The sequence below is a fragment of the Miscanthus floridulus genome, chromosome 15 (assembly GCF_019320115.1).
Source record: "Miscanthus floridulus cultivar M001 chromosome 15, ASM1932011v1, whole genome shotgun sequence".
NCBI lineage: Eukaryota > Viridiplantae > Streptophyta > Magnoliopsida > Poales > Poaceae > Miscanthus > Miscanthus floridulus.
Window position 1 is genome coordinate 86727788 of NC_089594.1, and position 144179 is coordinate 86871966.

At 45.2% G+C, this 144179-nt stretch overlaps 1 protein-coding gene and 3 pseudogenes across 1 annotated transcript; 3 read left to right on the forward strand and 1 right to left on the reverse strand.

The window, feature by feature from the left end:
• The first annotated feature begins 38416 nt into the window (after positions 1–38416).
• LOC136507850 (protein NUCLEAR FUSION DEFECTIVE 4-like) lies at positions 38417–55058 on the forward strand (annotated as a pseudogene).
• An 876-nt stretch (positions 55059–55934) lies between these two features.
• On the forward strand, positions 55935–84826 carry LOC136507851 (sterol carrier protein 2-like; annotated as a pseudogene).
• Positions 84827–88279: 3453 nt separating this feature from the next.
• LOC136506536 (DNA-directed RNA polymerases II, IV and V subunit 9A-like) lies at positions 88280–90414 on the forward strand. Its single transcript, XM_066501454.1, has 4 exons — positions 88280–88308; positions 88394–88469; positions 88700–88812; positions 90285–90414. The coding sequence occupies exons 1-4, from the start codon at positions 88280–88282 to the stop codon at positions 90289–90291; spliced, it is 225 nt and encodes a 74-aa protein (XP_066357551.1). The 3' UTR covers positions 90292–90414.
• Positions 90415–98121: 7707 nt separating this feature from the next.
• LOC136507852 (uncharacterized) lies at positions 98122–101430 on the reverse strand (annotated as a pseudogene).
• Positions 101431–144179: the final 42749 nt, after the last annotated feature.

A 144179-nucleotide genomic window follows, 5' to 3' on the forward strand; every position in this document is an offset into this window, starting at 1 on the left:
TGCTCCATATCCTCGTTGTTAGGCATCTCCGACCAACTCCTTTGGTTTTCTGGGATGTGGTCGGCATTACAGCAGACTACTGGGTGGCTTTGTTTCATGTAGAACCACCTGGCGTTCCACCCCTTCAGTGATGTGTTCAACGGCACAGTAAGGTATTGGCATGCCATCCCATCGCGTAGCTAAAGGTACACCTCATTGACCAGTGCCACCTCTCTTCTTCAGCCAGAATAGGTGACAGAAGAGATTGAAGTGGGCTAGGATTCCGAGGTATGCCTCATAGAAATGGATGAAGATTGAAATATGTAAAATGGTATTGGGGTGGAGGTTGCACAGACTAACCACCCTAGAGCTCCAACAGATCCCTTAGAAATGGATGAACATGAAATCCTAACCCGCACCAGAAATAATCCTCGAATACCACTGCTTCATCAGTATGGGGTGTTGGGAAGGACTCACCGAGGGCTAGGCCGCCATTTGGCTGGTAGCACGATCAGGGAGAATGCCAGCTTCAACCAATCTATCTAGCTCTGCCTCTCCTGTTTGCGATGGCACCCACTCCTCGTGTCACATTGGGCTATGGCACCTATCTTCTTGGGACTAGTCTTCTTCGATTTCATAGCTCCCTTCTTCGGCGCCATCTCCTAGATCTGGTTAGGGTTTGGCGGCGTAGGTAGATGTGGTTGCGAATTCGGTGATATGAGAGATGAGGAGGCAGATGAAGTGGAAAAGGTGGGAACGAGGTATGCGGCCAGCACTGTTATAAAGCACTTTCCCCACCTTTCTACATTCAAGGGTTTTTGGGGAACCATTCCCACTGATCTGCGCCGCTTTGATTTCTCCGATGCGGCATATGGGCTGTTACCTAGGCTTCTGCACAACCACAGCCCATGTCATTCATTTATCACTGCAGTCAGTTGCTACTCGCCGAATAATCACCGACTTCTTCGCCATTTATTGAGGCTTAGTAACCGTTACTGTATAGCCAATACTCTGATTTTTTCTCCACGATTTGATTTTTCTGATATCATCTCTTGCAGCTTGGGGACTAGTTGCCTGCTTGGCTGGTCATTTGTTATGTTTCTGACCCTGGCACCACATGATTACATCATCTACTGTCAGGCTCAGGGACTAAGTGGGCACACTTCACCTTGCGGTGAATGTGTTTTATCTCGTCTTGGGGCTACGCCTGGGGACTGGCTACCTGCTCGGCTGGTTCTCTATTATTTTTTCTACTTTCAGACCCTGGCACCACATGACTACGTTATCTACTGTCAGGCTTGGGGACTAAGTGGGCACACTTCACCTTGCGGTGAATGTGCTTGTTTTTCTGGAAGACTCCGTGCCTCTTGAAGCTAAAGACGATTATCTCCTTTCCTCATGGTCAGACTCTAAGTGGGCACACTTGGTCCACTACAAAGGAATTTTCAATTCTGGACTTGAGCTCCTTACACCCTTATTGCAAGTCCTACTTGGAATATGTTGCTCAGCTGTGGTTCATGCTGCTCGGTGATGGTGCATGCTGCTCGGCAACTATAAACAACTGCTTGGTGACTCATTGCGGTGGTCAGGACCATGAGTTGGACTGCTCGGCTTTGGTTCACACCTACTCGGACAAGCTCAAGACGGTGTTGCATAACGGGTACAAGGCGCTCAGGGGACTAGCTGTGGGGGGTACGACCCCGAATACCCATGGCAGATCACATGGGCTGTGCCCCTAGGGGCGGTCCCGCCCACAAGACGAAGCCTTGCGGGGCACGATTCTGCTCGGCGCCTTCCGCATGACCTGGGGAAGATATCCTAAAGATGCTACGAGATCTGTTAGGATACGTGTGATCCCATGATTCTTGTAATATGTTATTACTTTTCGGTTATCACTCAGATATAACCGACTTGTAACCCTACCCCCCGAACTATATAAGGCGGACACGGACCCCCTCCAAAATCACGGCATATCATATGATAGCTAATACAAACCAACAGACTATAGGAGTAGGGTATTACGTCGTACTGATGGCCTAAACCTGTCTAACTCGTGTCTCTGTTGCCTTCTTGTTCTTGATCTCACGCTCTAAAAGGGTTGAGATGGCGACTAGAGGGGGGGGGGTGAATAGTCCTTTTTGGAACTTAATCACGTTGGCTAACCGAAACAAGTGTGGAATTAAAACTATCGGTCTAGCCAAGACTATACCCCTCTATATATGTTCACTAGCACCTTGCAAAGATACTAATCATGCAACTAAGGTGCCGGGCTAGCTAGAGCTCTCCTAAACAATTCTAGGAGCAAGGTTACACAAACCTATGCCACTAGTACTTTAAGCAACAAGGGAGCTCCTACACTTGCTAGTAAGCAAAAGCACAAAGCTAACTAAGCTCACTAGCAATGCTCAATAACAAGGCAACCAATGCCTAATTAGAGAGCACAAATACTTAGCTACACAAACTAAGCAATGTGACTAACAAGGTTACTAAAACCAAATTAGCCACGCAAGGGAGCTACTTCTATGCTACACAAGCAAGAAGGTAATTAGCAAGCTACACAAGCTATCTAATTACAAGAGCAACTACACAAGCTTAATATGTATAAAAGTAATTGCAAGCTTGTGTAATGGGGATGCAAACCAATGGGAAGAACAAGGTTGACACGATGATTTTTCTCCCAAGGTTCACGTGTTTGCCAACACGCTAGTCCCCATTGTGTCGACCACTCACTTGGTGGTTCGGCAGCTAATTAGCATCACCCGCTAAGCCCACACATCGGACGCCGCAAGAACCTACCCCTTGAGTGAGGGTAGCTCAATGACACGCATTACTAGAGTTGCTCTTCGCTGGCTCCCATGGGGTGAGCACAATGCCCCTCACAAGCACTTCTCCGAAGCACCGCACAAGCTTCTTGCGGGCTTCCATAGGAGACCACCACCAAGCCATCTAGGAGGTGGCAACCTCCAAGAGTAACAAGCACCACCAGGCTTGCAACTCGATCACCTAGTGCCACTCGATGCAACCTCATGATGCAATCGCACTAGAATCGCTCACTCACATAATCGGATGATCACTATCAAGTATGTGTGAGATGGAGGGCTCCTAAGCACTCTCAAGCATGGACACAAAGTCCCCCAAGGTGCTCAGCACCAGCCATGGCTAAAGGCCACTTCTATTTATAGCCCCAAGGGCTAAACTAGCCATTACCCCTTCACTGGGCAAAAGTCAGGTCGACCGGACGCTCTGGTCGTGTTGACCAGACGCTGGACCTCAGCGTCCGGTCGCCTGATGACAGCCACGTGTCTCCTGCATTCAATGGCATTCTTCTAATCTCAATGGTCATCTTCTAACCAGACGTAGCAGCTTCAACTGACCGGATGCTTCGGCAAAACTGACCGGACGCAGAAGCCTCAGCGTCCGGTCGTTTCCAATAAGCTCCCCGAGGCGTATTTCTTTGATCAGACGCGTCTGGTCCACCTTGACCGGACACAGACCAGCGTCCAGTGCAATACCCTCAGTACTATGTAGACCCATCAGTTTGACTGGACGCACGCTGTCAAGATCCAGTGCTTTCAGACCCAGTGTTCGGTCAGTTGACCGATGCCAGCGTCTTCGTGATCAACTCGTTTTCACTTCTAACTTCTTCACCCTTGCTCCAATGTGCCAACCACAAGAATTTGCATCTGGCGCAATAGAAAATAGGCATTCCATCTGGACCCAAACCCATCTCAACCCTACAAACACCACTATGTGTATGTGTATTAGCTTTTCACAATCATTTCCCAAAGGATGTTAGCAACTCAACTTGCCATGCCACTCGATCCTAGCGATGATGCAAAGTTAGATCACTCAAGTGGCACTAGATGACCGATATGCAAACAACTTTGCTCCTCTTGATAGTACGGCCATCTATCCTAAACCCGATCATAAACTTCTCTACACACCTATGACCGGTGAAATGAAATGCCCTAGGTTATACCTTTGCCTTGCGCATTCCATTCCATCTCCTCCAATGTTGATGCAACACATGCACCAACATGATCAGCAATGATATGATCCACTTCATATCATCACGTGATCATATTGGTTCATCGATCTTGACTTTACTTGCTCTTCACCGTTGCCATCGTCCAACGGCGCCAAGTCTTGCTCAAGCTTCACCGCCACGTGGTCCATCACTCCAAAGCCTTCAACTTGCCCTTCACGCTTGCAACCTGGTCCATCAAGCCAAGTCTTGTCTTGATCTTCTCCACCTTGATCACATGACTCAATGTCATGTCTCATGTGCATTTAAGCTCCTTCATCATCACATGTGTGAGCTTTGCAACATCTCCAAGCCATTTTCACCTCCATGGCATATGTTGCTCACACACATGTACCTGTGGACTAATCACCTATGTATCTCACATAAACACAATTAGTCCACCTAAGTTGTCACTCAATTACCTAAAACCAAACAAGGACCTTTTATGCTCCCCTGCTGATCAATCTACCTTCGTGGGATACCCCTTCGGAGGACTACCAACGATATTGTGTCGACAACTATGAAAACTGGCTATGCATCTAAACTACTATTGATGTCATTCAGAACTATGTTGCTTCTGCTACTGCTAAACTAATGTTGTAATAACTATGTTGGAACTCCGATGTATGACAAACTATTTGTGAACTTGTAACATGTGCCTTGTATGTTGAATCATGTACGATCTTGGCTTGTATGTTGCTTGATTCAAGATCCTTCATGATACTCGATGGACTACCGGATTTATATGGGCTCAAGTGTGATGGTTTGACTGCCTCGGTGGTTGCTATTGTTCTTGTGCTCTTATAAATTGGACGGTTCTGTTACAGCTGGCATCAGGAGCAGGATTCAACACTAAACTTGTCACATGTGTAATTAAAACAAAGGTTTTTGTTTTATAAACTTAATTTCTACAACTGTAATAATAAGATTAGAGTGTTGAAGTTTGAACTTAAAACTATAGTGTGCCAGTGGTGATCTCCTTTATGCCCCGTTAAGGACTATTAGGTGGCTATTTAAGTACTAACATGGGGTTTTTTACTTTCGTCATCCATATGTCGTGCTATTGTATGGGTGCCACTCACTTGAGTGGTAATTTATGTATCAGTTGCCTCTGTGCCAGGTAAGAAGGTAAGTTGATGAGTGGCAGGACTGCAAGAAGTGAGCGTGCGGTCAGGGAGAGCTAGCTGTGATACGGTTGTATATGCATGCTTGCATGTGTGTATGGTGCGTATTTAATTGTGGGTAGAGTATTGATCATCGGGTAGCTTTGATATAGAAGTATATATACATGGGATATATATGGAAGTTTTTTGTTTATTGCTTTCATATATATCTTGCTATCCTTGATATTCAACTTAGTGCCCAGATTTACCTTTCTGTACATATAACTATTGGGTTGGGCTGAAATAAATTTTCTGCGGGTACACTAACAACGAAACGTGTAGCTCATTTAGTTACGATTATATCGAGAGAATGTATGTATGCCACCGTGTATGTCGTTAGGATTTATTTTTCTAAGTTTGTGAGGACGTACGAACGAACATACATCATGATACATCATTCATTCATATCATTGCATTGTTCCTCCCCTTGCAAGATCTTATTGTTAAGTGACTCTTTTCTATAATCGCGTTGTCTCACTAAATTGTAACATTTTGCTACAGATGGCAGCCCCAAGAGCACCTGTTGCAAGTGACACCTTTTTGGCATTGTTTGGGACTCCCACCTTACTATGGAGGGTACTGCACTCTGTCGGGTATGCTGAACCACCTCACTATTTTTGGAGCAAAGTGGTAACTGAGGGACAATGGTAGTACGATGTGTGGGTCACTATCGCCACCCGTGTGGACAACCCTCAGTGGCAAGGAAGGGGTATCGAGTTAGATGGATAGACCCCTTGGGAGGGTGCCCAAGTGGCCGCTTTTGAAGTCCTGAGTGAAATCTGTCAGGAATTCGGTGATGAGCTTGTCAATGGGCCCGTTGGATCTTTCCCTCGAGTGGATGCATCACAGACCACTTGGACCCAGCCAGGTAGTAATGCTTTGGTAAGAGACTAGGATGAAAGAGCAGGAAGTAGTAATGCTGCCATGAGTGCCATGTATGCAGTTATGAGGATGTTTTACTCTCACCAGGATAACTACATCAGTTGTATGCAAGAGCTCCAAAGAGCACATGCTGCACAATGTAGGATGCAAGGACATGTGCTTAGGCACCGAAGGGTAGTTAGAGCAGCTCAGAATGAGATAGGTAATTATATGATAGCCTTGGAAGCTCGTTGGCGGTAGTTTGTCCATGCTATTGCTGAAAGAGATACAACTAGGGCTAAGTTATAGGACGTCTGTGCTGAGAGGGATGAGGTCATTCAGCTTGTTGAGACTAGGGAGGCATCTAGGATTAGGGCTATGTTTCAGGATGCTAGGCAGGCAATGGAGTTTGATCACAGAGAGCAAGAACTCATACGTCAGATTGAGGAGCTTTAGTTGGATGTTCATCGTCTCAACAACATGGTGAACCCAATTCTTCCTCCAGCTCCAGCAGTGGAAGAAGATCCCAATGTGTTGATTGCTGAGGACGATGGTATGGAGGTGGACGCCACGGAGGAGCCTGAAGATGAAGAGGTTAAGCCTTTTGAGGATGACCATGGTGATGGTGTGTTCGACATTGACAGTGACCACCCGAGGAGTAGCTTAGCTATAATAGCTAGCTAGATGCGTTAGCTCTTTATCTTTGATCCTTGTGTAATGAACTCGTAATGTAGGTTTTGATTTCATGATGTGCCCCTTTTTTATGTTAATGGAATCATGCATGTAATACATGTGGTGATTGCACTTTTCAATGAATTCCCAGTTGTTATTGGCAAGAAAATTTTGGCATGTACAGAACGCATTGTGAATATGACAAGTGGTTCTTTTGGTGATATTATGTTGTGGAAATATATTATTGTGCCTCTATGTTATTGTATGAATTTAAAATTCTCTCCAGTAATTATAGTATGGCATGATTATACAATTCTTCTGTAATCTCTTGACATCACCCAATAATCACTTGTTGCAACTTTGCAGATGACTCGCACTCGCAGAGGGGCTGATACTAGTCGTGTTGGTGATGATGATCTCCCACCACCACTGCACCCCACACTAGTGGAAATGGTGGCACAGCTCCTAGAGACACAATAGTCTATGGGGAAGTACTGCGCGGGCTTGCACAAAACATCGGTCGTGGATGGGGATGGGACCAACACCAGGGACCCGAACCAAATCAGTACAGCGAGTTCAAGGACTTTTTTGGACACTAAACCACCTATCTTTAAGGAGATAGGGGAGCCATTACAAACCGATGAATGGCTCAATACCATTGAGCAGAAGTTTTGTCTCTTGAGAATTACAGAGCATATGAAGGCTGAATATGCCCCACATCAGTTGCATAGTCCAGTAGGCATTTGGTGGACTCATTACTTGTCTACCCTCCCTGTTAATGCTCAGGTTACATGGAATGAGTTCAAGGCTGCTTTTAGGGGGCATCATATTCCCCCTAGGTCTTATGAGCATGAAACATACAGAGTTTATGAGGCTTACTCAGGGCACCAAAAGTCTCACTAAGTACTTGCATGCCTTCAATAATCTCTCTAGGTATGCGCCTGAGTTCGTGAATACCTGATGCTAAGAAAATTGCAAGCTTCAAGAGAGGACTAGGTCCAAAGTTGATGAAGACTCTGGCAAATAACAAGAGTGAGACCTATAATGAATTCGTGAGTGATGCGCTGACACAAGAGAATCATAATAATATTTATGCTGCATCCAAGAGCCACAAGAGGGCCTTTGAAGCCAAGTGCATCTTAGTAGAGTGCTCCAGTGGTGGCAAGAACCCAATACCGCCCACCTGCTCCAAGATACCAGCCACCTCAGAAGAAGGCCCAGCCAAGCCAAGCAAATAAAGGGTATTGTTGGGCATACTCTATTGCTCTACCGCCTAAGGGTGGTGCAGGACAAGTCAACTCGAAGGCTCCACCTAATAATCAACCATGCTTCAATTGCAACAAGACTGGTCATTGGGTGAGGGAGTGCCCTTACCCCAAGAAGAACAACCAGAGGCCAACAACTGCAAATGCACTGCCCGGGGTATGTGTAGTACACCGCCATGGAAGAGATTCCCTCTAGCGAGGATGTCATAGCTGGTATGTTTCTTGTGAACCATCACCCTTGCTGTCATTCTATTTGATTCTAGAGCTTCGCATTCATTCATGAGTCCCACATTTGCCTCTCAGTATAATCAGAAGGTAGTTACTATAGAAAAGGGGGCTATTGTATAAGTGCGGCTAGGGAGTCAAATCTCCACTAATCAAATAGTTAGAGAAGTACGTATCTTGATAAGTAATAGGGAGTACACTGTCGATCTAGTGGTATTGCCTGGTTTGGGGATAGATGTAATTTTGGGGATGAAGTGGATGAGAGGTCATGGAGTTCTTATTGATACCTCCACTAGAGTAATTATGTTGAGAGAACCTAAGACCAACGAGGCATTTCTAGTAGCCCCTTCCCAGAGAGATTGACCTTCATAATACATCTAATGCCATCCATCTTCTGACAATTGCTGATATTCCTATAGCATGTGAGTTTCTAGGATGTCTTTCCTAAGGAATTGCTGGGGTTACCACCTGACAGAGAGATAGAGTTCAAGATAGAATTGTTACCGGGTACCGCACCCATTTCCTAAAGACTGTATAGAATGCCACCTAATGAGTTGGTAGAACTGAAGATCCAACTACAAGAACTATTAGAGAAGGGTCTTATTTGCCCTAGTTCCTCACCCTGGGGTTGTTCGGCTATATTTATGAAAAAGAAGGACAAGTCTTTGCGCGTGTGTGTGGATTATCGACCACTCAATTCTATGACTATCTAGAACAAATACCCCTTGCCTCGTATTTTATCTTATTTGATCAATTGGCAAAGGCAAAGGTTTTCTCTAAAATTGATTTGAGATCAGGGTATCACCAAATCAAGATTAGGCTGGAAGACATACCTAAGATGGCTTTTTCCACTATGTATGATATGTATGAGTATTTAGTCATGTCCTTTGGATTGACCAATGCTCCTGCCTATTTCATGTATTTGATGAACTTGGTGTTCATTCCCGAACTTGACAAATTCATGGGTGTGTTTATCGATGATATCTTGATTTATTCAAAGACTGCAGAAGAGCATGAGGAGCACTTGAGAGTGGTGTTGTCGAGACTAAGAGAGCATAAGTTGTAGACAAAGTTTAGTAAATGTGAGTTTTGGTTGAAGAAGGTACCTTTCCTAGGTCACGTATTATCTGAAGATGAAATTTCTATAGACCCATCCAAAGTGCAAGAAGTGTTGGATTGGAAAGCTCCCACCTCTGTTTATGAGGTTCGAAGTTTTCTTGGCCTAGCTGGATATTATCGTTGGTTTATCCTAGATTTCTCCAAGATAGCTAAGCCTATGACTGAGGCTACTTTAGAAGGATGAAAAGTTTGTATGGACACCAGAGTGTGAAGCAACTTTCCACACTTTGCGGACTCTGCTAACTACTGCTCCTGTTTTAGCACAACCTAACATTGAGAAACCATTTGATGTATTTTGTGATGCATTGAAGTATTGGTTTAGGGTGTGTTTTAATGCAGGAAGGCTGAGTCATTGCTTACAGCCTCGCACCAATTGAGAAAGCATGAAGTCAATTATCCAACTCATGATTTAGAGCTTGGAGCAGTTGTCCATGCTCTAAAAATTTGGAGACATTACCTGCTTGGTATTGTTTGTCATATCTACACTGATCACAAAAGCCTTAAGTACATTTTCACTCAACCTGAGTTGAACATGAGGTAGCAGCAGATGGTTGGAATTGATCAAGGATTACAACTTGGAAGTGCATTATGATCCAGGAAAGGCCAATGTGGTTGCCGATGCCTTAAGTCGGAAGTATCATTGTAATTCTCTGTTAGAAGATGGCTTTAACCTATTACACCCTGGTAGTTTTGCACAATATCACTATCAATGTTCTATAGAAACCAAGATCATTGAGCTCCAAAAGACTGAATGTTGGTATATTCCACATAAAGAGAAAGATGAAAGAAGAAGAGAGTAAGCATTTTCGATTGGATGAGAATGGTGTTCTATGGTTTAAAGATCGACTAGTAGTGCCAAAAGATAGAGAGCTTAGGAACCTAGATCTTGGATGAAGCTCATTCTTCCAAGCTATCCATTCACCCGGGTAGCAACAAGATGTACCAAGACTTGAAAACTCGATTTTGGTGAACAAAAATGAAGAAAGAAATTGCGGCATATGTTGCTAGATGTGATAACTATTGCCGAGTTAAGGCCATTCATATGAAACTAGCAGGGTTACTTCAGCCACTGTCTATTCCAAGTTGGAAATAGGAGGACATTAGTATGGATTTTATTATCGGACTTCCAACCACTCAAAAGGGTCATGATTTTATATGGGTAATTATTGACCAGTCTCACCAAGTCTACACATTTTATTCCTATCAATGTCAAGTGTCGACCTCATCAATATGCAAAGTTATACATTGATCAAATTGTAAGGTTGCATGGTGTACCTAAGAGTACTATATCAGATCGAGGGCCCTAGTTTGTTAATCATTTTTGGGAACACCTGCATAAGTACTTAGGCACCACATTGATTCATAGCTCTACTTATCACCCTCAGATAGCTGGTCAAACTGAGTGTGTGAATCAAATCTTAGAAGATATGTTGAGAGCATGTGTGATTTCTTCCAAGGGTTCATGGGAGGATTGGTTACCTTTGGCTGAATTCTCCTACAATAATAGCTATCAAGAGAGCATCAAGATGGCTCCGTTTGAAGCTTTATATGGTCGCAAGTGTAGGACCCCTCTTAGTTGGGTTGAGCCTGATGAAAGGAGATATTATGGTATTGACTTTGTCAAAGAAGCTGAAGAACAAGTTCAAATCATTCAACAACATATAGAAGTTGCTCAATCAAGACAAAAGAGTTATGCAGATAAAAGGAGAAGTCCTATTGTGTTCCAAATTAGAGATTATGTGTATCTGAAGGTGTCCCCAATGAAGAAAGTACAAAGGTTTGGAGTGAGACAAAAACTTGCTCCTAGGTATATCAGTCCATATCAGATCATTGCACAAAAAGAACCCGTAGCCTACAAGCTCTAGTTACCATCGGAAATGAGAGCTATATTCAATGTTTTCCATGTCTCCCAACTCAAGAAATGTGTTCGTGTGCCCAAAGAAGCTATTGAACCCGCTAGTGTCAAGATCCATTAGGATTTGACCTATGAAGAAAGACCTATTCGAGTGCTTGAAGAAATGGAAAGGGTGACTCATAGCAAAGTCATTAAGTTCTACAAGGTGATTTAGAATAATCATAGCAAACAAGATGCTATATGGGAAAGAGAAGATTATCTACGTGAGGTCTATCTGGATTTCTACGAGAGATGGTAGGTCGTACAAATCTCAGGATGAGATCTCTTTAAGGGGGGAAGGGCTGTAACACCCTAGGTGTTAAGCATGCATTTGGTATTGGCATTGCATGAGCACAAGCATCATTGATCATTCATGAGCATGAGCATCTCAAATTTTATTTCTATGATTGCTTATATCACATGTGTTTGTCACTAAATGCTTTACATATGCTAGGGTTTACATGTAACCAATGTATAAAATGCTTGTGGGACCTTAGGAGTACCTTAAACATGTTTAGAATGTCACATGGAACAACTTTTGATATTCATGACTTGGACACATTTGGCCTCTAAGTCATGGTTATAGTGTAGGCTTTCATTTTCAAGTGGTATGATTGACCTAAGTTGAACTTTACTCTAGAGCTTTGCATGGTAGTTCACCCTTAAGCAAAGTTGTAGTACTTGACTAGAGCAACAACTTTTATTTTTCGGTCAAGACCTAATTCAGTGCATAGCATGCTCAAAACACAGTCCACAAGTAGCAATAGCATTACTGTTTTTTACTTTGAAATTTTTTCTAAGTCTTAGTGTTGTTTACAGTTTCAATGTACCTCACTTGGGAGCATTGTAACTGGCTAGACATTGAGAATTTGGGGATACTTCTTAAAGCAAGTTTGTAGATTACATGTCGCTCTACAACTTTTGTTAATAGAGCTTTTGCTAAGAATGAACGGATTTGGAGTTAGATGATTGCTAAGTTGCTTTGTCAGGCGCTGTCATTGGCCCTGATTGCCGCATCCACACACACGTAGGTGGCCGAACGGCCATAGGCCGCGCATGCCGCGTGGCGGCCATACGTCGGCATTGGCTGGACCGGTTGGGCCGTAGCATGGTGAAGAGTGAGGCGACGCCATGCTCAATCCATTCCTCACTCTCTCGCTATCGCTCGCCTTCCCTCTCGCCCGCCAAGCAGCAGCGCCACCATCGCCATCGCCGCCGAGTGTTTCGCCATGGTCGCTCGCTGCCATCGTCACACTATTTTCCAATCGATCGCGCCAATAGCTCTGCCTTGTTCTATGCTTCAACCTCCACCCCTTTGCCAAGCACTTCGAGTCTAGGTAGGGGTGCATTTTGCCATTTCCACCACCGGTGTTCTCGCTGGAGCGCCGCCAAGCTCCATGCTCACCGTGGCTAGCCACAATCTGGGCACCTTTGCACTCTCCCTCCCTTGTCTAGTCTTCATCTTAGGTCCTATCATTTTAATCCATTGTTCGGTTTGATGCTACCGCTTGGTTGCGTCGGAACGCGTTGCCGCTCTGTGCGTGGCCACTAGGGCCGCCGTGGCACTCGAGCTCACCGTTGTCGAGCTAGTCCATCATCTCCCTCCTCTCTCGTGCATCTTAGGTTGCGTGACCCTAGACCTTGTGTATGGCATGATGGAGACCTACCTTTCATTGTCATCTAGATGGGAAAGTGGGAGCACCACCATGCTCTGTGCGCCGCCGTTGCGGCATGCACACAGTTAGAGTTCACCGCCGTCTCACCGGAGCCCTAACCACCTTAGATAGCTTTGTTAGGATTCCGCATAGCCATAGTGCACCTCACTAGAGCACGTGATGGCTGGAGAACACTGGTGTACCGCCGTTATACCTCTGTCGTCCACCATTGTCGCCGACGAGCTATCTTCGGTGAACCCTAGGTCACGTAGTCACTACCTATCGACATGGCTTGATGAGAGGAACACGTTGGTGTTACCATCATCACCGGTGATCTCACCGCCGATGAGATAGGGCTGGCCGGAGCACCTCCTCTCTCTAGAGTCGCTAATGTGTGGGTCCTACTGACCAGCGGGCCCCATTTGTCAGTCTGTGTATTATTTAATTTTTCTAATTTGTTTTCACATATTTGAATGCTTGTTTCAAAAATTCATATCTCAAGTTTGGAGTGTCCAATTTTGGTGAACCAAATTTTGTTGGATTCCTTATGAAGTGTAGTATTTGATAAAAATATGAAATGCACTAATTCTGATATTTTTAGGGAGAATTAAATGGAGCTAAATATTTTTTAGGCAGATTGGTAGTATCTATAAGGGTGCGGCGCTGATTGGACCCGCGATTTGGACCTGAATTGTACCAAAGGTAACCTGAGGTGGCCTCTAATTAGGTTGCCTAGGTGTGTGTTAGGAATATTTCCCTAGCTAGGTAGGAATCGATTCGAATTGCCGTCTCTCCCGGATAGTGAGAACTTGACAGTAGTATGCTTCATCGTAGTAATTGATGGAAGTGTTGGTTATGAGATTATGAAAGAGCTCAACTTGATATGGTTATTATTGTATTGACTTAATGGTACCAACATGTTTGACATAGGATAATTGCTAATCTAGTATGAGATAGGATTAATAACTGGTGATTTATAGTTTAAAAGATATTGGACAACATGTCGAGGGTGTCGCGCGTGTCACGGTTGCGGTCGAGGCGTTCATGCATCAGGACCATGGTGCACAGCCTGCTGCCTTGTGGCACCTAGTGGACTAACATGTCCTTGTTAGGTCATCCTAAGGGCGTGCGCTGGTTAGCGTTGAGCTCACGTCGTCGAGACAGCGAGCTCTTAGCCTATTGTGCCACTGCACGCTTTAATAGCGTGCCAATCTCGTGATGGGCCCAATGGTCTTTGAGCATCATAGGCCTTGGGAGCCCCTGGAGCAAGGCCACCATAGCAGCGATGTTCTGGCTTACCCGAGTGAAGTGTGGGATCGCTTCATCTCCCTTGATGATCCTCTGATTCACATCGCTAGCCATGGCACGCGCGCCCACTATCTTCGTGGCACTCGATCTCTAGATCGAGCTCCACACGTTCCTGCTCGAGCTAGAGTCGCGCTTCTTCAAGTTCTTGGTACCAGGCCTTCAACTGCTCCACCTACAGGTGGGGTGGGGCCCCTACATCCCCCTTGACCTCATCGTCGAGGTAGCCTCCTCTTTGTGGATGCTTTCGACGTGTCCCTCGGGGGTACCTATCATAAAACACTCATGAGAGGGGTGATGACTCCCCCTACTGGACTTAGAGCTGGAGGGTGACTCCATTTCTCTTGCGAAGTGGTTGTGGAAGGATTCCACGACATACTCGATCATCCCCACGAACTCATCGTTCACAGGGGATGGAGACGTGCATTGCACCACAAGGTGGCCAATGGTCTCTATGACATTGTGGAGACCGAACGGGAGCACTATCAGGGGCGCTCCGAATGAGGTATTCTAGGGAGAGGGGCTCTCCCCTGGCAAGCTATGCCATGACATTGGCAAACAAGAAGGTGAGGTGGCGTAGGTCCTCCTGGGATGGTTGGGGTCCTAGGAAGGCACCGAGCTAGCGCTCTAACCTTCTGTAGTCGAAGCTGAGGAGCTAGCTGCTCCTGGGGGCATGGACCTCTAGGGAGTGCAGCCATACCTCCTCAAGCGCCTCGGCGATCGTGTCGAGGCTAGTGAAGTAAAGAGGTTGGACGGTGGCAGTAGGCCACACCAACTCCTCCTCTGTCATGACGATGAAGTCTAGGTCCCTAAAGTGCACGTGCATGCCTAGGACCTAGCTGATGTTGTGACTAGCCATCTGAGGCCTGGTGTGTATGTCGAGACAAGCAAAAGGCCCCTACCTGGCATGCCACTGTTCATGTTTTGAGTTGCCATCAACTAGTAAATTTCTAATATTGCGCGTCTAGCTCGGATGATGTACTAAGAGGATACAAGGTTTATACTGGTTTGGGTAGAATGTCCCTATGCCCAGTTCATTGCTGCTGCTTGTGTTAGGCAGAACAACACCTAGAGTGGTTGGCAGTGGTATGGGTCTTCGTTGGGCGAGACGGATCCCTCGGCCTCGAGGTCAGGCAAGGTAGAGTCCCCCCAGAGGCCGGGTGAGGCGGAGCGCAATCCCAAGGGTTGGGCGAGGCAAAGCCAGCCCTCAAAGGTTGAGCGAGGTAGAGCCTATGGCCTCGGTGTCGAGCGAGGTGGAGCCCGCCCCTAGAGGTCGGGCGAGGTGGAGTCCATAGCCTCAGTGTCAGGCGAGGAGGAGCCCGCCCCTAGAGGTCGAGTGAGGCAAAGTCCGCCCTTAAAGGTTGGGCAAGGTAGAGCCAGCCCTTAGAGGTCAGGCAAGGTGGAGTTAGCCCTTAGAGGTCAGGTGAGGTGGAGCCAGCCCTCAAAGGTTGGGCGAGGTGGATCCTACGGCCTTGGTGTCAGGCGAGGTGGAGCCAGCCCTTAGGTGTCGGGCGAGACAGAGCCCGTAGCCTCGATGTTAGGCAAGGCAGAGCTCGCCCCTAGAGGTCAGGCGAGGCAGAGTCTGTGGCCTTGGTGTCGGGTGAGGCAGAGTCAGCCCTCAAAGGTCGAGCAAGGCAGAGCTAGCCCTCAGAGGTCGGGCGAGGCGAAGCCTGTGCACCTAGGGGTCTGTTGGAGCTATAGTCACGCTCTTGACTGCTCAGATGAATCAATGTTGTTGGTTATTAGCTCCTCCTCTTTGGGTACCCTAGTATTGGTCCCTGACAATTCCTATGCTCATCAAGCATTATCCTAGCCATTTCACAAAGCATCTTATTTTTCCATTCAACAACACCATTCTGAGGAACATAAGGCAATGAAAACAGGTGTTCAAGACCAAGATCATTGAAGAAGGCTTTAAAATGAGTGTTCTTGAATTCTATGCCATTGTCACTATGAATAGCTCTCATGGCATCTATAGGTCGCTCATTTTTCAACCTCAAGATCAAATCTCAAACAAAAGGAAATGCCTCCTCCTTATATTCCATGAAAAAGACCCATGAATACCTTGAGAAATAATCAACAACCACAAGAACATACCACTTCCCACCAACTAAACAAACGCGAGCTAGACCAACTATATCCATGTGCAATAGCTCCCCTAGATGCTCAGACATCAATTGGTTCATAGGTGGGTGAGAAGCGGCAACCATTTTGCCATGACAATAGGGAGCACAAACAAGATCCTTCTCAAATTTTAGCTTAGGCAAACCTCTAATAAGATCAAGAGCACTCAAGCAGGAAACCAAATCAAAGCTCAAATGACCCAATCTCCTATGCCACTTCTAAAGTTCAGAAGAAGAACCAGCAACTAGACACCGAGAGAGACCAAATGACTTAGAGAAATCAACTCAAAACACTTGACCCTTGTGGCCGATCATACACACAAGATCACCCCGAGAGTCTAAAATCCGTGAGGCCCCTTGTTTGAAACGAACCTCAAAACCATCATCAAACAGTTGCGAAACTGAAAGCAAATTGAAACCGAGAGAATTCACAAGAGCAACTCGCTTGAGCATGAAATTCTCACTTACCTTAATAGCACCCTCAGATAATACCTTTCCCTCGCTATTATCCCCGAAAGTGATGTACTCCCTGGTCATCACTGGGGTGAGGCTGGAGAACCATCTGTGATCACCGGTCATGTGTTGATAGCAACCAGAATCAATGAGCCACATGTTCTCCAGGCCTCCGACCTGCTCAACAAAAAGGAGACCAAGGATGAGCAAATGTCTCAACACTGGGGTTAGTGAAACAAGTAGATAATAGTGTCGGACCATTTGCTCAAGAGTGGGGTTAGCAAAATCAACCATCTCTTGTCTCACTAGAGGACTATGGCCACCATGAGGGGGGAAACATGGTCCATTGTACCTCTGAGAATCAAAGCCATGGCCATGCTGTCCTAAGTCATATTGATCATGATGAGGAGCATGCCTGGCAAAACTACGAGAAGGAGCTGAACGCACACTATCCACATGACGAGGTGGAGGAGCTGTTCTAGGTGCATGTACACCATGAGAGGGGTGGTACATGTCCTTGTTGCCCCATGCATGCTCATGCCTCAAAGCTTTCTTCTTTTGAAAACAAAACTACTCAAGATGACACACCCTTTTACAGTACATACAGTGGAACCGAACAGGTTGTTTTGGCTGTGGGTTAGCTTTGGATTGAGGGTTAACTCTCAGCGGTGGGTTAGCTTTGGGTTGAGTGTTCATTCTTGGCTATGGTTTGGCTTGGGTTTTGGTGGAGGTTTCTTCAAAAGGCATATTAGGGAGTGTGTTAAGCTTGTTTCTGAGGTGATTGGGTTTTTCAACCCAAATGGCTTTCTTTGGAACTTTTGGTGGTATCTCAATGAATACTCCATCTTTAACACACTCTGTAAGGTCTTTCTTACACTTTGGGTTAGGTTTCTCTCCACTCAGCTTGGGTGGCTCACCAGGGGTGGAGGTTGCTTGTTTTTCTCTCACCACTGCACTGACCAACCTTCTCATACAACCCATCAAAAATCTTTTCATACAACCCATCAAATCTACACTTCTTGATCACATTCCCAATCCCAAAACCATCATCCCTTTTAAACTCCTAAATCATCATACCCAACCAAGGTTCCCTACTTGACACCCAACTGAGAACTGTGCGCAAGTAGTGATTTTTGTCATGGAACCGACCAATTTATAAGAGCACAAGTACAAAAACAATCGTCGGAACGATCAAATTCTCGAACTTGAGCCCATATAAACCTGGTAGTCAACTGAAATCTTGAAGGATTTCAAACCAACTTGCATACAACCAAGATCACAGTAATTCAACATAACATATCATACGTTACAACATTTCACAGATGTTCGCAAATAGATTACATCATCACAGAGTCATTGTTATTACAAAACGGGTCTTGTAAAACATGCGGAAGCAAATAGTTTAATTCACACACCGAGTTCAAATACACATACTGGTTCGCTGATCACAGACCGCAAAAGCATTCAGATAAGAGAAAGGAAATCATGCCCATGATCTAGTCCTCATCACCCGCCGGGTGGAGACAATACTTGCAGAATCCCTGATATAGGAGGTCATCTGCAACAAGAGGGAATAAACCCTGAGTACGGGAATGTACTCAGCTAGACTTACCTGTCGGAAACCAAACAAATGACACCAAGGATTATGCATAGCTTAAAGTAGTGGAGCTGGCTGACATTTTCTTTTTGTAGAAAAGCATAAGTAATATTGATCAACTCTTAACCTGAACTAGCAGTAACTTTTTAGCCATTAACCTGTCATCTATATTAGCACCTGTACTAAGCAATCATTTTATTAGGGTGCAAACATTAATAACCATATCAGGTATTCATTGTGGCAACCTTATCATCATCCATTTAACCATATCGTTAAATTAATTGAATCTACGTTGCCGCTGCTCAGTCAAGTTCTCACTATCCGGGAGAGACGGCGATTCGAATCGATTCCTATCCAGCTGGAGGGGTATTCCTAAACACAAACCCTGCTTCCCCCGTTAGGATCGCAACAAGTCACCTTTGGTACAATTCAGGAGTCGCGGGTCTGAACAAATCGGCATTCTCAGAGAACCACTCTGCCAAGGTTGTTCGGGACTCTAACCCGCCTTGGACTTATGCCAATGGCTCTCCGCACATCCTTACTACCTCCAGAGTGCCGCCACTGCTCGCGTTCCCAGCCTGAATCGAGCTACTAGGCTTCACGGTCGGAACGACTTATCCGGCCAGCTAAGTGTTAGGCTACGTTCAACATGACATGAGGACGTACAGCATATCGGTCCTTAAACGACTCAGACGGAGTCACTATGTTCAAACCTACACAAGACCCCGCCCGGTCTTAATTCATTATTTACATGGTTCTTTTCCACGATAGCAAATATAGCCAACCGTGATCCACCTCATCCTAAAGCTCGCAGGTGATAGGAAATCACCTGACTTCTACCGCACTAAGCATGGCTAAGCATTTAACCCGTTCCTGAACTTAAATAGGATTCCAGTGCGATATCTGGACAAGGAAGGATATATAATGCAGCAATTGGTTCCAACCAATTCCTATACTTAATGCATCATCAACAATAAAAGATACTCAATGTATTTGTAAAAACATAGGAGGCTTAATATGCTCCGGGGCTTGCCTTTCAGGAACGAGGAAGGCTGGTGGTCAGGGCACTCGGGTAATTCCTCCGCGGCGACTGCTTCGTCGGCTTCCCGCACCTCGGGTTCCTCCTCCTGGTTGGCTCCCTCGAACTCCAGCAACGTCACTCCCTCCGGCACACCTATTGCATGAATGCGCAAGATAAATATCATGGATGCACATGTACGAATGTCGGGGATGCTCGGGGAATGCACATGTTCGCTGTAGTTTGCATATTCCAACTTAAGCCCTATTCAAATCACTTTCACTTACCACGTTTATACAACCTAAGGTATAATTGCTCATCTTCCGTTAATGACCTAGCACCTGCACCTAAGCATATTCTCAAGTTAGGCTAACCCCTAAACAATCAATGAGAACCTTGCAACAACATACACTCAAGCATTTGTATTTCAGAAAAATGAACACTATGTAGCGGTGCAGTAAACTAGTCATAACTGGAGATTTATAAATCCAAATGATATGCAACAAGACAATCTGGAAAGCTTATAAAATTGTCTACAATATAATTTCAGACCTCAAAGCATGATTCAAACCTTTACCAGGTCGAATTCATAAATCAACAGAATTCTATCCTCACAAGGCAGAGAATAAGCAAAATCTGCAACCTAACTTTAAACAGCTGTAGTTTCTAAACTACTGGGCCAAATGCCCTCAAACTTTGACAGGAGCTAGCTACCTAATTTATCTACAACTCTTGTATTCAACTCATTCACAGAAAACCAAAATATCATGGGGAACTTTTCAAAGTCCCCAGATCTGTCCAGAGGGACATAATGCAAACAATTAATTACTAACTTATGATATAAATACTTAATTGGACAAAACTAACTTTACTGATATATCACACATATCACAAGAACACCAGAAAGTAGGGGGTTCATCACCAAAACATTTCTTTTAATCCATTTCTTAATTTATTTAATTAATTAGGGGAAATAGTAAACATATATGAAAACTGCCCCATTAATTCTACAAAAATTACAGTAGACACTACATGCTTTAAGTAGACTACCATAAAAATTTCACACCATTTGAGTAAGTATAACAATCTACACAAAAATGGTAAGGCAGAATGACTTAAAATGGCATAATTAGGAAACCTTAGTGAAAAGTGTCAAGCAACAGATTTCATATTTTTCCTAGCATCCTTAAGGTACTAAGATACTACCTACCAAGTTTCATGGCCATAGGATTCCTAGAAAATTTATAAAAATTCACACAAGTATCTACTAGTGATAAAAGGAAAATCTATAACTCAAAAACTACACATGCAATGACTCTAAAATTTTAACCAGGGCTTCTACTATACAATACTAGCTTACCCACAAAATTTCATAATTTTTGGATCACAGAAACTCAAGATATGATTTAAACAAGTTTGCATGCATTCAAAAACACATTTCAAGTTCCTATTTAATTCACCCAAAATTTCTACCTACTGTGCTCAAGATATATTTTTATTAAATACTAGACCTCACAGTGAGTCTAACAAAATTGGAACCACCCAATTTGGATCTACAAAACAGGAGATACAAAAATATCAAATCAACACTCAAAACTGAAATTTTGAACTATCCTTAAGAACAACAGCCACTGACGTGTGGGACCCGGCTGTCAGCCGACCCCACTGGTCAGCGGCAGCAAAGCAGAGGAGGCGGCTGCGACACTCGGAAGACGGCGGAGCTCACCGACGGTGACCTCACCGGCGACGAGAACGGCACCAACGTGACCGCCTAGACCTACTGCGTCGATTGGTACCCTAACCGCAAACCCTACCGACCTCTAGGTATGTCGGCCATGGCGCACGGCGGCTCTGCCGTGGCGCACGGCGGTGCGCGGCCGCGTTCCGGCCGGACTGGACCGGCCTGGAAGGTAGCGTCTTCACTGGAGCGACTACGCGAGCTGGGGAAGACGAGACGAGGGATAGGGGTAGAAGAAGGGTGCGGAGGTGTGCTGGCCACGGTGAGCGCCAAGTCCGGCGAGGCTCAGCCATGGTGGGCGGTGGTGGAAAACGGCACTGCGCCCTTACCGAGACCCAAATGGCGCGGCTAATAGGTGGAGGAGGTAGAGCAGGCTACGGCGGAGTCGTTGGCGAGATGGCAGTCGCGCTTTTGCAGTGGTTCGCGAGCTCGGCGACGGCGAAGCTTTGCGGCAACAATGGTGGAGCGACTGTGCTCGCTTGCTGCGCGCTGTGGGGCGACGAAATGAAAAATTGAGCTGGTGCACTGGTTGGTCAGGCGCGTGTTAGTGTGCCCGTCGTGGCTGGCCTTGCCAGGGCGTCCGCGGCGCGTGGCCGCGCGGTCAGACGGCCGGCGACGGGTGTCACCACGTGTCGGCTGGTTTCTGAATCAGTGAACACTGTAGATGTTTGAATTTTTTTGATTCAGAGCTCAAAGGTGCCGACTGACAGGGCAAGTTTAACACCGATTAACTCCTAAACCAAGATGAGGTAGAAGAAACAATGAACATGAAAGTTGTAGAGCTATAGTAGGGCTACAACTTTTATTTAGAAATCAACAGCTAACTCTCCATGGATCACGAGTTATATCAAGCCAAGGTTGAGGTCATGAAACTGAAACTCAGTTACAACACTTAGAAAAATTTTAGAGTTTCAAATTAGATCTCAAAACTGACTTGTGGGCCATTTTTGAACATGTTGTGCACATTTTCATGACTTGGTTTCTAAACAAAGTTTGTTCCTTATAAAATTCTCTACATCATTGCTTTAGGTTGCTCAGATATGCAAATATCCTAAGCCACACTTTTTAAACAGTCAAACACAGGAGCTCTAGGGGTCCAAATTGGTCAACCATGACTTGAAAACCTAATTAGTTAAAGTGACCAACATGAACAATGTTCCAAAAGACATTCTAGGTGTAACTAAGTTACTTAGGATGATTATTAACCACACCACACATTGGTCACACAAGAATCAAGCAAGGTATGTACTAAAACAATGAAAAACACATGAAATGTTACAATTGTTTCATAGTCATGTTTCACACGTTTCATGATCTTGTTGCATAGTATTAACTAATCTTGTTTCACTAAGTGAGTGGCACATGTTGCACTTAAGTGTTGCACACTTTACATTTCATAAAAGAACAACACACATGAAATATACAACACGTTGCAATGTTTCGAAATTATGTTTTATGTGCTATAAGTTCACGAATGGATGCATGATGCTCATGTTTATGAAATGTAGTGCAAATGTGGAAGCTAAACACCTGGGGTGTTACAGCCCTCCCCCCTTATAAAAATCTCATCCCGAGATTTGAAAAGCGTACCATTGTTGATAGAATTCCTTATAACCATCCCTCAAATAGTCTTCCCTTTCCCACGTTGCATCGCGTTCACTACCCTGATTGCTCCACATGACTTTATAGAACTTGACTACCCGACTCCGAGTCACTCGCTCACGAGTGTCAATCACTCGAACCGGCTTTTCTTCAAAGGTCAAATCTGATTTTAACTCGATATCCCCCAATGGAACTCTCTTTTCAGGGACGCGAAGACATTTCTTTAATTGGGATACATGAAAGACATTGAAGATAGCACTCATCTCAGGAGGTAATTGAATCTTGTACGCCACTTTACCACTTTGTCCAATGATTTCAAACGGACCAACATATCTCGGCGCAAGCTTTCGCTTCACACCAAAGCGTTGGACACTCTTCATAGGTGAGACTTTCAGATAAACGAAGTCTCCAACTTCGAACTCAATAGGTTTCCTACGTCGATCAGCATAACTCTTCTGCCTAGCTTGAGCTGTGGCCATGTGGGTTTGGATAGTACGGACTTGTTCTTCGGCTTCTTGAACGAAATCAATTCCATAATATCTCCTTTCACCGGCTTCTACCCAGTTCAACGGGGTTCTACACTTCCGGCCATACAAAGCTTCAAACGGTGCCATCTTTATGCTCTCTTGATAACTATTATTGTACGAGAATTCAGCTAGGGGCAACCATTTTTCCCATGAGCCCTTAGCCGAGATGACACAAGCTCTCAACATATCTTCTAAGATTTGATTCACCCGTTCAGTTTGCCCATTGGTTTGCGGATGATAGGCAGAACTTCTTACGAGCTTAGTCCCTAATAATCCGTGTAAGTGCTCCCAAAAGCGAGCAGTGAACTGTGGTCCTCTATCTGAGACAATAGTACGAGGGATCCCATGAAGTCGGACTATCTGGTTGAAGTACAACTCCGCGTAGTCGGTTGGACGAAAGTCTATGCGGACAGGAATAAAGTGTGCCAACTTGGTCAGTCGGTCCACAATTACCCAAATTGAGTTAAAATTCCTCTGAGTGGTAGGGAGTCCAACTATAAAATCCATACTTATCTCTTCCCATTTCCAACCTGGAATAGAGAGTGGCTGAAGTAATCCAGCTTTCATGTGTACCGCCTTGACCCGACAACAAGTGTCACACCTAGCCACATAAGCGGCTATCTCTTTCTTCATTTTGGTCCACCAAAATCAAGGCTTTAAATCATGATACATTTTACTACTACCAGGATGAATAGATAGTTTAGAGGAATGAGCTTCGGATATGATTTGGTTTCTGAGCTCTCTATCCTTCGGAACTACTAACCTATCCTTGAACCATAACACGCCTTCCTCATCGACTCGAAAATGTTTGGTTTCTTGCTCTTTCATCTTGCGCTTAATGTGAAACACACCTGCATCTGTCTTCTGTAGCTCGATAATTCAACTCTGTAGAGTACAACTGACAGTGATGTTGTGCAGGACTGTAGGATGAAGGAGCTTTGACAAATGGACATCACTCTCAATCAACGAGTGGCAATGAGACTTTCTGCTTAAGGCATCCGCGACGACGTTTGCCTTGCTAGGGTGATAGTGCACTTGAAGGTTATAATCCTTGATCAACTCGAGCCATCTTCTCTGACGCATATTTAACTCTGGTTGAGTGAAGATGTACTTGAGGCTTTTGTGATCAGTGTAGATGTTGCACACATTGCCAAGCAGATAATGTCTCCAGGCCTTCAAAGCATGAACAACTGCAGCGAGTTCCAAGTCATGCGTTGGATAATTCACTTCATGCTTCCGAAGTTGGCGAGAGGTATAAGCGATGACTCTACCCTCTTGCATAAGAACACCTCCTAACCCAATACCTGATGCATCATAGAACACATCAAAAGGTTTTTCGATATCCGGTTGTGCCAAAACCAGAGCCGATGTTAGAAGAGTTCGCAGGGTATGGAAAGCCGCATCACACTCAGGAGTCCAGACAAACTTCATGTCTTTTTGCAGCAATCGAGTCATAGGCTTGGCTATTTTAGAGAAATCCGGGATGAAGCGATGATAATAGCCAGCCAACCCCAGAAAACTCCGAACCTCGTGCTCCGAGATGGGAGCCTTCCAGTTCAATACTTCTTGCACCTTGGTGGGATCAACCATAATTCCACCATCGGACAACACGTGTCCAAGAAAAGGTACCTCACGAAGCCAAAATTCACATTTGCTGAACTTTGCATACAGCTGGTGTTCTTGCAATCTAGTAAGAACCACCCGCAAATGTTCAACATGATCTCCCTCATTCTCAGAATAGACCAGGATATCATCTATAAATACCACCACAAATTTGTCCAATTCAGGCATAAACACTGAATTCATCAGATACGTAAAATGTGCGGGGGCATTGGTCAATCCAAAAGACATAACAAGGTATTCATACAGACCATATCTTGTAGAGAATGCAGTTTTTGGGACATCCTCAGGCCAAATTTTGATTTGATGATACCCAGATCTCAAATCAATCTTGGAAAAGACTTTTGCTTTAGATAACTGATCAAACAAGATATCTATGCGTGGCAAAGGGTACTTATTCTTGATTGTAACTGCATTCAAGGGTCTATAATCTACACACATGCATAGAGATTGATCCTTCTTCTTCACAAAGATGGCTGGACACCCCCACGGAGATGAACTAGGGCGGATAAGGCCTTTCTGTAGCAGTTCATTCAACTGGGTCTTGAGTTCAGCTAGTTCATTGGGAGGCATTCTATATGGCCTTCTAGATATGGGAGCTATACCAGGAAGCAACTCTATCTTGAATTCCACTTCTCGATCCGGGGGCAATCCAGGCAAATCATCAGGGAAAACATCCGGAAAGTCACACACGACAGGGATATCTGCTAGAGACTTTGCGTGCATCGCATTGGTCATGCAAGAAAGATTGATGTCCCTGGGTAACTGTACTAGAAAACCCTCCTGATTGCTAGGATCTCTGAGCATGACTACTCTAGTCGACGTATCAATAAGCACTCCATGATGGCTCATCCAGTTCATTCCCAATATCACATCGATACCTAGCCCCGGTAAAACTACCAAATCAACCTGATAACTTCGCCCCTCTATCTCAAATTGTACGTCCCCATCTACCAGCTTGGTTGGGATAATACCACTGGCAGCCCTAATACAATAACCCTCACCCTCAACAGTATATGTTTTCTGCATAAACTTGGATGCAAATGATGGACTAATGAAGGAATGCGAAGCACCTGAATCAAATAGTACAACTGCAGGGTGTTGGTCAATCAGAAACTTACCGGCAGTCACTACCTCACCTGAAGGGATCTCAGTAATATTAGTGTGGTTCACTTGTCCTTGACGGCCACCCTGGTAATTATTCTTCTTAGGGTAAGGGCATTCCCTTGCCCAGTGGCCTATCTTATTGCAATTCCAGCACGGCATGTTGCTTGGTGGAGCCCTGGAACTGCCCTGACTGGTAGTGCCCTTGGGAAGAGCAACTGTAAATGCCTTGCGAAACCCAGTCTTGGCGGGATTCTTCTTCTGCGGGGGGCGAAACTTGGCGGCTGATGCTGGAGGACGGAATGGAGCCTTTTGTGTGATGGGAGCCTTAGATTGTGAGGCACCCACCTCATAGGCCCTCTTACGACTTTTTGAAGCAGCATACATAGCATTGTTGTTCTCTTGCGATAAAGCATCACTCACAAACTCATTAAAATGAGCGCACTTGCAATTTCCCATGGTCTTCATCAGTTTGGGGCTAAGTCCCCGCTTGAAGCTTGCAATCTTCTTGGCATCTGTGTCCACAAACTCGGTAGCATACCTTGCAAGGTTGTTGAAAGCTTGCAGGTATTCGTTCAGGCTCTTGTTTCCCTGAGTCAGCTTCATGAACTCTGTATGTTTGATCGCCATAAGACCAGGAGGAATGTAATTTCCCCTGAAAGCAGACTTGAACTAATCCCATGTGATTTGGGCATTAGCAGGCATAGTGGACCGATGATGACTCCACCAAATGCCAGCAGGCCCATGAAGTTGGTGCGATGCGTACTCAGTTTTTAGCACCTCAGTCAAGTGGAGCAGACGGAACTTCTGCTCGAGAGTATTCAACCACTCATCAGCTTGTAGAGGCTCCTCAGCCTCCTTGAAGATTGGGGGTTTTGTGTCAAGGAAATCCTTGAAATCACTGTATTGATTTGGATCCGGTCCTTGGCGTGGACCACGGCCATCACGATTCGCAATCGTACGGAGGGCCTCGGCCATAGTGCGCTGTCCTTCCGCAAGCATTGCCATTAGTTCCGTGGGTGTGGGTGGTGGTGGTGGAAGATCATCATCATCACTCGCACCGGTGGAATGAGTACGAGGCATAATAAACAGAGGCAATAATTCATTCTCCAATCCCCACATCATCAAGTAGATTACTAGCGCCATATGCAGTGCATTCCAACATGACTGCAAAAGCTTAACTCGTGAGACTTGCTAACGAACTACTCGTCGAAGTGATTACTGTCCACATTGGAGACACCTTGGACTTCTTCTGGGTATTCCTCTCCTTCTAACTTCTTGCCGAGAGATTTCACTTTATACTTGGGATAAGCAATTATAAGGGAGGGAGTAATGCAATATGAATGTCATGAGTGAATATGATGCATGCTCGTTCCGTACGTCCTCCCAAACCTAAGAAAATTTAAGCTTTAGCGGACTATACGGTGGCATACATATGTTCTCTCAATTAGCGGTAACTAGTCGATCTACATGGTGCGTTGTTAGCGTACCTGCAGAAAAACTTCATTGCAGCCAAACCCAACAAGATATAATGCTAATTACACAAGTAGTACTAAGATACTCTCCATACATACATCCCCCGATATATATACTTCGGTATCCAAGCTACCCGACAAATGTACCCACAATTAAGTACTTTCATATATACATGTATGCAACATGTAAATACTCCAGTAACCACAACTAGCTCTCCCCTAGACCGACGGTTGGACGGTCATGCTCTCACAACTCACTCTTACCTTAGCGTAGAGGCAATTGATCCATACATTACCATTCAAACGAATGGCATCCATGCAATATCACGCCGCATGGACGACGAAATAGAAACAATCAATTCCCCCAAGTCAGTAATTATATATATAAGCCACCTAGAAGTCCTTAAGTGGGCTATAAGGGATGTGATCACCAGTATACCATAAAAATTTTGATTTTTGAATACTTATATATAACTATAAGTTTGAAAACCATTTTAACAACAAAAACTTTTTGTTTTAAATAGCCGTAAGACATGTTTAATGTTGAATCTAGCTCTGATACCAGCTGTCATGGAACCGACCAATTTATAAGAGCACAAGTACAAAAACAATCGCCGGAACGATCAAATTCTCGAACTTGAGCCCATATAAACCCGGTAGTCAACCGAAATCTCGAAGGATTTCAAACCAACTTGCATACAACCAAGATCACAGTAATCCAACATAACATATCGTACGTTACAACATTTCATAGATGTTCGCAAATAGATTACATCATCACAGAGTCATTGTTATTACAAAACGGGTCTTGTAAAACATGCGGAAGCAAATAGTTTAACTCACATACCGAGTTTAAATACACATACTGGTTCGCTGATCATAGACCGCAAAAGCATTCAGATAAGAGAAAGGAAATCATGCCCATGATCTAGTCCTCATCACCCGCCGGGTGGAGACAATACTTGCAGAATCCCTGATATAGGAGGTCATCTGCAACAAGAGGGAATAAACCCTGAGTACGGGAATGTACTCAGCTAGACTTACCCGTCGGAAACCAAACAAATGACACCAAGGATTATGCATAGCTTAAAGTAGTGGAGCTGGCTGACATTTTCTTTTTGCAGAAAAGCATAAGTAATATTGATCAACTCTTAACCTGAACTAGCAGTAACTTTTTAGCCATTAACCTATCATCTATATTAGCACCTGTACTAAGCAATCATTTTATTAGGGTGCAAACATTAATAACCATATCAGGTATTCATTGTGGCAACCTTATCATCATCCATTTAACCATATCGTTAAATTAATTGAATCTACGTTGCCGCTGCTCAGTCAAGTTCTCACTATCCGGGAGAGACGGCGATTCGAATCGATTCCTATCCAGCTGGAGGGGTATTCCTAAACACAAACCCTGCTTCCCCCGTCAGGGTCGCAACAAGTCACCTTTGGTACAATTCAGGAGTCGCGGGTCCGAACAGATCGGCATTCTCAGAGAACCACTCTGCCAAGGTTGTTCGGGACTCTAACCCGCCTTGGACTTATGCCAATGGCTCTCCGCACATCCTTACTACCTCCAGAGTGCCACCACTGCTCGCGTTCCCGGCCTGAATCGAGCTACTAGGCTTCGCGGTCAGAACAACTTATCTGGCTAGCTAAGTGTTAGGCTGCGTTCAACATGACATGAGGACGTACAGCGTATCGGTCCTTAAACGACTCAGACGGAGTCACTATGTTCAAACCTACACAAGACCCCGCCTGGTCTTAATTCATTATTTACATGGTTCTTTTCCACGATAGCAAATATAGCCAACCGTGATCCACCTCATCCTAAAGCTTGCAGGTGACAGGAAATCACCTGACTTCTACCGCACTAAGCATGGCTAAGCATTTAACCCGTTCCTGAACTTAAATAGGATTCCAGTGCGATATCTGGACAAGGAAGGATATATAATGTAGCAATTGGTTCCAACCAATTCCTATACTTAATGCATCATCAACAATAAAAGATACTCAATGTATTTGTAAAAACATAGGAGGCTTAATATGCTCCGGGGCTTGCCTTTCAGGAACGAGGAAGGCTGGTGATCAGGGCACTCGGGCAATTCCTCCGCGGCGACTGCTTCATCGGCTTCCTGCACCTCGGGTTCCTCCTCCTGGTTGGCTCCCTCGAACTCCAGCAACGTCACTCCCTCCAGCACACCTATTGCATGAATGCGCAAGATAAATATCATGGATGCACATGTACGAATGTCGGGGATGCTCGGGGAATGCACATGTTCGCTGTAGTTTGCATATTCCAACTTAAGCCCTATTCAAATCACTTTCACTTACCACGTTTATACAACCTAAGGTATAATTACTCATCTTCCGTTAATGACCTAGCACCTGCACCTAAGCATATTCTCAAGTTAGGCTAACCTCTAAACAATCAACGAGAACCTTGCAACAACATACACTCAAGCATTTGTATTTCAGAAAAATGAACACTATGTAGCGGTGCAGTAAACTAGTCATAACTGGAGATTTATAAATCCAAATGATATGCAACAAGACAATCTGGAAAGCTTATAAAATTGTCTACAATACAATTTCATACCTCAAAGCATGATTCAAACCTTTACCAGGTCGAATTCATAAATCAACAGAATTCTATCCTCACAAGGCAGAGAATAAGCAAAATCTGCAACCTAACTTTAAACAGCTGAAGTTTCTAAACTACTAGGCCAAATGCCCTCAAATTTTGACAGGAGCTAGCTACCTAATTTATCTACAACTCTTGTATTCAACTCATTCACAGAAAACCAAAATATCATGGGGAACTTTTCAAAGTCCCCAGATCTGTCCAGAGGGACATAATGCAAACAATTAATTACTAACTTATGATATAAATACTTAATTGGACAAAACTAACTTTACTGATATATCACACATATCACAAGAACACCAGAAAGTAGGGGGTTCATCACCAAAACATTTCTTTTAATCCATTTCTTAATTTATTTAATTAATTAGGGGAAATAGTAAACATATATGAAAACTGCCCCATTAATTCTACAAAAATTACAGTAGACACTACATGCTTTAAGTAGACTACCATAAAAATTTCACACCATTTGAGTAAGTATAACAATCTACACAAAAATGGTAAGGCAGAATGACTTAAAATGGCATAATTAGGAAACCTTAGTGAAAAGTGTCAAGCAATAGATTTCATATTTTTCCTAGCATCCTTAAGGTACTAAGATACTACCTACCAAGTTTCATGGCCATAGGATTCCTAGAAAATTTATAAAAATTCACACAAGTATCTACTAGTGATAAAAGGAAAATCTATAACTCAAAAACTACACATGCAATGACTCTAAAATTTTAACCAGGGCTTCTACTATACAATACTAGCTTACCCACAAAATTTCATAATTTTTGGATCACAGAAACTCAAGATATGATTTAAACAAGTTTGCATGCATTCAAAAACACATTTCAAGTTCCTATTTAATTCACCCAAAATTTCTACCTACTGTGCTCAAGATATATTTTTATTAAATACTAGACCTCATAGTGAGTCTAACAAAATTGGAACCACCCAATTTGGATCTACAAAACAGGAGATACAAAAATATCAAATCAACACTCAAAACTGAAATTTTGAACTATCCTTAAGAACAACAGCCACTGACGTGTGGGACCCGGCTGTCAGCCGACCCCACTGGTCAGCGGCAGCAAAGCAGAGGAGGCGGCTGCGACGCTCGGAAGACGGCGGAGCTCACCGACGGTGACCTCACCGGCGACGAGAACGGCACCAACGTGACCGCCTAGACCTACTGCGTCGATTGGTACCCTAACCGCAAACCCTACCGACCTCTAGGTATGTCGGCCATGGCGCACGGCGGCTCTGCCGTGGCGCACGGCGGTGCGCGGCCGCGTTCCGGCCGGACTGGACCGGCCTGGAAGGTAGCGTCTTCACTGGAGCGACTACGCGAGCTGGGGAAGACGAGACGAGGGATAGGGGTAGAAGAAGGGTGCGGAGGTGCGCTAGCCACGGTGAGCGCCAAGTCCGGCGAGGCTCAGCCATGGCGGGCGGTGGTGGAAAACGGCACTGCGCCCTTACCGAGACCCAAATGGCACGGCTAATAGGTGGAGGAGGTAGAGCAGGCTACGGTGGAGTCGTTGGCGAGATGGCAGTCGCGCTTTTGCGGTGGTTTGCGAGCTCGGCGACGGCGAAGCTTTGCGGCAACAATGGCGGAGCGACTGTGCTCACTTGCTGCGCGCTGTGGGGCGACGAAATGAAAAATTGAGCTGGTGCACTGGTCGGTCAGGCGCGTGTTAGTGTGCCCGTCGTGGCTGGCCTTGCCAGGGCGTCCGCGGCGTGTGGCCGCGCGGTCAGACGGCCGGCGATGGGTGTCACCACGCGTCGGCTGGTTTCTGAATCGGTGAACACTGTAGATGTCTGAATTTTTTTGATTTAGAGCTCAAAGGTGTCGACTGACAGGGCAAGTTTAACACCGATTAACTCCTAAACCAAGACGAGGTAGAAGAAACAATGAACATGAAAGTTGTAGAGCTATAGTAGGGCTACAACTTTTATTTAGAAATCAACAGCTAACTCTCCATGGATCACGAGTTATATCAAGCCAAGGTTGAGGTCATGAAACTGAAACTCAGTTACAACAGTTAGAAAAATTTCAGAGTTTCAAATTAGATCTCAAAACTGACTTGTGGGCCATTTTTGAACATGTTGTGCACATTTTCATGACTTGGTTTCTAAACAAAGTTTGTTCCTTATAAAATTCTCTACTTCATTGCTTTAGGTTGCTCAGACATGCAAGTATCCTAAGCCACACTTTTTAAACAGTCAAACACAGGAGCTCTAGGGGTCCAAATTGGTCAACCATGACTTGAAAACCTAGTTAGTTAAAGTGACCAACATGAACAATGTTCCAAAAGACATTCTAGGTGTAACTAAGTTACTTAGGATGATTATTAACCACACCACACATTGGTCACACAAGAATCAAGCAAGGTATGTACTGAAACAATGAAAAACACATGAAATGTTACAATTGTTTCATAGTCATATTTCACACGTTTCATGATCTTGTTGCATAGTATTAACTAATCTTGTTTCACTAAGTGAGTGGCACATGTTGCACTTAAGTGTTGCACACTTTACATTTCATAAAAGAACAACACACATGAAATATACAACACGTTGCAATGTTTCGAAATTATGTTTCATGTGCTATAAGTTCACGAATGGATGCATGATGCTCATGTTTATGAAATGCAGTGCAAATGTGGAAGCTAAACACCTGGGGTGTTACAATTTTCATCCTCAGTATTTTGCAAAGAATGTCTAAGTTTAGGACACTTTGTGCATTCAGGAACTTTTGATTTAGCAATTAAATCAGATTTCTCAAGAGCTTTAATCTTAGCACATGCATCATCAAGTTGAATCTGTAAAGCAGGGCAAGATTTGCAAGCACCAAGTAAAACAGGTCTAGTCTTAACTTCATCTAAAGCAACCCTAGTCAAATCAAGTTCATCTACAAGCAAAGCATGTTTAGATTGCAAAGAGGCTATACTAGACATGTAAACAACACATTCATCACACTCAACAACATCAAAAACAGTAGGAGCAGATTTAAGCATATCTATTTCAATCAAAGCACTCTCCAACTTAGCCTTAAGCTCAATTCGTTCACAAGCAGCCTTTTTAAGCAACTTATCTTGATTTAGCAAGCAATCATTAAGTTCCTCTACTTCTAAGGCAAGTTGTTTAGGAGTAGGCTTTACCTCTGTTTCTGAGTCAGAGTCGCTTTCCTTGCCATCCTTCTTGTTGTCGGCATTGAGGGCCATGATGTAGTACCCATCATGGTTCTTGCCAGAGGAGAAGAAGAGGCCGTTGAAGTTCTTGCTATCCTTCTTCGCCTTGCGATTGTCGTCCTCCTCACTTGAGCTTGAGTCGGTGTGGTCATCGGTGTTGGAGTCAACATCGCTGAGAGAGGCGATGAAGGCACGTGCTTTGGCCTTCTTGCGGTACTCCTTCTCACAATATGTGTACTTCTTCTTCTTCTTCTTGCCGTCCTTGTCCTTGTACTTGCTGTAGTCGTAGCCGCTCTTGGATTTGTTCTTGTTGGGGCAGTCAACGGCGAAGTGACCTGGGTTGCCACAATCAAAGTAGTAGTTGTTGTTCCTTCACTGGTTCTTGCGGTTGTCGTTGAAGCGCATGAACCGCCTCGTGATCAAAGCAAGCTTCTCGTTGTCAAGAACCTCCAACTGCTCCTCTGAAACAGACACCAAGGAAGACAAAGCAAAGGACATGGTAGAAGGATTAGCCAAAGACGTAGACTGTCCAGAGCCTGACACAAGAGCCATACTATGTGGATCAGTAGGGCTCCCCTGTTTTGCTCGAAGCCTCTTATCAACCTCTGTTTACTTCAGCTTAGCAAAGAGCTCATCGGTAGTAAGAGTCTCATAGTTTGTGGACTCAATGATAGCATCAACCTTCGTACCCCACACCTTGTGATCCAAAGCATGCAGGAGCTTTAAAGCTTTATCATGATCAGTGTAGGGCAAGTTGGTAGTGTTTGCTTTCATCTTGTTCACAATAGCAAGAAAGCGCTGGAACAAAGCATCAGCAGACTCACCAGGCAAATGAACAAAATTTTCATACTCACGCCAGTAAGTCTCAAAGAGTCGTGCCTTCACCTGACTATTCCCCTCATGGAAACTCTGAAGTCAGGACCAAATCTCATGAGCAAGAGATAGATCCTCGACATGATCAAACTCTGCATGGCACAGACTAGCAAACAAGATATCCACCGCCTTGTTGTTGGCGTGATATTTATCTCTTTCATCTTGAGTCAAGTGAGTAGAAGGAATCACATAAGTCACATCCTAAGTGATTTCCCAAACCCCTTCTCCTCTACTATTTAGATGGGCTCACATGCGAGTTTTCCAATACCGATAGTCAGAGCCATCAAAGTAGGGTGCAACGGTCGAGGAAGAATGCTCAGAGGTCACCATAATAGGTTTCAAAACCAATTAGGGTATGGAGGAACCTTAATCGGCTCTGATACCAATTGAAGGACCAGACGGACGACCAGAGAGGGGTGAATGGGAGCCTTTAAAATTCTTCTATGAGAACAAGGCCTATGTCCTAATTTCCACCCCAAAGCACACCTCGTGTCAATTCACCAAGATGATGCAAGTCAACTCATGACAAGCTCACCCTAGGAATGATTTGACACATTCAAGACATAGCGGAAGCAAAAGCGTACAGTGACTCCAACAAACTTGCACAAAAGAGATTAAGCACGCCCACTACTAGCTACTTACTTAACTAAACATGAGAGGATTAACTAAAGCATCTATGAACCAGCAAGACAAAGTACTATTTAAGTAACTAAACAAGATGACAAAGATTAACTAGCAAAGTGCAAGAATTAACAAAGGACTAGTGAATTAAGCTCACTGTGCTTGGCTTGCTGTGTTGTCGCTGCTGTCAGCCTGCTTGCACTGATGCTATTGCTGGGCCTGCTTGTGTCGCTCGTGCCTTGGGCTGCTGATTCCTGTGCGGTCCGCTCAGCCTACAGCTTGCTACCTCACGCGTGGGCCGACCTGGTGCACCTGCCGGCTTGCTAGACCTGCCTCGCGCGTGGGCCAGAAGCATGTGCTAGCGGCCCACTGCTGGGTCCTGCCTGCTTGCTCACAGCTCTGGCCGGACTCGCATGCGTGCGAAGCCACCTGCTTTGTCTGCGCAAGAACACAAACAAAAGAACGAACAGACGAACACCATAAACTCGCCCAACTCTAAATCACAAGAACTCCTTCCATACTTCGCGGATCAAGATGAAACTTGAGACAAAGAAATAATACCCCAAGGGCAAATAGATCCATGAGACAAATCTCGAAAAGCTCAAGTATTCATCACGAATTTTGGAGAAAACTGAAACCCTAACTCAAACACGGTTTTGAGGAAAACTCAAAATCCAAGCCGGATTCTTGAGGGATTTGGAGAGGGATCATATCAAAGATGCTCTCTAAGGTCCTATCAATATTTCCCCTCAACCAATCTCACGAGATTCGGGCTCAAACACGAAGAACAACAAATCCCTAAAAATGACTCCGAAAATAGCGAAATAGAAAAACGCTCGGGAATCAAAGATTTAGCACTAATTGAGACATCAAAACACAACTAAATCACGAGGAAAACATCTTTACACGATGAGGACTAGCCTCCTCCCTTCATCCACCCACTAAGATGAAGAAATCAAGAGAAAAGAGCAATCACCCTCTCATCTCCCTCTCTCCTCTCTCTCTAAGCACTTGACTAGCCTCTAAGCAAAATGATTTAGGGTTTTCTAAGCAAAGAGGTGCTGAAATAACCAGCCATCCACCCATATATATAGTCCATGGTAGGTGACCAAACTACCCCTACAGCTACAACTAAGATAACCGCCCACACAGGGGCATTTTGGTCCAGATTTTTATCAACGCATTGGACGGACACGCCACCTTCACGACTTTGCTTCGCCTCGACGCAAGCTTCGCGATGATGCCACGTGCCCTCCTTCTTGAAGCTCCGGCCGCACCGGGCTCGCCCTCGGTTTTGAGGCCAAAACCGGGAAACCTGCATGTTAGGTGGTTTTGAGGCCCAAACCACCCAAACCGTCCATCTCCGCTTGGCTGCCACGTGACCTCCTCGATGTCGACACGTGTCCGGCCTCCGCCAAGCCTCCCGCTCGACTCGACCGACGTCGTCTCCATCCTGTCATGTTCTCTCGCCCTTCCGTGCACCATGTGGACCACCCATGACTCCGCCCAGACTCCTTGGGTCCATCGGTCCAAGCCTACTCACGTTCATCCTTCACCGCCCTTGGTCCATCAGCATGAACCTTTCGCTTGACCTTCGCCGCACGCCATCGGCTGCCACACCACATCCTACACCTGCACATCACAAAGCCAAGAGCAACATCAATCCAACACAACGTTGTCAATCACTCATCATCCAAGGGTGACCACCATTGGTCCTCACTTTGTTATGGTCTTGGCGATGGCGTGGATAAGACTTATCGGTCTGTAGTCGCGGATGTCCTCAGCTCCATCTTTTTTCGGGATTAGGACAATGTTCGCTTTATTTAGGAGGTTTAGATCCCCACATCGCAAGCTATGGAGAGAGTTGATGGCTGCGACGAGGTCCTGTATGTATTAATTATTTCAATGCTTACGTGTCAAGGAAGCCATGACATTCACTTATAGGGCCTATAAATTACCATGCTAATTGGTGAAAAATAGAGATGTCTCAACGGTTGATCCCAGTGGGCCCATATCATAACGGCACAGATTATTTTGATGTTGAATAAAGTATAAAAGTACAATTCTAATTTAAAATTAATCTTAGCCTCATATCGGATTAATTATTTCGATACATCAGTATATATAGGAAAATGTTAGACACGAGGGCCTGCATCTATCAAATACAATGCCAACGAATCAACTAAGTAAAAGAAAGATGTAAGAAGGTCACGGGGGCGAGGACATGGGATAACCAGATGAGGAGTAGCATGAGACCTCGCCCAAGAAGGAATGTCGACAAAAGCTCCGTCACAGCGGTGGTCATGCCGCCTAGCAACACGTGGCACACACATGCATGCTATCTAGAAAGAGTAAGCTAAACACGCTGGAAAGATATATATAGCACCAACGAAGGCATCCATTGGTCCAGTGCTGATGATATAGCAAGTCACCATATATCAAAGACAAAGCCAGGATTGTAACAAGAGGGGGCCAAACAAATTATATCATGCACATTTCTTAGAATGTAGGGTCAAGTGAAACAAATTTGGCCAAATTTCAATGCAAACCAAATGAAGGATAATGAACAAGTTTTGAGCATAGGGGGTCCATGGCCCATGCCGGCCCCTCCCTAGCTCCGTCCTCGCACCATATTGCGTAAGCCACACATGTCTTTGGAACATAATAAAACCAAGACGACCAGAATATTATGCGTGTTTGAAAGCTACTCTTAGGTGAAGCAATTAACGTGAAAATAAACTCAATAGCGAATGTATTGCAACTTTATTTTTCACTCAACAGTGAATGCATTGCAACGGTTTCATAAAAAAAAAGTGAATGCGTTGCAACATTTTCACGCTGGAGTTGTAGATAAAGCGTCCCGGGACAATGCTCCTACCTCGATTACCTCAACTGTATAGCATATAAGCTTCAGAGTGAACCGGCGGGGGCTGATAAGGGAAAAGAGTCGAGGAGACCCACTACGCTTTGGATAACCACCTAGCGATAGTGTGAAGAAAGATCGTTGAGAACCCGTGAAAAAAATATGAATGTGAAAATGATGCAGCTGATGAAAAGTAGAAAGGCTTCGTAGCTATGGATGGAGGCGCACTAGGCAGCTGAGATAGATATAAAAGTTAGAAGAGAGAAATATAGATGAAGAAATCAATTTTCCCAAAGGGAAGAAGTTGGTCCATAACAAAGAAGATGCTCGCAATAAAAAAATACCGTAGCAAATCTAGCCACCCTATTAGCACGGGCCAACTTGCTAGTTGTTAATACACTCGCCGGCAGCAGCAGGAGCAGGCAGATCCTACGCAAAGATGACCCAAGATTTTCTTAATCCTCTGTCTCTGTTTATCGTGTCAGGAAGTGGCTGCAGGCCCCTGGATATAAACTAGAGGCACCATGGAAGGAGATGGCCGTGACAGCTTCCTAACCACATTATAACATTTCAACACTTCATGATCGCAGACTAACCTCAAATGCTTGCTTCATGAAGTTCATTCCATGTCTACTTCGCTTGGAATATTGCATAAATTTCACAAGAAACAGTTTGTGCAGCAGTGCAAGTGAGTAGTGGCAGTCAAGCTCTTTTATGCACGTGACACGTACTCGACTCTGCAGTCTGCATTATTGCAGTTCGTTCTTCTCATTCTGTATAGACACGCGCATAGGAAGGCTCTCTCGGCGCCATGGTGTTCGCGTTTATCTCCGGTAATGGCGTGGCGGCGAAGTTGCTGACGGCGCGCGCGGTTCGCCCGGCAGGTCCTGTCGGGGCGTTGGTTCACGCTGTTTGCGTGTCTGCTGATCCTGTCGGCGTCGGGTGCGACGTACGCCTTCGGCATCTACTCCCGTGCGCTCCGGACGTCGCTGGGCTACGACCACCGCGCCGTCGCCACGCTCGCCTTCTTCAAGGACCTCGGCAGCAACGTCGGCGTCCCCGCGGGGCTCCTCAACGAGGTGGCCCAGCCGTGGGCCGTGCTCGCCGTCGGCGCCGCCATGAACCTTGCGGGCTACCTCATGGTCTACCTCTCCCTCGCCGGCCGCGTCGCGCGGCCCCCCGTCTGGCTCATGTGCGCCTACGTCTGCGCAGGAGCCAACTCGCAGGCGTTCGCCGGCACGGGGGCGCTCGTCACCTGCGTCGGCCTCAGCAGCGCCATCCTTGCGCAGCTCCACCTCGCCCTCTACGGCGGCGCCGATGCCAGGTCGCTCGTCCGCTCATCGCCTGGCTCCCCGCCGCCGTCTCCGTTGTGTTCCTCGCCACCGTCCGCGTCGTCCCGAGGCACAGCACGCGCGGCGGCGACGTGTTCCGCTGCTTGCTCTACATCTCCGTCGCGCTCGCAGCGTACATCGTCGTCATGATCGTCGTGCAGAGGCAGGTCAGCTTCTCCCGCGCCGCCTATGCCGCGTCCGCCGCCGGGCTCCTCGTCCTCCTCTTCCTCCCCCTCGCCGTCGTCGTTAAGCAGGAGTACCGGATCAAGAAGGAACACGAGGAGCCAGCACCGCTATGCCACCACCGCCGTCGCGGCCACCGTCTTCGTCTTCCCACCTCGGCGCCTTCCTGAGGCACGCGTTCAGCCCGCCGGTGCACGGCGAGGACTATCCCGCAGGCGCTGGTGAGCGTGGACATGCTGATCCTATTCGCGGCCATCGCCTGCGGCGCCCACGGCACGCTGACGGCGATCGATAATGGGGCAGATCGGGCAGTCGCTGGGTACCCTCCCGAGACCGTGGACGCCTTCATCTCCCTCATCAGTGTCCGGAACACTACTACAAAAACGTTCGTAACAACCAGATAATTTTTTTTTATAGAGACGGCTGGTGATGGAGCCGTCTCTACAGTGAGCGTGCTTGGAACCCACGAGATTAGTCGCCTCTACAAATGGCACAGTAGGGCCGCCCCTACAAATGCACATATAAAAGGCTGCAGCCCCCTTCTTTCTTCTCGGGTCACTCACTCTTACCCGAGAAAAAAGACTTGGGAGGCCTTGGACACCTTCCAAAAAATTACTCTACTAAAGGGGAAGGTTTTGGTCTCAAATTCTTTGATGGAGAGGTCGTAGAAGGTAAAAAAATGCTATTCCACACTTTTTTTAAAAGTTTTAATGGTTGGTTAGTGAGCAGTTAGAGTTTTACTTTTCTCTCTCTTCTATGGTGCTTGAGCTACTTATGAAGCAAATTAGATCCAAGTTTTGAATATACTAGGGTAAATTAGGTAGGGGAACAAGATCATACCCTTATTTGATCCATGTTTCTTGATTTTAGTGAGCAATTAGTTAGTTTTATGGATGCTTCATGTGCATGTAAATCTAGATCTAGATTATGGTCTGGTTTTTTTATTAATTTTATTTTTGTAAATTTATGTTTGATGAAATTGGACTAGGGTTTTATGAAAGATATTGGGTAAATTATAATTGTTGCTAATTGTTGTCTTTAAAATTATTTATTGTAATAAATAAATATGTATTTTAATTATTTATGGATAAATAGGTCATTAATTAATTTTTCTCTACCATGGTGTGTTTGTATGCTTCATGTAATTATATTTGATTTATATTCATATATATCTGAAGTATATACAATTATTCTCAAGTAATTATTAATTTGATTCATTTTATATATATCTGAATAAGTAATCCTTTAATGTTTGTTTTGTTGTTGTTGTAAAAGATAGAGTACAGGAACTCTTAGATGTATGGTTCATTAAGGTTAAGACATGTTTTCGTAAAGAGATGGATAAAATTATTGAAGCCGCATAGAAGCATGCAACGACATTAACAGAGAATAAGGATATAATTATTTGTCCCTGTAAGATTGCAAGAACCGTATGGAATGGACAGATGTGTCTATCATCATATCATATTTGATTACGCGAGGATTTATTGAGGACTACACAGTGTGGATTCATCATGGTGAAATGGTTATTGTTTACGACGAGGATGAGGAGGAATACGACGACAAAACCCTAGAATCCCTATCCCAATATTCAGTAGAGCTTGATGCACGAATGGATCCCGAGTTTGGCAATGAACAAGGTGGTGTTGCTGGTGGTTGGGATGGTAACGACGAAGGTGGTGCCAATAATGATGGCGGAGCACGTGTCAGGGATGAAGATGATTTGGAGGACATGATTCAAGCCCTTGGACCAGAGATTTTACTAAAGAGCCCGAAAGGTCTAGAAAATTTTAAAAGGGTGAAAAAAGCATCTGTCAACAAAAGATGCTCGACAGTCTACCGAGGGGGTATCTCACGATGGTAGATTTGTCATAGAGGCGAGCGAGATTAGGAGCGAGATGGTAATATAAGCATCAAGACATAAGATTTAGACAGGTTCGGCCGTCGGTATGACGTAATACCTACATCCTGTGTTCTGATATATTGCATTGAGATGTCGAGTGGGGTACTCCTGCCTCTTCTTATATACTCTGGAGGGATAGGGTTACAAGGAAAGTATCATATTTGGTACTATACAATAGCTTGCGGTGCACGCCGAGCAGCGCCGTGTACGCCTTGATCTTGTGGGCTGGGCCACCTCTGATGGTGCGACCCATGTCTTGTCTTCTGGATACCGGGGGCCATACCCCCACAGCTAGTTCCCGAGCCTGACAATAGGTGACGTAGTCACATGGTGCCAGGGTCAAAAAAGTAGAAGACTAGCCGAGCAGGCAGCCAGTCCCCGGGCGTAGCATCGAGATGAGAAAAGCGCACGTTCACCGCAAGGTGAAGTGATGAGGACATCGCCACGCTGGACACACCGACGCCATGGTCTTCCCCAAGTTGCAATTCGTTTCCAACTCAGCTGCCACGTCGTCCTCGGATTTAGCAGACACGTCGTTACTGTTTCGGTCATAACTTCCTCATACGACATCGAAACGGGCCGTTCTTGGATGCGTTGGAAAGGGGACGACGATGTCGTCATTTTGGATCTGGTCCCAGCTCCAGAAGGTCCGTGGATCATTCTGTGTGACCACGGCAAGGTGCTGCGTCACCTATTTGGGCCAACTTGGCCATGTATCGTGTCGGGCCTTAAGCCCAAGTTGTGGGCGCCCAACCCCTGGCCGTCCCCAACCCTAGGTCGAGTCTTAGACTATAAACACAGCCGCTGCTGCTGCTACACAATTGGGTTTTGTTTAGAGTTTAGTTTTCCCTCGAGAAACTGAATCGTTCATTGTAACTGTGGTGACAAATCCTTTTACAGTGATCTAGGGCCCCCGTTCTTGATCTCCTCCACTGTGTCGATTAGTCCTTTGGAACCGAGTTCTTGAACCCTCTATTGATATTCGCATCATTCATATTTGCAATTTCAGATTGCGTGTTTTACCTTCTTGCTTGTGCTCTTCGATTCGCTTGCAGGAAAAGCCTTCTTGGCGAGGTCAATCAAGTTGTGCTTGGTTGATATCCAACGGAGCAGTGGTGTAACGGTTGCAGGGTTCGAATCGTGTCTGATTTGAAGCCGGATCGCCAACGTCGAGATCTCCACAAATCGAACTTACCGGCTACCTCTCGGAAGATCGGGCCTGTACAAAGAATGGCGCAATTTTTCCCAATTATATCATCTTGCTATTAAGGCCGAACGAGAAGTACAGGGACACAAACAACACTAGCCTCTCAGGTCTAACAATGGGAGGAATTTTCAGCAGCGTTCCGAGCCGGAGACGCCCAAGCTTCCTGTTGCACCACAGCCATCTACACCTCCATTTTCTTCCGGGGTAAGTAAATTGTCTAATGTGCAGTTTCCACAGCTGAAGAAAGGTGGCACTTCGGGTGCTTCTACTAGCTCCTCCTCGTCCAGCTCTAAAATCATTTGCCACCGATGCAAAGGCATGGGACATGTCATGAAGGAATGCCCCAGTCGTCGCGTTTTCATTGCTACCGAGGATGGATATGTAAGTGCTAGTGATGTTGAAGATGATTTAGCCCTTGCTGCTAACATTGATGCAGATCCCATCGAGGGCGATCATGACAAGGAGGCCATCACCATTGACTCTGTGGCTGCTGCCGCGGACTACCCTAGCCTTCTTGTGCAGCGTGTGTTGAGTACACGTGTGGGTCATGAAGACGAGATGAAGATCCAACGCCACAATTTGTTCCACATGTATCTCATTGTGCAGGGTTGTCGTGTTCTCACTATCATTGATAGCGGGAGTTGCAACAACTTGGTGAGTTCAGATTTGGTTGACAAGCTTGGCTTGACCACACGACAACATTCGTATCCATATAAACTTCAATGGTTCAATAATAGTGGTAAGACTAAGGTAACTAAATCAGCACGCATTAGCTTTTTCACAGGCTCTTATCATGATACTGCTGATTTTGATGTTGTTCCTATGCAAGCTTGTTCCATTTTGTTAGGTCGCCCATGGGAATTTGATAATGATGCTTTACACCATGGTAGAACTAATACATACACTATCATACATAAGGACAAGAAAATTATATTGCTGCCTTTGTCTCCTACGGATATTATTAAACATGCTAATGAGATCAAAAATAAACCTCCAACAGACATTGCTAAAAATAATGGGATTAAGTTAAAAGGAGGTGCTTTTCTTGCTACAACTCCTGCTACTGCTGAGTTATGTGATAATCCTGATGCACCATGTTATACTATGTTTTGTCAACCTTTTATGTCTGGTGCATTGCCTTCTGTCACTAACCTTTTGCAGGAGTTCGCTGATGATGGGATGGAGTCGAGGACGACTCCAATTCTACAAGGAGGGGATAATGAGGACATCGCCAAGATGGAGTCGAGGACGACTCCAATTCAAGAAGGGAAGGATGATGAGGACATCGCCACGCTGGACACACCGACGCCATGGTCTTCCCCAAGTTGCAATTCGTTTCCAACTCAGCTGCCACGTCGTCCTCGGATTCAGCAGACACGTCGTCATTGTTTTGGTCATAACTTCCTCATACGACATCGAAACGGGCCGTTCTTGGATGCGTTGGAAAGGGGACGACGATGCCGTCGTTTTGGATCTGGTCCCAGCTCCAGAAGGTTCGTGGATCATTCTGTGTGACCACGGCAAGGTGCTGCGTCACCTATTTGGGCCAACTTGGCCATGTATCGTGTCGGGCCTTAAGCCCAAGTTGTGGGCGCCCAACCCCTGGCCGTCCCCAACCCTAGGTCGAGTCTTAGACTATAAACACAGCCGCCGCCACTGCTACACAATGGGGTTTTGTTTAGAGTTTAGTTTTCCATCGAGAAACTGAATCGTTCATTGTAACTGTGGTGACAAATCCTTTTACAGTGATTCCAGGGCCCTCGTTCTTGATCTCCTCCACTGTGTCGATTAGTCCTTTGGAACCGAGTTCTTGAACCCTCTATTGATATTCGCGTCATTCATATTTGCAATTTCAGATTGCGTGTTTTACCTTCTTGCTTGTGCTCTTCGATTCGCTTGCAGGAAAAGCCTTCTTGGCGAGGTCAATCAAGTTGTGCTTGGTTGATAACCAACAGAGCGGTGGTGTAACGGTTGCAGGGTTCGAATCGTGTCTGATTTGAAGCCGGATCTCCAACGTCGAGATCTTCACAAATCGAACTTACCGGCTACCTCTCGGAAGATCGGGCCTGTACTCATCAATGGTCACCCGCATTGAACAGCTTGAGCAACGCCCTCCACCTTATCGTGCTGATGATGAAGATGCTGGTGATGAAGATGCGTATGCTGACGGTGGTGCCCGTCGCCGCCTCAACTTCAATCGTCGCGGTATGGCCGGTAATAATCATGGTAATAATGATCCTTTTGCTAAAATTAAATTTAGTCTACCACCTTTTGCTGGTAATGTTGATCCAGAGGCATATTTAGATTGGGAGCTTGCTGTTCAACAAAAATTTGATTCTCATAATGTTCCTGCTGAGCATAGAGTTAGACTTGCTACCAGTGAGTTTACTAATTTTGCTTTGTTCTGGTGGAGTGATCTTTGCAATGCCAATAATGCTGCTGCTGTGCCTCAAACTTGGAATGTTTTAAAGCAACGTATGAAATCTCGTTTTGTTCCTCCTTATTACCAACGTGATTTACGTTTGAAACTACAAACTTTAAAACAAGGTGATAAAGGAGTAGAAGCATACTATCAAGAATTGCTTATTGGTTTAGCACGTTGTGGTATAAATGAAGATGATGATGATGCTAGTGCTAGATTTTTTGGTGGTTTAAACCATGATATACAGAACATACTTGATTACAAAGAATGGCGCAATTTTTCCCAATTGTATCATCTTGCTATTAAGGCCGAACGAGAAGTACAGGGACGCAAACAACACCAGCCTTTCAGGTCTAACAATGGGAGGAATTTTCAGCAGCGTTCCGAGCCGGAGACGCCCAAGCTTCCTGTTGCACCACAGCCATCTACACCTCCATTTTCTTCCGGGGTAAGTAAATTGTCTAATGTGCAGTTTCCACAGCTGAAGAAAGGTGCCACTAGCTCCTCCTCGTCCAGCTCTAAAATCATTTGCCACCGATGCAAAGGCATGGGACATGTCATGAAGGAATGCCCCAGTCGTCGCGCTTTCATTGCTACCGAGGATGGATATGTAAGTGCTAGTGATGTTGAAGATGATTTAGCCCTTGCTGCTAACATTGATGCAGATCCCATCGCGGGCGATCATGACAAGGAGGCCATCACCATTGACTTTGTGGCTGCTGCCGCGGACTACCCTAGCCTTCTTGTGCAGCGTGTGTTGAGTACACGTGTGGGTCATGAAGAAGAGATGAAGATCCAACGCCACAATTTGTTCCACATGTATCTTATTGTGCAGGGTTGTCGTGTTCTCACTATCATTGATAGCGGGAGTTGCAACAACTTGGTGAGTTTAGATTTGGTTGACAAGCTTGGCTTGACCACACGACAACATTCGTATCCATATAAACTTCAATGGTTCAATAATAGTGGTAAGACTAAGGTAACTAAATCAGCACGCATTAGCTTTTTCACAGGCTCTTATCATGATACTGCTGATTTTGATGTTATCCCTATGCAAGCTTGTTCCATTTTGTTAGGTCGCCCATGGGAATTTGATAATGATGCTTTACACCATGGTAGAACTAATACATACACTATCATACATAAGGACAAGAAAATTACATTGCTGCCTTTGTCTCCTACGGATATTATTAAACATGCTAATGAGATCAAAAATAAACCTCCAACAGACATTGCTAAAAATAATGGGATTAAGTTAAAAGGAGGTGCTTTTCTTGCTACAACTCCTGCTACTGCTGAGTTATGTGATAATCCTGATGCACCATGTTATACTATGTTTTGTCAACCTTTTATGTCTGGTGCATTGCCTGCTGTGACTAACCTTTTGCAGGAGTTCGCTGATGATGGGATGGAGTCGAGGACGACTCCAATTCTACAAGGAGGGGATAATGAGGACATCGCCAAGATGGAGTCGAGGACGACTCCAATTCGAGAAGGGGAGGATGATGAGGACATCGCCACGCTGGACACACCGACGCCATGGTCTTCCCCAAGTTGCAATTCGTTTCCAACTCAGCTGCCACGTCGTCCTCGGATTCAGCAGACACGTCGTTACTGTTTCGGTCATAACTTCCTCATACGACATCGAAACGGGCCGTTCTTGGATGCGTTGGAAAGGGGACGACGATGCCGTCGTTTTGGATCAGGTCCCAGCTCCAGAAGGTCCGTGGATCATTCTGTGTGACCACGGCAAGGTGTTGCGTCACCTATTTGGGCCAACTTGGCCATGTATCGTGTCGGGCCTTAAGCCCAAGTTGTGGGCGCCCAACCCCTGGCCGTCCCCAACCCTAGGTCGAGTCTTAGACTATAAACACAGCCGCCACTGCTGCTACACAATTGGGTTTTGTTTAGAGTTTAGTTTTCCCTCGAGAAACTGAATCGTTCATTGTAACTGTGGTGACAAATCCTTTTACAGTGATCCAGGGCCCCCGTTCTTGATCTCCTCCACTGTGTCGATTAGTCCTTTGGAACCGAGTTCTTGAACCCTCTATTGATATTCACATCATTCATATTTGCAATTTCAGATTGCGTGTTTTACCTTCTTGCTTGTGCTCTTCGATTCGCTTGCAGGAAAAGCCTTCTTGGCGAGGTCAATCAAGTTGTGCTTGGTTGATATCCAACGGAGCAGTGGTGTAACGGTTGCAGGGTTCGAATCGTGTCTGATTTGAAGCCGGATCGCCAACGTCGAGATCTCCACAAATCGAACTTACCGGCTACCTCTCGGAAGATCGGGCCTGTACTCATCATGAAGTGTGCCCACTTAGTCCCTAAGCCTGCTAGAAGATGAAGAATGAATCTTGTAGCAGGGTCAAAGAAAAAAGAAATCTGAAAGCTTTATCGACGTTGTCCGACAAGCGCGTATCAAGTCCCCAGACGTGCTACCCAAGATCAACACCCTAATCCGAACAGCATGGAGCAGCTTGATAGCACACCGATGATACGTAGCAAGATCTGACCACCAAGGGCGATGTCCGAGCGTCGAGGAGTCCCCGACATAGCTGGCGACGTCCGAGCACCGAGGAGTTTCCGGCGTAGCTGGCGACGTCCAAGCACCGAGGAGTCCCCAGCGTAGCTGGCGATGTCCGAGCACCGAGTCCCCGGTGTAGGTGGCGATGTCCGAGCATCGAGGAGTTCTCGGCGCAGCTGGCGACATCGGAGCAGCTAGGAGTTCCCGGCGTAGCTGGCGACGTCCGAGCACCGAGGAGTCCTCGGCGCAGCTGGCGATGTTCGAGCACCGAGGAGTCCCTGGCATAGCTGGCGATGTCTGAGCACCGAGGTGTCTCCGGCGTAGCTAGCGATGTCCGAGCACCAAGGAGTCCTCGGCGCAGCTGGCGAGGTCCGAGCACCGAGGAGTCCCCGGCGTAGCTGGCGATGTTCGAGCACTAAGGAGTTCCTAGCGAAGCTATCGATGTCCGAGCACCGAGGAGTCCCCGGCGTAGCTGGCGACGTCCGAGCACCGAGGAGTTCCCGGCGAAGCTAGCAAGGTCCAAGCAATGAGGAGTCCCTGGCGTAGCTGGTGACATCCGAGCACCGAGGAGTCCCCGACGTAGCGGGTGATGTCCAAGCACCGACGTAGCCAGCGGCGTCCGTGCGGTGAAGTGTGCCCACTTAGTCCTCGAGCATGAAGAATTCGAGCACCGAGGAGTAACTGGCATAGCTGGCGATGAAGCATGAGCGACGAACAGTCTGGTCAACTAGTCGGCGGTGAAGTGAGCATTGAGTAGAAGCGACCGGCGAACAGTCCGATCAACTGGTCGGCGATGGAGTCCATGAACCAAGCTGTCCAACTAGTTGATCGGTGGAGAAGTCCGAACACCAGGTGGTCCGATCACCTGGACGATGATCCTGCAATACAAACATATAGAACGGGTAGTACATGATGTAAAAATATATGAACTCTAGAGAAAAAATAGCATATGTAGCTCGGCGATCAGTTGGAGCGAAGATGTATTTATATTTAATATAAACCGCCTGACCAGTTAGTGTGTAGCTGAGTCTCCAGCCCTAGCTAGCCCATAGTCCATAATGTCAAGCGCAGAGCCCGTGCACGTGTAGGAGGAACATGCATCACCAAGGAGCCGCTATCGACCACCCATAATACAGAGCGTGGAGCCCGTAGCACGTGTAGGGAGGAGCCGGAGATAGGGCCGTCTCTAGAAGCGTCCGAGCATCAACATGACTGTTCGAGGGTTCATAAAATCATTTGGAGAGCAAATATGGAGAAAACAGCTCAGAGAAACATTATGGCGATATACGGAGATTGGAGAGTATTTAGAAGAATATTAAAGCGTGACTTAGCTTTAGACAGAAAGTATGGTCGGCGACGTATGGTGTTATCTAGTTGGTGTTGATGGTGAGCACCTGGCGGGCGGTGAGTTGTTGATGAAGACGACCTCGGAGGTGATTCCGAGATTGGATCTGCTGTCGCGGGCGCTGGTGTAGCCAGCGATGAATCGTCGTCGTAGACCAACATGGATCTCCACGAGATTGATGACGAGAACGCGCTGTTGATTTGAGGTCCATCTGGCTCGCCATGGGATCAAGCGCACACCCCTACCTGGCGCGCCAACTGTCGACAAAAGATGCTCGGCAGTCCACCGAGGGGTATCCCATGATGGTAGATTTGTCGTAGAGGTGAGAGAGATCAGGAGCGAGATGGTAATATAAGCACCAAGACACAAGATTTAGACAGGTTTGGCCATCAGTATGACATAATACCTACATCATGTGTTCTGATGTATTGCATTGAGATGACGAGTAGGGGACCCTTGCCTCTCCTTATATACTCTGGAGGAGCAGGGTTATAAGGAAAGTATCCTATTTGGTACTATATAATAGCTTGTGGTGCACGCCGAGCAGCGCCGTGCATGCCTTGATCTTGTGGGCTGGGCCACCTCTGATGGTGTGGCCCATGTCTTGTCTTATGGATACCGGGGGCCATACCCCCACAGCATCGAAGAAGGCTATATGGTGTTGAAAAGGGTTGTCCGACACACTAGACGTTGCTACGTTTTTTGCTTGAGCTACTCATCCTGAATGCTAAGTACGGCTGGTCAGACTATAGTTTCAATGATCTATTGCGTCTCCTATCGTGGGTGCTGCCACAACCAAACTCAGTTCGCACCAACACATACCAAGCAAAGAAGGTCATAAGTCCATTGAAAATGGGGGTTGAAAAAATCCATGCATGCGCCAACCACTGTATCCTTTTTCGTGGTGAAACGTTCAAGTCACTGGATAAATGTCCCCGGTGTGGAGCCAGCCAGTACAAGAACAATGACCTTTACGGTGGGGACGAAGCCTCCATGAGGAAAAAGAGGAATAAGAAGGGTACGAAAAAGGTGGTACAAGAATCTTAGCCCCTAGAGGGCACTCCATTAGGCAACGATGCAAAGCAGAGAAGAATTCCTGCCTTGGTAATATGGTACCTGCCAATGACTGACTACTTGAGACGTATCTTCCTAAATCCTAAAGAAGCCGCACTCATGACATGGTGGGATGATGAGCGCAAGTTGGATGATGATAAGATTACACACCCGTCTGATTGTAGTCAGTGGCAAAGGATCGATGAGAAGCACAAAGAATTCAGCAATGACCCTAGGAATGTACGGTTTGGCTTAAGCACCGATGGAATGAATCCCTTCAATGAGAGGATGAGCGATCACAACACTTGGCTAGTGATCTTGACCATGTACAACATCCCAATGTGGTTGTGTCAGAAGAGAAAGTACCTTCTCCTCACCATTCTTATTTCTAGCCCTAAACAACCAAGCATTGATATAGACGTGTTCCTCGAGCCTTTGATGCAAGAAATGGAGAGGCTATGGAGGCATGGGGAGCCGATGTACGATACGTTCCAAAAGGAGGACTTCATATGTAGAGCAATAATATTTGTTACTACCAATGATTACCCCGCACTGTTTGCTTTGTCTAGACAGATCAAATGGAAGACGGAATGCTTAGTTTGCTTGGATGGTACTACATGGGTGTTCCTAGATGCATCCAAGAAGATAGTTTACCTAAGAAACTGGCGCTTCTTAAAGACAAGTCACAAGTACCGCAACAAATTGTTCTTTAGATTTTATGACAACACCCAGAGATTGAACCCTCTCTAGAGAGACGTCATAATGGAGAACATGTGTACAGAATGGTGAAAAACATACGCGTTGTCTATGAAAAGAAGAATCCAAATGGGACAAACAGAGATAGAAGCACACCTCCTGTCGAAGGCGTACCTTTCAAGAAAGAATCGATCTTATTTTAGTATCTACCTTATTGGCTAGACTTGGAGGTCCCCATGCCATTGATGCTATGCACATGCAGAAGAATTCCCTAACTGGAAAGAGATACCAGAGAAAAAAAATTGAACCCAGCAATCCCTAACTAGAAAGAGGTACAAGAGAAGAAAACGAATGAACTATGGGATAAGCAACTGAAGCTTAATTTTAGATTTCTAGAGGGTAAGCAAGAACTGGTAAAAAATGCTTTCAAGATCATGGGAGAGTTATTCCAAAGTTGGAGGTCGGAGCTCAACAAGAAGTATATCTAAAAGGGGTTAACTCCCTTCAACGAGTTTGGCAATATAACTCCTAGTCAATGGGAGTAGCTCGTGGCTCAGAAGACTTCACCGGAGCCATTGGAGCTCAGTGCCTATAACACTGAGTTGGCGAAGAGGAACATACACCACCATCATCTAGGCCTCGGTGGCTACTATGCCAAGGAAGAGCAATTTAGGAAGATGGACGAAGAGGCCGTAGCTTCTAGGAATATCGATGTGAAGAATTTGAAGGTATGCTCAAGGAATTGGATATATGCGAGGAGTATAGAATCATCTGGCGGTAATCTTAAGTTTGATAAGCCAGAGACCCAAGAGGCAATATCAAGGATACTGAAATATGCTGAAGACAAGGAGAAAGGCTCATTCAATCCTTCCAAAGAGAGGGGTGAGCTTAGCCTTGGCTTGGGAAACAACGAGCACACAGGCCGCACCAGGGGCTAGGGAAAAGGACAACCTAGAAGCACGGATTCGAAGAGGACAGGCACATGTATAAAAAACATGACAGAGACCGGGATTCTAATCTTGAGCTCCAAGTGAAGGCACTGGAGGAGCAAGGGTTGTCTATGGGGCCACAGACATTAATGGCGCCGCCGGGAGAACTGGCATTAGTTGGTAGCCCTTCGGCTATTCCTAACAGCCAAGGTTCCACTACAGCCACAACCCCTGTCAATCGCATATGGGAACCAACTAGTTGCATCTTGGTGTTTCTCAGTGGCCGACAGAACATTGTGATGGAGGTGGCAATGGGTGGGGCATATCCTCCCGGTGGCTTACACCACAATAATAAGATACCGTCGGACTACACTAGGGTCGAGGTGCATACTATGAAGCCCAAGTTCATGCAGTGGAGGATAGACTACACAACTCTCGAGGGGTTGGTGTTACTCGGAGACGTAATGGGCTAGTTCATCCTCTAGCACAAACGAGACATTATATTGACTGCTTCTTTGCTGTCTCCCCCTCTCTCAAATTTGGAGCGAGTTGTTGAGGATGGGAAGATATTTTCACCGTCTCATGACCACCACATTCCTGAGATGCCACATTCTTCCCCGCCTCCTAGTGAGCTTGTGCCTGATAAGCCACAACCTTCTCTAGCTCGTATAGAGCAAGTGCATGATGAGATACCACAGTCTTCTCAACAAGCGCAGCCGATACATAAACAATAAGTGCCTCCTGAAGAAGGTGATGCACAAGAAGATAAGGACGTGCCTGAATGGGAACTTCAAAAGAAGCATCCAATCACCATAAGGCCAATTTATGTTCCGATGAAAGACGTCTCGTCGGTGCACAAGTGGTATGCCCATGACCTGTTCAAGCCTGAGAACCAAGTTAAAAAAGTCCCAACACGGGCTTCTGAGGAGACCATCACTAGCAAAGTCCACCAAATAGCAAAGAAGTATCCAAATGTTGATGCCATCAAATGGTCAAAGGATTGCCTGAAAACATATGAAAGAGACAAGCCCTTCCTACCAAACCGGGACATCCAGCGCCTACCACTTGGAATGAGAAGTTACCATGATTAGTACTTGCGTGTTCTCCTAAGGAGCATAAACCTCGTACAAGTATGCTTCCCCGTCGGCACATTTAGAAGCCTAGCTAGGAAAATTATCTTTGACTTCAATGACATGTAGACATGCTTTTACCTCGGAGTAATGGAAATGAATCTAATTCGTACATGGTGCCTGTAAGTCCTTGCCCTCCCGATATAATATGAATGTAATATTTGGATTTTGTTGTAACTGACCCACACCGTGATTTATAGAATGCAAGTGCACATTGTAAAACAAATGCCAAGTGTGAAAGCTAGGTATATAGACCCTCAAGCTATAGCGCAAATAAATTTTAATTACCCTAGACAGTGGAAACTGGATGCCAAAGAGCTAGCTGCTAAAAGACCCTTTGGGAGAAAGAGGACATCCGTGCGAAGAAACTAAGGCAAGAGTCCCGTAAGGTTTTAGCATACATTGCCCTAACTTTTAAAAATCTGCAACAACACTCTACTATATGGCTACCATATAACTTTGAGTAAGTTCAACTCTATACTTAAAGCTTTGTTCGATATATTTTATTCGATGTAAAAGAGCTTATCTAGTTCTATGATTAAATTTATGCAGCAACCACTGGATTTGTATAGGCGTCGATGTCCGGAAGAGCATGGCATGGGTCTTTGATTCAATAGATAGGGACCCGGTGACATACAAAGACTTCATATCGATTCTCAAGACGTATACATATCGACAATCCTCATTAGCTTATATGTTTGTATATATACTTGTAACGTTCACTTTTAGATACTAATAAGTTGCATTTGCTAAAATAATTTGAACAGGGCATTCAGGTTCTATGTCAATGAACATCACGGAAGGCATGATCTAGTAAGAAAGGAAAGGCTGGCTATAAAAATACTATGTGCGGTAAGTGTGACTTACTTTAGTACTCCATTACATGGCTGTTAAAAGCATTACTTAACATTTTCATATGCAAAATACACAATGCCCCAAGCAGAAGCATGAGAGTGTACATTGTGGATACCATATATGTTCTATGATAAGTAACACCGGTGCCTACAGGAGACACCCCTTAAGGGTAAGTTTGAACCTCTTCACCCGTAGTATGAAAACTTCGCACATGATATAAAATACTAAACCGAAACTTATTCTCTTGTAGTAGAAAGAAGAGAAAGAAATAAAAAGAGACCCATACAAGGATGACCAACTCTTAGAGCTCATCGGCGACCTTTGCAACTTTATATTGGATCAAATTGTATATATCAAAGGCACCTATCATGATCGAGATTCTGACTTAGGTAGAAATTCTCAGTACCAACATCTTCGTGAGACTAAAAGGCTAGCTCTAGGCTGTTGATAACAATGTGTGTGAAATTTGACATTGGTCTTACCTTGTGAAATGGTTTGGACTTGTGGAACGAATTAGACTTGTGAATTATATCTATTTAATGATAGATTGCATATATTCTTGTGAATTGGACTTGTAATGGTAGTTTGTATAATGCTCCTGTGCTTGTGATCAGATTTGAATTATATATGTTCTGGTCAGATTTGAATATTATATATATATATATATATATGTTCTGATTGAATTGTAAATTTAATTTTTTAAGAAAAAATGTACTGTAGGGGCGGTTCTAGACTGAACCGCCCCTACAAACAGGTATTATAGAGGCGGCTAATACTACAGCCGCCCCTACAAATCGATTTTGTAGAGGTGGCTGGTGTTATCAGCCACCCCTACAAATCTATTTGTAAGGACGACTGATAATACTGGCCGCCTCTACAAATTGATTTATAAGAGCGGTCTAGGAACCGTTCTACAAATAAATAATTTATAGAGACGGTATGGTAGGAGCGGCTGACCAAACTAACTCTAAAATACCTCACCAGCCGCCCCTACTAATCCTGTCTGTGGTAGTGGAACTATGCCGGCAGCGTCGCTGCCGGATACGCCTCCAAGTCCCTCCTGGCGCGCTACAGGTTCCCGCGGTCGCTCGCGCTCAGGGCGGTGCTGCTTGCCTCCTGCGCCGGCCACCTACTCATCGCCGGGCGCGCTCTACGCGGCGTCGGTGCTCGTCGGCTTCTGCTTCGGCGCACAGTGGCCGCTGCTCTACGCCGTCATCTCCCAGCTGTTCGGGCTCAAAATGCTTAGTGGCACGACGGACACCATGTGCATTTGTGCGTCTTCAGGGGCATTCCGTCGAATGGCTTACCTGCTAACGACATTTGTGCGCTACGGTCTATGCGCCTCAAAATATCTCGACGCCATGGAGATCGTAAATATTTCGTTTCTGACGTCGCTTTTGCACAAGGAAAAACTTAGATCCGGAGGTGCTATTGCTTTGCTTTCTCCGAATATTTTTGTCTCTACTTACATGATGACATCCTCACTTAGTTCCGGAGGTGCTATTGCATTGCTTTCTCCGAATATTTTTGTATCTACTTACATGATGACATCCTCATCAACTTGGTCACACGTACGTCATCTCTCTCCCTTTATATACTATATATGTTGTCAAACTCATCCGTCATCGGCTCATACTCAGCACGATCTTAGCTTCTTACAACGTACCAATGGAGCCTTCACCAAGGAAGATTCTCTCTGCAGCCGCCGCCGTCGTCCTCTCACTCGTCATCCTCACCGCCGGTACGGTACAAGCACAAGCTCGATTATTCTATTCGCTGGCTAACCGACGACGCTCTTGCATATATACGTTTATGTCTGGATCCATGCAGAGTCATCGGAAGGTTTTTGGGATGGTTGCAACGAGCACCTGAGCGGCAGGTATCAAGGGCCGTGCTGGCCATTCATTAGCGACGACGACTGCAGCAGAGTATGCATAGAGGAAGACTTGGACAACGATTCCGGCACCTGTCAAACCTTTCAATGCTGGTGCTGGACCGATTGCAACTCTAAGATTGTTGCTCCTGCTACCACTCCAATCCGGCCATGATACCTCCCTGCCTGGCGTTCCTTAAAATTAAAGAACAATGATCTGATCCTTCCGGGCCCTCATATAATAATGTATAATATTGTAGGCATGGTGTTATCTACCGGTAGCGTACTTGTGTTGTGACAAATAAAATTGTCGTGGACTTAAGGATCGAAATAAATTTGTATTTTCTCGACCACATATATGTACCAAGAAACGTAAAAATCTACTCTTGCAACCGTAAATGCATGTTGTGGATTTGGACGATGAAAACTTAAAAGGCCAAATATCTCTCTACTACTTAAAATAAGTGAAAAGGGGACTTTTTTCGTACGTCGTTCCGCTTCGGCTCCGTGGCCCTCGCTCCGGTCCATCTTGCTCCGTCCGATTTCCATCCGCCCCTCCGAGCCATCCCTCAGCTCTATCGGTCTGCCTCCCACCGCCCCACACCTTACGCCGATGCATCGCCCCACCCCGCGCTTCGCGTTCTTCCATTGATCCCTCCGCTGCTACGCCCACTCCATGCCCTTCCTCCCCACCCGATTCGTGGCTTCGGCGTCGTTCCGCGCACGGTGCGCCACCGCTGCAGATGGCAGGGTCGCGGCCTCAGAGGGCGCCACCGTGGTGGCGGAGGTGGAGGAGGACCCCATCGCGGGAACCGACATTGCCGGGGGTGCCGCAACCTCCACTCGGCCGCCCTACTCGCTCATCTCCGCGGACAATGTGCAGAAGGCGATGCGTGCGGTGCTCCAGCTTCCCCACACCCAATCCCATCCACGAGCGGCGTCCTCACCCATCCCGCCGCCTTCTGTGCCGAGTCTCTTCACCAATCAATTACGCCCAATCAATTACCCTCCTGGAGTAGATGTGCCTCCACATGGCCACCGACACCAGCAAGGATCTCACAAAGAAGGTTGGCCTTGTCTACCAGCTCAACATTGCCCCCAAGGTCAGCCACCCCTCCTCCCCCTCTCCCTCCTCCTCCCCATCTCAAATCTCCCGTGAATCTCTCCTCTTTTACTTGACAATATTGCATGAAACCCCGGCCAGATCGACGGGCTTCCTGATTCGTGAATTCATGTGTGGCGCTGTGCATTGCAGAAGCTCGGCGGTGACAAGGAGATCATCGTGGGCGACCTTAAGAAGGGCGAGGTCACCAAAGGTCTATCCTTTTGCGTTGTCCTTTGCCGCATTGGAATTCTGAAAGATTTGATTTTGATGTGTACGTCTGTACCAGGGGAAGCCGGATGCTACCATCTCCTTCACTGACAACGATTTCCTTGTAATCACCGGTGGCAAGACGAACCCGCAAATTGCGTTTATTTGGTTAGTGTCAACACAGAATTTTCGTCCTGTGCCGAGGACACAAGTAGCAAGCTAGAAGGGTCTGCTCGATGGAGCAGATCCGCCTAGCTTCAGCGCAGGGATGGTCGATCCTGTGCAATCCTCACGAAGCATGCCAGTCAATTTGACCATGCAATTGACAAGGAGAGAAAGTTTATCAGTAATTAAGGGCGGAACTTGCCGATGTTGCCAGACAGTCCCGAATGTATGGCTATGAGAGCCGATATGAGAGGAGATCGACTAAATAATCGATTCCAGCATATTCATAAGAATAAATCGATTAAAGCTCATTGGGTTGTATAAGAGGAATCGGTTATCATTCAGGGTAAATATCATCATTTAAACAAATATTAATCAATGGCAATAAGATATCAACAATGATCGGTTTATGCTAAGCCAATGATTACAAGTAACCGAACCTCTTTTTTATATAAAGAAACAATTCAACACCATTTAACCGTTTAATAAAGATAAATCTAGTGAACATGTTAGATCTCATCTATCGCTATGACCAGTGGGGCATGAGACAGAATCATGCAGGCCGTAGAAATAACGATAGACTTGACGACCCTAACTCATTACCAATATCAGTGAGGCATGAGGCAGAATCATGCAGGCCGTAACACAATAATAAGATCATGGGGCTAACACATCTTTCAACCTATCTTTACTTCAACAATCTCGTGATGCGAATTGTTCGTGAAAGCACTCGACATCGGCTAAAACAACCAATTCAGGCATAACGCACAGTTAGGGTCATGCCTTACTAGGAATAGATCTACTAAATAACGATCCCCACTCCACGGTGCTAACAGTGGGGTGTAAGGCAGAATCACACAGGCCGTGATAACGGGCCATAGAACGGTTTTCACTAGCCAATAGATCTACTCAAGATTCAACATGCCTTAACCGCACGCTATGCACGATTAAGATTGATATAAAACAGCCGATAAAAACGTAACTCATCGTTTAGGGTCTAGATTAGGTCAGTTCTAGATTAGCAAACGATGGGTTAAATAAGATATAAGTCCGATCCAAATCAATCTCAATCGGGCAGAGTGATATTGTTGTAATTAGATAAACAATAAAAGCAATAAGCAATATCAGTAACTTAATGAATCTACCAAAGACTGTCATTCTAAGGTAGAGCCGATAACTTGACCATGATCTAATTCATGCAGTGGGGGTCGACCGGATCGATGCAGCCATACTTGAACTAGACAAGAATCGATAACTAACTTATACCAGAGTCGCAGTGGAGGTCGATCGGATCGATGTAGCCGTACGAACAGAGGTATAAGCCATGACGGTACTTACAACAAGCAGTGGAGGTCGACCGGATCGATGTAGCCATACTTGCTGAAGAACTCGCCGAGATCTACTCTACTCCTACTCCTAAGGGGTGGTCGGAGCCAAAAAAAGTAATTGATTTGTATTTGATTGATTGTGTGTTTCTTATAATAGCTGGGGTTTGATATTTATACCCGGGACCTATGCATGACTCCTATCTAAGCACGACTCATCACAAATTTTGACTCCAAAGAAAACATTCCTAATTTAAAATAACTTGAACTCTAATCTTTCCCTTTTTGTAGAGTCCAACACGTTTCGTCCTGGCACCGAACGTAGCCTTCATCGTTATCTGCTGGCGCTATCTGAAGAAAGCCGATTCTAGTTTTTGCATCCGAATCAGCTGGTTTCGATCTGCACGTAATTGATTCCTTGATGACATGATCTTGGAAGCTTTCGAGTCCCTGTGACTCTTCTTCCAAATTTTGGTGTAAACACATGCCCCCCAATTTTGGGTTAAAAGTAATTTTATTCCAAAATTATTATGTCTGTATCCCTGATTAGTCTACAGTCATGGGTAGAGAACCTTGATCTAGGGTCCACTGTTTGTCACCGCTTGTGTCCACTCATGAGCTCATGTCTCAAAACTTTTTACAAGAGCGTCACTGCCTCACGGGCACTTGGATTCATCTTCCCGGGCTGGCTATAAAATGCCTATCCGGCCTTGGCGAGAGGAACTCAACAATTCAGCCATGTTTTGCTTCCATCTGTTCCCTCGAGCGCCTCCGGTTCCGCTGGACCCTCCATGGTCTATCTTATGAAGATCTCAAGCGGCTAGAAGAATTCTTGTGCATAGGGTGATTGTGTCACTTATCCTAGTGCCTCGTTGAGCAAGAAGACCTACCATTGTGGTTAGAAGAATTCTTGTGATATCACCTAAGTCTTCTCTCTATGCTCACAAAGTTGTTCTAGTGTTTACGAGGGCTGGAATGTGTGGACACCTTCCCCTTGTTGCTCCTCTAAATGCCCACTGGGAAAGCCTCAGGCTTCTTTCTCGTAGTTCCTCAATTTATCGAGAAATTTGCTGAGCATATGTTAGGTGGGCGACCTTTCTTCTTCTCTGGTACACTTTATTGATGGGCCGATGTGACTCGGTTCACAATGGGTTTCGGCCTTGTGGAGATCCAGACTCTCTTCAATCCAAAGAAGTTTTGGTGGGTCAATTTCTGGTCAATGTATCCGTCCCACGATATTTTGTAATTTGGGGAAGCAATAAATTCGAGTCCGTTATCTCTTCGTTATCCATCCCCCGAATTTCTGGAGTGTTGATCTGTTTCTGTTTCTGATTTCAATTTCACGCCTCCATCAAAATTCATCTTCTCGCTTTCTCGGGCTATATATACGGGTTACGGCTGTGGATCAAAAAACAACCCTCTTTGTCTCAATCCTTCTTCGTCTTCATTATACTTCTCGCCTTTTCATAGGTTCGAGGTCATGGAGAACAACAAGAGGTCTGCTGAAGAAGCCCTCAACAGATCTACATCATCACGCCAGCGCCTTCATCGTCAAGAGGATGCATCTTGGGGTGCTCTCATCGCTTCGGATCAAAGGGTCGACTCTACCCAGCCCTCGGGGGCATCTCTGGTACCAATTCTCCACCAGTTTCCTCATCACTCGAGCTAACAAATTAGTAATGACGATCTACTGGCCTCCATAGATCGGACCAACCAACATCTAGCCAACTGCCTCTCCCTAGCGGAATCGGCTCTGGCCATGATTGAAACCGATCACCCCCTAGAGGTCGGCCTGGTGAGAGAAAGGTTGGCCAGGGCTGAAGCTTAAATCATGGGTGAGATGTCTGCCATTATTTCTCTATTTTTCCTTGATTTCACCCTCAAGATTTCTGATCACTCTTTCCTTGAATATTTTAGATCTAACTGCTTAGTTGTAGAGTCTTCGATCAGCCGCAGATCATGCAACGTGATTCGTCAATGCCAGGGGTGCCGTTCTAGTGGTTCGATTGCATGACATCCTGAATCATGTTAGGGAGGTCACCCTTCATGGAGTTCGTCATGGCGCTACCATGGCATTGGCTGATGCGCAAGCACGTTCGGGCCATAATCTTTGGCTTCTTCCCCATGGCTTTTCAGACGCAACGTACCCTAGGGAGCATGAGCGCTTGGTTGAGAATTTTATGAGCGCCGCCAACTCTGTAGCTTTCAATACCCTAGCTGATGATAAAGTAGGCAAAGTGTTCTCCAGCCCGTAGCTTGTAATAGGTGACTTTTATCAAACAACTTTCTTGCCTTGAGCGATTTCCCTCTGTTTCGTGTTTCGTACCCATCTCCTCGTTCGTGTTCGCTTTGCCTCCATAGGCGATACACATCATATCGGCTTTTACTCCTCTAGGTTCATTTTTTGTACTGGAGACAATATCTTTCCAATATTGGCTATTGAAGCCATCGACCGAGCAGATCGTTTATTAAGTATTGATCCAAATGCTAGGATAATATTTCTTTAAATATTTCCCATTGATTGCTCGGCCAAATTCTTCCTCCCCTTTTAGTGTTTCCAAGATGTAAGCATTACCAGGCGCACAACGTTTGATCCGATAAGGTCCTTCCCAGTTAGGTGACCATTTACTGAATTTACTGTCCTTTGACCCGATCGGTAATTTCACTTTCTAGACCAAGTCTCCTTCAGAGAATTGTTTGAGCTTAACCTTTTTATTATAATATTTCACAACCCTCAGTTTATCGGCTTCGATACTTTCAAGAGCACGTAGCCGAAGGCAACTCAAGTCCTCCAAATTGTCTATCATAAGATTCTTATAGACTTCGGTTGATAAATCATTCTACAGCATGACACGCCTTGACCTAGTCTGAACTTCCCAAGGAAGAACTACATAATGGCCATACACAAGTTCATTGGGCGACATTTTAATTGATCCATGGCAGGCCATTCTATATGCCCATAGCGCCTCATTTAGTGTTGAATGCCACTTCCTTGGCTGTTCCTCGATCTTTTCTAGATCAGCTTAATCATAATCTGGTTGGACGCCTCTGCCTGGCCATTAACCTGAGCATAGTAAGGAGAGGAATTTAGTAGCTTGATTCCCATACTGGCAGCAAAATCCCCAAACTCTTCTGATGTGAACATTGTTCCTTGATCTGTAGTTATGGTTTGAGGAATCCCAAAACAATACACAATGTGTTCCCTGACAAAATCAATCATGTTCTTTGAGGTTACCGTCTTCAAATGAATTGCCTCAACCCATTTAGTGAAGTAATCTGTTGCTACCAATATGAACTTATGTCCTTTGCTTGAAGGTGGAAAAATCTGGCCAATTAAATCAATCCCCCATCCTCAAAATGGCCATGACTTGATTATTGGATTCATGGCCTATGCAGGCGATCTTTGGACATTACCAAAACATTGACAGTCCTGGCACCCCTTGTAATATTCAAAACAGTCTTCTAACATTGTTGGCAAAAAATATCCAGCTCTGCGGATAATCCATTTTATCTTATAAGCCGATTGATGAGCGCCGCATATCCCTTCATGTACCTCACCCATCAACACCTTAGCTTCTTCTTAGTTTAAGCATTTGAGCAACACCCCATCGACTGTCTTATAATATAACTGGTCATCTAACAAAACATATTTAGTCGATTTATACCTTAGCTTTCTGGTAACTTTCTGAGATGGATTTCTAAGTAGTCGGCTATTTTGACTCTCCAATCATCACTTGAGGTTTCACTACTCAAGACTTCTTGAAATACTCGATATCCTGATGCACTTTGAGGTAGATAGTTAGCTTCTTGGTTTTGTGCTCTCAGAATATGTTGGAAAGAGATACGAAGAAATCCCTTGAGTAACTTCTGGCACTCATCATAGTATCCTTTCAAAGTCTCTTCTTTGCACTCATATAGGCCGATCAATTGATTAATAAGTAACTATGAATCTCCAAATACTTTAATTGCTTTGGCCTTTACTTCATGAAAAAGTTGGAGTCCCTTGAGAATAGCTTCGTACTCCGCTTGATTGTTAGTAACCATTGGCTCAGTTGGAAGAGCAAACTCAAAACTTGCCTCGCGAGGCGAAACAATAACAATACCAATGCCACCACCCTGCTTGCATGATGACCCATCAAAGAACAGCGTCCAAGGCATTGGCTCTACATAACTAATGCTTGGCTTATGATGCTGGATGATAAAATCGGCCATTACTTGTCCTTTGACTGCTTTAGCCAATTTGTACTTCAAGTCAAACTTCGATAACGCAAGAATCCACTTTCCCACTCTTTGATTCAGTATCGGCATCGATAGCATGTGCTTAACCACATCAGCCTTGGAAACAACTGTACACTCAGCCGATAATAAGTAGTGTTGCAATTTAGTGCAAGAGAAATATAAACACAAGCATAATTTCTCAGTGGGAGAATATCTCATTTCTGGATCTAGTAGTCTTCTACTCAGATAGAAAACAACTCTCTCTTTTCCTTCAAATTCTTGCATCAGGGCTGATCCAATTGTCTTGTCATCAGCCGATATGTACAACTTAAATGGCTTACCTTGCTGAGGAGGGACCAGCATAGGTGGATACTTCATATATTCTTTTATTTCTTCGAACGCCCTTTGTTATATGTCACCCACTTGAATTCTTGATCATTTTTCAACTTCAACCAGGGAGAGAACGACAAGATCTTTTCCAGAAAATTTGAAATGAATCTCTTGATGAAATTAATTTTGCTAAGCAGAGATTGCAACTCTGTTTTGATAGTCGGGGGAACTGCTTCATCAATTGCCTTTATGCTTTTCTGACCAACTTCTATCCCTCTTTCGTGGACCATGAATCCTAAAAATTGTTTGGCTGATACTCCAAAAGCACACTTATTAGGATTTATCTTCAAACCATGCTTCCTCGTGCACTCCAGAGTCTCACGCAGGTTAGCTAGGTGTTCTTTGTACCCTTTGGATTTTATCATCACATCATCGATGTAGATCTCAACAACCCTGTTGATCAACTTATGGAAAATGTAATTCATCGCCCTTTGATAAGTTGCACCGGCATTCTTCTGACCAAAGGTCATCACAACCCACTCAAATAAACTGATTGCACCAGGGCACCTGAAAGCGATTTTCGCTATGTCTTCCATAGCCATGAAAATTTGATTATATACTGCATTACCGTCCATGAAGCTAATAACCTTGTGCCTGGCTGCTGCATCTACTAACATATCAGCTATCAGCATTGGATAACCGTCCATAGGTGTGGCTTTGTTCAGATCCCTGAAGTCAATGCAAACTCTCAATTTTCCATTCTTCTTATATATAGGGATAACATTCGATATCCGCTCTGCATATCAACATGGTCGGATAAATTTTGCTTCCAGTAACCTTTCAGTCTCCTTTTTGATATCATCAAGCACATTCAGGTTGAATCACCTTGAAGCTTGTTTGAACGGCTGATATATAGGTTTGATTGGCAACCGATGTTCAACAATTGACCGGTCTAAACCAGGCATCTCATAATATTCCCAAGCAAAGTAGTCTTTAAATTCTTTTAATAAATCAATTAATTCCCGCTTATACTCTAGATCTAGCTTAGCACTTATGCACATCAGCCTAGGCCTATCTCCAGGACCAATATCCACTTCTTCTAATTCATCGGCCGACGTGAAGCCATGTCCTAGTTTGCCATCTGTACCATCTATTGGATTATCCATTAATGCAAATTTTCAAAGCCGACTGCTTGGATCGGCTGTTGGCTTTCACCATTGACTCTGAATTCTTATGGCAACAGGAGAGCCATTTGGACATTAGCCGATGGTTGCTTCCTATCGGCTATTTGCTAGGTACGCCACACTTGAGTTTTACTAGACGCCTGAGCCTGTTCCATCTCTTTATTCCTTAGGCATTGCACCCTTCTCTTCTGGCTTCTTGTTAAACCTCTTGGGCACCACTGACCTTCCTGCCACATATGTCCTCTTTCAGTGCCTTCCTCTTCATGATTAGCCTAGTCCTAATCAACAACTCTTTTTCCAAGCCGATCATGAACACTTTTATTTTTTAAGCGCCGATCCATGTTATTATGATGATACACATCTTGAGCATGGATAGACCGGCGGTTGGTTTGAGACTACCTATACTCTCGGTATTGATTGCTGCATTCTAGGTAGTCATGTCTAGTAGGCAACTTCAAACCTTCATTCCAGCAATGTCTGAAGAAAGGACAGTTCCAATGTGATTCGGCTTGTTTCCTTTCATACCTCTCTTCTTCTAGTTGATGCTGGAATGCTTGATCTTTTAACCAATGCTGATAATCCTTTTCCTTCTACAGCTGTCATTTATTCAGCAGGATCCAATATGTGACCTATGGCTTTGTTATCTCTGTTTTTGAAGTTTTCCCCTGCTCGTATCGGCTCTTTTGCTCGGCACGACGTCTTCTAATCTCTCTATACTCGTCAGCCGATATTTGCATCTTGGGATCGACTGTTCTAGCTTCTTTTGATTTGGTTGATGTAGGACCTTAGTTTTTCCTTTGAATAGCCCAGCATCAACCATGTTTTGATCTCCTGGGAAAGGATTATCATTAATTTTCATTTTATGAGGCGTATCAAATTTGAGCCTCCCCTACTGAATAGCTCTTTGTATGTGCTGCCTAAAGATTCTTCATTTATTAGTGGAATGAGAAGTAGCATTATGGAACTTGCAGAACTTCTTATTCTTCAACTGATCATGGGGCAACATGACATGACCATCGGACAACTTGATCTGCCCTTTCTCAAGCAAGAAATCAAAGAGCTTATCTGATTTGGTGACATCAAAGTTATAGCTCTCCTCGACTCCTCTTCCCCAAGGATTTGGAACCATTACTATCTTCTTACCCTAATTCCACTCAACTGCAGCGATTTCTTCTTCCTCATCCTCATAGCCGTCATTGACTAAGTATGGATCATAAGCTTTGGCTACTGTGGTACTCTTCTAGAATTGGGTATCTCTGCGCATACTCTGGAATTGGCTATTGAGCGCTACTATCCTTTGAGCTAATTGACCCAAGTTGTCAAATTCTTGTCCCAGCAGCTTTTCTTTCCATATTGGTAGCATTCCTTGAACAACTAAAGCAGCTAGTTGGTTATCGGCCAAGTTTAAGGAGACGCACAAGTTCCTGATTTCTTGGAACCTCTGAAGAAATTCAGTGCCCGATTTATTAATCTTCTGTCTTATAGTTGTCAGATTGGTAATCTTCTTTTCTCCAGTCCCAGTATAAAAATATGTATGAAACTTCTTCTCTAGGTCAGCCCAATTGGCAATGGAATTGACTGGCAATGATGAAAATCAAGTGAAGGCTGGCCCTGATAAGGACAGAGAGAAGAAACGAACTCGATGGGCATCCTCAACTGACGCTTCGCCCAATTGTGTAAGATACCGACTGATATGTTCTATCGTGCTTGTACTATCTTGGCCAGTAAACTTAGCAAATTCTGGGAGCCTATAATTTGTGAGAAGAGCGACCAAATCATACCATTCTAGATATGGGCGTTTGTATGAAAAGGCCAGCTCTTTTGGCTTTAGACTGAACTAATTCTTCATCATCTCGATCACCCTTAGTAGCAACTCGTCAGCTTGCGGGTTTGGATTTCTTTGTACTTGTTGACCCATCTATGGACTAAAATCTCACGTGCCTTGATATCCTAGATTTGGCATCATGTGGAGGGTATAATAATCTGTGCCATAGTGATACCCTTGTGGAATCTCGATCTATTGAGTCCTCTGCTGGCTTGCTGCTTGAACTCTCTAATTATAGATATAAGGATCTATATCTCTACGGATCCTTTGAATTGATGGTGCTATTTTTTGAGCCGACGATGGTACGTGGCCTGATGTGCCAAAATTTATCATCTAGTTCTAACTTTGCCCCGCCGGTTGTTGCACATGCTGTATTGATGGTCTAGTATTGTACTATATCTGATGCATAGTAGTACCTTGAGCTTGTTCAGACGAACCTTGAATTGTCTGGACATCACCACTACCAGCCGGTGCTGCTTCTTGATGGCTGGTAGCGACTTGATTAGTCCCTTGGTTTGACGGATCTAGAATGTTATAACGAGTCGATCCAACCTGACCAACTGGAATCCCATGAATCGCCTCTTTCATGGCATTGTGAAATGCATCCACGAAGGCTTCATTACGGCTTGATATGGCATCACGAACATATTTGTCTAGGGCTTCTGTAAAGAAATACCTGTCTTCAGCTTTGACTGTATCTGTCTGTCTGTGTAGTAGAACTCTTGGTAGTGGATTTTTTTGAACAATTGTGTTGTCACGTGTTTTGGTGTAGGACAACAAACACTTCTTCTAAAATTCTTCCGTACCTTTGCCGATGACATCTTTATCTCTATCAGGTAGATCTTCACAATGTACCATAAGGATGTCGTCGTTGTTGTGAGCCGCCAAGACGATTGTGGTGTCCCACCGAGTGTGCCAGAAACGTGTGTCGACACAGAATTTTTGTCCCATGCCAAGGACACACACAGCAAGCCGGAAGGGTCCGCTCGATGGAGCAGATCCGCCTAGCTTCAGCTCAGGGATGGTCGATCCTACGCAATCCTTCTGAGGCGTGCTAGTCAATTTGACCCTGTAATTAACAAGGAGAGAAAGTTTATCAGTAATTAAGGGCGGAACTTGCCGGTGTTGCCAGATAGTCCCGAATGTGCGGCTGTGAGAGCCGATATGAGAGGAGATCGACTAAATAGTCGATTCTAGCATATTCATAAGAATAAATTGATTAAAGCTCATTGGGTTGTATAAGAGGAATTGGTTATCATTCAGGGTAAATATCATCATTTAAACAAATATTAATCAATGGCAATAAGATATCAACAATGATAGGTTTATGCTAAGCCAATGATTACAAGTAACCGAACCCCTTTTTTATATAAAGAAACAATTCAATACCATTTAATCATTTAATAAAGATAAATCTAGTGAACATGTTAGATCTCATCTATCGCTATGACCAGTGGGGCATGAGGCAGAATCATGCAGGCCGTAGAAATAACGATAGACTTGATGACCCTAACTCATTACCAATATCAGTGGGGCATGAGGCAGAATCATGCAGGCCGTAACACAATAACAAGATCATGGGGCTGACACATCTTTCAACCTATCTTTACTTCAACGGTCTCATGACGCAAATTGTTTGTGAAAGCACTCGACATCGGCTAAAACACAGTTAGGGTCATGCCTTACTAGGAATAGATCTACTAAATAACGATCCCCACTCCACAGTGCTAACAGTGGGGTGTGAGGCAGAATCACATAGGCCGTGATAACAGGCCATGGAACGGTTTTCGCTAGCCAATAGATCTACTCAAGATGCAACATGCCTTAACCACACGCTAGGCACGATTAAGATTGATATAAAACAGCCGATAAAAACATAACTCATCATTTAGGGTGTAGATTAGGTTAGTTCTAGATTAGCAAACGATGGGTTAAATAAGATATAAGGCCGATCCAAATCAATCTCAATTGAGCAGAGTGATATTACTATAATTAGATAAACAATGAAAGTAATAAGCAATATCGGTAACTTAATGAATCTACCAAAGACTGCTATTTTAAGGTAGAGCCGATAACTTGACCTTGATCTAATTCATGCAGTGGGGGTCGACCGGATCGATGCAGCCATACTTGAACTAGACAAGAATCGATAACTAACTTATACCAAAGTCACAGTAGAGGTCGACCGGATCGATGCAGCCGTACGAACAGAGGTATAAGCCATGACGGTACTTACAACAAGCAGTGGAGGTCGACCGGATCGATGCAGCCATACTTGCTGAAGAACTTGCCAAGATCTACTCTACTACTCCGAAGGGGTGGCTAGAGCCAAAAAAACTAATTGATTTGTATTTGATTGATTGTGTGTTTCTTACAATAGCTGGGGTTTGATACTTATACCCAAGACCTATGCATGACTCCTGCCTAAGCACGACTCATCACAAATTTTGACTCCAAAGAAAACATTCCTAATTTAAGATAACTTGGTGTCGGGGACCCAATACCGGGGTGCCTAATGAGGTGGAACTAATGACCATCAAACATCGACGCTTCCAATCAAATCAAGAACGCTACTACGCTTCTTGCCTGAACGACAGAAGACTGGTTCCGCCTCACCCGATGGCTAAGGGCTGGCTCCGCCTCGCTTGACCCCCGAGGGCTGGCTTCACCTCGCCCGATGGTCAAGGGCTGGCTTCGCCTTGCCCGACGACCGAGGGCGGCCTCTGCCTCGCCTGGCGTCCGAGGGCTCTGCCTCGCCCGACGGCTAAGGGCTGGCTCCATCTTGCCTATCCCCCGAGGGCTGGCTCCGCCTCGCCCGATGGCTGGGGATAGGCTCCGCCTTGCCTGACGGTAGAGGGTAGACTCCGCCTTGCCAGGCGATTACACCCTACTCCTTCATAATGACGAGCACAGGGTACAACGGGACATTTGAGTCAAACGCAGCACTAAGGACCATGCCCTACATCGCTGCAGAAAAGCACCTTCAGGGTATGATGGGACGGGCGCTTTAGCCCATTCCGGGCATGGCAGAGTCTGAATAGTGTTGTAGGCGCCGCCTTCAACCCTCGAGCACGGAACCTGACATAAACATACGACATTCACTATGGTCCAAGAAGAGACTCGCGCCCTCTACAGTGATGAATATATAGTCACCGCACCGTCCGCTCCCCACAGGGCTATTGGTCAACGCCCATGTCCGACACACCGCCCGGAGAGGCGGGATGGGATGTGACCACTTGTTGATCAGGTAAGGGTATGGCATCATTAGCACAAAGGCATTCGGTGAACATGCCAACCCCTAACACCGTCTGGCCGTGTCAGTGAGGCTGGCTCATCAGAAAAGGAGGACCCAACACCTTCGGAGAAACGAGAACATCGATTGATCTCTCTGTGAGTTTTTCTCCTTTCTCCAACATGTAACCCTGCTCCCCCTTGGTCTATAAAAGGGAGGACAGGGCACCCCGCTGAGGGGATGGATCAACTCACAGAGAGATCAATCAACATGATTCAACAACACATATCTCACACAGCTGAGCAGCGACTAAGCTCTCGGCGACCTTTTGACCATTCCATCACAGACTACCCATCCCTCTCTCAACCATTTGTACCCCCTACTATGAACCTTTTTTGTACTAATAACATGAGCAGTAGCAGACTAGACATAGGGACTTTCAGCCCAAACCAGTATAAACCTTGTGTCCTTTAGTGCACCATCCGGGCCTAACGCGCAACAATTATAAATTTACTAGCCGGTGTTTGCTCGAAACACCAATAGTTGACTCGCCAGATAGGGGCCTTTGCGCGTTCCAAATTAGGCCTCAGATGGCTAACCATGCAATCAGCTAGGTCCCGGGCGCGCATGTGCGTTTCGGTGACCTGGACTTCATTGTCACGGTGGGAGGAGAGTTGGCATTGGCCCATCTCGCCATTCAATCTCTCCCCTCCATCAGCTCCAGCTATAGGAGGTTTGAGCGCCAGCCCGACGACTCCCTCGGATCCCAGCCGTCTAGGGAGGACCCACGCCACCTCACCCTCTCTCTGGAACACTCCGCGTGGAGCACCTCGATGGCATTTCTGTTCGGTCTCCGCAACACCATGGCAACCATAATCCACCTCGTGGCACGGCACATGATCCCATCCCCCACAAACAACAAGTTCATGGGGATGATCAAAAGCATCACAGAATCCCTCCATGGCCTCCTTGGCAAAGGTCCAGGGTCAGACTCTGGCTCTAACTCCGGCATGGGGAGCCATCATCCCTCCCAGGAATGCTTCATGGCGAAAACCCCCAAGGGACGCGTCGAAAGCGCCTCCAAGAAGGAGGTTACCCCACTAGGCAACGTCGGCAATGGAACCGAAGGAAGAACGGTGGCCCCGCCCCATGTAGGGGTGGAGCTGCTAAAGGCCTAAAAGCAGGAGATCAATGAAGCTGGACAATAGCTTGTTCGGGAATACGTGCTGGTCGATCGGGAGAACGAACGCCGCAGAGACGGTGGGCACGCAAGCACCATGGCCCATGATGTGAACTGAAGGATCATCGCCGATAATGAAACCCTTCCTCACTTTGCTCAGGTGAGCTAGAACATTGCCGCCGCAACGGCCTTTCTCCATGGCTTTCTAGAGGCCGCAACGCTCGAGGATCGCCGGGCCCACCGCGAAATTCGCACACTGCTTGAGCATGCGGCAGCGCAGCAGGTAGAGAGTTCATTGTCTTGGCGACACAAGCTCGACACCAGCCAACGCATGCCCTCGGCGCGTCCCGCTAGGGACGCATCAGTCCACCGGGCACCACAATGTGGCTGGTAGTGCGTTGCGACGCAGATACATCAGCGTCTCAACCACAACCGTGATGCACGTAGCACCATCGACGCCCGTAGGTGCACCTACGGTGACCCAAGGGAAGGAGCCCACCGCAGCTATCATCCTCGACGCGGCGGACGGTACGACAATGGCAAGGACCGGAGCCCGAGCCCCAGCCTACCAGGCCCTCAGGCCTTTGGTCAGCACATCCTCAACGCTACGTTCCCACCAAGGTATCGACCACCTACTAATATCCCTAAGTACTCCAGGGAGACAAACCCTAGGCTTTGGCTTGAAGACTATCGGCTTACCTGTCAATCTGGTGGTGCGGATAATGATGACTTCATTATCCACAACCTTCCATTGTTCTTGGCTGATTCGGCTTGGGTGTGGTTGGAACACCTACCATCCAACGTGATCCAGAGTTGGGCGGATCTGAAGGAGATCTTTGTGGGGAACTTCTAGGGCACATACAAGCACCCCGGGAACCCATGGGACCTCAAAAACTACCACCAAAAAGCCGATGAAACCCTCCACGAGTACATCCGGTGCTTCTCCCAGTAGTGCAACGAGCTCCCTAACATCGCCGACGCTGACATGATAGGAGCCTTCCTATCCAGGACTACCTGTGAGTCTTTGGTTCATAAGCTGGGGGCACAAGGGCCTACAAACCACCAAGGAACTCCTAGACATCACCACCAGCCATGCCTTAGGAGAAGAGGTGGTCGGAGCGATCTTCGACTGTCTTGAGGGCAAGGCAAGGTGGGATGAGGGTGCCGGCGAAGGCGCCTCCAATCGTTCCACCAAAAGGAAAGATAAGAAGCAACAGCGCGAGGACTTGCTCATGGCCACTGCTGACCGCAAGGGTGGCCGAAAGCCCATGGAGGGCACTTTGAACCACTTTGAAAAGTTACTTGAGGGGCCATGCCCAAACCATGCTTTCCCGGTCAAGCATCTGTCCAAGGATTGCGAACTCATGCATAAATTCTTGTCCAGAAGCTCCAACAAAGGGGGATAGGGGAAGGACCCACCTCCCACTATGGACGACGCCAAGGAGAAGGACGATGGCTTTCCTACGCCGGATGGCTGCCTCATGATCTTCGGAGGATCAGCGGCCTATGACTCCAATCGGCGCCAGAAGGTCACGCGCCGTGAGGTCTATACAACCGAGCCGGCCACACCTATGTTCCTCCGGTGGTTAGAGTCTGCCATAACCTTCGACCGAACTGACCATCCAGACACTGTCCCACACCCAGGGAGGTATCCACTTGTCGTCGACCCGATCGTCAGCCCAAAGCGGCTCACCAAAGTACTGATAGATGGGGGCAGCGGCCTCAACATCATGTACGCCAAGACGCTCGATGAGATGGGCGTCGACCGGGTGAACCTCCACCCAACCCGAGCGCCTTTTCATGGCATCATGCCTGGCAAATAGGCCATGCCACTAGGGTAGATCGATCTACCCATCACCTTCGAGGATCAGTTCAATTACAGGACTGAGACCGTCACCTTCAAGGTGGTGGGATTCCTCAGAACTTTCCACGCCATCCTAGGACGCCCATGTTATGCGAAGTTCATGGCCGTCCCCAACTATACATACCTCAAACTGAAGATGTTGGGTCCCCATGGGGTCATCACCATTGGCACCTATTTCTAGCGCACCTACGAGTGCGGGGTCGAGTGCTACGGTCACGCCACAGCAATCATCGCCTCCATAGAGCTTGCCACGCTCAGGGAAGAGGTCACCAAAGAAGCACCCGATGCGAAGAAATCAACCAGGTCATTCAAATCAGTAGAGGACTCTAAGGAGGTCCTCATAGATCCCAGTAGCTCTGAGGATAAAATGGTACGTGTCGCTACCAAGCTATACTCTGAATAGGAAGGCGCACTCGTCGACTTCCTCTACGACAACAAAGACATCTTTGCATGGAAACCCTAGGATATGCTAGGCATTCCGAGGGAGGTCACCGAACACACCTTGAAGATCCACCTAGGCTCTAAGCCGGTGAGGCAACGCCTGCATCGCTTTGACGAGAAGAAGCGCAGGACCATCAGTGAAGAGATAGCAAAACTATCGGCCGCCAGGTTCGTCAAGGAAGTATACCACCCAGACTGGTTAGCTAATCCCGTTCTTGTGTGAAAAAAGAGTGGGAAATGGAGGATGTGTGTTGATTATATAGGTCTCAACAAGGCATACCCATTCTTGCCGCGCATAGACCAAATAGTTGACTCTACCTTGAGGTACGAAGCCCCTTGCTTCCATGACGCGTACTCCGGGTACCATCAAATTGCGATGAAAGAGTCTGACCAGCTCGCGACGTCTTTCATCACCCCCTTCGGATTGTTCTGTTATGTCATGATGCCGTTGAGTCTGAAGAACGCTGGGGCTACATACCAGCATTGTATGCTCAAATGCTACAAAGATGTCATCGAGCGGACCGTCGAGGCCTACGTCGACGACATCATAGTTAAGTCCAGACGGGCTGACCACCTAGTTGCTGATTTTGAGCAGACCTTTGCAAAACTCCGAGCGAATGGCATCAAACTCAATCCTGAAAAATGTGTTTTTGGGGTCTCGAGGGGCATGCTGTTCGGCTTCATTGTCTCCGAGCGTGGCATCGAGGCCAACTCGGAGAAAATCTCAGCCATCACAAGGATGGGCCCAATCCAGAGCATAAAGGGGGTTCAGCAAATCACGGGATGCCTCGCCGCACTCAGTTGATTCATCTCGTGCCTCGGTGAATGAGGTCTCCCCTTTATTAACTCCTGAAGAAAGCCGACCGTTTCGAGTGGACATCTGAGGCCCAGGAGGCACTTGACATGGTCAAGTTGCTTCTGACAAAGCCCCCGATCCTAGTTCCTCCAAGTGACAGAGAATCCCTCCTGCTATACATAGCGGCCACCACGCAAGTAGTCAGCGCTGCCCTGGTAGTAGAGTGGGTGGAAGGACACACCCTTGGGGTCCAGCGTCCTGTGTACTTCATCAGCGAGGTACTATCTGACTCCAAGACCCGCTACTCCTAAATCTAGAAGCTCCTGTATGTCGTCCTCATCACCAAGAGGAAGCTACGCCACTACTTCGAGTCACACCCTGTGACAGTCGTGATGTCATTCCCGATTAGCGAGGTCGTCCATAGCTAGGATGCCACTAGAAGAACCGCAAAGTGGGCGCTCGAGCTGATGGACCAAGGCATCACGTATGCCTCCTGAACAGTGATCAAGTCCTAGGTATTGGCCGACTTCATGGAATGCCATCGGCAGTCGTCGATCAAGAGTACTGGACAATGTACTTTGATAGATCACTAATGAAGAAGGGCGCTGGTGTGGGGTTGGTCTTCATATCACCCCTCAGGGTCCGCATGAGGTACATGGTTTGTCTCCATTTTCCCTCATCAAATAATGTGGCCAAATATGAAGCACTCATCAACGGTCTACGCATCGCCATCGAGTTGGGCATCCGACGCCTCAACATTTAGGGTGACTCTCAGCTAGTCATTAACCAAGTCATGAAGGAGTCAAGCTACCATGATGCCAAGATGGCTGCATACTGCCAGGAGGTCCAACGGCTGGAGGACAAGTTCAACGGCCTCGAACTCAATCACATCCCAAGGCGCCTCAATGAGGCGACCGACGCGCTCGCGAAGGCGGCGTCTGGTCGAGAACTGGTACCAATGGGCGTCTTCGCCAGTGACCAACACAAACCCTTAGTACGCTATGAGGGGTCAGAATGGGCCGACCATGGCCCATCTGATCTAGCCTCAGGGGCTGACCAACTGATGGCTCTGCCCGGTCCCGATGTCATGGCTTGAAGAGGATCCAGCGATAGAGCTTGACCCTCTAGATGTCTGGAGAACACTCTACCTCGACTACCTCCTCCACGACATGCTGCCGATGGACAAGATGGAGGCTCGACAGCTCGCACGTCGCGCCAAATCCTTTGGTCTTATAGAGGGTGAACTCTACAAATGGAGCCACACCAGGATCCTGCAACTCTGTATCCCCATCGAACAGGGGAGACTTCTACTGAGCGACATCCATAGTGGGGTCTACGGTCACCATGCTGCATCGAGAACCTTGGTTGGGAACATGTTCCAATAGGGCTTCTACTGGCCCACTGCAGTAGCCGACGCCGAGCAAATTGTACGCACCTACGAAGGGTGTCAGTACTATGCTTGGTAGACTCACCTCTTGGCCCAGGCACTCCAGATGATCCCCATCCCGTGGCCCTTCATGGTCTAGGGGCTTGACCTGGTTGGGCCTCTCAAAAAGGTGTCCGGGGGCTTCACCCACTTGCTTGTCACCATAGATAAGTTCACAAAATGGATCGAAGCTCGACCGATCTCCGTGATCAAGTCCGAGCAAACTATGATGTTCTTCCTTGACATCATCCACCGCTTTGGATTACCGAACTCCATCATCACATACACCGGCACACAGTTCACCGATAAGAAGTTCATTCGATTCTGCGATGAACAACACATCTAGGTCGATTAGGCTGCCGTTGCGCACCCCCAAACGAACGGGCAGGTTGAGCGCACAAATGGCATGCTCGTACAGGGCCTCAAGCCTAGGATCTTTGACCAGTTAAACAAATTTGGCGCACACTAGGTCACTAAGCTCCCTGTGGTGCTCTAGAGTCTGAGGACAACTCCCAGCTGGGCCACTAGCTACACGCCTTTCTTCATGGTCTACGGTTCCGAGGCCGTCCTCCCGACAGACCTCGACTATGGAGCGCCAAGAATTAGAGCGTACGATGAACAGGGAGCCGAGACATCCCACGAAGTCACCATGGACTATCTAGACGAAGCTCGTGACATCGCCCTCCTTCATTTGGCCAAGTGCTAGCAGGTGCTGCGTCGGTACCACAGCCGACGGGTGCAGGACTGAGCCTTCAACATCAGGGACCTAGTTCTTTGCCTCGTACAAAGCAACAAGGACCGCCACAAGCTCTCCACACCCTAGGAGGGGCCATACGTCATCGTAGAAGTACTTCGGCCAAGCGCCTACAAGTTGAAAACCATCGACGACAAGGTCTTCACCAAAGCCTAGAACATTGAGAAGCTATGCCATTTTTACCCTTAATAAACACATACTTTTCCTTATCAGTTTTTGCCTTCAGAAATCCCTGATCTTTAGTGAACATCCGACCCCTGCAAATTGCGAGGGGTTGGACCTCACTTGGGGGCTGATATAGGTGATATAAGTACGTTTATCTTGCAAACACTTCCTGTGTTACCTTTGTAAACATTCTCTAAGTTTTCTGTTCTTCTCATAAACAAGTCATAAGGGCTAGGATTTCAGGAACCAATCCTGAGTACAACTGGTAGGACTACGGGAAGCCCACGCCCTAGTGGCTATGGCCTCCTTGCTCACCAACGTGATCAGAATTGACTAACCCACACTCTGAGTTTTTTGCGACCTTAACTATGGGAAGGGTCGGAAGGCACTAAAACCTCTTTTGCTAAAAGAGGAGAAGAGTTGAAAAATTGTTTGCCATAACAAAACTTAAGAACTTGTTCATTTCTTGCACAAAACCATCACTTACAAAGTGATTTCATCACAAAAAGGGTTGAGGTATTCATAAGTACAAAAAACTGTTCACACGAGGGCTTCCCCACGACTCATTCGATTACAATTTTTTGCCCAGCCCTACTGTGAGCACTACTACGGTTGCCGCGCTACGCTGTCCATCGATGACGTCCTACCGCTCCATGGGATCCTCAAAGGCGTGGTCATCTGCAATGTCGAGCACCACGCCGGTGACTGTGGTGCCCTCATCGGGGCATCCAGGGACTACGCCATCGTGATCAGCCGTGACCCTAACAATGACGCCTCCGCCAGGGCATCCAGGGACTACACCATCGTCATCAGCCACAACCCTGACAATGGCGCCTCTGCCAGGGTGTCTAGGGACTACGCCATCATCATCAGTCGCAACCCTAACAACGGTGTCTGGGTGGGGAGCGCCTCCCACCAAAGGAAGGCCGCAATGAACGATGGCAAAGCCAATGACACTCAGCACCCTCTAGTGCCCCCCTCCTTTGGCAGTAGTGGCCCCTTCTTAGCAAAGGCTGCCCGCACCATCTCATCTACGTTGGATGACCTCTAGCTCGACATCACACTCTAGATTCACAAATGGATCTATGAGTTCTCCTCTCCCTCGCATTACCCCCTCTCACTTAGGAACCGCTGCGACACACGAACGCATTCAGTGGAAAGGAAGGAGAAGAGGTAGCGGCTCAGAGGCTAGCAAGGGAATAGGACGAGAACCCCTCTCCCCCTCCCTATTTAAAGAAGGGGCGCAATAGCTTGAGGAAAGGCAAAAGGTTGGATCGAAAAACTCTCTGCCTTCCCCTATTCAATGCAGATGCGAAATCAATGCTGACGGGAATCCGAAGGGACATGGCAGAACCAACAGGACATGCTCTGGTTGACGAGATGTCACCTAGTCAAATAGGACACTACCAGGGTGGGGCCCACCACTAATGTGCACCGGGCATGAGAACCAGGGCACACCCGTATGCAGGTGACTCTTCGCTTCCCCAGGTAGGACCGTGGAATGACCCGACGACAGTACCCCCATTCAGGGTGGCCCAACAAACCTCCTGGGTCGATCGGATGACCCAGGCAAAACGACGAACGAACGGCCACTGAAAGATAAGCACCTCTGTGTTCTTACTTTGCATGTTGATTTCATTACCGAGTTTCTGACCCCGGCAACGGTAGGGGCACGGACACCACTCGAGGGCTACCGAGAGTGTCTACCTGTTTAGACATCCACTTTGCCTGACCCCTCCTTACATCTAAAACCAAAAGCACGGTGTGTGGGTGTAAAACTTTGAATACAACTGGACGAACCACCAGACCCTACGCCCCAATGGCTATGGTGTTTTTGTTCACCAGCATAATCGAATTCATTATTCCCCGCATCGCAAGCTTTAGCTCCTGCCTTCTCAAGAAGGGTTCGGAGGGGTCCTCCTGCAGAATCTCCTTCAAGGAGAAACTGTCAGGTCGCTTAAACCAATCGAACGGCTCGGGTCACGCCAAGAGACAAAAATGAAAAATGGCAATGCTTATGTAGGTTACACTGACCTCATCGTAAATGTCAGACCCTAACCCTGCACGGACATGTCTGGTAAGACCTTCCCATTGCTCATGCCACCAAGGTAATGTTACCGACCCCTGCTTTTTGTTTCAATTAAGTCATACATTAAAAACCATACATCCAAACATTGCATATGCAAATCGCTGCATCTCAACGCTTTGTGTCGCGTCACGAAGGGGTAGCCGCCTCATTCAAAATGAGTAGTGACTGACTGAGGTTCAAAGGCTAGCTTGCAAAGGGCTCAAGGTTGCCTCACGTCAAATAGAGCTTGGGGAGAACAACCAAGACGAGCCCCAGTGGCCTTGCCCGACCCCCGCTCAGAAGTGGACAGGGACATCTCGACCTTTCTCATTCGATTCTAACCTTGAGCCAAACCCACAGAATCTCCATCGAGGAGAGGCCAATGGGCCACCTGAGCCTACCAAATGGCTCGAGCATCTACCGGGAGGCAGGTTAAGAAGTAGTGGAATGCCACATAAGGGCTATGCCAACCCCGTCAGCGAATGATGGACCCGGATTCCACATGAACATACCCGTTAGCGAGCTCATTGAGCATGACACTCGAGCCATCGAGGCAAGTGTCATCAACTCAGCCCCTTCGGTTGTAGAAACTGAGGACAGGGTGATGCGTGAAACACGACCGACCCCTATCGGTCCCCAAGGGGCTTGGGAGCTCGAGCCGCTCAATCCGAGATCGAGAGATCGAGGTTCAAAGGCTGACCCGCAAAGGGTCTAAGGCCACCTCACGTCCAAAAGAGCTAGGGGAGAAAACACGGATGAGCCTCCATGGCCTTTAACGAGCTCATTAGGCACGTTGCTCGAGCCGCCGAGGCAAGCAACATCGCCTCGACCCCTCCCATTATGAAAAAACACGGATGGGCAACAGTCACAAAACGAGCTGGCCCTTGATCGAATCCCCACCACGCGCAGGGGCTCAGGGAAGGCCAGACCAGCAACAAGACCAAACGCACGGTCATGCAGCGATCACCAAAATCCTAAGTAAGGGGTATGTGCGAATGCAAGACTAAGTTCACTACCCTCACTCCGGTCTCCAGTAACATCCAGCCCCAGCGAACGCAAAGGGTCGGATGTCACTCAAGGGCTGACAAAGGTATGAGCACCTCCTTTCTTTTTTCGAAACAGTCATTACATCAGACATTTTCCTCGCATCAAGACTGGCAGCAAGGTCTAGGGGAATAGATAGGTAAGACTACAAAAAGCCCATGGCCAGACGTCTATGACAATTTTGTTCACCAGCATAATTAAAATTTCCCCTAAAGACCTCAAGCCCTACAGTCTTAATGAGCGGAAGGGTCGGATCGCATAAGTCTTTTTCATGGCAAAAAAAGGAAGAAGGTAGGATCAAACGAACGAAACAAAATTACAAAACAGAGTCATGAACCTGTTTCTAAACACAAAAGTACCAACACTTGTCAACATATTATAGATAAAAATTTATCAAGCTTATTTGACTAACTACTTCCTCGAAGGGAGAACCATGCCTTTCAGCCTGTTCGCCAGGTCCCACGCAAGGGGAGTCACCGGCTTCTCAATCTTGTCTAGCTCGGAGTCCTCATAGCTAGGCGTGAAGCTGAGGCTCATTACCTCCAAGTTGATCACCTGATCATATTGAGACCGGGCAACAGTGAAGGCTTGGGTGATCCTGGCCTGAAAGGCGTCCTCCTCAAGCTGGCCCACCCACGTTGTGATACCAGCGGCACGAGTCGAAAGGGAGCTAGTCCCCTCCTCTTGCGCCACCTATAGGTCATCGCAGACCACCACGATGGCGGCACATAGAAGATCATGCTGATTGCTTTTGGCCTGAAGGATCCCCCGCACCTTGGTGAGTTTCGTGCCCAGACTGGCAGAAACTTCCTCAGCCTCCAGCCTTTGGGCCACCGCATCTCCAAGATCTGCCTGGAGGCCCACGGACTCCCGATGTGCCTCACCGCGCTCTCGGATGGCCCAATCACGCTCTTCAAGGGCCATGCCGTGCTCTAAGTGAAGTCTTTCTTTGATCCAGCACAGCTCGTCCTGCTCCCCATGTAGCTAGGAGATCACCTCGACATCCTAGTTCGCCCTCTACTATAGGGCCATAGACCTTTCCTCGGCCTTCCGCCTGAGATCTCACTCCATCTCCAGCTCAGCCAGGACCTCAATGGCCCGCTGACTGGCCTCGGCGTCCTTCTGGAGCAGCTCGTCCCGCTCCTTTCAGATCCTAGCGGCCACCTCCTCGTTCAGCTTCACCCTCGCCGATAGGTCCTCGAACATCCCATGGATCACCTCTATGTCCCAACACGCCTCGGTTTCCCACTGCTGGGTGGCGATGAGCTGGGCATTCAAATCTCCACACAGCCGAGCCTCCTCGGTGAGGCGGTCCTGCTCCACCTTCTGCTCATGGAGGAACTAGGATTTCTCCTGGCTACAAGCAATGAGGGACTGAAAAGAAGACCAATGTCAAAAAATACAAAAATACATGATGACAAGAGCAAGGTGAGACGAAAGATCAAGCGGATACCCAGCCATTGGGAACAATAATGTCGCGCAGGACGACCCGGGCCTGATCTAGGACACCCATCATCCTTGAGATCCCTTCGTCAAGGCTCCCCGCTCTATGCTCTCGGCAGCATTGTTGAGCGAGAAGAGAGTTGATGTTGAGTCTTGGGGATCCATCCAGAGGAGCGGCAGATCACCCCGCGTGGGTGAGCAGCTGCCCCCGGCACCAGGTCCGAGGGCAACCCCCCGCTGGTCCTCTCCACCACCGCCACGATGCCCGTGGTCCCTCCGGCCATGTGCTCCTCCATCCGGCCCACCTCGAGCACCGTAGCCTGGGCCACCGGTGTCGTGGACTGCGTCGCCCCCTCGGACGCCACCGTGGCAACATCCTGCTGCATCACATTTGTCGTGGTTGTGGTCACCTCCGCCTAGGCCTCCGGTGGCACCAACTATGCTACTCCCTCGAATGCCACCACGTATGTGCCCGGCTCGTCAGGGTTGGGGACCCTTCGGCCATGTCCTTCTCCGTTTGGCCCATGTCGGGCACCGTCGCTTGGGCCACCAGAGGCACAGATTGTGCCGCCCCCTTGGACACCACCGTGGCTGCGTCCGACTGCCCCTGGCTTGGCCCGGTCGTGACCACCTCCACCAGCGACACTGAACCCTTAGTCGGTGGTGCCGCGCCCACCATGGAAGATGCCGCCTGCTCAGCAACCATCGAGGGTGCGGGCGCCACCACAGGCGCCACCACGGGCGCCGTCGGATCGGCCAATGAGGCCCCAATATCAATGCCGCTCCTGCCCAAAATAGGGGCAACGTCGAGCAGCGGCATCCCTCCTACCAGAAGGATAATGCTCTTCTTGGGCGCCATCCCTAGAGAGCGTCCCCATCGTAAGAGTCTGCAGGAGGGAAAAAGGCATAAGGTCAAAACAAAAAAATAAAAGGGGAGGGGGGAACAGGGGAATCAGTGGCCTACTCTGGTACCTTAGGGCGGTGGGAATGTTTTGGGGACGAACCCCCAGACCCCTACTCTGGCTCGTCTGGGTGGGACCGCTTTGAGCCTACCCCCTACTCCCGGGCAGGGGGGCTTGTCTCCCTTATCTCTGAGGGTGTGGCAATAGAGCTGCCCCTCCGACGATACCTTGGCATGGCAACAGATTTGCCCGCCCTCATCAGCTCGTGGGGCACGCTAGCAGAGCCACCCCCTCCATTAGCACCTCGGCGACAGCGGTGGATCCACCTCCCCCCATCCATTGATCCTCCGCTGGCACCCTAGGTCAGGCGCCAGATTCTCCAGCTCCCACTGGCCCCGAGGATGGGCCAAAGGGTCGGCCCACCTCCACTAGCCTCATGGACTCGCTCCCCTCTGTGTGGAACGGGAAGGGTCCCTGCATGGACGATTGGGTGCCTATCAGCAAATCCTTGCCCTCCAGGACATCCCAATCCATGTCGGCTGCTACCTCGTCAAACTCCTCATCGTCATCGTCATCACTACCTATCTCCTCTCCTCGATCACGAGCTTGCTGCATCTGAAGCAATTTCTTCTTCCTGAGCTCCCTTGTCTTTTTGTCCCACTCGGTCGTGATACGGTTCGCTTTTGCCAGGGTTCGATCCTTCGACAATAGAGCTAGGCTTTCCTTGAAGAATAGTGGCCTTGGCTGGTCCCACCATCCCAAGGTCAGCATCAAGGGGTCAGAAATTCAAGGAAAAAGGAGTACGGAGAAAGAAAACTTACGAAGTCAATAAACCCCGGTTCTGGCCGCATTGGGGGATGCCCCGGCACTGGAAACACAAAATCAAGGACGATGCCAGCGGTGTCCTTCGAAGACTCCATCGCCTCCTTGATGCGCTGCACCACTTCGGAGGGAGGGAACGCCTCGTCGATAAGCACCGTCCCTTCAAACGACGCTCTAGGCGCCATCTAGTGTAGGGGAAGCACGCACGCCATTAGCGGTGCCACCCTCCTCGCATGGTAGGCACCAATGATCCCGATCCCTTTATGCCCCTATCCTTCAAAAATTGGAGGGCAACGAGAAGGTCGGTGATGTTCTTCTTCTCCTTGATCAGGACGCCCCATCTCCATGACCCCAGGGCCTCCTTGATGACGCACCTGGAGAAGACTGGCAAGGGGTGGCGGCGTCTTCCTTGACATAGAACCATTGCAAATGCCACCCCTTGTTTGAGGTCGATAGACGCATCAATGGGTACGCATCTACCCAGTTGTTGCGGAAGTGAATACCGATGCACCCCACCGGCGGGTGCAGCTCTTGCTTCCCAACCCGCCTCTTCAAAAGATTAACGGCAAAGATATGCCACCACAGGTCGAAGTGGGGATCAATCCCCAAGAACCCCTCGCACAGGACGATGAATGATGCAATGTGTTGGATCCCATTGGGGGTAAGGTGTTGCAGCTCCACCTGATAGTAGTCCAATAGCCCCTGAAGGAACTTATGAGCAGGTATGGCGAATCCCCGCTCATGGAAGTGAGCGAAGGACACGACATACCCATCGGGCGGCAACGGCTCATCCTCATCACCAGATAGCCGTCACTCCTCGGTGTTGGTCAGCGGGCAAAGGAGGCCACAATGAACGAGGCCCTCCAGGCGCTGAGGGATGATGTTGGATGTGCACCATGGCTCCATTGAAATGGTTGGGAGGGGGGTGGATGCGAGCTCAATGGCGGTGGTGATGTAGACGTGAGCTTGACGGCGGTAGCGATGCGAGTGTGGGAGGCTCTGGCGATTGGCGGTGGAGGTTGGCGATGCGAAGGCAAAAAGGCAAAGTACGGAACCCTGGGGGCAAACCCCGTGGTTTTATAGGGGCGACGGATGCGAGAAGGGCAATCATCCGCCTTGATCTCTAAGCCTGCCACGATACACCGCCGCGTTACGACACGGGATACACACCCGCGATCCCTATCCTTTCCCACCAAAATCACGCCGGATGGTTCACCCTCCCGAGCGGATCGGACTCTTTTCCCACGGAGGGGATACGGGCCAGAAAATGTCTTATCCGGTCCGTGTGGCCCCCAAAAGCCCAAGGGACGGCCCGATAGTCTCGATGGCCATCCCGACGAGGGACAGGCCCGCGAGCAACTAAGACGCTGGTACGCAAGCATTAGTAGGGCCTCGATCTACGGTCGAGCCCCCGCCAGGCTGACCCCGAACGTGATCCTCGCGAACGGGATACTAGGGTTCTCTTAACAGCTATCTAGTTGACAAAAACCGAGTCTCAAAGCCTTACCCGCGAAGGGTTCGAAACACCCCTAGGTGATTCTGCCCGAATCGCCTCTAGCGAACCGAAACACCGCCTAGGCGATTCTGCCCGAATCACCCGGGGGCTACTGCCGGGGACCCAATACTGGGGTGCCTAACGTGGTGGAACTAATGACCATCGAACGTCGATGCTTCCAATCAAGATGAGAACGCTATTATGCTTCTTGCCCGAACGACGAAAGATTGGTTCTACCTCGCCCGACGTCCAAGGGCGGGCTGCGCCTCGCCCGACGGCTAAGGGCTCCGCCTCGCCCGACCCCCAAGGGCTGGCTCCACCTCGCCCAACGGCCAAGGGCTGGCTTCGCCTCGCCCGACGACCAAGGGTGGGCTCCGCCTCGCCCAGCGTCCGAGGGCTCCGCCTCGCCTGACCCCTGAGGGCTGGCTCCGCCTCACCCAACGGCTGGGGACAGGCTTCGCCTTGCCCGACGGCCGAGGGCAGACTCCACCTCACCGAGCGATTACACCCTACTCCTTCATAATGATGAGCACAGGGTATGACGGGACATTCGAGTCAAACGCAGCACCAATGACCATGCCCTATACCGCTGCAGAAAAGCACCTTCAGGGTACGACGGGACGACGCTTTAGCCCATTCTAGGCATTGCAGAGTCCAAATAGTGTTGTAGGCGCCGCCTTCAACCCTCGGGCATGGAACCTGACATAAACATACGACAACCACTATGGTCCAAGAAGAGACTCGCGCCCTCTACAGTGACAAACATACAGTCACCGCGTCGTCTGCTCCCCACGGGGCTACAGGTCAACACCCTTGTCCGACACACCGCCCGGAGAGGCGGGACGGGATGTGACCACTTGCTGATCAGGTAAGGGCGTGGCGTTGTCAACACACAGGCGTCCGGCGAACGTGTCAACCCCTAACACCGTCTGCCCGTGTCAGCAAGGCTGGCTCAGCGGAAAAGGAGGATCCAACACCTTCGGAAGGGCTCCTTGGCCTCTGGTTTTTCTCCTTTCTCCAACATGTAACCCCCTGCTCCACCTTGGTCTATAAAAGGGAGGGCAGGGTACCCCGCTGAGGGGACGGATCAACTCACAGAGAGATCGATCGACACAATTCAACAACACATATCTCATACAGCTGAGCAGCGACTAAGCTCTCGGCGACCTTTCGATCATTCCATCAGAGACTTGGGACCCGTTCCTCTCTCGACCGTTTGTACCCCCTACTACGAACCTTTTTCGGTACTGATAACACGAGCAGCAGCAGACTGGACGAAGGGACATTTAGCCCGAACCAGTATAAACCTTGTGTCCTTTAGTGCACCATCCGGGTCTAACGCGCAATAATTATAAATTTACTAGCCGGTGTTTGCTCGAAACACCGACACTTGGACTCTAATCTTTCCTTTTTGTAGAGTCGAACACGTTTCGTCTTGTCGCTGAACGTAGCCTTCGTCGTTATCTGCTGGCGCTATCTGAAAAAAGCCGATTCCAGTTTTTGCATCCGAATCAGCTAGTTCCGATCTGCAAGCAATTGATTCCTTGATGACATGATCTTGGGAGCTTTCGAGTCCCTGTAACTCTTCTTCTAAATTTTGGTGTAAACCATTAGGGGAACAAAAAAAAAACATGCCATTGCTTTTTCATCCAGGTTCAGGATATTTGGGAATTGGGAGTTTTTTGCTGATGAGTTCTGTTGCTGTGCAGAGGAGCTATTAAGATCAAGGGGAGCATAAGCGCCGCGCAAAAGTTCACCCCTGACATATTCCCCTAGCCACCGAAGCTGTAGGAGGTCATATTGTATTATTTGGTCATGTTTGGATAATAAGGTTTGTAGGCTTCAACCGCTGTGTACCTGATAGGATGCGTGGTATTGAACAACACACGATCATCTGATCTTTATCAGTGGAATTTGGATAATGCCTTGGTTAATCTATCACTTAAACAGTACTACACAATTTTAAACTATTCTGTATATGTGCTGTTTTTTTTTTCTCTCTGCATTATTCTTCTTTAGCTGATTTATTTCTTTTTTTTTCTCCGCTCCTGAAGTGCCAACAGCACACGACGACGAGGGGGCCGAAGTCGGCTGCAACGCGTGAAGCCATGGAGGTCCGCAGCTTGGGTCCAAGGAGGGCGATCTTCTCTGCGTGGATCCGTGGAGGGCGGTCTCCTCTGCCTGGATCCACGTCAGAGGCGTCCAGCGAGCGCTGCCTGCCCCCGCCTCTATGGAAAAAGGAGACGTACCGAGTGCAGAGAGCTCCCGCTCTGTGCAGGGTCTGGGGAGGTGTCAGTGGCAAGCCTTACCCTTGCCTGTGCAATGTGAGGAGACCGCGACTCGAATCCGGGACCTTCCGGTCACAGGCGGTAAGACTCTACCGCTTGCACCAGGCCCGCCCTTTCCCCGCCTCCATGGAACAGTAAGGGAAACGATGTGGGCTCCATGATTCTGCTCATTGAGGTAGAGATTAGGCCTGACACTACTAGAAATTCGAATTGTTCTATGGGTGATTAATTTTTCTGTGCATTTTTTCGGTACGCAAAGAAAAATTACGATTTTTCTGTCGGTTTCAAAATATCCCGACAGAAAAATACGCAAACCCACAGAAAAATTATATGCGTGACAATCCACACGGAAAAAATCAGCACTCATAGAAAAATGCAACTATATTCTGTCGGTTATTTTAAAATGCACAGAAAAAACATACACACGCACGAAAAAATTCAAACGACCAACCCCTCCCTTCTTCTTACCCAGCTCCTCCTCCCTTCTTCTTCCTCTGCACCCGTCTTCCTCCGCACCTGGCCCCAGCGCCCCCTCCCCCTCCCTTCTTCTTCCTCCGCACCCGTCTTCCTCTGCACCTGAACCCCAGCGCTCCCTCCCCCTCCCTTCTTCTTCCTCCGCACCCGGACCCCAGCGCATTCTTTCAAAGTTTTTATTAAACTACTTTCTGGCTGATCCAAATCGGATGTGGTGTGCATTCTTTCAAAGGTTTTTGGATAAAACTGCTTGCCCTCCGTGCCGTGCATTTGTAATTACATGCATGACATGTTATTCTCGATTGTGGTTGAATGTATGTATGAATATGCAAGCTTAACCGTTATTGTACCTAGCTTTGTTTAATACAGTAACTACGTTTTTAGATGAAATATGTCTTTAAATTTATTTTCACACTATTATTATCTTGTTGAATACTCTATGTTTTGCAATATAAATATTTTGCTGTCCGTGGCAACGCACGGGCACGATCCTAGTAACATTTAAAACCATAAATAAATAAAAACATGGGACAGCAGTACAACACCTATATGGCTTGAGCCATTTACGTGACACAACATAACCCTAAAACAGTGTCAATAGCACTGTATTAAAGTAATTATCACCAGTGGAGAAACCACCTTCCGTGGATGGCGTTAGTACCAGCCGGACTTTGGGCTAGTACTAACGCGCGGTTTTAGTATAGGGCCTCTAGCACAGTGCCCCCGCAAGCCATTTAGTACTAGGTGGGGGCTTCACCCAGTGCTAAATGGCGTCACCAGGACCGGGGGCCAACAGCTAGATTCCCTGGATGCACGTTAGTACTGGCTGGCGGCTCCAACCGGTACTAAATGGATTCAGTTAGTACCGGTTGAAGCGACCAGTCGGTACTAATTGTGTTTAGGCCATTTAGTACCGTTGGTGGCTACAACCGGTACTAAATGGTGGCATTTAGTACCAGATCATGCCAGGGACCGGTACTAATGTTCATCCCATAAATCAGGCTTCTTCTTCCTCCCCAAGCTCGAGCCAGCACATTTGACCAAGAGCTCAGAGCTTCTTTCTTCTATGGCGACCTAGGCAAGGTGCTACCCATTTTTTCCACGCTTTGTGCGAATTTCACTTCATCCTCTCTTCTTTCATGTTTTTTATGCTAGTTTTTGTGCTCTAGAATTAGAGGAATTTGTAAAAGTTTGCAAGGAGGGAGAATGAAGAGATATTTTATTTATACATCCATTTGAGATATATAGAATCGATGAGTTGAATTTGAGATAAACTTTATTGGATAGCTTGTATGTGGAAAAACTAGAGTAAATTTGTTCAATTATTTCCAAGTGCCATGTCTATCATTATTGCAACATCCCTGCTTTTTTAGAGCATTTAAAAATATGGACCTTTTAAAATTTTCTTCAAATTAAATACAATTTCCTTTTTCCCAAATATTCAAAACCCTTTTTACAAATAAATCCTGCATAAAATACTAGCATATGTGATGCATTTGATTGCCTTAGAAATCTACTCTAAATCCTTTCTTTCAACCCTGGAAATATTCCTTCAATAATACTTCATTTTCCAAAACAATAGGAGTAAAATTTGGATTTTATTCAAATATTAATCCTAATCAAACCCTATGTCAAACTCCCTTTGAATGTTATTCAAATCCTTGATTCTATCACCTAACCCCTCGATATTCAAACTCTAGTTAAATCTCTAGGAAATTACTATTCAATCTTAGGTATATTCAAACACTTTCGAACCTAAAAACCCTTTGAAAAGTTCCCGTTTTATGGCCAACCCAAACCCTCACCTCGAACTCTATTCAAATTTGAAATATCCATCTTTAAACTAATGAAAAATCAAACTAAAATCTCAACGGGCCGCCAACCTCCCATTCCACACATTCCTTCTTTCAGCCCCTCCTCCCCGATCGGATGGATGGAGGCATGCAGCTGGCAGTGTAGTATCGGCCAGTACCATGTCTGATAACGTGAGTTTACAGGCTGCAGGAGGAGATTAACAGAGGGGCGGTTGCTATTTTTAGCAAGTTAGGGAAAGGTGGAATGGTTACTTTCTGTGAAAGGAGGATTCTCTATATAGTTTAGTTTCTTGGGAAAGCCCTCTCCAAATAGATTTTCCGTTAAACTAACCAAAGGCAGCGCTCCAGGTCAAATCAAAAGAAAACGTTGAAACTTCTAGTGCCAAAACAACCACACGGAACGCTCCCTCTGCAGCCACTTGTCCTTATCTCCCTTGTCCCTATCGGGAGGCTCCTCCTTGCTACACATGCATGTAAAGCTTTACATGTACATGCACATGCACATGCAGTAGTGCTTGTGGCATCGGCAAGGACAGGTGAGGAGGTATTATTGCACTAGAACTTACTCTCATGACCGCCTTTAGGCGGGGGAGGAAAACCGGAAGACTAGGATTCTGCTGGAAGCAGATCAGGATCAGAGAGGCATCGGCGAGATGAGCACCATGAGGTTCTGCCGTGAATGGTAAGCCGATAATGATTCCATAATCACTTTGCGCAACAGGATGGTGATTCATGAGCAAAGCTCTGATCAGATTTCGGATGGGCAGCAACAACATCCTGTATCCCAAGGAACACAGGCGGAATAGGGCCCTTTACTATGCTTGCAGGAGCTGTGACCATCAGGTACCTTCTCCATATGCACCTTTCCTTCATCGATCATATTACCCAAAAGATTTGAAATTTATTTCCGCAAACAATTCTCGTGTAGCTACAGAGCTACCGAATTGAAGGGCATGCAGTCGCCTGTTCTTAATTATTCTTTTAGCTACAAAGCTAAAAGAAAAGGTTTCCCCCCCTTTTAGCTTTCTTATTACTCCGATGAGCGTGCTGGTGCCTGAAACTGCACTCTGCAGGAGGTGGCGGACAGCAGCTGCGTGTACCGGAACGTGGTGGACCACGCCGCCGGCGAGTTCACGCAGGTGCTCTTCGAGGACGTCGCCTCCGACCCCACCCTGCCGCGCACCAGGTCCGTCCACTGCGTCGCCTGCCCTCTTCCAGGTCAGGGCCATGGCCACCGTCACAGTTCACAACCCAAGATATCTCTTCACTTTTCACACTGTTCAGTTGGTTCAGAGATCAGACTTGACGATAACCGCCGCCGTCGTCCGGGCTGCCGGCGGAATTTTTTTTTATTTTTTAATACCCTTTAGTACATGATAAAAACCATATCAGTCAGAACATCCCATGTTAAATGACCGATGCAGAAAAGTTCACTAGTACGCGCAGCACATGCGGCATTTTCTCTTTTTTTTTTTTGTTTTTGCTGATGCACAACACAGCCAGTTGCACAACCGGCTGTTATGAGGGTCTCATCGTAGTCGGTTCACAAACCGGCGGTGATGAGGGGATCAACATCGCCACTTTATCACCGCCGCACCCCAAAACCGCCTGTGTTGACCCCTTTAGAACCGGCTGTGTAGTAGTGCAGCCTCCGGTAGATTTTTAACGACACTAGCACAGTCACTCACCAAACTAAATTTCCGAACGAGTAGGTCGCTTGCAAGTGCTAGTCCTTCCCTACACGCTAGTGCTTCCGCTGTATCGGCATTCGTTACCCCCTTCAAGACTATTGCTGACGCTCCAAGAAAAATTCCACCAGCATCCAGGGCTACCCCAGCCATCGCAACAGTGTTCGAGTTCTTGGACATGGTCGCATCAACATTAATTTTCACAAAACTAGATGGAGGGATCCACTTCGGAATCTGAACCTGACCCGGTTGTTGTTCCATCTTCGGGATAGGCTTTAACATCTCCAAATCTGTAATAAACCGTTCAATGAAATAGTGTGTCGGTAACGGGCTTTGGAATAGATTTTCATGAATTTCCTTCCTACGTGCACTGCCTTCTTCGGCCAGATCCAAGCTACAATCCCCCAACCTACCCTGATTCCAAACATTGCCTCTCTTCCTCAGGGCAGCCTCAATGTGACCAAAAAGGTAGCATTGGGCAATCAATGCTGCCACACACTACTGGAAAAATGACGTCTAGTACCGCTCAATAACGCCGCTCTAGTACCGGATGCGCAACCGTACCGGTATTGGCCAATTGGTACTAGCTAGAGAGGGGGCCCTTTAGTACCAGTTCAAATAACGGTACTAAAGGGCTTCCCATGCCGCGCGGGGAGGTGGCCTTATTAGTACCGGTTGGTATCCCTAACCGGTACTAATTTTTGTTTCCTTTCTTTTCTTATTTCTGTTCCTTTAGTCTATATTCGTATTTCATATTTGTTTTCTTTACGTATACTAGTTCTAATAAGCTAATTTATGGAAAGTTCTATTTAGATTTAATATAACATTTGAGATAATATTATATATATACATATTGTGCATACACATATATGAATAATATTACAAATATTTATATATAGACATATTGTGCATACACATATCGTATTTAATTACTAATCTGAACCCTAGTCCGCTTTGTGCACTAGATTAGATCCTGAAGAATGAAACTCCCCGGCAGGATTTGTGAACTCGTCCAGAAGAAATCCACATAGTTGATCTTGTATTGCCCTGAAAATTTCGGTGTCGAGGAGTTTTTCCTTCCTGTTCATCATGTGTGTCATTGGCAAATGAATTAGAAATACTTAATCTAAATTTGTTGAACAATTGAAACTTTTTTGAAGTATAAGCATATGAATTGAAATACTTAATCTAATTTTTCTAAGTATATACACATGAATTTTTGTATAAGTTCATAATTATTTTTTGAAGTACAAGCAAATTAATTTTGTATACGTACTGGTTATTTTTTCTTCGGTGATATGTCTCGGACCCACAAATTCGTGGATGAAGTCGCAAACGTAGTATCCGCATAAATGAGGACCCTCCTTCTGTCTGGCACACTATATATATGGAAAAAAAGTTATGAAATATTTGTTGTGTTAAAGGAAGTGTAACAAGATGTGAAAATTCAACACATACCGGGAAATCCGTATGCAAAACAAGTTGCTCGTTGAAATCACCCTTGTGAGTTTGACGCAATCGAGTCCAGCATTTGTTCAGAGCGTTCATGATGTCATCGAATTTTTCTTTTGGTTTCCTCAAAGAGTCCTAGACAGTCACTAAGCTCTGATCGGGGATAATAATAATGAGTACCAATGGTATGTACCTGTACATCCAAATTGAAGGTAGTATTAGGATTATGTTAAAGTGCTAGTTCAGAAAAGAAAGAGATGGGAAAAACACTCACTCGAAGTTCCACGGTGGTAATATGCGCCTCTTGTTCCAATGCTTGTTGAGGAACTTAAATATATTCTTCGTAGTCTCATCTGGTTTATCCTGGAAAATAATTGAGGGTCCATGAAGCCTACGTCATGGTATCCCGTCCTGCGACAATATTGCATCTCCATCCTGCACGATACAAAATCGAATAGGAGTTAAGATATCGCAAATTTACTAGAGCGAGGATTTTGAAGTTAGAGGAATATACTAAAGACTTACAGGACCCAGCAACTGATCAGTGACTGGTCTAGTGCGTCTTGATTGTATAGCATGTACAGTCCTCCAGGGGCACCATTATGATGTCATCGCCACGGAAGTAATATGTTGCATGACCAACCCGAACTTCCATCGCGGCATAACCATTTGATGTAGCTTGCATGTACCATTGGTGCAGCTTGTACATCTTCGTTGGCAGATATTTCACCAACTTCGGAGACACGAGCTCTTTACCATACTCATATTTCCATTTTTCAGGCACAGGGAGCGTTGGGATCTTATCCTCCCCTCGAAGTTGTGCTGCTGTCAGATTTGTATCTTTACTGAATTCCAGCAGGTTCTTCTCCCAGGGTGAAAGCACCACAAGCGGGGCAACCGATTGGTTGGATTGCTCTCCGAGTTGAGAAATAGATTTCCCACTTTTCTTCCTCTTATGAGCTGCCTGCTTTGTTATCTGCCTGTCGTAATCAGATAGCGGAGGTTTCTCTAGCTTTTTCCTTTGCTCGGCCTCCATTCTTTTGATGAAAGACCGAAGCTTACGCTTATCCAGTGGTGGCTCCGGATTCTGTTTCTTCAACCATGCTTCTTTACGAGCCTGTTGCCATTTTTCGTGCTCAGCAGCCGCTGCAGCCTTGCTCTCCTCATCTGTCATATCATAAGGTAATTTCTCAACTGGTGCCTTCTCCTTCTGCTTCTTCTTAGGAGGTGGAGGTGGAGGAGGAACTGAACGCTTCTTCGTAGGTGGGGGAGGTGGACTCATGCTTGGATCCCTTTCTAGTACTGGACTCATGCTAGGAGACCTGTCTGGTAGTGGAGAGTGTGCCCTGGCAGATGGCGCGCGTAGGTGATCTTGCCCTTGGTCGGGGGATTCGGCTGCGTAATCCTTATGAAGCGCTTGGGCCACTGAATCCAACCATGGATAGCTTCTCCTAGATTCTTTTCCCCGTCACCTCCAGAGATCTCCAGTTCCAGGTCATCCCAACCGTCATGTAGTGTTTGGCCTTGCGTCGGTTGCTCAGCCACACCATAAGCCAACACTATGAGCTTGTTTCTTACGGGAGTAACAAGCTCACAAGGGGCTCTCCCTGTGATGTCGTCCACGGGGTGGCATTCCCCAATGACCTCAGTGGATCCTCAAGCTGCGGCTTCAATGTATCCTCCAGCTGCGGCTTCCGGGGAAGCGACACTGCTTCGATGCTGAGTCGGGCTTACGTCGACATGTGGCCCTGATGCTGCAGCAGCTGCTTATTGACTGGCTTGTTTGCTCAGAGCTATGGCCACACGCTCGTCTACTAATTCCGCTATTCTTGCCTCTGATGCTGCTACTTGTTGTTGCAGCTCTCGCAGCTGTCGTGCTTGGTCGGCCTTGCTTCTCTGGCGACTTCTATATGATTCAATGTGCTCACGAAAGGCAAACTTCCACGGAATGACTCCTTTGCCTCGGCATCGTCCAGGGTGTTCGTGATTTCCAAGTGCCATTGTCAGTTCGTCCCTCTCTCGATCAGGCACGAAGGATCCATCGGCTGTTTTTTTTTTTCACTAAGCCATCAAGTCTAGTAGCCGCTTCTCTTATTTCATCGCCGAAGACAATTGATCCATCTTCGGGATTGAGCCTGCCGCCATGAGCTTAAAACCAATTATTTGCTCGCTCAGGCCATTCGAGAGTATATGGTACTATTCCCCTGGCAATTAGGTCATCTTCCATCCTTTGCCATTTCGCGACCGCAGACTTGTAACCTCCTGTCCCAAGATGATGGAAGTATTGCTTCTGCTGGGCATTGCCAGTGTTGGTTTGAGTTGACGACTGGCTCTTGCTCGTCTCCTTGAACTGTACAAAGGAATCCCAGTGATCCCTTATCTTCGGGTGCTTACTGAAATCAGGTTCAACCGCCTTCTTTATGTAGTCTTTGTTCAAGGTTTTCTTGTACGTCTGAAACGAAATTGCACCCTTCTTCAAGCCCCATTCTTTCACTTTGGCTTCGTCTACATTTTCAAACGTGAAGTTTTCTTTTACTTGTTCCCATAACATAGCCTTCTCTCGATCAGGGACGAAAAGGAGCGGGTCTGTGCTGACCGGGACGTGCTCAGGTTTTTTTTGCAATTCTGAAAGCTGATTGGGATGTTATCTCTGACAAGGAACCCAATATGATTCACCAACTTTATCTTAGCTTTGGCAGGAGCAATCGGTTCACCATCTTCAGCAATTTCTATGATGATGATACGGCCCTCGGCCTTCTTGTTCTTGCCTCATTTCTTTTGAGGCCTTTTGCTCGATCTAGATGGCTGAAAAACGACAATTGAAATGTTGCGTGATGATGTTTCTTTTGATAAGACGATAATTGAAATAATGTTTACGTATAATACTTGCTATACCTCGCCAACTGGTTGCTCCACATTCACTACCCCAGAGGTTAACATCACTGTCGGTTCAAAAAAAATCCTTCACTGTCGGATTTTGAACCGGCAGTGGTATACTGACATGACAGTGATGCGGGATTGACATCACTGCCGGTTCTTATGAACCGACAGTGATGTGAACCGGCAGTGATATGGTTTCTAGGAAAGCCTAAAAAATTCATTGAAAAAATAGGAATTTTTTTTAATACCGGGAGAGGCCCCACTGGACAGCCACATGGTCACACGTCGCAAGTCACAAGTTCAAGCGATTTTTCGCCCAAAAAATGCATGCTTCGCGGCCACCTGGCGCTCGAACCCCTGTCGTCCTGCTTCGCATCTTCGGCCCCTAACCACTCCACCTGCAAGATGTTTGTATCCAAATAAGATTTTTGTCCTAGCCATTTTATGTTCATCTAATTTTAAAATAAGTATTTAGGACCCTAAACGAATTCAAATGAAAAAGTTGTTAACTACAAAGTTTTATAACTTTTCGAGATCTACAACTTTCATTTTGGTAGTTTCTCCAACTGAGGTCGTTTACAAAATTTAAATTTCAAATTTAAGAAATTCAAACATAGTTGTCCATGACAAGATGATTTCAAATCAAAAACTTATCAACTACAAAGTTTCATAACTTTTTGAGATCTACAAATTTTGTTTTTGCTGTTTATCCATCCGATGTCGTTTAAATTTTTTTTAAAATTCAAACGTAGTTTTCTTGAGAAGATGGTTTCAAATAAAAAAGCTGTCAACTATAAAGTTTCATAACTTTTTGGGATCTATAACTTTCATTTTGGTAGTTTCTCCATCCGAGGTCATTTATAAAATTTAAATTTCAAATTTTAGAAATTCAAATATAATTTTTCTTGACTAAGATGATTTCAAATCAAAAAGTTGTCAACTACAGAGTTTCATAACTTGCCCAGATCTACAACTTCTATTTTGGTCATTTGATCATTTATTCATCCGACATAGTGGTAGTAATATTGTTCACAAATGTTACATATCCCTCTTATTGTTTATAAAACTATAAGAGAGATATGTAAATTTTGTGAATAATGTTATTAGCACTTTATCGGATGAAGAAATGACCAAAATAAAAGTTATAGATCTTGATAAGTTCTGCAACTTCTATGTTCATGATTTTTTTCAGCTGAAATCATTTAGTGTTCTAAAATGACGTTTGAAGTTGCTATTTTTTGAAATTCAAAATTCAAATAGATAAAACACAGTCACATAAAAAGATGAATAAAATAATAGCGGTAAGAACACAATAAATTGATATAGCATGATTTTAGAAATTTTAGAAAAAAAATCATCAAATTTGAAGTTAGTATGAGGAAGAAAGACTAGTTACAAGTTTTAGCTACAGATTAAAAAGATAAATAAGAGTTCTTCAATAATTTTATATTTTAATTTCAAACAGTATTTTCAAGTAGTAAATGATCTCAAATGAAAAAGTTTTCAACTATAAAGTTGCATAACTTTTCGAGATCTACAACTTTTGTTTTGGGCATTTCTCCATCTAAGGCTGTTTAAAAAATTCAAATTTTAAATTTTAGAAATCAAACGTAATTTTCGTTAGATAAATTATTTCAAATGAAAATATTTGGATATCCAAATGATCTAAAATTAAAAAAGTTTAAACTAAAAAGTTATAGATCTCATCAGGTACTATAACTTTGTTATAAAATTCGTCTTCATAGGACATCAAATAAGAAACTTATGAAGTTTTTTTTTGTAGCATATCACTAGTCGGTTTAAACCAGGAACCGACAGTGATAGTATCAGTGTCGGTTCTTGGCTAAAACCGATAGTGATGACCCACTATCACTATCGGTTTTTGGCTAAAACCGACAGTGATATGAACCGACAATAAATACCCGAATATTAGTGTCGGTTGGTCCTATCACTGTCGATTTTAGCCAAAAACCGACAGTGATGGTCTATCACTATCTATCACTGCCAGGTTTTTTTAAAATTCGACAGTGATGAGGCCGATAGTGATATCTAATTCTGTAGCAGTGATTGCCTCCCTCGGCAACTTGTCGCTCCACATTGCCTCCCTCGGCTCGATGCCATCACCAGCCAGGTTGAGGTACATGTCAGCCTGGCTGTGATCAATCTCTTCGTTTGCTTGATCGCCGCCTTCAGCAATCTTCTCATATAGGAGCTCGTCGTCTAATCGTGCCATTGTAACTAGTGTAGTATAAAAGAATTAAACACTTATAATAAGAATGACTAATATGTAACATTGTAACTAGTATAAAAAAAGAATTGACAACAAAAATAGAATGAAACACTGCTAGGAAATGACAACAAAAATAGAATGAAACAAATTTATAGATAATTTCCAACACTTATACAACATTTATAGATAATTTCCAACACATATACAAATGTCTAACACTTATACAACATTTATAGATAATTTCCAACACTTATACACATTTTATGCAATTTTTATATAATTTCCTACAATTTCTAGATAATTTTCTATAATTTTCTAGCTATTTTCAACATTTTTGTACAATAATGATGTCACGGCGGATTTGTCGATAATTTCTAAGTATTTCAATTCATGGGAAAAATCAATTCTAAAAAATAAATGGCATGATTTCAATTTCTAAGTATTACAATTTTCCATAATTTCTAGCTACTCCAACAATTTTCTATAATTTCTTGCAATTATCTACCCCTGTAGAAATAAAAAAAATAAATGGCATGATTTCCAACACTTATACAAATTTCTTGCAATTTTTCTATAATTTCCTACAATTTCTAGATAATTTTCTATAATTTTCTAGCTATTTTCAACATTTTTGTACAATAATGACGTCATGGCGGATTTGTCGATAATTTCTAAGTATTTCAATTTATGGGAAAAATCAATTCTAAAAAATAAATGGCATGATTTCAATTTCTAAGTATTTCAATTTTTTTTAGTTTCTAGCTACTCCAACAATTTTCTATAATTTCTAGCTATTCTCTACCCCTGTAGAAATAAAAAAACAAATGACATGATTTCCAACACTTATACAAATTTCCTGCAATTTTTCTATAATTTCCTACAATTTCTAGATAAGAAAAACATATTGACGTCACACCAGCCGCGGGGCTTATGTCGCGGCGACCGCGGGATTACGTCAGCGCAAGTCTGTAGGGGCGCCGTGCGCGCGTCGGGGATGGGGCGGTCGACGTCGGGGGCACGGGGCTAGGCAGCGTCGAGGGCGCAAACGGCCGACTGAGGCGGCGTCGGCGCCAGCGGGGAGGCGATAGAGGCGGGGTGGCGTTGGGGGCGACAACGTCAGGGTCGAGGCGCAAACATGGAGGCGGCGACGACGTTGGGGCGTGGACGGGGAGGCGGAGATGGCGTTGGAGAGGACGGGGGCGACGGGGCTAGGGCGGGCCGTCGTCGGAGAGGACAGGGACCGGGGCAGCGTGGGATCAGAGAGGACGGAGGCGACGGGGGCTGGGGCAGCGCAGCATCGGAGAGGAGGTGATGGAGGCGATAGCGTCGGAGGGAGGCGATGGAGGCCGTCCGGGGTCGAGGGAGACGGATGCGCGCGAGGCGTCGGAGGCAACGGGGTCGGGTGACACGACGTCGGAGAGGATGGGGGTGACAACCAGGGGCGTGGGCATCGGAGTCGATGGGGGCGGCGTTGGAGGAGATCGACAAGGCGGCGGCGGATCGCGCGGAGGAAGACGTAGCGAGTAAAAATGGCTAAGTGTTGGCCAGGGCTAGCACTGAGTGGCCCCTTAACACCCCCTCTAGTACCAGTTCCAAACTACACTCGGTAATAGAACCCCTCTAGTACAGGGTGTAAACAACAACTGGTACTAGAGGGGGGATTTAGTACCGGTTGTAGTTTACAACCGGTACTAGAGGGTCTCCCCGTGCGGGAAATGAAAATGCCCCTCTAGTACGGGTTGTTGTTAAGCACCAGTACTAGAGGGGTTGCAAGACTTGGTTTTTATTTTCCCTTTCTTTTACAATTGCTATTATATTAATTTATTAGATATACACTATAAAAATGTCAGATGCGGTCAAATATCAAACATGGTAAAGTTATTAATTTTAACTTAGTAATAGGTTATAATGGTCATAATACTTATGTTAACTTTTAAATTCGAAAAAATAGATGTTTTGACCATGCAAAAAATTAGAAGAATAGATCCTCTAGTGTTCTTAACATGTTTACCATGACTTAATCATGTTCTTGTTTAATTGTACGTAAATTTATTCTTTAATATTTAATGGTGATTAAAAAAATCAAAATATTAACCATGCAAAAATCAGTTAAACAATATTTTAGCTAGACAAGAAATTTAAACAAGACATGAGAATTGTATTTGGAAAAACAAGATCTAACCACTCATAATTACATTAATGCCTTTGTTGATAACCAAAAACACAACATAATTGTTCAAATACATTACGCATCATCATCTAATGGAACGTTAATAACCCTCCTCTTGACGAACGTCCCTTGGTTGTGATCGCAGCATAAGTATGGAGCGTCCTCTTTGGCTAACAGGATGCTTGGGTCAACCTCGACTGAAAATGGAGGAAGATCGTCGAACCGATCATAATCTTCTAAAATGTCAGTCTTGTCCTCAACTCCAACGATTTTTCTTTTCCCTAGAAGAACAATGTGGTGCTTTGGTTGATCATCTAACCTATTAGCACCCTTCCTTATTGGTTTGCTTGCCATGTCCTTCACATAGAAAACTTGAGTCACGTCATTAGCTAGGACGAATGGTTCGTCTATGTATCCAATCTTGTTAAGGTCCACTATTGTCATCCCATAGTTGTCTGTCATTACGCCTCCGGCAGTAAGTTTCACCCATTGCCACCGAAACAGAGGGATTTTCAATGGTCTATAGTTGAGTTCCCATATCTCCTCAATGACACCATAGTATCTATCTTTTTTCCCACTACTGTCTATTGCATCGATACGGACACCACTATTTTGGTTTGTGCTCTTTTCGCCTCGGGCTCTAGTGTAAAATGTGTACCCATTTATCTCGTATCCTTGGAATGTCGATACTGACATAGATGGACCCCTAGCCAACCATGCTAGTTGTTCTTCAATGGTGTCATCACCCATCAGTTTATGCCACAACCAAGTGCCAAAATTTTCAATGTGACGACGTGTAATCCAGGCCTCAGTCTTCCCTTGGTTTGAAGACCGTACATTAGCCATGTGCTCCTCCATGTATGGAGCGACCAGGGATGATTGTTGTAGGACGATGAAGTGTGCTTTACGTAATGTCTCCTCATCGATGTCCATCCGAGCGTTCCTCCCTAGTGTGCCCTTTCCCTTCAGTCTCCCCTCATAGCGTGATACAGGGACTCCAATCAAACTCAGGTCATCCATAAAGTCAACACAAAACTCAATTACCTCCTCTGTTCCATATCCCTTTGCGATGCTTCGTTCTGGACGAGCATGGTTACGAACATACTTCTACAGAATTGCCATAAATCTCTCAAAAGGGAACATATAGTGTAGAAATACAGGATCGAGGACAAAAATCTCTTCAATAAGGTGGACTAGAAGGTGGGTCATGATATTAAAGAAGGAAAGTGGGAAGACCATCTCAAAGCTAACAAGGCATTGCACCACATCATTCTGCAGCTTCCGTAGATTGTCTAGATGGATTGCCTTCATTAAAATCATGTTGAGGAATGCACATAGCTTCACGATTGCCATTCTCACATTCTCTGGAAGAATACCCCTCAGTGTAATAGGCAGCAATTGTGTCATGAGGACATGGCAGTCATGGGCCTTTAGATTTATGAATTTCTTCTATTTCAAATTTATTAATGCCTTTATATTCGAGGAGTAGCCCGATGGGACCTTGATACTATTCAAGCACTCAAACATGCTTTCCTTCTCTTCCTTGCTAAGAGTGTCACTGACAGGATGCAAGTAATGCCCATTATCTCTCTTTTCCGGATGTAGGGCATCTCGTTGATTCATACGTTTCAGGTCTCAACGTGCTTCAAGTGTATCCTTTGCCTTTCCATATATGCCCAGGAAGCCAAGCACATCCATGCAGAGATTTTTCATCAGGTGCATCACATCAATTGCATTACGGACTTCAAGGACTTCCCAATAAGGTAGCTCCCAAAATATAGACTTCTTCTTCCACATGGGTGCATGTCCGTCCTTGTCGTTCAGAACTGGTTAGCTACCAGAGCCCTTGCCAAAGAATACCCTCACATCCTTTATCATAGAAATACATGTTTACTATTACGGTGAAGGGGCTTAGTACCTTCTTCCTTCCCTTCAAAATGCTTCCCTTTCTTTCTTAGAGCATGCTTATCAGGAAGAAATCAACGATGGCCTGTATACGTGACCTTCTTGCAATGCTTCAAATACATGCTGCAAGTATCATCCAAACAATGCGTGCAGGCTCGAAATCCCTTGTTTGACTATCTGGACAGATTACCAAGCGCCAGCCAATCATTAATGGTTATGAACAACAATGCTCGTAGATTAAATGTCTCCTTTTTGTCCTCGTCCCACACATGTACAACTTCTTCCCTCCATAACAGTAGAAGTTCATCAACCAACGGTCTTAGGTAAACATCAATGTCGTTGCCAGGTTGTTTTGGGCCTTGGATAATTATCGGCATCATAATGAACTTCCGCTTCATGCACAACCATGGTGGAAGGTTGAACATACATAAGGTCACAGGCCAAGTGCTATGACCACTACTGAACTCTTCGAATGGATTGAATCCATCCATACTTAAACCAAACCGCATGTTCCTTGCATCCTTTTCAAACTCGGGAAATAGACTATCAATTGTTCTCCACTAGGACCCATCAGCGGGGTGTCTGATCATTTCATCTTGCTTACATTCTTCTTTGTGCCAACGCATCAACTTTGCATGTGCCTTGTTCCTGAACAAGCGCTTCAACAGTGGTACTATATGGAAATATGACATTACCTTCGTAGGAACTTTCTTCTTGATGGCCTCCCCATCAACATCACTAGGGTCATCTCACCTGATCTTATAACATAGCACTTTGCACACAAGACAAGCCTCCAATTTCTCATAGTCCTTGCCCCGATAGAGGATAGTCATTAGGACATGCATGTATCTTTTGTACCTCCAAACCTAGAGGGCAGACAATCTTTTTTGCTTCGTACGTTGAGGACGTCAATTTGTTCCCCTCGGGAAGCATGTTCTTTATGATTTTTGTTAACTCATCAAAACCCTTGTCAGAAACTCCATGTCTTGCCTTCCATTGCAGCATTTTCAGTGTGGTACCCAACTTTTTGTACCCCTGTTTGCAATCTGGGTACAACAATTTCTTATGATCATCTAACATACGCTCGAACAGTTTTGACTCCTTCACATTCTCGCAGTCTTCCTTTGCATCTCGCAACACCTGACCTAGCTCATCGAGAGGACCTTCTGCCTCGCCCATCTCTTCTTCTGCCTCGCCCATTGGAGCATCTGCAAAGGCACTTCCTTCAATCCAGTCAGGAATGTTGTCATCTTCATCATCATCATCATCATCCATCATAACTCCTCTTTCCTCGTACTTGGTCCAAACCAAATAGTTTGACATGAATCCAGAATTGTATATGTGGGAGTGAATAGTCTTGCTGGATGAGTAATCCTTCTCATTTTTGCAATTTCTGCACGAACAACAAATGAAACCGGATGGCAGTTTGTTGCATTTTGCCTGATCGAGAAAGCCACGCAAGCCATTAATGTACTCCATGGAACGTTTGTCTACATTGTACATCCATTGCCGATCCATCTACAAAATATTACACATGGATTGGTTTTTGAACTATAAGAAAATGAATTGAAATACTTAATCTATTTTTCCTAAGTATATACACATGGATTGGTTTTTGAAGTTTACTATCCATGTACCAACGGAGGATGGAGTTTCTAACCTTTAGAACACTTGAATGATTGCAATCCCCAAGAAATGGTCACAAATCCGGCAGCACCTCCCCTGTGGCGCTATGGATAGGGTGAAGCTTGAGCTGTGGAAATTGAAGTAAAAATGTTGAATAGCTAGAGTATATAGAAAAATTCTTGAATTAGCGACAAATGAACATTATTTCCTACAATTTGATAACATAACATATAAATGAAAAATTTCTCCATTGTATAGCATATTCTAAAAATGACTAATTACATAACTCTATTTGAAAAGTACTAAACTATGAAATTATTCCTCAAACCTCATATCAATTTCTTTGACTAGTACGAATCATGGCATCCAAAAACTATGAAATTATTTCTGTAACCTCATATAAATGAAAATTTTCCCCATTGTACCTAAAAATCACAAAATACTCTAGCTCTTAAGCATAAAACTTAGTATAGTAACCATGTATCAAGGGAGGATGAAGTTTAGAACACTTGAATGAGTGAAATCCCCTAAATAACACATTCATATAAATGAAAAATTTCCCCATTTACCTTATTCTAAAAATCACAAATTACTCTAGCTCTAAAGCATAAAACTTAGTATACTAACCATGTATCAAGGGAGGATGAAGTTTAGAACACTTGAATGAGTGAAATCCCCTAAATAACACATTCATATAAATGAAAATTTTCCCTATTTACCTTATTCTAAAAATCACAAATTACTCTAGCTCTAAAACATAAAACTTAGTATACTAACCATGTATCAAGGGAGGATGAAGTTTCTAACCTTTAGAACACTTGAATGAGTGAAATCCCCAAGAAATGGTCACAAATCCGACAAAACCTCCCCCTATGGCGCCATGGACAGGGTGAAGCTCGAGCTGGAGGATCTGGCTCGGGCTGGAGGAAGAAGGAGGATATTTATAGAAAGAAAATTACTACCAGTTGGGGTCACCAACCGGTACTAAAGGGATGCCCTCTAGTACCGCTTGATGCAAACAACCGGTACTAGAGGGTGCGCGGAGCATTAGTACCGGTTGTAGCCACAAACTGGTACTAATGCTCACCCTTCAGTACCGGGCTGTTGCCCCCAACCAGTACTAAATGGGTCCTCGTGGCGCGCTCCAGGCACTATCCTTTGGAATCAGTACTAATGTTAATATTAGTACCGGGTCTAAATATAACCGGTACTAAGGTTAGGGATGTGAGGTCAGTTTTCTAGTAGTGTACAGTTATTGACATTCACCATTGTGGGAGCACACCACAAGTTCCATCCGGAAAAATGAACCTTAAGCTTAAGGTGGGGCAACAAGATAATAGAATACAATAGTTTTACTGATTCACTGTTTACACGAATAAAATATACATTTTAGTTTAACTGTTGTCCTCAAGTCGTTGCTCCCGCAATCTAGCCGTTGCTCTGCTCTGCTTCCTCTAGCCGTTGCTCTGCTCTGCTTACTGTTCCTCTGCCCAGGTAGCCGTTGGCTTCAGCTGCTTCACCTACAAAATAGAAGCAAGGTCAGTGAACAACACTACTCACAGTTGATTTCACCAAAAATGGACCGCTTGAACAGAAATTTCGCCAACATGGCAAATCAAGGTTCCTCAAGCCAAGGAGCAGAGAGTGACAGAATTTCCATCCTTTTGGTCCTCCAAGCAACTACCAGCCATACGGCCACCCACCTCCAATCTTTCAAGGTGCTCACAACTAAGGATGAAAACTGTCGGAAACAACCGAAAAACTCCTAAATTGTTTTCTACTTTTATATTTGAAATACGAAAACAAAAATGAAAACGGTAAAACCAGACACGAAAACGAACGCGAACTTACGAATTATTGAGAATTTCGAAAACGAACTAATTCGAGCGGATTTATGTCGAACACGGTCGATATACGAAAACTCAATACGGAATACCGACCCGTAGACCAAATGCATGACTAAGTGCATACATGATCAAGTTCAAGTGCATATAATAATTAACAAGTGCATATTATAGAAACATGAACTCGAACTGAGTCAGAATAATTTTATTAATCTTTTTAGAATAGATGTAGTATTTTATTTTAAAGATTTATTCAGATTTTTTTGAGTAACAAAGATTTATTCGGCTGATGCAAAAACTATCAAATGATTGACTTTGCAGGTGGGGTTAAACCGATGAGTTTGATGGGCTATGGTCCAGGTGGGCTTTCGTGTAGATGCTGTTGGTTTTCTGACATTTAGCACCATCTCATGAGGTGAAGAGAGATGAGGCTGGATGCCGTCTATAAAAGAGGGCAACTGGCCACCAGTAGAAAGAATGCAGCTACGTGGTGAACAACCTGTAATTGTGCTGTATGACCTGTGCAGTTGGCCAAATTCGGTTTAAACCGAATTTTCAATTCGGAATATTTCAAATTAAAAGTAGAAAAGTAGAAAACGGTCGAAAAATGTCTAAACCGTTTTCTACTTTTACATTTGAAATACGAAACATCTAAAATGCGAAAGCGAAAACGGTAAAGTCGGACAAGAAAATGCGGATTCGATCAGATTAAATATAGAAAACGATGCGGTTCGGTTCGGGATATTTCCGTTCCGTTTTCATCCTTACTCACAACCATGGAAAATGGTTGCAACCTACTCCAGGTTGCCGTCGCTCGCCGCAAATCCAACAACGGAGGAGATGGGGGACTGTGCGAGGATGCTGCTGCAGAGGCCTTGTTGCCCCGGGGCTGCATGGTAGAGGATCGCTGGGTCGGAGGGCGGGGCGATGCTGCAAGGACAGGGAGAGACCTGTTTGGTTGCCGTCGCCGCATCGGGAGGAGGAGGGGAGGCGGCGAATGGAGCAGCGGGTGCGGGATCGGGGTGGACTAGGTGACGTGACGGCAGCAGCAGTAGGCGCAGGATGATTTGGCCAACTGAGATATGATTTGGCCAAAACATTCTAACTATAACAGATATTGTCGCATTTTGTTACAACAAAATATACCTAAACAATCCTAGCCATATCAAGAACGTCTCGATTGTCAATTACATCGTCAAACACTGACCTCATCATTCTTTGCTTTCTTCTCTAAGTCGTCGCAAAACACATAATTTAGAGTACGTAGTGCCCTAATAAAGGTAGATTCAGCAAGCATTTCTCTGGTAATGCAGGAAGCCGCTTTATCCTTCCTTGAGGTTCACGCTATATCCTCTTTGGAGAATATTGCGCTCAATGCTTGACCGATCACAAGTCCTAATTAAATATATACAAAGATGACTTGACCTGGGCGAAAAAATGCACCCTTGAAATAATTGAATTATTTTTTGAGGAATCAACAGGGGACAAGAAAGAGCACTTGAACATTTCCATTCCACATATTTTGCTTTTACGCAGACATTCCCACAAGGGAAACGGCAATCAGGGTACAAAAGAGAAACACCACCACCAGGGATAAAACTAGACACAAAGGAAGGAGACTGATACAAGCTGCTGCTCCAATGTTCAGTTCCATATAGGACGATGGCAGACACAAATGCAATGAGACCCTGCAAATGAAGACATCTACTCCATAGACAGATATGAGGTACCAAGCCAAACCAACTTATGGGCAATGAGGACCTGCAACCGGGGCCGGGGTGAGTGGGGAGCGATATATGATGGCGCAATGAGTAGCGTTGCTACACAAATGATGCATCGTGCAAGCATTACTAGAGAACAGACTATTAGTACCAATTTAAAAACCCCTGTAGTACCGGATTTAGAACCGGTATCGTCCAACTGAAACTAAAGTGGTGGGGTATTAGTACCGGGTGAGACCGATAAACCCCACGGTCGCGCATCACAAGTCACGTGATTTCCGGTGTGTAGGATTGAAACCTAGGATCTCTCACCTTGCCCGTAGCTTCCTTACCATCACACATGCATAGCAAATCTGACTCAGGTAAGAGATGCTTTCCTTTTGAATTAACCCATAGAGTTCCAGCACCAATCGGTACTAATGCCTATATATCAGTGCCAATTGGTGTTACCCACCGGTACTAATGCCAAATTTTTGGCATTAGTACGGATTGGTAATAAAGGGGGTCTCAGGGATGATGGCCGTTAGATATGTAGTGGATGGAAGACAGTTTCTCTAATAATGAAGCCCCCATAACTGTGGTTGGACCATGACCTCCTACATCAAGCCAGGAGACATAGCTTCACATGTAACCACTGAGAACAACGCTCCTTGATGCCCTTTGGGATAAGAATTAAAGCCTCAAAGGTGGAGGTGACGTTGGAATTAGCAGCCTTGGACAACAACGTGGAGAGGATGAAAGTGAGGCCTGAATAGTGAAAACCATGCCGAACTGCTGACAAGATGATGAGGGCCTACTGCAAGCCGTGTGGAGGTAAGTGCCTCCCCACGCACCTTGTACGGCACTTTCACTGCATGACAACCCGCACAAGTCCTCGGCCAGCATCACAATCTAGGCCGTGTGAAGGTGTACTACTGGAGAAACCACCTTTCGTCACTGGCGTTAGTACTGGCTGCACTTTCTGCCGGTACTAACGCGCGAATTTAGTACTGGTCCGAATGCACAGTGCCCCTAGGTGCCATTTAGTACCAGGTGGGGGCTTCATCCGATACTAAATGGCAGCACGAAGACCGGGGCCAACGGCTAGATTCCCCTGGATAGACGTTAGTACCAGCTGGGGGGCTCCAACCGGTACTAAATGTCTCCTGCTATTTAGTACCGATCCGAGGCTAAAACCAGTACTAAACACCATCATCAGTACCAGACCAAGCTTGCAACCAGTACTATTGTCCATCCTATATATCAGGCTGCTGCTTCTTCTCCGAGCCCAAGCCAAACATTTGACCAGGATCGGTTCTTCATCCATGGCGCCATAGAGGGGAGGTGCTGCCCGATTTTTCTAATTTTCTTGGGGATTTCATTCATCCAAGTGTTCTAAAGGTTAGCAACTCCATCCTCCCTTCATTCATGCTCAGTTTGCTATGTTTTATGCTTTATAGCTAGAAAAATTTAGGATTTTTAGAATGAGGGAGAATGGAGAGATTTTGTATTTATACATGTATTTGAGATAATTACAATCATTGAGTTGAATTTGAGATAAACTTTATTGGATAGCTTCCAATTAGAGCATATTTGTTTAATTATTTTCAAGTGCCAGCATGTCTATCATTATGCTAATATTTTATTATTGAATTTCATCCTTCATTATGCTAATATTTTATTGTGAAATTTCAAAAGATGAAATGTTCCATGCTCTATAGTTAGAAAATTTTAATTTTTTAGAATGACAGAGAATGCATAGATTTTTATTTATGCATACAAACAGAATGTCTTTTATTTATAAATGAATGTAGAATTTTTAATTTTTAGAATGAGGGAGAGTATAGAACCTGAGGGTAGAAATATAATTTTGTCCTTCATAATTCTTATATCATATCGTCACATTTAAAAAATAAAAGTGTTGTCCAATCAACATGGCTTCTGCTGCTGGAGGGAGTGGGGCTGTGGGTGTGATCGCCGTTCCTCTCGCAGCAAGGGGAAAACTCAAGTAGGCCCTCATGAGAAGTCGAAGAAACTGGGAGCTTGGAAGAAAGCAATGCTTCGTTAGTTGGAAAAATATCATGAAGCATGTATTGCAGCGGGCGCGGAACCTCCTTTTGGTGGTCGGTGGTTCCAACTCCTCCATCGTCTTCTACGCGAGCAAAAAATCCGCCAGAGCATTCATCTTTCCTACCCAAGGATGCTTGAAGACCTTTGTCGTGTTGCATAATTATTTTAGTTGCATCTTGGATGTTGAGAAATTTGTTTTGGTTTGAAGGGAATTTATTTTGTGTTTGTTGTAGGTCTTGATGTTGAATAACTGTGTTGGATATTGAGAAATTTCTATTGGATGTTGAGGAATATATGAAGCTTTGATAAGAAATTGATTTTATGTGAAACAAAAATTATCAAATAATTATTTATGTGAAACATACCCCATATAACTTGCCCACATGATAATGATTATAATTAACGGCATATATTTTTATCTTTTTCTTATGGTACATGATAACTTGTACCCCCTCTGTCCTAAAATAAGTATCCTTTTAGCCTTCAAATTTTGTTCCAACCTCATGTGATTAAAGCAACACCCACAACAATTAAAAAAAGTATGGAGAAGCGCGTGGAGCCAATCAAATAATTAGTTGATGATATTTTTCTTGTTCCAATGCACATGCATTTATTCAAGATCCAGAAAACCAAATAAACAGCGTGGCTTTCAATCAGAATTAGTATAAGTAATTAGGGACAACATGGTCATTTCTCACAACTACATAGTATGTCTGAAATTTGCTAAAAGACCACTTATTTTGGGACGAAGACTTTAAGAGCAGAGGTGGCTCTTTTGATGTTTGCTCTACTACTATATATACTTCCTCCAGTCACAAATAACTGACAGTTTAAGGTTTGGAGCACTACTGAAAAAACCGCATCTAGTAGCGGTCAGTAACCCCCCTCTAGTACAGGTTGTACAACCGGTACTGGCAATCCGGTACTAGATGGGGTCCTTTAGTACCGGTTGAAATAACTGGTACTAAATGGTACCCTTTAGTACCGGTTGGCGATACCAACTGGTACTAAAGGGCCTGCCACGCCCCGCGCGGGGGCTGTCTCATTAGTACCGGTTAGTATCCTCAACCTGGTACTAAATTTTTTCCTTTCTTTTCTTATTTTCTGTTTTTTATTCTATATTCGTATTTCATATTTGTTTCCTTTACGTATACTAGTTCTAATACGCTAATATATGTAAAGTTCTATTTATCTTTAATATAACATTTGAGAGAACTACTTCTGATAATAATTCAAATACATAAGAAAAGTAAGTACTTAAGTTCATACAGCATTACTTGTCTCATAGAGAAGTTCAAATACATAAGACAAATGTTACATCCATGCATACTACGGGCTTAGTCCGGATAGCTTAGTTAGATACGGAGCATAATTCATATCTACAATCTTAAAGTCTAGAACGTCATCAATATAAGTTAGCAGCAAGTGCACTCTCTAGCGCTTCAGAATGACATTGATTTGGACAACCATAAATCTCAAACAATGGTGTGTCCGTTGCTTGAGATGCCTTGTAGAAAGAGAGCTTAGCCTGGAGCATGAAATATCTAGTGCGTGTCGGGTATCCAACGCTGTAACTATATCCCAACCTTTCCACGGCTTGCTCCAGAATCGCTTGACAGCTTATTGCCGCAAAGGTTTGATTATAGATATCCTAAAAGAAGAGAATAACATTATGAAATTTAAAAGGCGTAACGTAATTAAAGATAAAAGGATGATTAGATCCATACCAAGTCATGTTTATTCAGATGACATAGCCTCTCAGCAGGCATAATCACACTACTGCTTCCCTCCTCAAGCGCCTTTATTTTAAAATACGAGTAGTCTGGCACAAAGTACCCATGATCCTTTAGCTGTTGCAGGCATGCCTCCACAACGGTCCTTTCAAAAGTTATCTTAAGTGGTGATGCTCGACCCCATGCGTCAATTGCTACCATCGGCTTGGGCTGCCCTGGTACTATTGGTGCTCCTCGAATGGGTATTTGAAAAGAGATGTGTAGTCTTCTAATTGGACCAACTACATCGGCTTGCACTCTAGGAGTGGTACCACCTAGCTCTGCGACAACTCATTTAAGCCATCTAATACTGTTGATAACCTACATTGTATGTAAGTAGAATTAGGAATTATTCATGTGTAGTACAAAACCAATTAGAAGAAGGAAATAATATTACCTATGGTTGGAATTGTTCCGTTGCTTTGATCGCCTTTTGGCATGACGATACCGGGAGTAGGGAAGTGAACTCCTGCAGGACGAGGCAACGGTGCCACCTCGGGTAGTAACATTTCTACATAACATTCCTAGGTTTGAAGTTATCAAATATCCATCAAATTCTAGCTCAAAAACATGTTTAAATAAATAACCATTCGTACTTGTTGAACTTGCTGACCATGATCATCTCGGCGAGCATTTCTCCACCGAGCGGCACCGTACTTCGCTATGGAAGAGCTCCGATTCTACGAGGAAGGGGAAACGGTCTTCCACGATGTCCGTTGCCGCTCTTCCTCGTAGAATCAGAGCTCCTCCTTGACGTCCGTTGCCGCTCGACGGAGAACATGCTCGCCAAGATGAACACAGTATGCAAGTTCAACAAGTACGGATTTGACCTACATGTATGACTTATAAAAAAGAAATAAAAAGAGAAATGACAACAAAAATAGAATGAAACAATAATGACGTCACGGCGGATTTGTTGGCAATTTATAAGTATTTCAATTCATGGGAAAAATCAATTCTAAAAAAATAAATGGCATGATTTCAATTTCTAAGTATTTCAATTTTCTATAATTTCTAGCTACTCCAACAATTTTCTATAATTTCTAGCTATTCTCTTCTACTGCAGAAATAAAAAAATAAATGGCATGATTTCCAACACTTATTCAAATTTCCTGCAATTTTTCTATAATTTCCTACAATTTCTAGATAATTTTCTATAATTTTCTAGCTATTTTCTATAATTTTCTAAAAAAACATAATGATGTCACGGCGGCCGCGGGCTTACATCAGCATGACCCGTGGCCGACGTGAGTCTGCAGGGGCGCCACGCATGCGTCGGGGGCGGGGCGGCGACGTTGGGGGCGCGGGGCCAGGCGACGTCGGGGGCGGGGCAGCCGGCGTCAGGGGTGCTGGGCCAGGCGGCGTCGGGGGCACGGCCGTCCCGCGAGGCGGGGAGGCGATGGAGGCGGGGGGGGGGGGGGGGGGGGGCGCCGGCGTCGGGGCCGGCGTAGCCGAGGCGGTGTTGGGTGCGACGGCATCGGGGCCGGGGCGACGACGGGGAGGCGGTGGCGCGTCGAGGGTGTGGCCAGCCAGTGAGCTGGGGAGGCGACAGAGGTCGGGAGCGGCGGCGTTGGGGCCGGCGCGGCCAAGGTGGCGTTGGGGGCGGCGGTGTCGGTGCTGGGGCGACAACTGGGAGGGCAGGGGCGCGTCAGGGGCGGAGGCGGCGTCGGGGGCCGGCCGGGACGGCGTCGGGGGAGGGGGGCGGCAGCGGAGGCGGCGGACGGGGGCGGCAGTCGTTGACGGAGGGGCAGTGGGTCGGCCACGATGCACGTGAGGAAGACGAAGCGAAGGTTGGAAAATGGCTAAGTGTTTACTAGAGCGGAGCACTGAGCGCCTCTTAACCCCCCAACCCCCCTCTAGTACCGGTTCTAATTTTCATCCGATACTAGAGCCCCTCTAGTACTGGTTATTAACAACAACCGGTACTAGAAGGGGGGCCTCTAGTACCGGTTGTATTTTACAACCGGTACTAGAGGGTCTCCAAGCGCGGGAAATGAAAATGCCCCTCTAGTACCGGTTGTTGTTATACACCGGTACTAAAGTGGTTGCCTTGTTTTAATTTCCCGCCCATCTTTTTATTTTTTCTTTCTTTTACAATTGCTATTATATTAATTTATTGCATAGTAAATTAAATAACAATCATAAAAATTGTAACAACAAGATGGTAGCTTCATGTTTGTTACATATATACACTATAAAAATGTCAGATGCGGTCAAATATCAAACATGGTAAAGTTATTAATTTTAACTTAGTAATAGGTTATAATGGTCATAATACTTATATTAACTTTAAAATTCGAAAAAATAGATTTTTTGACCATGCAAAAATTTAGAACTATAGTGCCTCTTGTGTTCTTAACATGTTTACCATGACTTAATCATGTACTAGTTTAATTTTACATAAAATTATTGTTTAATATTTATTGGTGCTTAAAAAAATCGAAACATTTAATATTTTAACCATGCAAAAATCTGTTCTTGTTTAATAGGGTGAGATTTTTGCAAATAGTATTGTTGAATATTCAATTGCATCACACTGGCATTGTTTCCCCCCTATTTCAGATTCATGGTCCGATGGTATATTATCTTAAGGGAAGACTTGTATCCATTGAGGGCAACTTATCAAAGTGTAGACCCAAAACATACAAAAGACAAGCTCGTATATGGAACTACAGCAGAAGGATTGAGAACTCACATTCAAAATTAATTGTACCTAGAACAGCAAGTCAGCCCAGGGCGTGTTCTGCTGGCTTTAAGCCGGCCGGCTGGCTGGTTCCGGCACTCACGAAATCACTGTTTACGTCCTGCCAGAATAGTATTTTTCTCTCACAACAATCAGCCAGGAACAGTATTTTTCAGTCCTGCCGAACAGGCCCCCTCCACTTAATTCCACTTTCCAAGGTGCTCATAGAATCGGAGCTCATCTCGACCAGCACCGTGGAGGGCAGGATGCTTTAGAAGCACATGCTTTAGAATATCCTTACAAATTTTGTGTTGTCAGCTTCCTTGTCGAATTGGAGGAGACTGAGCGAGAGGGGAGCAGATCTCCGCTCCCTGCATCAGCTAAGCTAGCCATGGCGCCGCCCAAGCCCACCACTCCCGACGCTGCCAGCAAGCCCAAGAACAAGGTCACCAGCAATATACTGTACTTGTACCAGCAAGAATAACATTCCTCCTAGCTTTGAAGTTAGCAAAAATCCATTGCAAACCTTGATGCTGGTAGCTGTAGAAAGCATCATTGTGGACATCTTCTGTAATCAACCTCTATTGGGCTTATGCAATCAAAATGGATAACCCATTTCCCAAGTAGTACTGCCATGAGGACTTCAAATGATATGTTCCATGAGCTACCAGGACCTTTGCCCACAATCACATGAGTCACATTTTTGTCCCACTCTTTTGTCAACTTCCCGTTGGTCCAACATACAAACTCCTGCAAGGAATCTGATGGTATATTATCTAAAGGGAAGACTTGTGTCCATATGGTTAGGCCCGGATGCTCTCTCCGTCGACTATGGCATCTGCTTCATGCCTTTAGAGGCTAAGGTGTCTATGGTAAGCACACCGTACTCTAGTACTTCATGAGCTCGCCGAGATGAACACGGTGTGCAAGTTCTGCAAGTACTTCATGTTGTTGTGCTAGTTTAGAGGAGGGCTATCTTCCAAAGGTTTTTCTTTTTCATGCTATTCATGTGAGTGAGGTTACCTCTTTCAAGCTTCTGGTCATGCTTCTCCTTGTGCTGACTATTGCCTCCCTGTCCTGCTACACCAAAATGTCCGCCAAATGTTCCTCTATCTATTCATCATCAGAGTGCTCATAAGTATCATTATTATCCGCAAACATATATCTTTGCAATCATTTGTTTTGCCAACTGCTATCATATCATTAAAAAATTCATTTTCATCACTTCCATCATCCTCATCGTCATCCGTAAATCTCATCATGTCATTATCACTATCATCCTCTTCCTCAGCTTCATCATCTAGAAACTCTTTCAGGATGGCATTATCTGGACATGAGTCTCTAGGTGCTCAGTTACTTCTGACATCCGATCCCCATCAGAAATGTCCAAGTCAAAAGGAGCTTACAACATCCCAGCGGCAATCAATTATTTGAACTGAACATGGAACGCGAAAACTCTTTCTGCAATGTTGATAATAACAACCAAGGGCTGCTCCCTGGAGTCCACATCTTGCACATCTCAGTCTTGAAGCACACCTGATTTCTGACTCCAAGTTCTCAACAACGTTAGCCTCAAAGTCCCAGCATACTTCAAAGACACTACAATGTGATAAGCTGATTTGCCTTTGGAAAGTGGTGGCATCTGCTTCAAGCCTATCGAGGCTGATGTAACATCCCGTATTTTTATGAGATGTTTGTTTGATGCAAAAATGTGGATTTCAAAATTTTTGTGCAGTGGAGTGAAAGTTTGCCCAACCATAAGAGTGTCTTCAGTGAATCTTTCCCAAAACTCTTAGAATTAATTTGCTGAATAAAAAGGAATGCTAAGGTGTATATGTGCTTGTGTGGACATTTGGAGTTCATTTGAGTTTTATTTGGATTTGTTGTGTGAGATTTGTATTTGAAATGGTTTTCAAATACAAATCAAACTGAAAGAACTGACTGGACCTATCTTGAGCCCAAACCAACCTAGCTAACCTCACCAATCCACCTCTCTAACAACCCAACCTAAGGCTGGTACCAAAACCGGAACTTCCGGATTTGGAAAACCGGAACCTCCGGTTTTCGGCCTAGACCACTTCACTCCCGCAGCCACTAGCCGCTTGGCCCACCTGTCAGCACCACTGTGCATCTTCTTCCTCCAGAGTGCACGCACGAGGCATGAGCGTGAAAGCGACAGGAGCGCCGCCCACTAGCTCCCACCTTTTGTGTTGGCACCCTTGGATGCTTGCCACGCCCCCAGCTGCATCCCACACCGTCCAATCCACCCAAAACCCTAGCAGCCGCCCTATTAGAGCTTCATACTAGCCCCATCCCATCCTCATCCTCATTTGGGGTTTTCCCCTTCACCACCTGCCGCTTGGAGGAGAGGAGAGGGAAGAAGGAGGCGCATGAGGTGGGGAGAGGACGCCGGCAGAGGAGGAAACACTGCTGCCACGCCTGAAACGCAAGATCGAGCTGCTTCCTCATCCCCCATCACTTCACTAAGTGTCACCGATCTCCCGTCCGCAAGCCCACCAGGTGAGCCTCACAAGCCCTGCTCTCCTGGGTGAACCACCGCCGCGTCTGAGACCCGAATCGCACGTTCACGCGCCGCGTAAAGATCGATCCGGCCAAACCCTAGGCAAAAACGGAACTTCTAGTTCTTCAAAACCGGAACCTCCGGTTTTCGCCCGGCCAAACCATAGTAGCCCCTGAAACCTTAGGAAACCTCAGCCAAATTCATCCCAAACCCTCTTAGTGGTAAACCCTTCCTTCCTAGAGCCACCCAAGGCCTTTTTCCACGAGAAATCCCAAGTGGGGAGACATACCCTAGAAAAACCGGAACCTCCTATTTGAAAACCGGAACATCTGGTATCCCCAGATTCTGGAGCCTTCTTTTCCAAAACCGGAACCTCCGGTTTTCTGAATCCGTAACCTCTAGTTTTTTCTGCAAAAACCCTAAACACCCCTCTACAGCTTAGCCACCAGCCCTAGAACCTTCCAAAGCTACCAGTGAGCTTTAGTGGTAGTTTGCACCCAGCTGCAGCTGCCTAAATGACTAAATCACCACTAACCCCTTGTGTCTTGGTTTCACCTATCAAACCCAAATACCAGAAAATGATTTCAACTCCGAAAACTCAACTAAACATTTCTGTGTCTAAAATTATGGAACCATTTTCATAATTTTCCTAAAATCAAGCAACACACGTTAGACTAGGCTTGGCTCTTGGTTGATTCTTCTTTGGATCTCTTTGGAGTTACTTTGCATTAGACTCTCAGTAATTGTTAAATACCTACTTAGGAGCCATCGGAGACTCAGAGCTGAACCCAGAGCCAGAGCCGTTCGAGGACTAAATGAGGAGGAAGAACACTCAGGTTCATGCCCATTCGATTTGAATACCTATTAGGCATTGCAAGTAGTATGCTAGCGCTTTATTTCTTCGTATGATGATGATAACCTTGCATAGCCTACTTTATGCCTTGAATCCTTGATGCCCTACTACCATACTACTTATATATGCTATGTGCGATGCTTGTATGTGTATGGGATATTGTGATTAGGATTCTTGGCGTGAGTGGGGATAAAACCGGCAGGAGAAGGTGATTTTGGGATATTTGGCGGGGGTGAGCTTTAGACAACCCAATCATCATACGTTCACAGGGTGTTTGTTGGATTGGGGGCTTGGGGGTCGTTACTCGGATGATCCTTGCTTCGTACCTGTTGCGGGTACATTGTGGTTGTGATTTGGAGCATAGGAGTTGGAGATGGCGGCACCTGTGATGGGTGAAGATTAAGTCCACTGCGGTGACGCGTTTTCATGGAAGATTAGGAGCTGGCCCCGGTCTGAAGCTGAGTGGGCTGCTATGCTTCATGGGAATATGTAAACGTGCAGGCCACTCGCCGATATGGGTATGGCCCGGGTCGAGACTCGCAAGTGCGATACCATACCTACTGTAGTTAGAGTACATGTATGGGGGAGTGGTGTTGACCTTTTCCCCCTGATTAGCCACAGCCCCCGACTAGCCCCGGTGGGAAGGTTTCACAGTACCGGGGTGATTTACTGCGGGGATCGCGTCTGAACCCGGTTGTAGGATGGTTTCGTAACTCCCAGGTTCTTCGCCCGGCTAGGGTGATGTTCAGACGGCTAGCTACCGGCTGCGCTCATCCTGAGTTGGGAGACACCCCCTCCTTTGGGGATGGTCGAGGTGTACACACTCTGTAGAGTTAAAACTATACATATAGCCACATCCTTGGTCATGGACAACCCTGTGACATCATGACCCTCCATTGTTTTGGGATTCCTCTACCTCCCCCTATTACCTACTTGTGTGCGATGTGAGCCGCATCTGCAGTCGGTAAGAGGGGAAGTTGCTCCCTTTCCCTTTAGGATCCAGCTGTAGGTGTTGAGAGGTGAAGAGAGGGAGTCTTCGCCTCGACCCTAGTATGGAGATAGGATGATGGTGATAGGGACCCTGTCGCGGCAGGTGTACCCAATGTGTTGAGAGATTGGGATGGTGGATGTGGAGTTTATCTTTATGCTTGCTGCTGCTTAGGAAAACCCGAGCCTATTCCTTGTCTACTTTTTTACCCTTAGCAATAGGACACTTAAAGCTTGCATATGGATGGTGACATGGACCTGTCCCATTCCTTTCGGACTGCTCATAAGTTTGTAGGTTACGAGTCTGACTTCCACAACAACTACGATGGTTGTTACGACTGAGGGTTGCAGTGCTACGCTCAATGATGCCTGTGGGGATGATCATGAAGATGGAGGAGTCACTAGAAGCTAGTTTCTGCTGCATTGGTTTTATCCATGTCGTTTAGCTGAAGGGGCTTGTACCAGATCGTACTCTCATATTCTGGGATGTAATAAATAATTTTGTACTGATATCATTGTATGGATGTGGTATTTATGCGGGAATGAGTTCTATATGTGATAGCTAAGGTTTTTTTAATCGGCCGAAATTCACGGAAATTTCCTGAAATTTCCTTTCTATCCACAGGGTCCGATAAAATTTGACATCGGCCAAATTTTTCCCTTCTTTCCTGCTTCCACACAGACAACCCAAATTCAGCCATGCGATAATCCCACACTATAATGTTTTATTCTTGTTTTTATCTGTGAACAAGTGATGTTTAATAGCTTAGGAATAGTTTCAAGTCAAATTCTACGGAATTTTTTCAAAACAATTTGAATTTTTTTTGAATTTGGTCCGATATTTCCGATATATCTTCCTTATCCTATTTATCCATGACCTCCGATAAATTTTTATTTCCGATAATGAAAACCTACTGATAGCTACTGATCCAGGGACTATCACGAGGATACAGGGAGTCAGGTCTTTAGAAATGAAAACCCAGTTCATGTCAATTGGTACCAGAGCCATACTTGATCGTAGCACGTGGCCCTAGACATGGTCGTTAGCAATAAGGACTTCCTTATGATCTGTTGCTATATATACCCCTTGAACTATATTACAAAAGCTCTTCCTCATTTGAAAAATGCTTACTTACCTACGCTGACGCAACTTTTTCTTTCGTGACCCAGGAAGCAATGCTGGACGAAATTGAAATCCTGCCTGAGCACTATGGGGAGATTCTAAGGTGGTTGGAGAGAGCCTTGGGAAAGCTTAATTGGAATCCCTACGACGCACGTGCACTACCGAGCCACCTAGGTGTACCCCGCACCCTTCTCGGCCTGACTTTGCCAGAGAAGTGTCTCACGGCATGGGGTTCTTAGTGAAGGACTGCGCTCGACTTCGCAAGTCGCAGGTTGATGGCAAAGGTGTTGGCACGGTACCGAAGGGAGTTTGAGTCCACAAGCTTCCGACTCCTTCCCCGAGGGTACTGGGGAAACCCTCACCCGACAGACTTGCAGGAGTAAGGATGGCGCCACTTCGGGAGGAAAATGAAGCGCTGTCCACCACTAGGCCATGCATGGTTGATCTCGCGGACCACACTCACCAGCTCGAGAACAAGGCAATGGACTTCCACCGCACCTTCGACCAGGCCACCACGAGGGCTCGACAGCACTAGCCCCAGTGTCTGGCTCTTGACCGGGAAGAACCACGCTCTCCATCCCCAGATTCAGTAGCTTCAGAATGCACTTGACACATCAACCGCCACCCTTATCCGCGTCGAGAAGGAATGAGCCGACCTCAATGAGGTGCTGATCCACACAATGGATGACAAGAGGAAGTTGCACGCAACTTTGGACAAGCTACAGGAAGAAATGGAAGAGAAAGACGACCACCTCATGGTTCGTGGACACCTATATTGGTCATTGCTCAAGCTAAGGTCAAGGAATTGGAAGCCAATCGAAAGCACAATGCGGCCAACATCGCCGTGCTAACCCGTACTACACTGTACCTTCGAAACAAGGCTAACATGCTGCTCAGAACCTAGAAGGACGCGGACTCGATCCGTGTGGATGAGCTGCAGGAGGTGAACAATGAACTCCCACCTGAGTCCCAGCGTGCTATCCGCAAGGAGAACTTCACTCCGTACCCGACCTCGCTCAAGCTTCACTTGTGTCCCTTCGAGGACATGCCTACACCCGTGGAGACACCAGAGGTGAGGGCCGCCCAAGCGATGGTTGACAGGATGTTCACTTTGGAGGACACCCCCGAGGACTGCTACCTTGTTCCCTACAAGAAGGCTCGCGCTGAGGAGAGTGTCACTACGCCAGATTTGCATATCACTGCTAAATTTATGAGAACCGATAGTGATGTACCTTTCACTGCTGGTTTGTGGCTTGAACCGACAGTGTTTTGGTGGGCACTCATCACTGCCTGGTTTAAGCCAAGAGCCGACAGTGATTGGGCACTATCACTGTCGGTTCTAGCCAAAAACCGACGGTGATAAGCCTACAACATAAAAAGGTTGCAGCCGTCCTCTCCTTGCTCCTCTCTTCCATCCCAAGAATAGAGACGCGCGTTTGGACCCTTCCCTCCATTGTTGCGGCTGCTCTTCACCATGAAGCTAGTGCTTGGATTTTGAAGAATGACTTGATCTTTTTTGCTTTAAGGTTAGTAATAAACATCCACTCCTTTGATTTTGTTACTTAATTAGCTTCGTTTTGATGGCTACATTGCTTAATTCTCATTCTAGTTCTTTCTCTATTCTACAGAGCACTTTTTCAATTAGACATTTATGCAAGGCTCAAATTATGGTGAATCCATCATCCAAAAGGTTGGTGTCTATGAACACATTTAAATTCCTAGCTAATTATTCCATGGTGGTCAAGATCATCATTGTTAGTATGTGATGCTATAATTAGTTCTTAGAAGTAGAGTAGAATAGTTGTTCTTCAATATTGTGCAATAATTATTTTTTACTACGATTTTCAATTTACAGGGCCGGGGCTATCAATTTCAATTTTTCAATAATTAGTGTTCAATAATGTTTTCCAAAAATGGTGCTTTCGAGCTACAATTATTGTTCATGAAGCTCGATTTCTTATTAATTCTTTGTAATTACTGTTTTAGTATTTTTTGTATAGAGATGGATCGAGAGTGGATGCATCTGTCCTGAACGGACAAGTGGTACATGCATGGCATCAGCCAGTTTATCACCGATGCCAAAGCCCATGCTGGGAATGGGAACCCTGTCTTCTGCCCATGCAAAGATTACAAGAATCATAGGAACTTTTGTCAAATTGAGTCTATACGATCGCACTTGATTACCAGAGGGTTCATGCCAAACTATACGATATGGACTATTCATGGCGAGGTTGGTGTGAATGTTCTGCAGGAAAACAATGATGATGTGGACATGCCTGACATAGCCATCCTCGATGCTAACGAGGAACCTGGTGTCAGCACGAAACCTATGGCCATAGTTAATAATGTGTTTAGGAACACGCTAGCTGACGACACCAAGGATAACGATGGCATTTCTCAGCTGCTACGTAATGTAGAGATCGGATGTTTTAGTGAAAGACAACTGAGAAAGCTAGAGAAAATGAGTCAAGATGGCAAAACGTCATTGTATTGGAATTATCCAATGAGCAAACTGAAAGCCGACATCATGCTATTAGAGTTCAAATCGATAAACAGATTGAGCGATAAAGGCTTCGATCAGTTGTTAGGTATAATAAGGAAAATGCTCCCTAGAAAAAATGAGTTGCCAGAAAAGACATACTTGGCCAATCAAATGATCTACCCCATCGGCCTCGAGGTTGAAAAATCCACGCGTGTTCCAATGATTGCATATTGTACCATGGAGAAAACTACAAAGACTTAGACAAGTGCTCCAAGTGTGAAGCTCCACGGTACAAGAAAGGGCCATCAGATGACGGTACCAAGACCAGAGGAGGTCCCATAAAGGTTGTTTGGTATTTTCCCTATAGATCCCCGGGTGCATAGGCTATTTGCATGTGCAAAGTCATCTAAGATGATTGCGCTGGCATGGCAAAGAGCGTAAGAAAGATACAATGATGAGGCACCCCGCCGATGGGCATGACTGGAGGACTGTTAATACTATGTTCTATAAGGACATCGGTGGAGAGGTAAGACACCTTTGGTTTGCTTTGAGCATAGATGGGATGAATCCTTTCGACCAGGTTAGAAGTAATCATAGCACCTGGCCAGTGACGCTCTATATATACAACCTTCCACCTTGGGTCTATATGAAGCGGTCATACATCCAGATGCCACTACTGATCCAAGGGCCAAGACAGCCTGGGAATGACATCGATGTGTTTCTGGAACCAGTGATCAATGAACTAGTGGAGATGTTTGAAAAGGGTATGCCGGATGTTTGGGACGAGTACAAAAAGGAACATGTCACGATCAAGGGAGTACTTATCGCTACAATCACCGACCTGCCAGGTCGAGGTTCATTGTCCGGAGAGAAGATAAAAGGCTATACTGGATGTGTCGAGTGCTTGGACAACACCGATGCGGTAAATCTGCCAAATAACTCAAAGATAGTTTATATGGGACACGGTAGGTTCCTACCTAAGGATCACCCTTACCGTAGGAATAGAAAGGATTTCAACTGGTACTATTGAGAAACGCTTAGCTCCAAAATATCGAGACGGGCCTGCGATACTTCGAGAACTCAACAAACTGGAGGTTGTCCTTGGGAAGGGGGACAATGCAGTAGCAGCGCCTGATGGGAGCGTTTGGAAGAAAAAATTAGTTTTCTGGAAACTACCTTACTGGCCATTTCTGAGTGTACGCCACTGTCTTGGTCCCATGCACATCACTAAAAATGTGTGCGCTAACACTCTTAACACCTTGATGGACACCGTGGGGACATCGAAGGATTCACTAGCCACACGCCTAGACATGCAACACTTGTGAATCAGGAAGGAGCTGCATCCCATGGAGCTAGAGAATGGCCAGTTCGAACTTCCAGTTGCATCATGAACATTGAAGAAGGAAGAAAAGCATGCGCTTATTTCTTTCTTCAATGAACTCAAAGTCCCAACGGGCTACTGTGCGAACCCGAAGAGGCTAGTGAACATGAGAGAACTCAAGTTCAACTATGGCCCTATGAGGGCCCATGACTGTCATGTCATTATGACTCAGCTGCTCCCTATTGCCCTATGTGGTATCCTCCCCCCAAAGGTCTACGCCCCAATCATAAAGCTTTGCTCGTTCTTCAACGCAGGTCTCAAAAAAGGTCATTGATGTGTCCACGCTAGAGCAGCTACAGTGGGACATAGTCAAAACTCTCATTAGGCTTGAGATGCATTTCCCGCCGAGTTACTTTGATATCTCATTGTATCTGCTCATTCATCTTGTTGACCAAATTAGAGCCCTTGGCCCAATGTACCTGCATCAGATGTTTCCTTTCGAAAGATTGATGAAAGTTTTTAGGAGATATGTTAGGAATAGATTTAGGCCAGAAGGAGGCATGGTTGAAGGATGGTCAATGGAGGAGGCCATTGAGTTCTGCACATATTATCTGGACATCAAAAGGGCCGGAGTTCCAGAATCTCGTTATGAGGGAAGACTAAGTGGCAAAGGAACGATCATGGTATAAAAGCCCTGGTGTGGTTTGAAATTATCATTTCAACCCCGCGCCAACCATTCCCAGCCCCATGCTCCTCTTCTTCGACACCGACGCCTATGCACCGCCCCACACTGAAGCACCCATCCACCGGCCCCCGCGCCGCCGTTCGCAGCCACGCACTCCTCTTCTTCGACGCCGACGCCCATGCACCGCCCCACGCCGGAACACTCCCCACGCCATCCACCGCCCCACACCGGAGCACCGCTGAGGTCTTTAGGAGTGCGCGGACAGCTGCTTTCCCATCCCCATGGTGAGTGCGTGGCTCACTACCCGCTAAGTGTTTGATGAAATGAAATGCCCCACGGTTGTTGTCTTCCAATAGTAGCTGAAATGGACTTTACATTGACAAACAATATGAGGAAGTAAGTTGTCCTGTATATTTTTTATTGTTTTCGGAGGAACAAGAAATGGACTTAATTTTTTTTAAATAGTTTTAAAGATGAAGAATGTATGCAACTCTATCCATTGCAGGCTATGCAATGTCACTGATCCAAACACATTTTTTATTCCTCATGTCTGCAGGCTATTAAAATCACCTCTGTTTTTGAGACAATCTCACTTTGTAATAGCTAGTCCATAGTCAGATAAAACAGGTTCGCTACCATCTACAATCTACTCTCACTTTGTAATCTCACTTCGTAATCGCTAATCTGGTTCTGGTGTTATCTACAATCTCATCTTAATTAATTTTTCAATCCTTAGGTTTATTGAATCCCTAGCTAGGATCTGACCTTAATTTGGTCCTTGAAATATGTTTGTAGAAACTTTCTAGTGTTTTGATAGGGTCCTACTTTATTTGACTAGTCATGTTGGTTAATTACAATGACTTGCCTATTTCCTTTCTGTTGTAGATGTTTTACTTTGACCTTTCATCTAATATTTGCTTATATATACTACAAGAAATTATTTATTTCTTGTATAAGTTTTAGTATATTTTAAAAATAATGCTATTTTGATGGAATGTATAGTATGCTTAAAAAAGGCATCTATAGATGTTTGTTCCACAAAAAAAGTTAAAAACAACTTTTAAAATTGGCTCGGCAGCAGCAGCAAGTATGATTACTAAACCACATTGATCTCCGAATAATAAACAATCCAATTATTGAGGTAATTTTTTATCATGTCAAGGATAAAGAACATTAAATAGATTTAGTTTGGCCATATAACTTGAATAATAACTCTTGTTCAGTGAGTTACCATTACCACTTACCACATGCCTAATTTACTTAAATGTATAGGCAATCATGGCATGGTATGTAGTGCATGTTGGTCACATGCCTGGGATTTATCATACCTGGGAAGATTGCTATGCTCAAGTCAATCGCTACCCTGGTAATTTGTATAAAAAATACAACACAGAAGCTAAAGCTTTGAGGGCCGACTATAGTCATCCGGCCTACCTTGCAAACCATGGGCAACCGGCCTACTATGGTCCAATGAATGCAAACCATGGCCATCCGCTGGCACTGGAGATCGAAGAGAAGCCACCCGCCGGAGATGTGAAGATTAGGAGAATTGCTCCTTGGTTTTAGAAAGATGTTATGCTTTTATTTATGGCTATGGTCAATTCTTTTTTTATTTGGAAGTTGATGTAGGCTTAGTTTCATAGAAGAGTAGGTGGACTTTGTTGTATGTGGTTAATCAAACAATGAATTTGTTCTAGGTGAACATATGCTATTATTTGACTTTGTTGTATGTGGACTTATTATTAGACTTTGCATTAAACATATTATATATATATGAACATATGCTATTAGTAGTTGTCCGTGGCCAAAACTAACCACGATCGTGTCATAGCCATGACTCATCGTCGCCTGTTACCCCGTCGCTAAAGAACTGATCGGCAACAAGAAGCAGCTGATATCGCTGGGATGGGAGAGCCGCATGATCCGACAAACGGTGACGGTGTCAATCAGGTCAGTGAGAACGAGCAGCCATGGACCCCGTCCGGCCTGCTCGATCTGGGTCAAAATGACCAAGATGGCCAGGTAACTTTGGTATCATGTCACTATGTAGCCACACACGCTAATCATTTGAGAGGGTCATAGCTTACTTGGTGTCTCTAGCAGGAGCCTCCGCCAGCCGAGGAGCCAGAGGGTTTGGGTAGTAGGAAGGCCAGATCCAAGCGAGGCGTGTCAAAGATTCCTATTGGTAGGAATGCACACTGGCACATTACTAAGTTCGATGAATTCGGGGATCCACTCACCGCCTATAGCTTTGATCAAATACAAGACTATCCTCGGGTTACTTGTTAGAGACTTCATCCCGATCAAGTACAGGAAGTGGATTGGGAAAGATGATGACCGATGGAGGGTTCCCAAAAGCGAGAAGGATTACATATGGGATGTCAAGATCCCAAAGTATTTCACTTTCCCAGCCGAGTATGACAGGGAGTTAGTCAAGAAAAAAGCAAAAGAAATCATGGGGACATGCTTCAAGAATTTCAAGGGGACATTGTACAAGAATTTTATCCTCCAAAATAAAGAGCCAGATTTTGATGGTGGATAGTTTAACAAGCAGAAGGACTTCTGGCAGGATTTCAAGGAATACAGGTTATCTAAGGAGTACTTAGAACTGAGCAGAAAGAATAAGGAGAATTCGCAGAAAGCGACGAATCCTCATCATCTTGGCTCTCGTGGCTACACCAAAAAGATGCCAGAATTTAAAGCAGAACTTCAAAAGATAGATCGCCTTGCTGAGAAAGGCGTTTAGGTTGAGACAGCCGATTGGGAGCCCAGATCGGTATTATACTGTATGGGGAGAAATGTGCGGCATGCCGAGGATAGGAGCTTTAGCTCCTCAAATCAACCCATGAGCGAACTCATCCATAGGATCTCCTAGGTAACTGAGGAGGTGAGGCAAGGGACTCACACTTCTAATAGGGAGAAAGACGTGCTCACCCAAGCACTCGGAACCAAGGAGCACCCTGGTCACACTAGAGGAACCGGTGTTGTTCCTTGGAAACTAGCATTCCCCCAAGAATCTAACACTTACCAGAGCCACTCGAGGGGTAGAGCGGAACATGAGGCAGAGTATTTGAGGAGACTAAAAGAGATGGAAGATAGAATAGAAGCATGGATTGAGGCGACTGTTGAAGCACGAGTCGAGCAAATTTTGCTGTCCAAGGGGTCAGTAGTACCACAAAACCCCACTCCTAGTGCCTTTAGCTCATAGTTTAGGGGTCGCAGCAGCTGCGGATCGACCCTGCTCGACGAAGAAGAGGCGAATGTGCCTCATCCGGTGGACGACATCACTGAACCCATCAATGTCACGTTGTACATCCGTCAGGAATGGACAAAGAACAAGGTGGCGCTCGGCCAGGCCTAGCCTACGGGAGATGAGACAATTAATGGCCTCCCAATTCCACTAGGGTATGCTTGCATCACCATTGACAGAATACTTGATATGAAGTATAACAAGATACCCATTGAGTACCCCATAGCGGAAGACAGGCTGAAACTTGGTCAAAACAAGGGCTCTCAAGTGGCCTGGCACAAGCGCTTCATTAAGCTTGACCATCAATTGTCCTCTGATGATGAGGACGACTGTGAGTCTTCACCCACCCGTGATGATCACTCACCATCTCCCAACAGAGATCACTCCCCTCCTCATCTGGAGCCATCACCCCCGAGAAGGCAGATGTCTCCTTCTATTCCTCCTCGTCCGACTCCATCTTCATCAGCCCCGAGAAAAAAGACTCCTCCTCCTCCATCTTCATCGGCGCCGAGAAAACAGAATTCTCATCGTCATCCTCCTCCTCCACTTCAGCCCAAAACAAGATCAAGGACATCCTCGCAGTCACTGAAAAGGTCCTTGGATTCGGTCACTAATGCTCCCAAAGTGGACCAACAGAAAAGAAAAAGGCCGTTCAGTGGCAGCGTTACCACCTTGATGAAAAAAAATTTACAGCACACATCTCGAAGGAAGATTGTGTTAGTTTTTTCAATTTATGTGCCTCACTGCCTTCGTTTTTGTTGAAGTCTGAATTCGAAAGGCAAACACAGAATAAATACGCTATAACAAGAGACAAAGAAATACACAATAAAGATTTAAGGAACATACAGAAGTACATCGAAGATAACCCAGGATTAACCATGAAAGAGGCCGCGACCATCTATTAGATGTACAAGGGACGGCAACACCGACAATGAAGTATGAAAGGGGCAATCTTTTGGTTCCCGATCATGAGTATAAAAATCTGACAACATAAATGCGCCAGTTACATGAATATTACATGGCTCAAGCAACAGAGATGGACTTTGGTTTTGAGGTTATTATTCGTTCGCCACATGTTTTCCATTATCCTGAAGAAGAAAAGTTTGATGTCGAGTGGGAGTACTTGTTCCAGCTATACCAGAAACGCTCTCTCGATGTTCAAATGTTGACGCTATGAACTATGTAAGTACCTACACGCACGATTTTACAATTAACTACTCTCTCGAGACACAAATTGTTAACTTTTGAGCACTTTCCATGATTTTATCTAGGTGTATAGCAAAATTTTGCATTCTAAAAAGCAAATGGGATTACATAGGCTTCTTGGACCCCTTGCGAGTCAATGAGAGGACATGTCTAGGCCTCTATGGATGTGACGTGGAAGACCTGAAACAGAGATTGATTGTTGTCTTCGACGAATTCACGATAAAGAAGAAAACCCACATACTTCTAGCCTACAACTACGAGTATGTGTTCTCGGCTTTGAATTTTATGCTTCTTTTTTTTGTCAAGATTATTCGATAATTAGGATTCTGTGATTGTAGCAACTATTTCGTCTTCATTTGTGTTAATCTTGCCAAAAATCTGATCGAGGTGTGGGACTCGAAGAAAAAACCATTTGATCATCTGGATGCACTGGTGGCAGTGCTGAATTAGTAAGCGATCCTAATAACATATTTTCTAATCACACATACCACTTTCTAATGTTTCTCCCTTTAATGTTGCTCAGTGTCCAAAGAAGACATATCGGTGGAACGCCGGTCCCATTCAAGGTTGTCGAAATGGAGGGGAAGTACCTGTCACAGCCGGCGGGAAATAATGAATGTGGATTTTATGTAATGTGGGCAATGCTTCACTACATCGGCGGGAAATCGGAAGAAGCCGATAAGTTGGTGTGTATAATCCCCATTTCATTTATGTTTGTTAATAATTCAACAAAATGATTTAATGTTCCTCTTTGGATATCATCTTTTTTGAACGACAGCGCAAGAAATATAACCACCAAAGGCTGTTAGACATGGAGATCGTCGCACTGCAATCGGAGCTCACAAAATTCATCTTAGCCGAGGTATTGGAAAAAGATGGAATATTTTCCATTGCACAATACGTGAGGTATAAGGACCAGTATGGCCCAGAGCGGCTTGCAAGATTATTGTAAGAAGTCCGAGAAGCATGTGTGAAGTCCATGAACATTTCTTTTGTATTTTGAGGGATCGAGATGTGGATAAGAACATTTGAATTGTAATCGTAACATTTGTAATGTTTAATATTGATGGATCTATCGTCTACGTAGCGTATATAAAGCGAAACCCGATTCCACGAAAAAATATAAATTAAAATAAATTATAAAATAACAAACCGGCAGTGTAGTCGTAACCATCACTACTGGTTAGAAACAAACCAACAGTGTTGGCTTGAACCATGAACCGACACTGATAGTTACGACAATATTGCCGGTTTGATCCATGAACCAATACTGATATTTACTACAACACTGCCGGTTTGATCCATGAACTGACAGTGTAGGCTTGCTCAACACTGCTGGCTTGAGCCAAGAACTGACTCTCTTGAAGCAGCCATCACTGTCGGTTGGCACTACAAACCAGCAGTGTTGTTCAACTGGACACTGCCGGGTGGAGCCAGGAACCGACACTGTTTCTTGTAGATCAGTTTCGGTTTTTAAGGACGGGCAATGATGTCAACCCCCCATCACTGCCGATATGCCACTGTCGGTTCAAAATCCGGAAGTGAAGTGGGTTTTTGAACCGGCAGTGATGTCCAGATCTGGGGTAGTGGTGCTTGAGCGATATAGATGAGAAGAATAAAGTAGAGTTGTAACATAGTAGTAGGAGTCATCCCGTGTTAGCCGTGAGTTTGTTTCGGTACACGAGGAGTCATGAAAGTCATGAATCACCATGAGTAGGCACTACCCTTTTGAAGTCTCATGATGTACTTAGATCGATGTTGTCTGTGAGACCTCCAAGGCTTAGGAGTCAGCCTCGAGGTAACATGTGTCTATCAAGTAATGCTGTTTGAATGATTGGATCTTTTTGGAGTTATCGATGTTTATTACTTTTTCCCATTGAGTGTTGGATTATATATATTAGAAATTATTGTCATGCTTGTAGTAGACTCCTACCTTAGTTGGTGAGTGACATTTACCAATATCTAACCCACTCCATAACCGTCAATTCAGCGACATGTCGATCCGAAGGTCTAGACGCCTTATGGCTCGCTTTGAGGAGGAAGGCCAAGAGGAGGAAGTCCCACTCACTTGAGGCCGAGGACGTACCGCCGCCCGTGGGCCAACAAGCTGAGGGAGCAGGAGAGGAGGAGGAAGCTAAGGTCCTGTTTAGATTCTAAAAATTTTCAACCTAAAGTGTCACATCAAATCTTGCGGCACATGCATGGAGTACTAAATATAGACGAAAAACAAAACTAATTGCACAGTTAGGTGAGAAATCGCAAGACGAAACTTTCGAACCTAATTAGTCCATAATGAGATACTAATTATCAAATACAAACGAAAGTGCTACAGTAGCCCAACAGTAGCCAAACCCAAAAAAATTTAGGAACTAAACGCGCCCTAAGCCTGATCCTGCTCTGCAGGGAGGTCGTGGGCCTGGCTAGCAGGAACAACCGCTTCTGCCACCACCTACCCTCTTTGAGGTGATGGCCGCTCAGACCCAGCTTCTGTAGAGGATGGCTGACGCCGTTGAGAACAAGAACCACGGAGCAAACCAACAGGGACCACCGAAAGAGGACCTACCCAGGAAGATCGAGAGGTTCATCAGACTGAAGGCTCCTACCTTCAGCTACTCTGAGGACCCGATCGAGGCTGATGACTGGTTGAGGGTGATCGAGACCAGGCTCGACCTCACCAACTACACTTATGAAGAGTGTGTCGTGATCGCCGTCCATCAGCTTGAAGGACCAGCTAAGGCTTAGTGGGACAGCTACACCGACAGTCACCCAGATCCAGCTCACATCTCTTTGCAGGAGTTCTGTGAGGCATTCCGTGCGCAGCATATCCCCAGGCAACTGATGATCCAGAAGGCACAGGAGTTCCATACCATGACCCAGGTAACATGAGGGTGGTGGAGTACGAACACTACTTCACCAAAATGATGAGGTACACTCCTGATGACACCAACACCGACGAGAAGAAGCAGTTCTGGTTTCTGCGAGGCCTCCACTACGGCCTTCGCCAGATACTGATGGGGAGTGATTTCAAGTCACGCCGCCACCTGGTGAACAAGGCTATCGCTCTAGAGACTGAGAGATTAGGGCATGAAGATCGCTTGAGGAACAAGAAGAGGGGGAGATCATGACTCTGGCGACCGGTCGATCCAGAGGCCGAGGAGTGGACAGGGCAACCTGCTGAGGGGGAACTTCCGTCCGGGACCCAGCCAGCTTGGCCGTAGCTTCGGTGGAGGCAGCAGCTAGTTCTTGGGAGGGAGGAACCCTGGCTTCCAGCAGCAGGGAGGAGGCTACAGCCGCCCACAACGACTCACTCCGAGGGCTAACACTGGAGCATCCATGATCACCTGCTTCAACTATGGCAAGCCCGGCCACAAGTCCTACGAATGCCCCGATAAGAAGACCAACCAGACGCCTGCAAAGACACCGGCCCCAGGAGGGAGACCTCCTCAGATTACCAGTCGGTAGCCTGCTGGCCGCGAGAGACTCAACCACCTGACGGAGGAGGAAGCTCGAGATGCCCCTGACGTGGTGATCGGTGAGTTTATTGTCTGTGGCACTAAAGCTTTGATCCTGTTTGATACTGGAGCAACTAGCTCCTATGTTTCTTCTAAGTTTGTGACCCAAGCGTCTATCCCTATGGTTCCCCAACTTATACCCATCGTCACAAGCTCACCCCTAGGTGATATAAGCTGCACCATGATGTGCAAAGGAGTAGAGATGTGGATGAAGGGACAGAAGTTCTTAGGAGACTTGACGGTACCGAAGTCCGAAGGTATTGACATCATACTAGGCATGGACTGGATTACTGCACATAAAGGAGTTATCTCTAGCTCACCTCGTCTTGTGACCATGCTGCACCCTGATGGAGAGAAGGTCGAGTTGGAGCCCATGAAGTCCCGCGATATTCTGGCAGTGTACAACCTCACAGAGAAGACTGTGACAGATGTACCCATGGTTTGCGAGTACACCAATATATTCCAGAGGAATTGCCGGGTTTACGTCCAGACCGCGAGGTGGAATTCGTGATTATCCTTGTTTACACTAAAATTTGGAGGGAAGAACGCGGGGATTCGAAGGCTTCCAAAATTGTGCCCATCAAGGAATCGATTGTGTGGGGATCGATATCAGCTGATTCAGATGCGACTCTGGGATCGAATCTCTTTGGATGACGTCAACAGATAGCGATGATGAGCTACGGTTGACACCAGGAAATTGCATATCGAACTCTACAAAAAGCACCACTACAGAATGGACTTGTTGTCCCGGGCGGTAACGGCCTTTAGTCCCGGTTACCGCGCCGGGACAACGATCCCGAGACTAAAGAGGGACCTTTAGTCCCGGTTGGTGTTACCAACCGGAACTAAAGGCTCTCCAACCGAGCAAACCTGGCGCACCCTTTAGTCCCAGTTGGTAACCCCAACCGGGACTAAAGGTTTCTTTTCTTTTTCTTTTTTTTGTTTAATTTGTTTTCAGTTCAGTTACACATATTTGTTTAATATATAATATATTTTTATGTATGTATTCTACGATGCTAATATAAATACACGCACACATATAATTACATCTAATTCTCATCTCGAGCATTATTATATTCGAATAAAGTATGAAACTATATATATTATAGATATATATGTATATATACAACACTTTCATAATCTTGTTCTCGAAAATAACGATATCAATAAACATTTAATTTACATCATTAGTTCCTTAGATCAAAGTAGAACTCGCCGTTGGGATTTAGCACTTTTTCTAGAAGATATCCTTCTATTGACTCTTGAACTGCTTTCAGATGGTCTTTTTGCATGACCATTCGTTTCAACCATTCAGTCTTGCATTTAAAATAAAAGGAAAAGTATTAATACATATATATATATATTCATTTAAAAATAAATAAAAATTTGATATATACGTACTCTGAGGACATCTTTAGGAGTTCTTCTTATGTATGCAGTGATAAATTCACAAACGTAGTATCCACACAAGTTATTACCTGGTTCCTGCCGCAAACACTACTGTACAAGAAGAAGATTATTCTCATCATCTCACACGTAAATTGAAGTACGATATAGTAATTAAATACATGGGGAAGTATATATAGTACTACTTACTGGTATTTCAACTACATTAAGTGGTGCCTTGCAATCCTTGCGGTGTTGCCGAATAAACTCTTTTCAAACCCTGTGCGACCAATAATGTACGATCGTTAATAAATTATGGCAAAGTCTATTCAATAATAGTTGTGCACGAGTGATCGAAATTACCCCTGGATAATGTCTATCATATCTTGGTATTGTGCTTGTTCTTTTCTCAATGAGTCCAAGATTACTAACTGACTTGAGTTTAACTCAATGACAATGAGTATCCAGTGAAACCTGCATTGGTTTATACACACACGTACATGCATATAGGTTGTATTGATATTACATAAAATGTGTAGACTACATTATTATTAACACTTACTCAAAGTTGTACGGAAAAAGTATTGTTGTCTTGTCGTGCTGCTTCACGAAAAACTTCATGATATTCATCTGTGCTTCAGATACCCAGTGGTCCTTGACAATAATATCGGTTTTGAATACGATATAAGGATCAATGAAGCCAACACTGGTGTCTTGTATTCTTTGGAGCTCTGACATCTGGAATCTGTATATAAATATAAGTTACATGTGAGGATAATTATATACACGTACGCATGGAAGTGAGTTTATTAAATAAAAGTAAGAATCACTTACAAACAAAAGGAGCTAATGATTGATTTGTCCAGAGTGTCCAAGTGAAATAGTTGATGCAATTCTTGGAAACTAATATGTAAGATGTCATCGCCACGGAAGTAATGATGGTCTCTAAATCTGACAAAGATCCACTGCTCACCCCTGCCACATGCCTGCATGTACCACTTGTTGAGCAAGTACATTTACGTACCCAATTCATTCAGAGCCGCAGGGTTGTACAGACTTTTGCCATATTTATAAGTCTTCCAGGTATCAACTTCTAGGTTCTGGATTAGAGCTTTGCCCGTCAATTGATCCAAGGTTAAACCAGTATCTTTAAAAAAAGCATTAAGGGCTTGAACCGACACTTCTCTAGAGTTGTCTGGTCGATAGACTTCTATGTTGGAACCATATTCATTAGCAACAATAAGATTTTGCATTGGTTGCTTCTGTTGTCCAAGCTGTGGGACATCCTTCCCTGATGCTCTTTTCATTTTCTTATCTGCATCATGTGACTTCACGAGGGAGCGGTCATAGTCTGATTGTGGCGAAGGCTTACGAAGTTCAATCATCTTTTTCTTGTGAGCATCGACCTTCTGCCTTAGCACATCTCGTGGTATGTAAAAGTACGGCTTCTCCTTAAGCTTCGCTTGACTCTTGTTTTTGATATCTATAAAAAAATCTTTCATTTTTTTGTCTTCTTCAGCTACTATTTGCTCATCAGTCTTTCTAGGAAGTATTTCTTGAGAAATAACTCTTTTTCTCGGGGTCTTCTTTGCCGCCGAGACCTTAGACGTCTTTGTAGTGCGTCGTTGTGGAGGGGGTGGGGGCGGTGTTGGAGACCGGCGTGGAGGCGATGAGGCCGGTGTTGGTGGAGACCGGCGTGGAGGCGTTGGAGATCGTTGTGGAGGCGGTGGGGCCGGTGTAGGAGTTGGAGATCGTTGTGGAGGCGATGGGGCCGGTGTAGGAGTTGGCGATCGCTGTGGGGATGAAGTCGTCTCGCCCCCCACGACGCTGTGATGAGATGGGGAATGAATGATTAGGCTAGGCTGGGGAAAGACCCTGCTACAAAAACAAGTTGTGTGTCAATTATTTTTGAAGCCAATAGAAAATTAATGGAAAATAATATTTCATTCACTTTCATTCGTACCTAGGGTGAGGTAGGGGAAGCGGTGGCGCCCCAGGAATGATGATGAAGCGTTTGCACCATTGAATAAATGTCTTCTCTGCTTCTCCTAGTGTCTTCTCCCCATCACCGCCTTCAATGTCAAGAGGAACATTGCTGTAACCTTTGAGCACTCTATCGACCAAGACGCTAGCATATCCAGGTTGAATAACTGACCCATGGATTCTTGGTGTCTTCGTTCGGTCTATTGGAGATACAACCCCAATAGCCACCATGATTGATGCATTATTACCATCTGGAATATGCAGCTCACATGTTGTTAGAGGCTCGGTAATGTCATCAACAGGGAAGCGCAACCCAGCGTCGTCTTGAATAACTGGCAGCTCTATAGAAGCACAACTGCTTTTCATCTAACCAACGGGGCTAATGGTGACTCCCGGCGTTGATTGCAATTGCATTTGACTCATTGCTAGCTGCACTTGCCTCTTGATCTCCTCCTGCATTCTTGCCTCAAGAGATTTTTCTCGTTCACGTGATTCAAGCAATGCTTGTCGTGACTCATCAACAAATTGCTCCAATGCACGAATTCGTTTTGCCTCCTCATCCTTCTTTCTCTGGCAGCTTCTGTAGGTATCCTTGTCTGCTGGGAATGCGTGTAGCCACGGAACCGCCCCATAGCCTCTTGTTCGACCACCGTGTTCGGGATTCTCTAGGGCATATGTCAATTCATCCTTCTCTCTGTTGGGCTTGAAAACACCACAATTAGCTTCTTTCCTAGCACGAGCTAGTCTCTGTGTTGCTCTCTCAATTTTTTGGCCAAAAATTAGCTTGCCAGTGTCTGGGTCTAGGCTTCCCCCATGAGCATAGAACCAATTCTTCGCGCGTTGAGGCCAGTTCTTCTCTATTGTTTCAGGTATGATTCCCTTGGCAATAATCTCTGCTTCTAGGTTCTACCACTTGGGAATAGCACTCCTATAACCACCTGATCCCATGCGATGATGGCATTGCTTCTGTCGGGCATTCTACCGATTCCTCATCACACGTTCCTCACTATCTTAAGATGTCTTGTATTCTACGAAGGCATCCCAATGGGACTCCAACTTGACAAACGCCTTAGCATTGAAATCCGGCGTAGCATTCTTCAAGATAAACTTTTTATACAATGTCTTCTTCCAACTCTGGAACAATGTTGCCATCTTCTTCATTGTCCAGTCCCTCACTAGCTCCTTCAAAGCATCATCTGCTTGTAATGTGAAATGCTGAGTGATATCTCTCCAAGCTAGGTTCTTGTCACGATCAGATACAAAACTAACATTAGGAGCGGATATCTTCTGCTTCCATTCACGAGCACTAACTGGGATCCTATCCCTTACAATGAACCCACATTGATTGATTTATGTCTGAGCATGTGGTCCCAATGGTTTGCCGGTGTCGGTGTCGAATTCTGATATTATGAAACGGCCCTCTAATGGCTTTTTTGGCCCTCGGACTTTCCTACTTTTGTCAGTGGTTGATGTAGATCCAGAGACCGGCTACATGAGTAGAAACACAACAATTAACAACAAATATACGTACGCATGCATCTATAAGAGATGATAGGTAATCGAATATATACCTCGTCAGTATTTTCTTGTGCGACAATTTGTTGATCTTCAACCACCGGCATATTCAGGATATCCTCATAATCAGCAAAGTACTGACTCATGTCATCTACATCCACATTGGTGTCGACGTTGATAATATCCGCCTTTATGTCATCACTCAAGTTATCATCCGGAGCAGCAATTTGTATCTTCAAGATAACACATAGATAGAATTAATATGGTACATAACATAAGTACATGTGATAACACATATAGAATTACTAAATCCAATTAAATATAATAACACATAATATTTCATAAGGATAAACAATAATAAGGTATAGGCTTTGGAATCGAATCAAAAACACTTTCGATCCAAAAACGTGGAAATAAGTACATGTATATATACACATAGAATGATACAATATATTTTCTCTCTCTCTCAACACATAGAAATAAGTGCATATGTCTATATCTCTAGATATGCATGTGATAACACATAGAATGTCTCTCTAGATACAATTTTCTCTCTCTCTCAACACATGAAAATAAGTACATGTATATATACATATAGAAATAATTAAGTACATATGTATACATATAGAATATCTCTCTAGATATATATAGAGAGATAGAATATATAATTACTAAATCCAATTAAATAAATATAACATGAAATTAGATAAACTAGTAATAGATAATACATTTTAATCTAACATATATCAAAAACTATAATAAAAAACTATCTAAAAAACTATCTAAATAAAGTACTAATTAAATTTTAATACATTTAAATCTAACATATATCAAAAACTATCTAAAAAACTAACTAAAAACTAACAATAAACTACTAATTAAATTTTAATACATTTTAATCTAACATATATATAAAAAACTATCTAACATTTTAATACTGGCGAGGGCAGCTAACATTAAACTACTAATTAAATCTAACATTTTAATCTAACATATATATGGCCGAGAGCATGCAGCTAGCTAGCAGGCTAGGGCGGATGGCGCGGGCCGGGCAGGGCGTGCTGGCCGGCCACGGGGCCGAGCTGAGCACCTCGCGCGAGGATGACGTACGGCGGAGACGGCGGGGCTCGACGACGAGGCCGGGCGGGAAGCGGTCGGCGACGGAGGGGGGCTCGAGTGGGGCGGCGGAGACGGGATGCAGCGGAGAGATGACGCGCGATGTGGGCCGGGCGGGGGTAGAAGACGACGGCGGCGCGGTAGAGACGAGCTCGACGTATGGCCGGGCGGGGCTGGGCGACGGAGGCGAGATCGAAGATGGCGGTGGCGGCGGCGATGATCGACGTGTAGATCGAAAAGTAGAAGATGAAACCGTTCGATATATATAGGCCGGGACCCTTTAGTCCCGGCTGGTAACACCAGTCGGGACTAAGGACATTTAGTCCCGGCTGGTAAGACTAACCGGGACTAAAGGTCCAACCCTTTAGTCCCGGATCGCCTTACAAGCCGGAACTAAAGGCTTTTTAGTCCCGGTTGGTGTTACCAGCCGGGACTAAAAGTATTTTTGGGCGGGCACCGAAATTGCCGCCCACCCTTTAGTCCCGGTTCTTGGCCTGGGCCGGGACTGAAGGCCTGAAATTTTTGGCAACCCGCCAGCGTAATTGGAAAGGCATGTGATTTTGATTTTGTTTAATACTAGGTTAATCAATTAATTCCATAGCAACTTCAATACTTTGCAATATTTATTTTAAAAAATACTATTGATTAACTAATTATTTATTGTAAATAGGAAAATTTTGTAACCAAAAGTTTTTAATTTCTTTTATGAATATAGAATATAAATGTTACTAATACTAAGTATTTTGTTAATGCAAAAATATATTTGTAACTTAAAATTAATAAAACTAATATTATTCGATAGGAAATTTATTATCACATTATTGTAACGTCAATATTTCAATTTTTTCTCGGTTTTTGACCAAAATTGACAGGAAATTTTTGTTGAACCTATAAAAATAAAGAAAATGTAGTATTTTTTTATTCTACAACTTTTTCAAATGAAAAAATGGCCTATATAAGGATTGTAGATATTGATGAGATGAACAAACTTGGTATTCAAAACTTTTCGATTTGAGACAATCTAGGGTTCCGAAAACTAGTTTGTAGGTGTCAAATTTAAAAATCACAAATTTGAACCATCCAAACTTTCTCAAATGGAAAGTTGACCAAAACAACAATTGTAGATCTTTTTGAGTTTAACAAACTTGGTATTCAAAACTTTTCAATTTGAAGTCATTTAGAGTTCATAATACTAGAGTCAAAGTGTTATTTTTTCATTTGACCAAATTTGACTTGGTTAAACTTGCTCAAATGAGACACTAAATGGCCTCAGATGAAAAAACTCTGAATACCAAGTTTGATCATCTCAGCAAGATCTACAATTGTTACATAGCTTATTTTCCCATTTGAGAAATTTTTATCAAACACTAGTCACAACTTCTTGAATCTCATATAGACTTTCTAAAACTATGTCACACACTTGTGAAATTTGAACTACATTTTGTTCAAGCTTTCTCAAATGAAAAAATGGCCTATATAAGGATTGTAGATATTGATGAGATGAACAAACTTGGTATTCAAAACTTTTCAATTTGAGACAATCTAGGGTTCCGAAAACTAGTTTGTAGGTGTCGAAATTTAAAAATCACAAATTTGACTCGTCCAAACTTTCTCAAATGGAAAGTTGACCAAAACAACAATTGTAGATCTTTTTGAGTTTAACAAACTTAGTATTCAAAACTTTTCAATTTGAAGTCATTTAGAGTTCATAATACTAGAGTCAAAGTGTTGTTTTTTCATTTGACCAAATTTGACTTGGTCAAACTTGCATAACATATGACATAATATCCGTCCCTAAAACATAATATATTAAGCATGCATCGTTGTATCATGCGGGCACAACAATAAATTTTTTCTTGACGTATGTCCCTTGGTTATGATCTTGTCGTAACCATGGAGTGTCTTCATCATTTAACATGATGCTTGGATCTTTCTTCACTATGAAGGGTGGAATTCGGACATTTCTTTCGTAATCTTCTGACATGTCTGACTTGTCTTCAATTCCCACTATATTTATTTTCCTAGAAAGAATTATGTGGCGCTTTGGCTCATTGATCATTGAGTTGATGTCTTCGTTTTTTCCTCTCTTTGATTTTGTAGACATGTCTTTCACATAGAACACCTGACTCACATCGGCAGCAAGGACGAATGGTTCCTCTTTGTACCCAATATTGTTGAGGTCCACTGTTGTCATTCCATACTCTTTGTCGACTGTTATCCCTCCTCCGGTCAGCTTCACCCATTGGCACCGGAACAAAGGGACTTTAAAATTAGGTGCGTAGTCTAGTTCCCATATCTCTTCTATGCGGCCATAATATGTTTGTATATTCCTATTTGGATCTGTGCCATCTATGCGAACACCACTATTTTGATTGGTGCTCCTTTTATCTTGGGCAACTGTGTAAAATATATTCCCATTTATCTCGTACCCTTGGTACGTGAGGATATGCCACGATGGCTACCTAGCCAACAAATACAGTTGCTCATCAATATTGTCATCACCTTGACATTCTTTTCGTAACCAACCACTAAAATTTTCCATGTGCTGACGCCTAATCCAAGCTTTAGTATTCCCTGGAAACTTGGATCGTAAGAACTCCTTATGTATCTCGATGTACGGATGCACCAATGACGAGTTCTGAAGAACTGTGTAGTGTGCTTTATTGAAATAATCGTCTTCCATGCCGATATATGTTTTCTTCCCTAAAATTCCTTTACCACTGAGTCTCCCCTCGTGTTGTGATTCGGGAACACCAATCGGGGCAAGGTCAGGAATAAAGTCAACACAAAACTCAATGACCTCCTCTGTTCCATAGCCCTGGGCGATGCTTCCTTTAGGCTTAGAACGGACTTTCACATATTTCTTCAAGACTCCCATAAACCTCTCGAAGGGGAACATGTTATGTAAGAACATAGGTCCAAGAATACTAATCTCCTTCACCAAATGAACTAGGAGGTGTGTCATGATATTAAAGAAGGATGGAGGGAACACTAACTCAAAGCTGACAAGACATTGAACCACATCATTCTGTAGAGTAGCTAGTTCCACTGGATTGATTGCCTTCTGAGAAATTGCATTGAGGAATGCACATAGCTTCACGGTGGCTAGACATACATGTGGAGGTAGAATTCCTCTTAAAGCAACTGGAAGCAATTGCGTCATAAGCACATGGTAGTCGTGGGACTTTAAGTTTAGAAATTTCTTATCTGGCACATTTATTATACCCTTTATATTGGAGGAGAATCCCAATGGGACCTTGATGCTTCTTAGACATTCGAACATGCTGTCCCTCTCTTCTTTGCTAAGCGTGTAGCTAGCAGGACTTAAGTAATGACATCCATCATCTCTCTTCTCTAGATGAAGGTTGTCTCATTCTTTCATGCCCTGCAAGTCCTGGCGTGCTTCAAGTGAATCCTTTGGCTTCCCGTACACACCCATGAATCCTAACAGGTTCACACAAAGATTCTTTATCAGGTGCATCATGTCGATTGCGTTGCGGACCTCTAGGACTTGCCAATAGGGTAGCTCCCAAAAGATGGACTTCTTCTTCCACATGGGTGCGTGTCCCTTAGCATCTTTGGGAATAGATTCACTGCCTTGTCCCTTTCCAAATACTACTTTCACATCCTTGACCATTGCGAGTACATCTTCCCCGGTTCGGTTATGACGCTTCTTCCGGTGGTCTGGCTTACCTTTAAAATGCTTCCCTTTCTTTCTTACTTAGTGATTCAAAGGAAGGAATCGACGATGGCCAAGGTACACGACCTTTCGACATCTTTTCAAATATATACTATCAATGTCATCAAAACAATGTGTGCATGCATTATATCCTATGTTTGTCTGACCTGAAAGATTACTTAAAGCAGGCCAATCATTGATGGTTACGAACAACATTGCTCATAGGTCAAAGTGTTCTTGTTTGTACTCATTCCAGACACGTACACCTGGTTTGTTCCATAAAACTAGAAGTTCTTCAACTAATGGCTTCAGATAGACATCAATATCGTTGCCAGGTTGCCTCAGACCTTGGATGAGGATCGGCATCATAATGAACTTCCGCTTCATGCATAACCATGGAGGAAGGTTATAGATACATAGAGTAACTAGCCAAGTGCTATGACTAGTGCTCTGCTCTCCAAAAGGATTCATACCATCTGTACTTAAGGCGAACCTTAAGTTTCTAGCCTCATTTGCAAACTCTGGAAATTCCCTGTCTATCGCTCTCCACTGGGACCCATCAGCTGGGTGTCTTAGCATATTGTCTACCTTACGGTCTTCTTTATACCACCATAACAACTTTGCATGGTCTTTATTTCTGAACAAACGTTTTAAGCGTGGTATTATAGGAGCATACCACATAACCTTGGCAGGGATTTTCTTTCTAGGACGTTGTTCACCCTCGACGTCACCAGGATCATCGCGCATGATCTTATACCGCGATGCTTTACATACCGGGCATTCATCCAAATTCTCGTATTCATTGCCATGGTAGAGGATGCAGTCATTAGGACATGTATGTATCTTTTGGATTTTTAATCCCAAAGGGCAGACAACCTTTTTTGCTTCGTACGTAGTGGTGGGCAATTCATTTGGCTTCGGAAGCATCTTCTTTATGAGGTTCAATAAATTCCCAAATGCCTTGTTGGATACACCATTCTTTGCCTTCCACTGTAGCAATTCCAGTGTTGTACCTAGCTTTTTTTGCCCCTCTTCGGCCGTCGGGTATAGCAACTTCCTATGATCCTCAAGCATGCGCTCGAACTTAACTTTTTCTTTTTCACTTTCCCATTCTTGTTGTGCATCACGAATGGCATCGCCAAGAGCATCACCGAGATCATCTTCTACCGCTACCTCTTCTTCATATCCCCCCATTGTAGTATCATCAAAGGCACCATACTGAGCAATAATGTCATCAATGTCTAAATCTTCTCCTTCACCTTCTTCCGTCATGACCCCGCTTTCTCCATGTTTAGTCCAACATATATAGTTTGACATGAAACCTGACTTAAGCAAATGTGAATGAAGACTCATTGAGCTTGAATATTCCTTTAAATTCTTACATAGGGCACATGGACAGCACATGAAACCATCCCACTTATTTGCCTCGGCCACACCTAAGAAATAGTGCAAGCCCTCAATAAAGTCTTGGGAGCGGCGATCGGCATTGTACATCTAATGGCGTGACATAATCTGTATTACACGACAAATTATGAAAACCTTGAACATAATTAAGTATTTTATTACACAACATAAATGACACACACACGGTTGATTAATTAACTAAGCCTGGCTACAACGTAAGCAATCCCAACTATCACTAAACAAACTAAAACTACAATGCACTTCAGTAACATAATTATTTCGTGATCGTACGCAACTAAAATAGACAAATCATTCTTCTGTTGAATATCAATAAGCTTCTCCTACTGGCTCACTGCCTCATCAGCAGCAGCCGCTACCTCAAGCGCACCCAAATTCTGCACGTATGTAGCATAATCTTCTCCCAGTACCAACCATCGCATCCATTGCCCTCCCACTGAAATTAAAGCCAAAAAATATTTAGTCAAAAATATTCAAGAAAAGCAGGTCAATTAGCCATAATTATAAAATGCGTAAGAAACTCACATCGCGATCCGGGCACTTGTAGAAAACACGACCCTTGTTGGGTCCCTGTCTCTTGACTCGGTACTCTATCACAATCTTCTGCTTATACTTGCCGCAGATAATGAGAGGGAGTTCTGGCCTCAGTCGTTTCGCAACCGAGCGAGAGGCCGAGGATCCGGTACCAGTTGTCATCTACTTTCTACACTTATTTTTGCAAACTAGTGTAAATTTCATATTTTCTAAAATGATATATTTAAACAAAACTAGTACGGATTTCACATGTTTCAATAAATAACCATCCGTACTAGTTGACCTTGCTTACGTGATCATCTCGGCCAGCATTTCTCCACCGGACGGCACCGTACTTGGCCAAGGAAGAGCTCCAATTCTACGAGAAAGGGAACACGGTCTTTCATGACCGTTGCCGCTCTCCCTCGTAGAATCAAAGTTCCTCCTTGAAGTGTCGTTACCGCTCGGCAGAGAACATGTTGGCCGAGCTGAACACGGTCCGCAAGTTCAACTAGTACAGATTTTCTATAATTTTCTAACTATTTACTAAGTTTTTCATTTCATGGAAAATTTAATTCTAAAAAAAGGCATGATTTCTAAGTAGTTCATTTCATGGAAAAAATAATTCCCAGTGACCTGCTCGATATCGGCGAGCTCGCGGACGTTTAGGTTGCCGAGGATAGTAACATTTGTAGATGACATTTGTAGGTCTGAAGTTATCAAATATCCATCAAATTATAGCTCAAAAACATGTTTCAATAAATAACCATCCGTACTAGTTGACCTTGCTTACGTGATCAACTCGGCGAGCATTTCTCCACCAGACGGCACCGTACTTGGCCAAGGAAGAGCTCCGATTCTACGAGAAAGGAAACACGGTCTTCCACGACCGTTGCCGCTCTCCCTCGTAGAATCAAAGCTCCTCCTGGACGTCCGTTACCGCTCGGCAGAGAACATGCTCGCCGACCTGAACACGGTCCGCAAGTTCAACTAGTATGGATTTTCTACAATTTTCTAACCATTTTCTAAGTTTTTCATTTCATGGAAAATTTAATTCTAAAAAATAGAAGGCATGATTTCTAAGTATTTCATTTCATGGAAAAAATAATTCTATGTGACCTGCTCGATATCGGCGAGCTCGTGGGCGTTTAGGTTGCCGAGGATAGTAACATTTGTAGATGACATTTGTAGGTCTAAAGTTATCAAATATCCATCAAATTATAGCTCAAAAACATGTTTCAATAAATAACCATCCGTACTAGTTGACCTTGCTTACGTGATCATCTCGCGAGCATTTCTCCATCGGACGGCACCGTACTTGGCCAAGGAAGAGCTCCGATTCTACGAGAAAGGGAACACGGTCTTCCACGACCGTTGCCGCTCTCCCTCGTAGAATCAAAGCTCCTCCTGGACGTCCGTTACCGCTCGGCAGAGAACATGCTCGCCGACCTGAACACGGTCCACAAGTTCAACTAGTATGGATTTTCTACAATTTTCTAACCATTTTCTAAGTTTTTCATTTCATGGAAAATTTAATTCTAAAAAATAGAAGGCATGATTTCTAAGTATTTCATTTCATGGAAAAAATAATTCTATGTGACCTGCTCGATATCGGCGAGCTCGTGGGCGTTTAGGTTGCCGAGGATAGTAACATTTGTAGATGACATTTGTAGGTCTAAAGTTATCAAATATCCATCAAATTATAGCTCAAAAACATGTTTCAATAAATAACCATCCGTACTAGTTGACCTTGCTTACGTGATCATCTCGCGAGCATTTCTCCATCGGACGGCACCGTACTTGGCCAAGGAAGAGCTCCGATTCTATGAGAAAGGGAACACGGTCTTCCACGACTGTTGCCGCTCTCCCTCGTAGAATCAAAGCTCCTCCTTGATGTCCGTTACCGCTCGGCAGAGAACATGCTCACCGAGATGAACACGGTCCGCAAGTTCAACTAGTATGGATTTTCTACAATTTTCTAACAATTTTCTAAGTTTTTCATTTCATGGAAAAATTAATTCTAAGATCACGTAAGCCACCGGGGACGAGGATGGCGTGTGCTCCAGCGAAGACGAGCGAGGCGTGATTTTGATGAACTAATTTAACTTTTGTTTATCCAAACATATATGCAAATCATCATGTGATTTTGAGCTAAAAATGACATATAAAATCATAATAAAGTCCAACATATAAAGTTACACATGCATCTACATCGCAAAATAAGATAAGCTACTGACAAAACATAAGAGGATTAAGTTTGTTACCTCCAAAATCGAAGAGCAACACCAATGGAGGGGGAGAGAGCAAGAACAACAGCAAGCTGAAGAACAGAGGCAGTGAGTTTGAATGGAATGGCTCGGGCTCGGGGAGGAAGAAATGAGCTGAATTATAGGCCGGGAAAATTAGTCGCGGTTAGGGGTCTAAACTGGGACTAAAGATTAATCTTTATTCCCGGGGCATCACCCAAACCGGGACTAAAGGTAAACCTTTAGTCCCGGTTGGTAATACCAGCCAGGACTAAAGATCCCTGCCCCGCGGACGACCGTTGGGCAGGGACCTTTAGTCCCGGTTGGTATTACCAACCGAGACTAAAGGGTCTTTTAGTCCCGGGGGCAAAAAATGCCGAGGCTAATGCTAAATTGGGACATCATTCTAAAGTCTGTTCTCTAGTAGTGAAGGAAAAGATTATGGTCCAAGTTATCTTAAAATAGGGATGTTTTTCTTTATGCCAAAAATTGTAACGAATCATGCTCGAGTGGGATTCGTGTTTAGACTCCGGGTATAAATATCAAACCCTGGCTATTGTAAAGGACACAATCAATCAAATACAAGTTCCTTATTTTTTTGGCTCTAGCCACCCCTTAGGAGTAGGAGTAGAGTAGATCTCGGTGAGTTCTTCAGCGAGTACAGCTGTATCGATCCGGTCGACCTCCACTGCTTGTCTGTAAGTACCATCATGGCTTATACCTCTGTTCGTAT

What these genes read in the sequence shown, in the direction of transcription:
- LOC136506536 (XM_066501454.1), top strand. Translation starts at nt 88,280, where the DNA reads ATGAGCACCATGAGGTTCTGCCGTGAATG. An exon ending in ATGAGGTTCTGCCGTGAATG is followed by an intron (nt 88,309 to 88,393) that starts GTAAGCCGATAA and finishes TCGGATGGGCAG; the next exon opens with CAACAACATCCTGTATCCCA. An exon ending in GCAGGAGCTGTGACCATCAG is followed by an intron (nt 88,470 to 88,699) that starts GTACCTTCTCCA and finishes TGCACTCTGCAG; the next exon opens with GAGGTGGCGGACAGCAGCTG.